The 144,179-nt window shown below is 38.7% G+C and overlaps 8 protein-coding genes and 1 long non-coding RNA gene across 27 annotated transcripts in view; 5 read left to right on the top strand and 4 right to left on the bottom strand.

Annotated features, from left to right (window-relative positions):
* The window catches only part of LOC127643887 (zinc finger protein OZF-like), a 48,310-nt gene extending 45,148 nt beyond the window's left edge, over nt 1-3,162 (bottom strand). Inside the window, exons 1-2 of the mRNA XM_052126820.1 lie at nt 2,937-3,162; nt 2,450-2,867 (exon numbers count right to left, since the gene is read on the bottom strand). Of these exons, the coding sequence (XP_051982780.1) occupies nt 2,450-2,867; nt 2,937-3,104 (586 nt within the window). The 5' untranslated portion in view covers nt 3,105-3,162. The remainder of the gene's footprint in view (nt 1-2,449; nt 2,868-2,936) is intronic.
* A 1,385-nt stretch (nt 3,163-4,547) lies between these two features.
* LOC127643891 (zinc finger protein 501-like) lies at nt 4,548-11,400 on the top strand. The gene is made up of 3 exons (XM_052126826.1): nt 4,548-4,771; nt 4,841-5,240; nt 8,072-11,400. Exons 1-3 carry the CDS (start codon nt 4,604-4,606, stop codon nt 8,851-8,853), a joined length of 1,350 nt encoding a protein of 449 aa, XP_051982786.1. The 5' UTR covers nt 4,548-4,603; the 3' UTR covers nt 8,854-11,400.
* A 492-nt stretch (nt 11,401-11,892) lies between these two features.
* LOC127643883 (adhesion G protein-coupled receptor E2-like) lies at nt 11,893-29,479 on the bottom strand. 2 transcript variants are annotated; one of them, XM_052126814.1, is made up of 18 exons: nt 29,009-29,479; nt 23,432-23,503; nt 23,133-23,273; nt 22,476-22,601; nt 20,720-20,842; nt 19,206-19,337; nt 18,963-19,012; nt 18,786-18,875; nt 18,561-18,714; nt 18,328-18,444; nt 15,979-16,205; nt 15,619-15,789; nt 15,325-15,519; nt 14,715-14,932; nt 13,966-14,124; nt 13,717-13,888; nt 13,297-13,392; nt 11,893-13,070 (listed from the first exon to the last, which is right to left on the bottom strand). In XM_052126814.1, exons 1-18 carry the CDS (start codon nt 29,046-29,048, stop codon nt 13,026-13,028), a joined length of 2,328 nt encoding a protein of 775 aa, XP_051982774.1. In that variant the 5' UTR covers nt 29,049-29,479; the 3' UTR covers nt 11,893-13,025. The 2 variants fall into 2 exon arrangements, with proteins under 2 accessions (XP_051982774.1, XP_051982775.1); XM_052126815.1 differs by lacking the exon at nt 20,720-20,842 and having other exon boundaries at nt 29,009-29,478.
* Nucleotides 29,480-31,760: 2,281 nt separating this feature from the next.
* Nucleotides 31,761-36,080, bottom strand: LOC127643900 (uncharacterized). Of its 14 annotated transcripts, none has more exons than XR_007970587.1 (5): nt 33,810-36,080; nt 33,472-33,737; nt 33,300-33,399; nt 32,934-33,177; nt 31,761-32,745 (listed from the first exon to the last, which is right to left on the bottom strand). It is a non-coding gene; the product is annotated as an uncharacterized LOC127643900 (long non-coding RNA). The 14 variants fall into 14 exon arrangements; XR_007970588.1 differs by having other exon boundaries at nt 31,761-32,701; nt 32,940-33,177; XR_007970589.1 differs by lacking the exon at nt 31,761-32,745 and having other exon boundaries at nt 32,765-33,033; nt 33,078-33,177.
* A 171-nt stretch (nt 36,081-36,251) lies between these two features.
* On the bottom strand, nt 36,252-48,105 carry LOC127643892 (basement membrane-specific heparan sulfate proteoglycan core protein-like). 2 transcript variants are annotated; one of them, XM_052126827.1, is made up of 8 exons: nt 47,957-48,105; nt 46,189-46,335; nt 45,561-45,695; nt 40,501-40,673; nt 40,142-40,322; nt 39,832-39,942; nt 39,094-39,162; nt 36,274-38,387 (listed from the first exon to the last, which is right to left on the bottom strand). In XM_052126827.1, the coding sequence occupies exons 1-8, from the start codon at nt 48,003-48,005 to the stop codon at nt 38,113-38,115; spliced, it is 1,140 nt and encodes a 379-aa protein (XP_051982787.1). In that variant the 5' UTR covers nt 48,006-48,105; the 3' UTR covers nt 36,274-38,112. The 2 variants fall into 2 exon arrangements, with proteins under 2 accessions (XP_051982788.1, XP_051982787.1); XM_052126828.1 differs by lacking the exon at nt 45,561-45,695 and having other exon boundaries at nt 36,252-38,387.
* Nucleotides 48,106-57,564: 9,459 nt separating this feature from the next.
* Nucleotides 57,565-82,050, top strand: LOC127644062 (uncharacterized). Its single transcript, XM_052127073.1, is given in 15 exon segments — nt 57,565-58,489; nt 58,528-58,568; nt 58,570-59,546; nt 60,034-60,207; nt 61,222-61,392; nt 63,767-63,813; nt 63,893-64,411; nt 68,232-68,293; nt 72,740-72,909; nt 75,195-75,299; nt 76,229-78,322; nt 79,341-79,514; nt 79,751-79,924; nt 80,436-80,482; nt 80,563-82,050. Coding segments are annotated over 15 exon segments (6,210 nt in total). The 3' UTR covers nt 81,093-82,050.
* Nucleotides 82,051-82,489: 439 nt separating this feature from the next.
* On the top strand, nt 82,490-99,044 carry LOC127643885 (glutathione hydrolase 1 proenzyme-like). Its single transcript, XM_052126817.1, has 14 exons — nt 82,490-84,108; nt 84,237-84,413; nt 86,596-86,733; nt 86,843-86,973; nt 89,360-89,449; nt 89,653-89,845; nt 90,717-90,880; nt 90,997-91,143; nt 92,529-92,665; nt 92,882-93,066; nt 94,487-94,614; nt 94,741-94,853; nt 95,094-95,207; nt 96,379-99,044. The coding sequence occupies exons 2-14, from the start codon at nt 84,379-84,381 to the stop codon at nt 96,532-96,534; spliced, it is 1,731 nt and encodes a 576-aa protein (XP_051982777.1). The 5' UTR covers nt 82,490-84,108; nt 84,237-84,378; the 3' UTR covers nt 96,535-99,044.
* Nucleotides 99,045-103,887: 4,843 nt separating this feature from the next.
* Nucleotides 103,888-118,703, top strand: LOC127643881 (NLR family CARD domain-containing protein 3-like). Of its 3 annotated transcripts, XM_052126810.1 has the most exons (8): nt 103,888-103,929; nt 105,168-105,210; nt 105,557-105,614; nt 106,358-106,513; nt 110,885-112,816; nt 112,960-113,133; nt 115,320-115,493; nt 116,849-118,703. In XM_052126810.1, the coding sequence occupies exons 4-8, from the start codon at nt 106,380-106,382 to the stop codon at nt 117,516-117,518; spliced, it is 3,084 nt and encodes a 1,027-aa protein (XP_051982770.1). In that variant the 5' UTR covers nt 103,888-103,929; nt 105,168-105,210; nt 105,557-105,614; nt 106,358-106,379; the 3' UTR covers nt 117,519-118,703. The 3 variants fall into 3 exon arrangements, with proteins under 3 accessions (XP_051982770.1, XP_051982772.1, XP_051982769.1); XM_052126812.1 differs by lacking the exons at nt 103,888-103,929; nt 105,168-105,210; nt 105,557-105,614 and adding an exon at nt 105,972-106,025 and having other exon boundaries at nt 116,849-116,895; nt 116,992-118,703; XM_052126809.1 differs by lacking the exons at nt 103,888-103,929; nt 105,168-105,210; nt 105,557-105,614 and adding an exon at nt 105,972-106,025.
* Nucleotides 118,704-125,996: 7,293 nt separating this feature from the next.
* Nucleotides 125,997-144,179, top strand: part of LOC127643903 (adhesion G protein-coupled receptor L1-like) — a 46,459-nt gene continuing 28,276 nt past the window's right edge. For both annotated transcript variants that reach the window (XM_052126842.1, XM_052126841.1), the window contains exons 1-4: nt 125,997-126,782; nt 138,860-138,989; nt 139,378-139,591; nt 143,770-143,879. In XM_052126842.1, coding sequence (XP_051982802.1) covers nt 138,926-138,989; nt 139,378-139,591; nt 143,770-143,879 — 388 coding nt within the window. In that variant the 5' untranslated portion in view covers nt 125,997-126,782; nt 138,860-138,925. The remainder of the gene's footprint in view (nt 126,783-138,859; nt 138,990-139,377; nt 139,592-143,769; nt 143,880-144,179) is intronic.

The raw sequence follows: 144,179 nt of genomic DNA, 5'->3' as shown, positions 1-144,179 counted from the left end.
CTCACCTTCATACATACACGTAGTGCAAATCTGTTATATAAAGAACAAAAATACAGTATATTATGTACAGTGCAATGTATGTAATGGCAGAAGTGGATATGTTGGAAAATATAAATAGACTTAATCTGTGTATTGCACATAATTATTGCTCAATGGGGCTATTTTATTTGTTCATGAGATGGATTGCCTGAGGGAAAAAACTGTTCCTGTGTCTGACGGTTCTGGTGTTCAGAGCTCTGAAGCATCGGCCAGAAGGCAACAGTTGAAAAAGGTAGTGGGCAGGGTGAGTGGTGTCCAGAGTGATTTTACCAGCCTTTTTCCTCACTCTGGAAGTGTACAGTTCTTCGAGGGGGGGCACGGGGCAACCAATAATCCTCTCAGCAGTCTGAACTGTCCTCTGTAGTCTTCTGATGTCTGATTTCATAGCTGCACCAAACCAGACAGTTATTGAAGTGCAGAGGACAGACTCAATGACTGCTGAGTAGAACTGTTTCAGCAGCACTGGTGGCAGGTTGAACTTCCTCAGCTGGCGAAGGAAGTACAACCTCTGCTGGGCCTTTTTCACAATGGAGTCAATGTGTATCTCCCACTTCAGGTCCTTTGAGATGGTAGTGCCCAGGAACCTGAATGACTCCACTGCTGCCACAGTGCTGTTCAGAATGGTGAGGGGGGACAATGATGGGGTGTTCCTCCTATAGTCCACTATCATCTCCACTGTTTTGAGTGTATTCAGCTCCAGATTGGTATGATTGCACCAGTAAGCCAACCGTTCAAACTCCTTTCTGTATGCAGACTCATCGTTATCTTGGATGAGGCCGATGACAGTGGTGTCGTCTGCAAACTTCAGGAGCCTGACAGAGGGATCCTTGGTGGTGCAGTCATTGGTGTAGAGGTAGAAGAGTAGTGGGGAGAGCACACATCCCTGGGGGGCACCAGTGCTGATGGTACAGGTGCTGGAAGTGAGTTTCCCCATTCTCACAAGCTGCTGCCTGTTTATATATCATTCTATAAACTAGTGGTTGACCGATATGGGTTTTTTAATGGCCGATGCCAATATCCAGAGAGCAGGGTAGCCGAGAGGCCGATAAAATGCCAATATATCACACAATTTAATTTAATAAATAATAAACATAAAATTGCTAAAAAATATATAAAATCTTATTTAGCACTACATTTACTCGACTTCACACAAAATGAAATAAATAATATTGTATTTTAAATGGTAGATAGCAGTTTCTTCAGATTTCTGTTTAGTCATCAAAGTTTAGTAAATTATTTTCACATCTAGAAATTGTTAATATACTAGGAAGAAGGAAATAATAGTACACACAGTATTCCAGCAACCATGGATGGCATGTCCACATTAGCAATCGCATTTGCTTAAAATAAGTACTGAATCAAACCAACTGTACATACAGTGCATAATAAGACATTTCCTTGTAGCACACGTGAAGCGCTTTTACTTTGGGCTGCATCCTAAAATGAAGGCAGCTGACTTGCTGCCCAATCAGTTAATGGCCTAACTGACATCTGTTTTGATTGAATGGAACTCTTTAAGGAAACTGATCACCGAATAGTTTGAAAAGCAACTTATTTTCATCCTACCTACATATACAGCCTCCGGAGGCAGCATTTTCCTGTTTTTGGATGCAATCTTTAAGTTGCACTTACGCGCTCTTGTGGATCCAGCATGAGCCTCGATCTCTTGACAGTTTAAATGGCCTGGATCGCCTGCTTGGATTGTCATGGAGTGACCGTCATGATTTGTGAAGAAAACGCTGGATTTTGGTGAGGTTAGTGAATTACTTCTGTTTAAACGAGATATCTGCATATTTGTAAATGGATATAAAATAAGTTTCATTGATATTTGCCTTTTAGCATTAGAAATTTAAGGTGACAGTGGACTGCTGAGGAGAGACTGTAAGAATACGTGCTTCAGAGGAAGATTTCTGAGCGCTTCACAGGATGATGGATCTGCTGAAGTTTTGTGAGGTTGGTTTATTACATCTATTTAACAAGATCACTCTGATATGCGGACCTTTTAAATGAGATTGTGTTTCACACTGGTGAAGTGTTTTAGTAACAACACAATGGCACATAACAATAAAATTAATTGTGACTCGTCATTTACATGTCTCAGTCTCTTCACATGCAAGCAGGTGATTCTAAGAGCCTTCAAGAAACAAATCAGCCTAACGGGAATATGTATTGGTTGATAATTTAAAAAGTCAATTTCAGCCAATTTATCAGCGATATATCGGTCGACCACTACTAGAAATGGTTTGTCCCAGAGGGGGGAGGGGGGCTGTCCTGTACACCACTGACTTAAAATAATAATAATAATAATAATAATAATAATAATAATAATAATAATAATAATAATAATTAAAGAAAACAGAAACTCACAACATGTAATGAAGGGAAAAAAACATTGAGAGACGACACATACCTGAAGGAACAAAATCATTATCCTCATATTTATCATGTTTGTCAAGTTGAATATAATCATCATCCTCCTCCTCATCTTCATCACTCTGCTGTTCCTCTGCTGTGGTTTCTCCTCTCATCTCCATCAGGTTCCTGCAGTCCAGCAGCTTCACTGAACACATCTTCAATGGTATCTGCAGCATCTGCTGTTCTCCAGCGTTACAGACAGAAGCCAGAGACTCTGTGGAGGTTTGATCACCCTGATTACTGTCACACACACTCTCCTGAGCATCAGTATAACAGAGTAAAGTGAGGCTGAGCTCTGAGTCCTGTGTGTCTCTGGATCTCTGATCTCTGACGCTCCACACTGAATCCTGACATTCTGTGGAGGTCCCATCAGTCACACACACTGAAGATTGACAGGAAACCTTCTCCAGCTCCTGACAAACACAACACAATCACTGTACTGACTCATCTGGACTCTTGATATATTGAACAGCTGTACAAACCTCTCCGTTCAGTGGATCTCCTCTTTCCCTCAGCTTTGCCTCCAGTAACGCCACCTCTTTCTTCAGCTGAGAGATTTCTGTCATGAAATCATCAATATCCAGCATGGACAGATCAGTTCCTACTGATTTACAGCACATCAGATCCACCTGCAAACTCATCTTCAACATCTAAAGATCACATAAATATCACAACATGAAGGACATAAACAAACACACAGCAGCTGAACATCTAAACAAACTGTGAGTTCTTCTGTCTTTGTTTAGTGAGTTTACCGGCGGACTGAAGAGCTTCATAGCGCCCCCTGCTGTATCCATAACAAGGATTTCAGACGTCCTTTAAAGGCAATGGTTGAATCTTGTGAATCTCAACATTAGCCTACCTTTATTATTTTACCTGCTACTTCTCTGAGATTGAAGGTGCTGGACATTTTAATAACACTTTATAAAAAGGTTAACTCTTTTTGACTGGGGTGGCCCATGTGGGGCACAGACTCATTCAAGGGTGGCATGAATTGTATCTCAACAAATCTGATATTAATAATATTAATAATAAATATGCTCATTTTCTGAATTTTTTAATAGTCAAATGTTATGTAGTGTCTCTTGAAACTGCATAAATGTTGTGGACACTATAATCTAATCAATATAATCCAGAAGTTTCTTTGCAATTTTGTGGAGTTTTGGAGTGGAAGAGATGAAGCTACGGTGGAGTGACGTAATACTGTCAAGTAGGCTATTGTTTTATTAAGACAATAAAGAAGATATTGAAGATATTTCTTAATCTTTTCATAGACCTACACATTAAGGATGTGCATGGATTTCAGTTTTGTGTGGCTACGCCATTTTGCCATATACTGGGACAGCCAAAGGTAGTTAGATTAAAAACAGTTTATTTAATTTGATTAAGTTTACATTTTATTTAATCTTTTTTTAAGAGTCATACAATGCAAAAAGACTGAACCCATTACATTATGAAAAGAATCAACTATAGGCAATGTGAAGACTCAACTTTCTGCTAAACAAAAAATCTGATAGGTGAATTAATTTAATTGTAACTCCAACACATGATTATGATAAAGAACCCGCAAAAGTTTACAAGGTTCGTAGCAATGTGATCGTGATGATCATCGAAATCACGAGATATGCCCACAAGTTAAAAAAAAAAAAAAATGGATGATCATAATTCTTTTTGTACGTCGTGCTGTTTGGATTGATAGATGAGATCAAGTAAAATGAGTAATGGGACAAAAAAAAAAACATATTTTTTGGTGGTTACATGACTGCTTATAATTAGCATATTCTACTTAAATACAACCAAGCCAAAACTTGACTCTCCGTTCCAGTAACGACTAACGAGCAAGAAAGGATTGAACTACGGATGTGCTGAAGACTCGAGACCCATCAAAACCAATTCTAATCAATCTCAGACAAAGAGCAGGTAAAATAATAAAAGCGATATTGAGATTTGTTAGAATAAAAATCCTTGTGATGGATGTTGATTGTGTTGTGACTCCAGTAACTCCAGTACAGCAGGGGGCGCTATGAAGCTCTTTAGTCCGCTGGTAAACTCACTAAACAAAGAAAGAAGAACTCACAGTTTGTTTAGATGTTCAGCTGCTGTGTGTTTGTTTATGTCCTTCATGTTGTGATATTTATGTGATCTTTAGATGTTGAAGATGAGTTTGCAGGTGGATCTGATGTGCTGTAAATCAGTAGGAACTGATCTGTCCATGCTGGATATTGATGATTTCATGACAGAAATCTCTCAGCTGAAGAAAGAGGTGGCGTTACTGGAGGCAAAGCTGAGGGAAAGAGGAGATCCACTGAACGGAGAGGTTTGTACAGCTGTTCAATATATCAAGAGTCCAGATGAGTCAGTACAGTGATTGTGTTGTGTTTGTCAGGAGCTGGAGAAGGTTTCCTGTCAATCTTCAGTGTGTGTGACTGATGGGACCTCCACAGAATGTCAGGATTCAGTGTGGAGCGTCAGAGATCAGAGATCCAGAGACACACAGGACTCAGAGCTCAGCCTCACTTTACTCTGTTATACTGACGCTCAGGAGAGTGTGTGTGACAGTAATCAGGGTGATCAAACCTCCACAGAGTCTCTGGCTTCTGTCTGTAACGCTGGAGAACAGCAGATGCTGCAGATACCATTGAAGATGTGTTCAGTGAAGCTGCTGGACTGCAGGAACCTGATGGAGATGAGAGGAGAAACCACAGCAGAGGAACAGCAGAGTGATGAAGATGATTTTATTCAACATGACAAACACGATGAAGATGATAATGATTTTCTTCCTTCAGGTATGTTTTTTTTATTTAATGTTGTTTTGAATCACTAGTTGTTGTTGCATCTTCACTATGTAGAAATGATAAGAATGGCTCTGAAATCTGCTTTGGCATAGAATATGAATGCAGCAATACATCTATTATTATTTTTAAAATCTATTTCTGTTAAAATGGACAGCAGTATCAGTATTAAAGGGTTTGGGAAATGTCAGTTCCCTTTACTCAAGGTTATTTTGAGAAGAGAAATGGCAGTAATTGCAGTGACAGACAATGATAGTAGAATAGTTATATAATATTTGCATTACTGTCTCACAGGAGTTCTTCATGTGTCTTCTTCACTAGTTGTTGACTAGGGCTATCGACAAGGCTGATAAACTAAAATAAAAATTTTCTCTTAAATATTACCAAAATTTGAATTATATCCTCATTTTTAAGACACTATTTCAGTTAAGGAAGAAAAACTACACTGATCACTGACATCACTGATCACCGACATCACTGATCACCAAGACCACAAGGGAGCGCTATGAGTATATAAACCAAACAGCACCGTGTTATTTTGTTTATTACTAAGGATTTTCAACATCATGTAAGAATTTTTTCCTTTTCATATTTTCAAATCTGAAATAAAGAGTAAAACAAGGACGCTTTAATAGACAATCAATGCGTCAGTTCTGTTAACGTACAGTATTGTGCTGTACTCAAGCTTCAGAATACCAGTGATACCACAGAAGGGATTGACCGATATTTCGCAGAGGCCTATAAATCTGCCGATATTGTGGATTTTAGTTTTTTTATGTGGATTTTTTCCCCTTTTTCTCCCAATTTGGAATGCCCAATTCCCAATGTGCTTTTAAGTACTCGTGGTGGCAGAAGACGAATCTCAGTTGCCTCTGCGTCTGAGACCGTCAACCCACGCATTTTATCACGTGGCTTGTTGAGCACGTTGCCACGGAGACATAGCGCATGTGGAGGCTTCACGCTATTCTCCGCGGCATCCACGCACAACTCGCCACGCACCCCAACGAGAGCGAGAACCACATTATAGCGACCACGAGGAGGTTACCCCATGTGACTCTACCCTCCCTAGCAACCGGGCCAATTTGGTTGCTTAGGAGACCTGGCTGGAGTCACTCAGCACGCCACTCGTAAACTCCAGGGGTGGTAGCCAGCATCTTTAACAATGAGCTACCCATCCCCCTACTGTAGGATATCTAACGGCCACTTCTAGAGAGAGTACCTATAGTACTAAATCATCTCCATTTATAGACAGTTTGTCTATCTGTGGACAGATGAATATCTAACGGTCACTTCTAGTGAGAGTACATCTAGTACTAAATCATCTCCATTTATAGACAGTTTGTCTATCTGTGGACAGATGAATATCTAACGGTCACTTCTAGTGAGAGTACATATAGTACTAAATCATCTCCATTTATAGACAGTTTGTCTAACTGTGGACAGATGAATATCTAACGGCCACTTCTAGAGAGAGTACCTATAGTACTAAATCATCTCCATTTATAGACAGTTTGTCTAACTGTGCACAGATGAATATCTAACGGTCACTTCTAGTGAGAGTACATATAGTACTAAATCATCTCCATTTATAGACAGTTTGTCTAACTGTGCACAGATGAATATCTAACGGCCACTTCTAGTGAGAGTACCTATAGTACTAAATCATCTCCATTTATAGACAGTTTGTCTAACTGTGGACAGATGAATATCTAACGGCCACTTCTAGTGAGAGTACCTATAGTACTAAATCATCTCCATTTATAGACTTTTTGTCTAACGGTGGACAGATGAATATCTAACGGCCACTTCTAGTGAGAGTACCTATAGTACTAAATCATCTCCATTTATAGACAGTTTGTCTAACTGTGAGCAGATGAATATCTAACAGCCACTTCTAGTGAGAGTACCTATAGTACTAAATCACCTCCATTTATAGACAGTTTGTCTAACTGTGGACAGATGAATATCTAACGGCCACTTCTAGTGAGAGTACATATAGTACTAAATCATCTCCATTTATAGACAGTTTGTCTAATTGTGGACAGATGAATATCTAACGGCCACTTCTAGAGAGTACCTATAGTACTAAATCATCTCCATTCATAGACAGTTTGTCTAACTGTGAGCAGATGAATATCTAATCTCTTCCAGATAACTTTATAACCCTTTTCAGCTTTATGCAAATGTACAATTCTTGATCGTAGGTCTTCTTGATTCTTGATCGAGTCATGTTCCACATCAGCAGATGCTTCTTGTGAATAGCAAATTCAAAACATTTGAGTGCTTTTTATAAATCAAAGTATCTCTAATCTGATCTTGTTTCATTAATTGGATGCCAGGTTTGACAACTTTTCACTCTAATTAGAAAATTATTCATTAGCCTAGGGGTTCACATACTTTTCCCAATCTAAACTGTGAATGTTTGAATGGTCTGTTCAATTTGTATAAGAACAAAACTATAATTAGTGTGTTATTAGTTAAAACAGATTGTGTTTGTTCATTATTGTAACTTAGACAATCAATCCAGATTTTAAAACATTTTTACATAAATGCAAGTAATTCCAAAGGGTTCGCATATTTTATACTATATTACATTGTGTGAAATATCTAAATTATATCAGCCTATCGGCCTCTCTGCTTTCTAAATAATGGCATCTGCCAATAACAAAAGCCAAATCAGTCTTAAATTTGGACTTGACTGAAAATTGCATGTAGTTAATTTGAGTATAGTGTTTTTGTGGATAACTAGATAATCCAAACAGGACTGATAACCATGTTGTGTTGCTGTGTGAACTTAGCTAGTGATGTAATTTTGTTTAATTTAGATGCAAACAGTGTTTCATCATATGATGGAGAAATGGCTTCTACAGCAAAAGCAAGACATGAGGGAAGAGTGCACAGAGAAAAGAAGATTTTCCAGTGCAGTGAGTGTGACAAGTGTTTCAGCCTCAAAGCAAGTCTTGTTGCTCATGAGAGAATACACACAGGGGAGAAACCGTACAAGTGTCCTCACTGTGAGAAGAGATTCAGACACGGGGCACATCTGAAGGCACACTGTGTCCGTTTGCACACCAATGAGAGTCCGTATCAGTGCAGTGAATGTGGGAAAACATTTGTGCATATAAATTCTCTAAAGTCACATCAGGAAATACACTCCGAGGAGAAACCCTATCAATGCTCCCAATGTGATAAACAATTCCGTAAAAAATCTCATCTGACTGTCCATGAGAGAATTCACTCCGGAGAGAAACCTTACCTCTGCTCTCACTGTGGAAAGAGCTTTCCTAATTCACGTCAGTTCAGAGTTCATGTAAGAGTGCACACGGGAGAAAAGCCTTATCACTGTAGTGTTTGTGGAAAGAGTTTTAGTCAATATGCCCACTTAGTAAAACACCAGAGAACACACACTGGAGAAAGACCTTACAAATGCAGTCAGTGTGACAAAACGTTTGCTCGATCAGATGTCCTGAAAACCCATCTGAGAATGCATACAGGAGAGAAACCTTACAGCTGCTGTATCTGTAGGAAGGAATTTTCTCATTTAAAAAGTTTTCATACTCATCAGAAGATACATGCTAAAAAGCAAATTGCCCTGGAATCATTGTAGCATCTTTTAATGCCTCAGTTTGTGATCTGTGAAAAAGCCTCGCCCCCCACCACCCCAACTACACCATCATATTGTTTGGTTTCATATTGTTTGGTTAATGACATGCACTGAGGAGCCAAAACATTATGATCACCTGCCTAATGTGCTGTTGGTCCTCTGCATCCTGCCAAAGCAGCACTGATCCACTGAGGCATGGACTGTACAAGACCCCTGAAGGTGTCCTGTGGTATCTGGCACCAAGACAGTAGCAGCAGATCCTTCAAGTCCTGTTAGTTGCGAAGTGGAGTCACTGTGGATCGGACTTGTTGGTGCAGCACATTCCACAGATGCTCAATCGGATTGAAATCTGGGGAATTTGAAGGAAAGGGCAACACCTTTGAAGGCCACTGCCATCATGGAATACCATTGCCACGAAATGGTGTACCTGGTCTGCAATGATGTTTAGGTAGGTGGCACGTGTCAAATTGATGTCCACTTGATTGGTCAGACCCAGGGTTTCCCAGCAGAACATTGCCCAGTGCATCACACTCACTACCAGCTTGTCATCTTCCACAGTGCATCCTGGTGCCATCACTTCCCCAGGTAAATAGCGCACATGTACATGGCCATCCACGTGATGTAAAAGAAAACCGGACTCATCGGACCATGCATGCTTCTTCCACTACTCCAAGGTCTAGTTCCGATGCTCGCGTATCCATTGTAGGAATTTTCGATGGTGGACAAGGCCAAGGGTCATCATGGGCACTCCTTACAGTTTCAGAGATGCTCTGACCCAGTCATTTCACCATAACAATTTGGTCCCTGTCAAAGTCGTCAGGTCTTTACTCCTGCCCATTTCCCCTGCATTCAACACGTTAACTACGAGAACTGATTGTTCACTCACCTTCTAATCTACCCAGACCTTGACATGTGACCTTGTTAGGAGATGATCAACATTATTCACTTCACCTGAAAATCATTATGGCAGAGTATGGTCGTGGTCAATGCTGGACTTGACCCATCGACTTATTTTATAATGCATGGAACATCTCCTGTCACACATGTCCCTGTTGCTGACTTGTGAAATGGATCTGTTTTTCAGCTGTAGTCCCTGGACAGGAAAAGTAAATTACAAATAGCATCATTAAAACATTAGTCAATAAACAACAAACAAAAACATAGCACTCAAAGTAAAAATACATTACAAATATCAAATAAATCATATTACATGTGTAAATAATTGAGCTACTTAATAAGAAGGTGCTAAAAATTATAGTAATTACCAGATTACAAGTTATTCAATGTTTGCAAGTTTGGATTGTTGTTTGCCATATTTTCAGATGTAAGTTACATTGTGCAAGAGTAGGACATTGTCTTATGTTAGTTGGTAACGTATTCCAAATATTGACAGCTCTTATAGAGAAAGCTGAACAACCAAAGTCTGGGACTTCTACCTTCTTTTTGTTACTAAAAAACATGCATGCTGTTTTCTGAACGTTTAACGTAAGACAGGACTGTGTAAGCCAATCAAATATTTTAGCCATTGCAGATGATATCTTGAACACCACCTGTTCACTAGTTTTGGCATGTACATAAATCACAGTATTGTCTGCATACATTTGAAAATGTACATCCGGACAGGGATGTGGAAAATCGTTCAAGTACAAACTGATGAGTTGGGGCCCAATGTAGACCCCTGAGGGACCCCAGTTCAACAATCTCTTAAGGAGGTTATATATGTTTCAACCCTGTTTTCTCATTGTCAAACACGATTCAATCCATTTATTGCATCAACTGACAGATTAAACGTGATAGTTATATAAAAGTATATTATGGTTCAGATGGTGTCAAATGCCTTACGTTGATCAAGGAACATGGCACCTACAACTCCACCCATGTCTAATTTTGACCTTACTTGCTCAATAAAATAACAAACAGCAGTTTCCGTTGAATGATGTTTGCGAAACCCGAATTGCGTGGGAAACAATTAGTTGTGTGTGTTAAGAAAATTCGTAAGTTGCTCTGTTACTGCCTTTTCTGCTATCGTGGAAACTACTGACAGAATTGAAATAGGCCTAGAGTTGACAGCACTGGTTGGTTCAGTGTCCTTGAAAACTGGAGTAATTACCCCGGTTTTCCAGCAGTTGGGAAATATACATTGTCTGATGAAGAGATTTACAAGATGGGTGATAGGAGCTAAAAGTCTATTTATTATTTTTCAGTCTAAGCCATCAATATCTTTGGCAGTAGCATTTTTAAAGGATGTTAAGATGTTATAAATTGTATGCTCAGTGACTGTTGTTAAGTGAAATGCAGGATGTGCCAGGTTGGGGAGAGTCATTTGTTTAATTCTCATTCCAGAGTCGACGATGTAGTTATTAAATATGTCTGAAATTTTATCTAACTCATCAGTTATTCTTCCTTGAAAATAACTTGTGCCGAAGTGGCACAGCTGCCCTTGGTTTCCGGAGCTGGTGGAGCTGTCTGAGGCTCCTCCGTTGAGGAAGGACCTGCTCTCACAGGTGTGATCAACAAGGCACGATTTGAAACACTTAAAATGTTCATGCTTTAGATGCAAACACTGTTTCATCTTATGAGAATTTCAAGGCTTGATCTGTGAAGAAGCCTTTGAAAAACTCTTATTTTGAACTTCACTTTTTCCTATTGTTTAGGTAATGAAATCAATGCAAGAACCCTGTTTATTATGTACTTGCTTTATGTTAGTTTCTCATCAGGATGTCAATAAGACATTCATCAAATGTCTTTGAAAAGTTTATGATTTAGAATGTTTGTAAATCTGATCTTTTTAAGATGTTTAGCAGATGTTAATTAGAATGAGATGCTTTCCAGATGAAAACATCTGAAGCACCTCTCTACATGCATTATCTGTGTATCTGCTCTAATACTTAAAACTCAAAGATCTCATTGTCTGATGTATAATTTGATGTCTGTAAAGAAGAGTATGATTATGGTGTAAATTGCATGTCTTGAACATGCAACATTTTACATGCATTAAACACAAAAACAGAAATCAGCCACAGCTACAATTAACAGTTTTTTAATCTTAATAAAAAAAAACATGGCAGTACTGCATCAGGGCAATGCCGCTATATTAAATGACCCTTGCCCGTATTTCTGTCAATCAGTTCGAGTTACCAAGCTGGACGGATTCAGATTTAGGAAATGCAAAAATACACGACACATACAGGAAAATGACATCTGAAATAGTAATAAAACAATAGTTTTCTATGAAATATCATTACAAATACAATAGGTAGATAAGAAAACACTCATGTTGCTTAAGCAAGCATCTTAACTTGATTTGCCAATAGCTTCATCATAAATTTCACATTAATGTTTACACAATCACTTCATATTTGTTAATAATTGTGAACATGAAGAGAAAGTTTAAAGTAATATATAAACTACCATTTTCTATATTTGCAGACATCTGAGAAGCATCCATTCCAAGTCCCTTGGAAACAAGCATTGTGTCCCAAATAAAGTTCTATAACATTAAGAACTTGTATAACTTTAATGTCTCCAAAGGCACCTCAAGAGTTAAAACTGGTCAAATGTCAACTATATTATTATTATTTATGACATAAATAAACTCTAACATAAAAAACACTGCTTCTGTTTAAATAATTAAATGAATGTAAAGTATCTCTTACATCTGTTTCCCAAATAAATAGAGGTGAAATTGAACAACAGCTTAAAGACATAAAGTGGCGTCTGTGCACGGATCATATAGCTATTCATGATCTGTGCATTGTTTTTGGTATGTGGTTTATAATACATTCTGCTTCACAGAAAAGAGGTGTTTTAGAAAAAATGACCTCTTTCATAAGGTAGATTTTAAGCAAGTTCTTCAGAAGACATTTTCTGATACGATGGAATGAAAGCTGCCTTTTGAATGTAATCTGAAATTTAAGACCTTTCCCACTTGTTTTTTGTTATATTGTCTTATGGTTTGATATGTTTTAGCTGTACCTATTTGGCCTAAAACTGCCTCCAGTAACAGATGTGACGAGCCGACGTCTGAAACATTCTGAGTGAACATACAGAAAGCAAGACATTTTAAGATCTTCCGATTGGGAGGATATAAGGTTGACAGTGTGAAGAATTGTGAGAAGTTTCCAGCTGGAATCTTTCATGTTTCTTTAAAGATCCATCAGGATATGGTAAGCATCTTATATCTTTGACTCTCTCGTGCTCTGATCAGTCCGTAGAGGATGCTGTAAAGGTCAAAAGACAAATTTAGAAACTGAACCTTATTCCACAAGTAGCCAAAAACACCTTGGGGCCAAAGTTTTTGCATAAAAAAAGCAAGCACCTAAAAAAAGTTAAAAAACTGGCGCAATGGCCAAAGATGTCTGTCTAGTGTATGTTTACATAGAAACGTAAAAACTTGTTTGGTGTGAACGGCCCCTAATCAATTATGAACACAAATACAAAATGTACCTGACTGTTACTGGACTGGTTGGTGCTGAATTCAGAATATTTCTTCTCCTTTTGTGAGCACACTCTGCCAATCAGCTTGTAATATTCCTCTCTGACCTGAAGAGGGCAAAACAATATTGACATGGTCACAATTTAACTAGTCTCATCATCAGATAGCATGCCTACAGAAATAAAGCTTTTGGTAAGAAATACTCGCAGGATTTACCAGGTTAGTGGGCTTAAATCTTATTTTCTTAAATCTTAATATTCAGAGTTTTGTTTGGGGCACTTAGTAGAAAGTAAACTAGATAACTGAAATACTGAGAGATGTGCAATTTGCATGAAAGCGCAATTTGGCTACGCCAACAGTGCATTTGGACACAGTGATTTGTGTCGTCTTTAAGGGGTTTTTGTAGTATCTGTATGTGCATTTGTGCATACCGTTTTGGACAGGATGCAGTGCATGAAGAAGATGAGCGCCCCCTGGAGGCTGTTGAGAATAGTGAAGAGGTATAACATGACCTGAGTTCCTTCTTCCTGAAAGAGGAAGCAGCCAAAAACCCACATCCCTCCAAGAACACACAACTGAGCCACCGCAGTCACTGTAAATCCCCTACAAATTGCAGGAAAAATGGATTAGAACTTGAATTCATATATTTAGGAACAAAGTATATACACATCCATACACACTTAATCATGCGCAGTTTGGAGAGGTCTGGATTGAGACTGGAGAATTTTTCGGCCAATTTCCAGACAGTGATGATGAAGCAAAAGCTGTTGAGGAGGATGATGATGCAGACGGGCGCAAAGAAACTCCAGATAAAATCACCTTCAAGAGAGAGCCAACAGCTGGACACACACACATGAAATTATAAATCAAAGATTGACAACATCTGAAGCACACACACAAATTAAATAATCATCAAAAGAGCAGCCAACAGCTAGAGGACACGCACATATAAAATCATAATTTAGAGACTGTCTGCAGTGTAGACACAAAAATGTTATAATGAGACTGCCTAAACTGCATTGCAATTTATAGCCTAAAATTAACACAATGGACCCTTTTCGCACATTCGTGAAGCGAAAGTTGTTATAGTTGATTAAATTTGAATGGGAGTACACGTTGCATTCTCAACGTTGCCACAAGGGGTGCTATATCGAGATTAGTGTAAACCGTCTGCTTCTAGTGTGCTTCAAGTCAACTACTGTCATGGCGGAGCAAAAGTTTGAGGAGAATATTTAGAATAATAAAACAGCTAGGTTAATGGTACAGACGTTTGAGGGTAACTCTATCGCCATCATTGAGTTCTGAGGTAAAGTAAGAACGTACGATAACAATGCACTGGCATTCGCATCTGTGATCACATACTTGGGTAAAGTATGTTTCAGCCTTTCCTAAACTCCAGAACAAAACACTATTGGATGTACACACTCACTGTCGTTCAGTGCCGTATCCCTGTGGGTAGGCGACGGCAGAGATGATAACAATGATGAGAGGGACTCCGTATCCCACGGCGTACATGTAGAGATGCTTGAGCGTGGTTTGAAACACCAGGACAACCATTCGATACAGCTGCACTCCCTCCAGCAGCATCCAGCAGAAGGCAGCCAAGAAGAAGAAATGGAGCAATCCAGCGACAAACGCACAAGCTCCCTGAGACATACAGAGATGAGTGTTAAGTATGGGAACTAATGTGCCCTTGCCTTACATAGTGCAATTATGTTGGCTTGACAAAGAGAAAGGTTTGGGGGGTGGCAGGAACAGTGTTGAGAACCACTGCCATAGACTTACATTGACAGAATGTTCAAACGGGCTTAGGCAGAGACTATTTAGCAGAAATGGGTCACTTATATTAAAATGGATGGTAGAAATTGGAACGCCCGATGGCCAACAGATAGAAAGGAAGTCCCAATCACCTTTTACACTACTGTGCAAAAGTCTTAGGCACATAAGATGTTTCACACAATCATTTGTCTTAAGATGGTTATTTATATCTTCAGCTTTAGTGTGTTAATAGGAACTATAAATGTTAGACACACACTCACCCGGTTGTGAGTACTGGAGATCCCGCAGAGGAAGACGAGGTCAGCGATGAAGAGGCACACACTCAGATGGAGGTGAATGCTGTTCCGGGTTCCTTGGATGGAACGGCAGAAGCGGAACGTCAGAATACACAGCAGTAAACAGATCAGAGACAGAACCAAACCCACACGAGTGATCAACACTAGCGCAAACGTGTCCTGGAGAAGAGGAAATAAAGGGGAAGGGATTCAGATGGAGGGGTGAATATTGATACAATGTTGTCAAAATCGTCATCATATCTGAACTGTCTAGTTTACCTTGATGGGGTAGAGGGCCATGAGAACAGCGAAACTGCTCAGGTGACTGCAAGAACACGCTGTATGTGTATTGCTAGACCACGCCTTCACACAGCCTTGCCCAGACCATGCCCCCTGAGTCTCATTCCAGTACACACAAGAATAATTCATGACCTTAGACTCCGCCCTCTCCTGAAGAGTAGAGAAGAAAAGAGTTTGTGCCAGCCAACAGAGAAACATTTGCCGAAAGTTCAACTTGCAGTTTTTATAAATGTGTGAATGTACATACAGTGCAATCCTATGAATGTTTAAAGGTTAATGACTAAGATATGTGTGACTCCAGTTATTGTTCTGCTATATATGATGTGCTGGCATCTTTACCTCCACATGTTTAAAGATGAGAGTAACAGGATCAGTCAGTTGTTTAGTTTCTGGATTACTGATGATGGCTGTCACCACTCTCGAATTGAGTTGGTAAGTAATTTTTCCCTTCTTTGTGTCCGATCTCTCTCTGCTCTCATCCTCCTGTGATATTTTGCCTATCCCGCTGAAATAATCGCTGGATGTATTTAGATCTTTATAACTGACCAATGCTGCAAACGCAAAACCTAGGAACAAGGGTTAAAACAACATCTTAATGTATTCATGAACATGTATGTTTACGATTTTATGAAAACGATTTTATTTTCCATGTGTCTCTTTGTTGTATAGATTTCTTTGCCATAATTGCGACTTCATCTCATGAAAATTAAGGGACTGTGGTGACATTCGGGGTGGCTGCGGCTCTGGTGGTAGAGTGGGTCTTCCACTAATCGCAGGGTTGGTGGTTCGAATCCCGGCCCACATGACTCCACATGCAGAAGTGTCCTTGGTCCAAGACAATTTGAACCCCAAATTGCTCCCAATGGTAGACCGTCATTGGTGTGTGAATGGGTGAATGAGACGTAGTGTAAAGTGCTTTGAATACCACTAAGGTTAAAAAGGGGCTATATAATTGCAGACCATTTACCATTCTTGCATAATGACATTGCATGGTTCATTTCGCATATCGCGGCAGTCCAAAAGTGAAATGTCCATGTGGAGCGGAGAGGAGCGGCTGTCGTCCTGCCAGAGAGTGTGGAGGAGTGTTCGAGGACCACGCGACGGTACATCAGAGAACTGGTGAGTGAGCTTTTTTCTCTCTCTCTTGAACCATTGTCACCAGCCACTTTTATCCCTCGTGCGCCTCATCAGGCCGATTGGGGACCGGGCGCACGATATTCCGGCCCCGCCCCCCTCCGCTCCACAGTCCACTGCTTGGCATGGCCAAACAGATGAAGTTTTTAAGGTTAATGCTCTATCGAGTTTTAAATCAATCAACGAAACCGACTTCCCTGCCCTACATTTTAAACCTAACCGATAGTGTCAGAAAAAGCTAATTTAAGATGAAAAATAGGTAATTGTATTTGGAGACTGCCACGATACATGCAATGAGCCAAGTAAAAAAACTTTTGCAAAAAGATAGGTATAGTGACGTGATTCTATGAGACCAGGTTATTCACTGCATGGCCAAAAAAAATTTAAATTGCATACTCTAATATTTATTTGGACAACCTTTAGCTTTGGTTATGGTGCACATTCATTGTGGCATTGTTTCAACAACCTTGCAATGTCACATATATTTCCATCCAGAGTTGCATGAATTTTTGGTCGAGATCTTGTATTGATGATGGGAAAGTCTTCTCCAGCACATCCCAAAGACTTTCAATGGAAAGTGAAAATTATTCCTCATGCTCCCTGAACAACTCTTTCACAATTTGAACGCGATGATGCCCGTGCTGTCAGGGAAGATAAAATCCATTGATGGGATATCCTAGTCATTCAGTACATTCAGGTAGTTAGCTGACATTGCTGAGTTAGACCTGACCGATTGAAGCAACCCCAGATCATAAGACTGCCTCCAGAGACTTGTACAGTGGGCACTATGCATGGCGGGTGCATCATGCGCTTCCCTTCTTACCCTGACGCGCCCTTCGCCTTGGAATACTTTACATCTGGAGTCTGGACTCATCAGACCACATGACCTTTTTCCATCGCTCCACAGTCCAATCTTTATGCTCCTTAGCAAACTGAAATCATTTATTCCAATTAGCCTCACTAACAAATGGCTTTCTTGTGACCATACAGCTGTTTAATTCCAATCCTGTAAGTTCTCGTCACATTGTGCATGTGGAAATGCTCTTACTTTCACTATTAAACAATTCTACTGTCAATTTCTTACAATGTGACTTCTCCCAGCGTTTTAGTGATCTCCGATCACGATCAATCAAGGTTTTTTTCTGATCACATTTCTTTCACACATTCATTTCTGTGAAGCTGACGGTTCACCACTATCCTTCCAGGTTTTAATAATGCGTTGGACAGTTCTTAACCCAATTCCATTGATTTCAGCATCTCAGTAGTTGTTGTTTTCTTTGTTTGATACAGGCCAATAATTTACCCCTTCTGAAACACAGTAACATCTGTTCCACGACCACGGGATACGTCTTCAGGCATGGTTGTTGAAGAAATGAGAAGCTACACACTGCATCAGTTAGGGTTAAAAAATTATTGCCAGCTGAATCATATTAATCACTGCAATAATGATCCAATCATAGGCTCTTAAGGATCTTCTTATTTAAATCCAAACTGCAACTTATTTTTTTTTTTTGGCCAGGCAGTGTATAAGAGTGTGCATGTGTGTATTTGTACCTGGATATGAATCCCCGGCTGCTGTTTCCCAGCTTGTGTTGAAGTGGGCGGAGTCTGTTCTCAGAATGACACTCCCAGTAGGAGGAGTCTCGCCATGCTTAACTGCCACTTCAGCATCTATACATATGATGATATATAATACAGCTGCTTTCAATGCTGCTAGAATCTTAATTAAACACATTCTCAGTTCAGTTTGATTTATAACGGTATGGTGTGGTGTCCAGCTATCTTACAAGTGTTATGTGTCTCCATCCTGGTTACAGGCTCCTTGAGCTGTGGTCCAATCAGACGCATGCTGTTCTCTACTGCGCCAAGAAACTGACTCAGTGTGTCACTGTCAGCAAGATTCCCCTCCGATAGCAGCTCATCAACAGATGTAAACAGATTCTGTGGAGTCAAAGTTTGTGAGTACTATGTGTGTGTATCATGCACATTGTCTATGTGTGTGTGTGTGTTACCTCCAGTAACGCTTCTCCCAAATGACGGCCTCCATCTGGATCTCTCAGAGACTCACAACTCTTCATTAACAGTGACAGCAAACTCTTCAACTACAACAGACACACATATTCAAGTCAGTGAGTGTGTCTGTCTATCTTAATAATGTTAGTAATCACAAGAAGAGGTTTAAATTCTACCTTTTCAGGTGTGTTTTGTGTTTCAGCCTCAAATTGATTACAGGTAATTTCTGTAAATGACAAAAACAAAAAATTAAAATGAGCAAACAGGCGACAGTGCTTTTATGTGTTTTTTTATTAGATACTGTATAATGAGCAACCTTAAAATATATCAGTGTATTAAAGCTACATTATGCAAATTGTCACTACTCCTGTTGCGTGTTTGGTTCATAACAGACACTGTTACAATAACAATACACTCACCTATGCATTTTGACTGGTTGTTGCCATAGTTACTGTAGCCATGGTGACATTTGCAGCTATAGCTGCCTGGATGATTCTCGCAATCAGCATGTGAGCCACACAAACCTGATTGATGTTTACACTCGTCAATGTCTATAAGACAGTGAGAGAATTTCTTCAGTTATATTAATGTATATTCTTATGAACATTTTGTTGAATTAATTATCTATGCTTCTAAAGCTACAAGCAAATTAGAAATGTGCCTACATCAGCATCCTTGTTGTCATGGAACAACATCCAATTAACTAATCAGATTTTAGGGTTAAGGTTTGGGGCTTCAACAACATTCTTGTCAACCAATCATTTCAAGGTATAATATTGCATAATTTGGCAAAATTGCAGCTTGATTGGAAATGATGACCTAATACAAATATTTGGACCCACTTTATATTAAGTGTCTTTAACTACGATGTACCTAAAGCTGACGTATGTATCTTATCAGTGTTACAATACTTTCTTCTAACTTTTCTTAATATGCAGAAACAACTTTAAGTAAACCATTCATTGCTTCATTTTCCCGAAAACTGTAAACACTGTGTCTCTGTGGAGCTATAAAAATTCCTGTGTTTGTTTTGAGTGACCGGCTTAGATCCCACCCTCCAAAATGACTGACTGATTGAACAACAGTACATGAGGGGCGTATTTTTGAAAACATTGTTTATTTTTACAATTCAATTTGGTGGCATTAGTAGCAACAAAATCACATCATCTTTAAGCATTTGCTACAGTGTTCTTATTATGTACATTTTTATTGTTACATTGTAATTAAGTTAATTAAGATAAGTTCAGTTACATCTGTAGTTACACTTTTAACTTAACTCAAGCCCTACCCCTAAATATACCCGTATCTCAAACCCCAGTAGCAGCAAATGTGAATTTTCACTTTAAATAAAGTGAAAGCAAATATTCTGCTCACAAGAGACATTTCCCTTAATTTTCCTGTTTTCTTCAAACATCAAATCTCATATTTCACCCCAAGCATGCTCTTTACTGACACTTTTGTCCACTTGGTTAGCAAGTACATTAACTTTATTAGGGGTTAAAAATAAAATTATTTGGAGTGGTGGAAATGACGTGATTTTTAAAAAATGTATAGAAATCATTTTCACTTAATAAATATTGAAATGCTTAATATTTATTAATCATAGTTTTAAACATGTAATAATTTGTATTTTTATAATGTATTTTCATTGTCTAATATTGAGAGACTAAAACAGTCAAATCTGAAAAGTACCACAAATAAATGAATGATGAAGGCCTGGTGAAAAGTTTCCAAATCAGATTTAATCGAGCCTTCATATTACCAAAAACTGTGCAAAGTTGAAGAAACTATATTAAAATATATAATTTGAATGAAGATTCACTGTTAGTAATGACAGAAGACCCACAGCACAAATAAAGCTCATGTGTGAAGTTGTCGTAAGTATTATTGTGGTCATGAGTATTATTAGTATGATCAGGACGCTGGCCCTTACCTTCACAGCTGGAGTTCTTCTCATTTTTAGAGAAACCTGAAGAACAGCTGCAGAAGAAACTGCCAGGTGTGTTAGTGCAATTGCTGTGAGCTCCACACACTGACGACTCACACGCGTTCACATCTGAAGCACACGCACACGCACACGTTTCATTTAGAAGCAAGCAAAAGTTAATACGTTCACACATAAACACACGTGAGTGTATGACAGAGGTTCCCCTTCTGTCACTCACACGATGTAGAGACACTAGGGGTCGATCTTGAGAGCCCCGATCACCTGTGATCTTTGAGAAAATTCCCCACGGACCTCCCGTTCCCCAGCACGCTCGTTTGCCCCTGTCCGGTTCAGAAATGAGACCGGCCCGAATCATGGCCAACCTGATGTCTCTTTCAGGGCTGGATGAGTCTTCGATTGCTGCATCGGAGAGCGCACTGGCGATGTCGGATGCTAAGGATTTGACTGGGCTGCCACCTTCGGGTCTGACCAACATGCTTGCCCGGGCCGCCTATAGTATCGGGTTGAACTGGAAACCTCCAGCCTACCCTGAGTGCTCACTGCTCGATAATTGGTTGCTGGGTTTGGCCACAATTCTCATTGGCCTTTTCTCAAAGATCTGAAGGCGTGTTGGGCTCTCAAGATCGACCCCTAGTGTCACTACATCGACACAACGTCTCGTAACCTCCACCAGGGAATGGAGGTTACGACAGTAACCAAGACGTTTTTACAATTGTGAAGATGACAGAGTTAATGGACACTGTTTTACAACGTAAATTAGTTTTGTCATGTCAATTTAACATACACACAAACACACACACACACACACACTCAAAATGACAAAATGGTATCATTGTCATCATCATAAAATAGGGTCCCACATCTGACCCATCCAGTCAAAAATGACCAGAATACCAAAGAAAGGTGCCCTTTTTGAATTCCACAGAGGGTTCAAAAATAGTTTTAACTTTAATAAAAGCAGTCAATTTAGATGTTAACGCATTCAACACATTTCTGAGGATACTTGACCACATGTTTTTCCAGTATACAGAACAAACAGTTAATCAAGGACATGCAGTTTGTAAGTTACTCAAATACACCGTTTGCATTGAGCTTTCAGAAATCTGTATTAAACTGCAAAAACTGAACATATGTGGACCTTAAAAAGCTACTTCTACTTAATTTGAGCTTTAAACCTGACTTTTGTTGGTTTAACCTAATTTGATCAGGTTGCTGCAGTTGTATTAAACCATATTTATTCTTGAATTAAACTAGTTCATTTACCTTGCTGTAATGGAAATGTATAGAACTTCCCAGTTAAATTAAAAGTTACTAATCTTGTGCACTTTATACCTTGTCCTATAAAAGTGGTTCGAGCTTCAGTTTAGTGTAATTATTAAAACTATCCAATAACTATGTTTGTAATGGCATAATACTTTACTTTAGTATGCATACTTTCTCTATATGCATCATTTACTGGGATGACCAACTACATTTGCCAAAATAAACATCTATAGGACACTGCGATGAATACTGGATTCTATAATGCAGTGCGCTCCTCTTGATTTCCAGTGTAAATGTGGCATGCAACGTGATGAAGTCATGTGACAACAAATGAATGACTGATGGACAGAATCAGGGTCAGAAATGCACCCAATATTTAAAATGGGATGACAAAATATGGCTGCAGTTCTTGGGTTAGATTGTATTGTCTTATGTGATTGGTAAGTCAAATATAAAGCGAGTACATTGAGAACGTTACCTGCACAATTGGAGTCTCCTCTTGATTCCCGGTATCCATGTTTACATTCACAGCTGTGCGAGCCAATGTTGTTCACACACACCATACCCATGGGGCACTCTGCATTCTCAGTACACTCATTTATATCTGTGGAGGGACAGCAGATGGCATTAATTATATAGTATTACAGAATACGATATATAATATATAGGGCTTTTGATTTAAAGTGTTGATTTAGTGCGATTAATAATATAATCACAGGACGCGTTCTTAACAGCTGGACAAGCACATCAGAATGCAGCAAATTCAAGACGCAAAGTTTCCACTATTTTAACTTGACACAGTATCCTAAAATCGTGACATCAATGATGCCAATACCAATGAGCCGCTCCAAAAGTGTCCATCTGATGGACATGTACATAAACTAACATTAAAAATAGAACGTGTCCCGTGAGAATAGGACAGATTGACCAACTCTGTAGCGAAATTGATTGCTGTCGGGTGCATGTTTAATAATATGGGAATAAAGGAAAAAATATATAGACTTTTAAAGCCACTTTTTAACTATGCGATATATTGCAATCTATTCTGTTTATTCTATATAATATTTAGAATGATTCTGTACATCAATCGATTGACAGCCCTTAATATGATATATCATATAATCCTCATCCTTACCTATACACTGTCCGGTTGATTGGGTGAAATTGGGAGTATTCGTTGATCGGAACCCTTCTTTACAATTGCAGTAGTAACTTCCATTTGTATTTATACACTCTGAGTGATTACCACAAATATTGTCCACACACTCATCCTCATCTGAGACAGATAACAAGAGTTAGAGAGACATTTGAGATGAATCACAGAGTCAAGTCATCGCTTTCAGTTACAATACTCAAACTTCAGTTACAACATTCATTATTTTGTAACATACAGACCGTTAACTGTGTGTATTAAAAACAAGAAGTGCTCATTACCATCACAGCCACTTTTAGATGCTTTATATCCAGGACTGCAGCCTCTAGATCCACTAATGTGCAGGAACAGACCTGGTGAAGACAAAGACAAAATAAGCTGACATATGCTTTTTCTGTACATGCGCCTTACCTGTCTGTCCATCTGTTCTCCCATCATCTATACAACCATGCGCGTCACGTGACCAACCATCGTGATGTTTGAACCAGTGAGGTTTGATGTTATCAATGTAGTCGTTATATTGGATTTCAGCATGGTTTATGGACTTTATTAATGATTTGAGAGTGAGACATGACTTAAATTACAGTCTGTATTAATACAAATCATACACCAATGAGCCAAAACATTATGACCACCTGCATAATATGCTGCCACCAAAACAGTGCCGACCCACTGGGGCATGGAGTCTACAAGACCCCTGAAGGTGTCCTGTGTGTATCTGGCACCAAGACATTAGCAGTTGTTGTGAGGTGGAGCCGCCGTGGGTTGCACTTGTTGGTCCAGCACATCCCCCAGGTGCTGAACTCGTCATCATGTTCCTCAAACCATTCCTGAACAATGTGTGCAGTGTAGCAGGGCGCATTATCCTGCTGAAGAATCGAGGCCACTGACATGAAGGGGTGTACCTGGTCTGCAATGATGGTTAAGTAGATGGCCAATGTCAAACTGACGTGCACATGAATGGCCAGACTCAGGGTTTCCCAGAAGAAAATTGACCAGAGCATCACACTCCCTCCACCAGCTTGCCGTCTACCCACAGTGCATCCTGGTGCCACCACTTCACTTAACAATTTGGCCCCCTTCAAAGTCGCTCTGCCCATTTCTCCTGCATTCAACACACTGACTATGTGAACTGATTGTTCACTAGTCACACTAAGGAGTGGTGGTGGCGTAGTGGGCTAAGCACATAACTGTTAATCAGAAGGTTGCTGGTTTGAGCCCCACAGTCACCACCATTGTGTCCTTGAGTAAGACACTTAACTCCAGGTTGCTCCGGGGGGATTGTCCCTGTAATAAGTGCACTGTAAGTCGCTTTGGATAAAAGCGTCTGCCAAATGCATGAATGTGAATGTTCACTAACTATCTAATCTACCCAGACCTTGACATGTGTGTGGCCTTGTTAGGAGATGATGAACGTTATTTGCTTCACCTGTGAGTGGTCATAATGTCTCCTTCAACTGCTTTTTTATTTCTACCATTTATTTAAATGAAAGTGGTCTGTCTCATCTAAAGTGCCAACGGAACATGATGTTCCACAGAAGAAAGAAAATCAAGTGGAGTGGTGGTGGCGTAGTGGGCTAAAGCACTGAATTAGTAAGCAGAAGGTTGCTGGTTCGATCCCCACAGTCACCACCATTGTGTCCTTGAGTAAGACACTTAACTCCAGGTTGTTTCGGGGGGATTGGCCCAGTAATAAGGGCTCTGTAAGTCGCTTTGGATAAAAGCATCTGCCAAATGCATAAATGTAAATGTAAAAAAGAGGTCGACCAATAGTGGATTTTTCTGATACCGATAAGTAAGGCCATTAACCAATGCACAGACACAGTGAGTCCAAAATGTATGAAATCCCAGATGCAGTTTATTGTGCAACCAAAATCCCAATAATAACCAACAAAAATTTGGACTATAAAAAACCCTGGAATACACTTATTTTTAGGACTCTTATTTTGTAATGACAGAGCCTTGGCTCCACAATGTTCTATATTTAAAGCTGAAGTATGTCATTTCTGCAAAACTAGTGCCACCTAATGGAATAGCAAAAATAAACAATGCTTCAAAGCAGCTTTCTGAATACCACCTGTTGTTCAACAGTCAGATAGTTCCGCCCCCAAGTCACGCCATTGGTTGAGTAACATTGTTTGGGTCGGGTCTCTCAAAACAAACAGGAATTTTTATAGCGCCACAGAGACAGAGTGTTTACAGTGTTTGTGAAAATGAACTAATGAATTGCTTAATTAAGTTGCATATTAAACTGGGATAGAAGTACATTACATACTGCAGCTTTAAGTATTTTGTAGAATTGTTATAGCCAATAATCAGCAGATTATCAACCAGATGTGTAAATATATTGCTTTAAATATAAACACTCTTTCATTTGATCGATTTGTTTCTACAGTACTTGACATTGAGGCACTATTTCCATTCACTTGCCACCAACTCAAATAACCTTTACTCTACAGACGAATATCTACGTGTTCAGGAAACCACAGTGATGCGACTCACATCGTGTACGCTGCGCTGTTGCAATGTGTTTGTCTATAGTTGTTCTTTCCATTCTGCAACTTTCTTTCTTGTTCTCACATCATTGATACTTTGTTTTAAATGTCGATTATTTCATGCTGAACTGAAACTATTCCACATTTATCAGGACACACAGATCTCTAGCTCAGTGAGGCTGCAAATCACAACCTGAAACTCAAATCTCACACAAAACGCTGTAAAATCACTGAAATTAACCAAAACATTAAATACACATATTACAGATTTCTATGAAATATGATGTTTGATGTTTCATTCGTCATAGTATGAAGCATGCTGTATCAAAAGCAAAAACTTTCGTCAGTGACCTCCCGATGACCCCACAAGGCCTTGACGCATTCTTGTATTTGATACGGTCAAAGTATGGATTTTTCACAGACACATTCACACTTTTTATATGTGTGTTTGCACCAGTAGTTTGTTAGTGGTAGAGGATTTTAACATGTAACTTTAAGAGCAAACCGAAGCAAAAGATCTGAAGCAGAGCGACAGAGTCAGACAGAAGATCTGTGGAGGTGAGATGGTCCAGAAAGACCGGGTCAGATCTTTCTGAACATCTGCTCTGCATTTGTGTGGGTTTGTGGGATCAGATTTATTATTTCCTCTGATTGCATTTCATCTCTGAATACTCAAATCTCCAAATAAACAAGATGGTTTCCCAGCAGACTTGGACTCAGAACCTCTAAAACCAGCAAACAGACCAGCCTACCAGACAGTTTGGGAGCACAGCTTGAACCAGCAGAACATCTTAGGCTAGATTAAGATTTTTAGGAGGAGTTTGAATATTCAATAATGTTGGTGCTGCTATGTTACCAAAGAAACAGAAGTGATGTTTGAGTAAATAACGCAGTGGGAGACTCGAATGTTGTGTGGTAGAGGACTTTTTGTACAGGAAGTTTAGCTCAGCGTCTGTGGTCACACTGTGCGTATGTTGTGTGGCAATGCTTTTAAAAATAACACCTCACAAGTCTTACCATGATCGTGTCTAAGATTGTCGTTATGACCCCCCTGAAACTACAGACGCCCCTTGGAACAAGGCCGAAACACGATCAACGAGGGCCAACCCAAGCAAAACTTGCAAGGATGGGCACCCCCTGGTTACATAAAGAGATAAACTGTTGACCACCCTCAAGACTAAAATTCGATTTTTATATTTTAACTTGATAAAAGCATTTGCATGAATTCTTCTGTTAAAACTTTCAGGGTTTGTTATTGTTATCGCACTAAGATCACGTAATACATAATGTTAACGTCTTGTGTCTATACTTCTAAAACAGTGAGTATTTTAATGTTTACAGATTAAACCCCATTGACTTCCATTGGAAATGTATCACTGGAACACACATTTGTGCTTTTAAAGAAAAGAACCCCTTAAATGTTCCTTCTGCCAACTCCAGTTGGACATGGAAAAGAAAGTTAGTTTATCTTAAGAACTAACTTAAAACAGCAGACAAAAGCGAGTTTAAAACATCGACAGAGAAAAGCCAAGTCAAAAGCTGGTAAACTGCATTGCCGACAAGTTCCCAAAATTTTCTCCATTCCGGCAAAATTAACTTCTGTCCAAGCTTCATAATTTTATGACATAGTTATGTACAAAACAAAACGAAAGAGCATAGTAAAATATATCTGTCTGAAATATAGTGTGATGCTGGCATATTGTTATATATGCGGTCATGTGAGGGCACATATACTATAGACGATGTCATTCTAAAATTACCTTTAAAAAGACAAAGATTGTATTTCTATCCCTTTATCTTGTACATAATTCCTACATTTAATATGACAATAAAATACAATATTTAAAGTTGCAAGCAGTGATGAACGGGCCCTCGCATCCTGGCGCATGTTGGGGCTGCTGTGCCAGGGGAATGTCACTCCAATTTATTTGAGCATTTTTTAGCACTTAAATGTTGTTAAGAGTGTATCATAATGTAAAACATGTAATTTCCTGTTGCCAGTAGGTGGCGCTATGACTATAACTGAATATTGGCATATAGAAGTGTTCAGGCCGGGACTCTTATCAAACATGTGAAGTTTGGGGCAGATTGGACGTTGTATATTTGAGTTAAAACAACTTCCTGTTTCATGGCGAAACATCGAATTTTGTCAGGCCGCCACGGACACGCCGTTCAAAGAGAACTCAAAAACTTAGCAATTTAGCATCGGCAAGGCCTTTAGATTAGACTGACCAAATATAATGTTGATCTGATTTAATCTCTATGAGGAGCTCCTTAAAGAACAAGGCCTGGAAATGGCAAAAACTGAGCAAATATTTAAGAGAAAAATCACAATGGCTGACTTCCTGTTGGGTTTAGGATATGGCTCTAAGCCTCATTTTTTTACCTGTTGATGTGTTACATATGCCTAACGATTTTCTTACGTGTAGGTGAAACGTGGCATGAGGGCTACTTCGTTGAAATTGTGTAGGTGGCGCTATCGAGCCATTTTGCCACTATTAATTCTAAAACCAGTATCAGATGTAAATGTTACCCACTTTCGAGAAGTGTGCAAAGTTTCATGAGTTTTCGAGCATGTTTAGGCCTCAGAAATGTGACTCGTTTCATATCGAACTTTGCCAGGCCGTCACGGACACGCCCTTCAACGAAAACTCAAAAGCGTCGCAATTTAACATCACCAAAGCCTTTAGATTAAGACGGACTAAATATAATGTTGATCTGATTAAATCTCTGGGAGGAGTTTATTAAAGTACAAGACCTGAAACTGGCTGTTGCCAGTAGGTGGCGCTATGACTATAACTGAATATTGGCACGTAGATGTATCATGTATACATACCTGATATGCCTCAAAAATGCAATTCATTTCAGAAAATAATAATAAAATAATAATAATAATTCAAGCCGTTTTAACTTAAACTTCACAGCGATAAAGGAATGAAGAGTAAAATCACAGAACACATAAAGTAACATTTTCCTCATTATTATATCATACTAACTTTCCTCTGGTCATGTCTTTGAGTATTCATTACACTGTGATGGGAACTACATGTGATGACTCTCCCATTAATGGAGATTTCAAACATCCTTCAGCTTAAAGAATAGAGTCTTTGTGTAACACACATACACAGATTTATGTCTGTCTGTCTATGACTCATTATATGACCAATTCACCATAAATATGACACACATCATATGCATCACTACTATTTGCACAGATTCACATTCTATTAGAAGTCATTAAATGAGTAATGTGTGTATAAATAATTCATAGGAAGATGGCCTGCACATGCAAATGAATCAAATGAAAATATATTCACTGCACACATGCACAAAGACATAAACACAGTGAAACAATCTACTTACCCAAAAGAAGAAAAACCAAAAGTGTCCATTTTAGTTCCATATTAGAATAATTTTAATTTAAAAACTGCTGGTTTCTAATGTCTGTTTGGAAACTTGTGCTGTGAATATGAAATTCACAAAGGAAACCTGTATTCCTTTAAGACATCAGAATTTCCCCTTGGTCTCTTTATGTCCTGTAGTCTTCAGATCTTAAACTCTATCTGTCTGTCTCTGTCACAAAACCTTTTGTAATGTGTTCCTCCTTTTCTGTTTCAAATAAGTTGAGACACCTCCTCTTCTCACAGTTAAGGAGCTGTTTTTAAATAGGTTTCTTCCTATTTTTTAAAAGGTTCCATTCAGTTTCCTAGTTGAATCCTCTTTCCTCCTCGTCTTTTACTTCAGTTTCTGCTCTCTGTTTATCTTAATCTGCACAGTCTGAGGATTGCCACTGCTTTATTTTCTTTTGCCTCGCTCAGATGTGTTTGCTACTGGGTGAGAAGACGGAAGCTATTCATCATTGGGACTCTCCCCTGAGAGAGAGAGAGAGAGAGAGAGAGCAGTATTGTCCCTTTATGCCATTAAGTCATTTATAACCCCACCGCAGAGCCGTTTCTCTCTCACTCTCTCTTTGTTGCATTTCCCTCCTTTTCCTCCCCCTCTGTTCCACTTTCATTGAATTCTCTTAATCTCACAGGGGTAATTTAATTTATCTCAGTTGTGTTCAACTTTTTAGCAGATGTTTATTCAAAAATGTCCTTTAGACACAAATGTATCAATTGTTGACATAGAGTAAGACTATAGAGCAAAAACAATTAATGGAATGATTCGGTTTCACTACAAGTTAAGCTCAAACTACAGCATTTTTAGTATAATGTTGATTGCCACAAAAAAAGTATGAATTTCAGCCCAAGGTACTGAAAGAGCGGCACGTGGGTAGTCCTGATCCTGATGTGATGCAGGAGCTGTGCTCGGTGACCGGTCTCGTCCTCTGGGCGACGAGGGTTCCTCATATGCCTGACTTATGTATCCCGTTGACTTTAATGCTTTAAGTGTAAACTTCTGTCACTCAGTCAACATTGTATCGATGTAGTGACTCTAGGGGCCGCTCTTGGGAGCCCCAAACCCCTCTGATCTTTGAGAAAAGGTCAATGGGAATTGTTACTGCTCGCCCTACGGAGGCTATTGCCATTGATCCAGGGCAAGCATGTGTTGGTTTGGATGGACAACATGGCGATGGTAGTGTATATAAACTGCCAAGGTGGCTTATGCTCAAGTTGCATATCGTAACTTGCCCAGCATCTCCTCCTATGGAGTCAACAGCGACTCAGGTCACTCATATCCCCGGCAACCTCAACCGCACAACAGACGTGCTCTCGTGGCAGGTAACGCTCAGGAGAGAGTGGAGACTCCACCCCCAGGTGGTCCAGCTGATTTGGAGTCGATTCGGTGAACCACAGGTAGACCTGTTTGCTTCCTGGGAATCCTCCCACTGCCCACTCTGGAAGACCCAGCCTTATCATTGCTGTGTCCGGTGCATGCTTCGCGCATCTACTTGGACCACACACAGAGCTTTAGATGCTCTAAGCAGCTCTTTGTCTGCTTTGGCAGACAGCGGAAAGGGAACACTGTCTCCAAACAGAGGCTTGCCCACTGGATTGTGGATGCTATCATGTTGGCATACTAGGCTCAGGCCGTGCCCGCCCCGTGGGAATACTAGCACACTCAACGAGGAGTCCTCGTGGGCACTGGCCAATGGCGCCTCTCTAGCAGACATCTGCAGGGCAGCGGGCTGGGCAACAAATTCGTAATTCCCTTGTTGAGTCAGTTTCCTCCCGTGTGTTGTCAGGTATGAGCAGGTAAGTTGACGGGACAGCTGGCGGGGTGTACTGTTTGCATACAGTGCCTTTCCTTGTCTCGGCTCCTCTGCACAATACCTGAATGAGTGGTTGCGATCCAGCTCCCTTTATACCCGTATGTTCTGGGGAGTGGCATGCAAATTTCACTCGCCAATTCTCATTGACCTTTTCTCAAATATCAGAGGTGTTTGGGGCTCCCAAGAGCAACCCATAGTGTCACTACATGAACACAAAGTCTCGTTCCCTCCATCAGGGAATGGAGGTTACAACAGTAACCAAGATGTTCATGATTAATATTCAGATATAACTATGAGTAAGCCGTAGGTTGATTTACACAAACAAGGTTGTTTTTGTGTGATGCTGCAAAGATTTAAGAGATCTGTACCATACAATAATAAGATTATAATGTCAGTGGAGCGGCCCACAATTTTTATCCAATCAGGCTAAAACTTTGCACAATCGGATTTATAGAGCGCAACAGTGTCCAACCACTCTTTCATATATAAAAATATATCAGTAGTTTAAGATTTTAAGGAGAGCGACTCAAATGCGTCATTCACAGTGCATCATGGGAGTGCGCAGTCGCTGTGGAGTTCTTTTGGCGCACTTTTATCGCCACGATTCTTAGATTGGTGAATCTTTCTTTAGGATTATGGGTAGTTTTTAAACAATGTAGTTGAAATAACATGAACTGATGGCTTCAACAGAAGAATATACCATTGATTAACAACCTCGGAGCTCATGGTAGGTCTGTCTTTAAAAGTTTATATGTTATAGTTAATAGTCAATTCGCCTATAGGGAAAATTAGATTTTTCTAGTGTAAATAGGGTGAACCTCTGGTGGAACCTTACTGAAATCATTTACAAAACTTTAATAATCACTTTTGAAAAGCAATCTTAAATTCGATGGGCCACTTTCAAGGTGATGAAGACATGAGAATAGAACCATTCTAACAGTGATGAAACAGCATTCCATAAACACACACTCAATTTTTCAATACATTTTCAAAGTACTTTCTGTATAAAAATGATGCCAAGTGTGTTAATAAATACAAATGGATAGAATTGAATGGAATAGACTTTCATCAAGATAGACAAGATGACTCTGTTGAACCGACAATCAGTTGTGAATGGACTGATGGAAGTTGATGAGGTTGTATTCCTTCCAGACACACACTGCGCTGGTCATGGGAAAGGCCAAAGAAGGAAAGACGAAGGAATTTTTCACTAATTTGACTATAACTAGAGCGAGAGAGAGAGAGAGGGAGAGAGAGAGAGAGACTACCATAAAACACACACACACATGAAATGATACATATGGCATCAGATATTTTCCAACATCAACACAAATGCATCTTGGCAACTCAAGAAGGTATTTACAAGTGTCTATGTCTGAGATTAATATTTATACAGTAGTCCTAAAAAGTGTTTGTTCACTTGCGTCAAACATGCATGTCTGAATGTATTTAAATTACATAATAAAATATCAAAGTAATTTAAGTTTAAGAAAGGAATATAATTTTGAAGCCAAAAAATTTATAAAAAGACAGACAGATAGACAGACAGACAGACAGGCAGGCAGGCAGAAACGTAGATAGACAGACAGAAGCCAAAAAATTTATAAAAAGACAGACAGATAGATAGATAGACAGACAGACAGCCAGGTAGGTAGGTAGGAAGGACAGGAAAGAGAGATAGATCAAAAATTCTAAACCTAACCGATAGTGTCCTTAATCCTAACTGATAGTGTCCTTAATCCTAACCAATAGTGTCCTTAAACCTAACCGAGAGTGTCCTTAAACATAAACCTAACCAATAGTGTCCTTAAACCTAACCGAGAGTGTCCTTAAACATAAACCTAACCAATAGTGTCCTTAAACCTAACCGAGAGTGTCCTTAAACCTACCCGAGAGTGTCCTCAAACCTAACCAATAGTGTCCTTAAACCTAACCAATAGTGTCCTTAAACCTAACCGAGAGTGTCCTTAAACATAAACCTAACCGATAGTGTCCTTAAACCTAACCGAGAGTGTCCTTAAACATAAACCTAACCGATAGTGTCCTTAAACCTAACCAATAGTGTCCTTAAACATAAACCTAACCGATAGTGTCCTTAAACCTAACCAAGAGTGTCCTTAAACATAAACCTAACCGATAGTGTCCTTAAACCTAACCAATAGTGTCCTTAAACCTATCCAATAGTGTCCTTAAACCTAACCGAGAGTGTCCTTAAACATAAACCTAACCGATAGTGTCCTTAAACCTAACCAAGAGTGTCCTTAAACATAAACCTAACCGATAGTGTCCTTAAACCTAACCAATAGTGTCCTTAAACCTAACCGAGAGTGTCCTTAAACATAAACCTAACCGATAGTGTCCTTAAACCTAACCAATAGTGTCCTTAAACCTAACCGAGAGTGTCCTTAAACATAAACCTAACCGATAGTGTCCTTAAACCTATCCAATAGTGTCCTTAAACCTAACCGAGAGTGTCCTTAAACATAAACCTAACCGATAGTGTCCTTAAACCTAACCAAGAGTGTCCTTAAACATAAACCTAGCCGATAGTGTCCTTAAACCTAACCGATAGTGTCCTTAAACCTAACCGAGAGTGTCCTTAAACATAAACCTAACCAATAGTGTCCTTAAACCTAACCGAGAGTGTCCTTAAACATAAACCTAACCGATAGTGTCCTTAAACCTAACCAAGAGTGTCCTTAAACATAAACCTAACCGATAGTGTCCTTAAACCTAACCAATAGTGTCCTTAAACCTATCCAATAGTGTCCTTAAACCTAACCGAGAGTGTCCTTAAACATAAACCTAACCGATAGTGTCCTTAAACCTAACCAAGAGTGTCCTTAAACATAAACCTAACCAATAGTGTCCTTAAACCTAACCGATAGTGTCCTTAAACCTAACTGATAGTGTCCTTAAACATAAACCTAACCAATAGTGTCCTTAAACCTAACCGAGAGTGTCCTTAAACATAAACCTAACCGATAGTGTCCTTAAACCTAACCAAGAGTGTCCTTAAACATAAACCTAACCGATAGTGTCCTTAAACCTAACCAATAGTGTCCTTAAACCTATCCAATAGTGTCCTTAAACCTAACCGAGAGTGTCCTTAAACATAAACCTAACCGATAGTGTCCTTAAACCTAACCAAGAGTGTCCTTAAACATAAACCTAACCAATAGTGTCCTTAAACCTAACCGAGAGTGTCCTTAAACATAAACCTAACCGATAGTGTCCTTAAACCTAACTGATAGTGTCCTTAAACATAAACCTAACCAATAGTGTCCTTAAACCTAACCGAGAGTGTCCTTAAACATAAACCTAACCAATAGTGTCCTTAAACCTAACCAAGAGTGTCCTTAAACATAAACCTAACCGATAGTGTCCTTAAACCTAACCAATAGTGTCCTTAAACCTATCCAATAGTGTCCTTAAACCTAACCGAGAGTGTCCTTAAACATAAACCTAACCGATAGTGTCCTTAAACCTAACCAAGAGTGTCCTTAAACATAAACCTAACCAATAGTGTCCTTAAACCTAACCGAGAGTGTCCTTAAACATAAACCTAACCGATAGTGTCCTTAAACCTAACTGATAGTGTCCTTAAACATAAACCTAACCAATAGTGTCCTTAAACCTATCCAATAGTGTCCTTAAACCTAACCGAGAGTGTCCTTAAACCTAACCAATAGTGTCCTTAAACCTAACCAATAGTGTCCTTAAACATAAACCTAACCAATAGTGTCCTTAAACCTAAAACTCAATTGCTGAAGCAACCATATCATTTTGTGGTGCTTCTGTGACATTTTTGGCTCACGAAAGGAAAACATAGTTAAGTATTTTTTTAAATGTTTATGCGCAGTCATGATCCACTAATGATGAGACATGCAGCTTTTGTGTTTCAGTTCTCTGTTACCTTCACATGATCTCTGTGAGTTCAGCATCTGTGCATGTCATCATGTGGATATACTTATGATCGACTTGTGATTGATAATGTCACTCAACATATGAATACACACACACAGATATGTGAGTTTCACAAAAAGGTCTGCTTAAAGCTTCTTTTTGGCCTGCATGTGTGTGACTCTCTGAATGACTTGGCACACAGTTGTGTCTGTTTGAAGCTGTAAGTGAAACAGTAACCATGGTCACACAGAAGTCTATTCAACCTGTATGCATATTCAATGAGGTCTGTATTGATTAGACATAATATGATCAGAAATACTGTTTGTGACCGGTTATTCACACTGCACTCAACCCTGGGTTACCATGTTTTTTAACCCTGGCATTAGGCCAGTTTAAACTTTTAACTAATTAATCTGCAGTGAATGTTTCAGCAACATAAACCAATCATTAACTTCCTCAATGCTTACCTCCTTCAATTCCCTTTGTACAGTTGCAGAAACTTTCACACATAGTTGCACCTTCTGAGGGAAACAACATTATTAAAATGGCTCGCTTGAATGTAATTTCACAGTTCAGGTGAAACAGATTGATGTTTAATCGCTCTCATGTTTATTTTGTGGTTTTCAGTTTGCTCCAGGTGGAAAACATGGCAACTCTCGGTGAGATGATGGACACTTCCTGCTCAGACCCTTTGAAAAATAATCATATAAAAGCTCCACTTCCTCTTATGCCCTCAAACACTGGCACATGCACATTAAAGGGGCAGTTCAGCAAAAATGTACGTCCTGTCATTTATTCCTCACCATCATGTTGCTACTAAGTGAATAATGGCAGAATTTAAAATTTTGGGTAAAATTCCCCTTTCAGATTGTTTATAGGGTTTGGGTTATAGTAATTATATTTAGCTTTATATAAAACTATAGAAAAACAAATCAAAGTCTATTGTATGTCCTTAAGTAGAAAGCTAAGAAACGTTCCCGTCTGTGCGCGTATGAGCAGCATTATGGTCACACGTGGACTACTGCCAGAAATATTTATCTTTAAAAGGCTTTGACATGTAAAGTTCATGTACAATTCAATAAAAACATATTATTAAAGAATAAAATGTAACATAAGTAAAATAACAGGTTACTATAAATCTATAAAAACAACATGTTAAATGATAAAGTGGTTTGTGCTTGTGGTGTATATGAGTAAGATTCATATAAAAGCTGTATACACTATATAACTTATTATTTTCATATTGTTCTCATCATATTCACACTTCTAAACTATTAACCAGATTCTAACAGGATAACTCAATCTCTTTTAGTGTGAGTTTCATTATGCTTGAAAGTTTATTAATACAATTTATTATTATTATTATTATTTGAAATAAAAGCTTAATTTGCAAGCATAAAACTAATGCGCAACATTCCTTGGTCACGCTGACACGACCTTTGGGCAGGAAGTGAGCAGACATCACTGTGACTCGGCAGGAAATGCTACGAGACAAACTACTTCACAACATTTCTCAATTGTCTATCAGTTAAGAGTGAATTATTAACAATCCCCTTTTTTATTTGCACTCTTTAAATGATGATCTCAGGCAATCTGCCACAGAGGAAACAACACAGTAGACCTTTGGAAATGTTTTGAACTTGGACATATTTTCCAATTCTTAATCTTAAATACATCTTTATTCTATCATTTAGGGTACATTAAATATCCATTGATGTTAATCATACTTTTTCTAACAATTCTCTTCATAAATATCCGTTAAGGGAAAGCATGTTATAATATCACCCCAAGTTTCTTAATTGACAGTTTTTTAAGTGAGTGGTTCTTCAGCCCAAAATAATGAATAAATGTAAGTCAACATTATCTAATGTGGCAGGGTCGAAGGGCGGGGCCGGGTCGTGATCATACACAGCCGGTCCCTTATCAGGCTAATCAAGCCTCCGAGAGGGATAAAGGCCGACTGCGGAGGGTGGTGCGGGAGAGAGAGATCGTTTACGGACGTGTGTGTGTGTGTGTGTGTGTGTGTGTGTGTGTGTGTGTGTGTGTGTGTGTGTGTGTTTAAGTTTTATATAAAAAATATTATTTACATTGACAGCCGGTTCTCGCCTCCTCCTTTCCATTGACTTCTTTACACTATATTTTATTTATTTTTCAAATCTAAGCACATGTTTGAGTTTGAAAGTTTAATAAAGAAAATATCTACGTTTCTAAATAAACACCCCCATGCAACTAAAAAAAGGTGTATCCCAAAACCATGTGATCAGCACCATGTGATATAATTATCTCTGTGGGGGACATTTGAACACATAATGGTGAGTGTCTTATCCAATATTTCAACCACAATAACATATCAAAGAGTTTATGAACTGTCAAGGATGTTGGATACATCAGTGCGGTTTCAAAATTTGTTTGATTTGAACTCAAATATATTTTCAAATTTGAGGTTAAGCTGATTGAGGTAATGACATGCGGTTGGCAAGCCAATGCCTACCACTGAAACTCTTTAAAGCTCGATTTGTGCTCTCGGTGTCTGACTGCGTCTCCATTGAGTGGTGATAAAGTGCAGCTACTTCAAATCCTTCTTAAATGTTCTACATGAACAGCATCACAAACAGAACGAGTAGCTGGTAAAAAATATGATTTCAATAAATGCCAATGATCAATTTTTACATTCTATCGTTTATCATTTTTCTCAACTATTTAATAAGATCAAATTGTTAAATGTACAGACTCCAAAGAACATTATTTTGATTATTTATTATTTAGACACAGCATCTGTTTGGTCGTCTATGTTGTACTTCTTAAAGGAATATTCTGGGTTCATACTCTGTTTATTTATAACACACAGACTTCCTCTGGAATCTTATGTAGTGGATTTGTTGTGGAAATTCAATGTAAAATGTTTATCTCTTGTATGAATAACTCATTGTAAGCAGACAGATTCAGATCCTCCCAGTAAACGCACTGTAAACACACCGTCCGCTGATGGTCAGCTTTACTATCTGTTTATTTGACAGAGAACTCATTTTATCCACTGTTCCATTTTAGAACCGTTTAAAATAACAGAAAACAAGACAAAGCGAAATATTCCTTTCCTGATGTTCTGAACATCTTAGCAAAACTGGACATCATTTTCTTCCAGGTCTGGTTATTTTAATAAGAGGTTATTGTGACCTCATAATTAATGTACAGATATTTACCATCAACATCAGACTGTTGAAGATGGCCGTAATTAAGCGGTTAGGAAGAGATGGCAAAAAAAAAAATCTAAAGTAACATCTGAAAATGCTAGTGATTTCCAAAATCATATTATTTTGGAGCTTATATTTCAAATGAATTTTAATTTTCACCCACCCATCACAGTGACTTTGGTTAAAGCTTCACTGGAGCCCACGTGGTTGGTCGCCACACACTTATATGTTCCGCTGTCCCTTACTTTCAGCTGACTAATCTTCAACAAGCCGTCTTTGGTGGTCTCCGCCCTCGTGGACATGGCTGCCCCGCCCACACGTGTCCAGCGGTAGCGGATTGGATGACTGCCGTGAGCGAGACACTGCAGACGCACGGCCTCACCTCGGCGCGCGACTATCTCATCCATCAGTGTGGTGGCGTAGGGAGGGGCTAAGGAGGAGACAAGTTTGTTAATAGCATGTGCTAGTTATACGGGTCTTACAAAACCTCTGCCACTAACGTCACCAAACAGAATTTATGGCAAAAGTAACTAACACTTTCAAAAGTGTTGCAACCAATGCTGGTGTCACACAAATTACACACTTGGTCCTTAAATAGGCTTCGTTTCAAAATATAATATATTGGTTTCTTTTGACTTTGTGGTGAAATGTGACCTGGACATTCACCCACTTATCATGGATGTAAAGTCAATAATCTTTTCCCACAGTCCCACGTTATTTACGCAAAAGCTCGTTCACCACGTTCCCTAACTGTGCCTCAGTCCAAAGTGTGCATGACTGGCTTGTGCTGGTCTGCGTTTAATGCAAATAACAAATGTCTACTGTCCTTCATTTGTGTAAAACAACTACATTTAGAAGAGTTTATGCCTAAAACAAGCAAAAACTATCTGCCAATGGGGTAAGAAAAAGAACTTAATTTGAACTATGTACACAAGTCTTATCCAAATCTGTTTGCACAAGTTTCCTTAAAAATGTATATTGTTTTAAGGGTGTTTACATATTTAAACTGGAAACATTTTGCAGTGTACCATCTACACTGACCTGTGACCAGCTTACAATGCTCTTGTCTGACTGAACCGTGTGTGTCTACCTCCAGTGAAGGTCAACAGTGATAACAGTGTGTTTTTCTCACTCACAATCCACCTCCAACTGCACGTACGCCTCGCTGAATCCCAGGGCATTCGTGGCATTACAGATGTACTGGCCTGAGAGAGAGAGAGAGAGAGAGAGACACCAACTGAGTATGTTCTTGTATTTGTTATAGGGGTTACATCACACGTTATTCTTTTCCCCTGATATCACATTATAATGTTAGTCAAGGGTATTTATTCACCAAAAAGTAATATTTAAGTTTATCATGACCATTTTGACCATCTCTGAGTCATTTTTGATACTGTGCAATTAAGACGTCTATATAAATGTCCTCTCCACATGTAAAATGAGTAACAGCGCTTTGCTGCATTTACACACAGGCTGCAGGTGTGCTTACGAGCTCAATCGGCCAGTTTTTAACTGCTGTATCCTTCAACGACAGCCCCTTTGTAAAGCTGCATTACATTGTGACAGAAATGTGAAATGTGCCACTCAAATGATCAGAGTTTGTTGAAAATAAAATAACATTGTGTGTAGCTCCTACAGCTCTTCAGATCCTTTTGAGAATCCCAGACACAAACAGCACAAGCTTTCACACACTTTAGCACATTCGATTCTGGTGTTCAGAAATAATGTCCATCCTACTTCCTTTTTATTACTCACAAATAAATCCATTAAATGCTCTTTTTGGTCTAGGGAGGAAGTTTCGAGTTCTGAAAGTTAAATGTTTACCCCATTTGTAAATCAGCACACATTTGCTCAAGCAATGCAGAACAATGTACCTGAATCTTGCCGTCCCAAGTTACTAAGAATAAGACTTCCTCCGGTCACCTTGTGCTGCCATGGCAACGGCGCTCGCAGTTTAGACCAGGAAATGACTGGAGTGGGGTATCCTGAGAAAATTAAGTAAATGTATGATGAATTTATTGAGTTAGATAAATTGGATGAATGTCTCATTGAAGTATATGTCCCTTTAGTTTTACCACCAAAACGACACTGCAATCAGAAATGCACCGATACCACAGACGCGTACCACAGACTCGCCTCTGAACCAAAAGCTCTAATGTGAAATTGTCCAGAAAGTAACTTTACCACTAGCATGGCAGTGCATGGTCACCGTATGGCCCTCGATGCCTGTGAGATCTGTATTGTTTACTGAGGCCTGAGGAGCCATTACAGCCAGCTTAAGCTCCACCCTCTCCTCAGCAAGCCCGTTCCTGCTCTGAGCACGACACACAAATATCCCAGCATCTTCTGCTGTCTTCACAGTCACCTAGAGATACATTTGGGAGGATTAGCGACTTTGATTAGCGACCCAAAAATAGTTTTTATAGTTATCATACATTTTCTTTGCTTATTTCCAGGTTTAAATGGCATTGATTACATTTAAGTGAAAGGCAAAATCACAGATTTCCTTTCTAAGACTTTTGGTCTAGGTGCAAGAGTAGCACCTGCAGCAGAGCTGTGGTTTCTGCTGTCATGATGGAATCAAGCGCTGTCTCACTTCCTCCTTCCTCTTTGTACCAGCTGACGGAGGGGTATGAGGTTTTGCATTCTAGGGATGCAGTCTCACCCACTCTGACAATCAGTGGGCTGGATGGCTTCACTAGAACCTTTGGAGGCTCTAAATGACATCACAGACACACACACATACACATACACATGATATGATATGATATGTTATGATGTATATTGAGAATATTTTGTAACAATTGAGAATATTGTTTTGTATTTTGATTTTGTATTTTTTTGCATTTTCATCCCTTATAACTCACTACTACAAATCACTGCTTACAATGAAAATTTATCAGAGAACCCATCAGGTGAACTGTAATTTACGGTGGCCCAAGTGTGCACAACATAGTAAAATTAGCAAAGCCAATAAAGGCTGAAAACACAACGAAATTATGCCACAAAAAACAAACAACAAAAAAAGTAAAGGCTTAATTTTTGTTGTATTGTGGCATCATTTTATTGACTATGTTTTCATAGACACCAGAAAGCAGGTTATTGCAGTTCAGGGGAAATGAGGGAGCAGGAACCAAGTAACTCTTTCAGGTTATTTTTTTGTGCCACTTTTCAGCCCACACACAACAAAAAGAAGCACTCTCTGTCACTGCAGTCCATGCCGTTGTAGGACTCAGGCCCCTTTCTACCCCAACTGTGGCTCTGGCTGCTCTTTATCTCTCTCCAGCTCTCACTGTAACACAAATCATCTGTTAGAGATAATTCCACCTAGGTGTCCTTACCGCTCTTCGTCTCCTGGCCTCACTCCCCACAGACGTCGCTCAGCCACGGCCACATCTGACCTGTCACATAACCCCCCATTTCAGGAGAGGAAATCCGCAACATCTCCGGACTGTGGACCTCCTTGAAGTTAAAAGGCTGGAGAGATGATACCAACGGGTGATCCATCCTTCATGTGATTGAGCCACTGGAACGGGCATGGTTTGAACAGAGGGTGAAGGCACATCCCAACAGATAATACTGGAGGGTGAGGACTGCCTACTTGATGGCCAAACACTCCTTTTCTATCATGCTGTACCTAGACTACCTCAGTGAGAGCTTGCGACAAATGTACAGCAAGGGATTCTCCTCCCCCTCCACCATCTGGGACAGTACTACACCCAACCCCCTGTACGATGTGTCCGTCTGCAAGATAAAAGGGAGAGAGAAGTCAGGAGAGTACAGTAACAGCCCGCTGCAAAGTGCAGCTTTCACCCACGTGAACGCCTGCTGACACGGCTCTGTCCACTGGAACGGATCTGGTGCCCCCTTTTTAGTAAGATCAGTCAGTGGGCTGGTGACAGTTGAATAGTTCAATAGTATCATAGGCACAAACCTATGATAATAGCCAGCCAGCCCCAGGATCTTTCTCACATCCTTTTTGGTCTTAGGTCTTGGGCAGGCTGCAATCACTGCAGTCTTATCAATTTGGGGCTACACCTGCCCATAACCCAAGTGGAAGCCCAGATACCATAATTGCACACTTCTTTGGGTTTGCTGTGTGTCCCGCCTGTCTCAACAACCTCAGGACAGACCTCAGATGCTGCAGGTGCCACTGCCAATCATTACTGTAAATAATTATGTTGTCCAGATTGGCAGTGGCGTAAGCAGTGTGCGATATGTGGATTCTGTCCATGAGCCGCTGAAATGTAGCCGGGCCCCCGAACAAACCGAATGGAAGCATCATGAATTGGTGTAATCCGAACGGTGTGGAAAATGGCATTTTTTTCACGGGATATGAGAGTTAAGGGGATCTGCCAATATCCCTTTGTCAAATCTAGTGTCAAATAAAAGTGAGCCACACCTATCCGATCGAGCAGTTCATCAATCCAAGGCAACGGGTACACATCAAATTTAGACACCGCATTGACTTTTATATAATCCACACAGAACCGGCCCGAGCCTGACCTTTATATCAGCATGACCTTTAATTTTTCCTGAACCACTTTTTTTGGTTCGGTAAGGACAACTACATACCACTACTCCTGGGGTCATTTCAATATGGTGCTCTAATCGATTCGTATGACCTGGAATATGCGAGAACATGTTAAAAAAATTCTCCTTGCAGCCTGGCCACCTCCATGACTTGGGATGGTGAGAGGTGAATAAATAAATTAATGAATTAACTTTATATGTTAATTTAACACCATGCTCAAAGTGCTTTACACAGTGAACAGGGCACTCTCCTCAACTGCCACCAGTGTGCAGGAGAGGTGGTCTCCATAAGTTACTGGGGTGACTTGATCGGTGGATTTTAAATTAATCTCCGGTCCGAGCTCCTCCTTCTCTGGAACCACCGTCTCTCCACCTTTTAGGAGGTTGAGGTGGTAAATCTGACATGCTTTGCCTCTATCCGTTTGTTTTACCTCATAATTGATTTTCCCAACTTACTGTGTGACCCTTAAAGGGTACTTGGCAAGTAATTTAGAGCTCGATGTGGGGAGCAATACAAGGACTTTATCTCCCGGTGGAAATTCCCATAGACGAGTACCCCTATTATACATCCAGCTTTGACGTTCTTGAGCCTGGAGCAAATTCTCCTGTGTTAGTTGCACCAGTGTGTGGAGTTTTGCTCTCAGGTCAAGATCATATTGAATTTTGTTTTTGCTGTTTGAAGGTCCCTCCTCCCAATTTTCCCATAGGACGTCGAGCATGCCATGCAATAATTCAAATGTGGAGAACCACTTGGAGGCTTGCGGGACATCATGCAAATAATAGGGGCATGAGTCACTTGTCCTAATTTTGAGTGTCTTCATGCACAAACTTACAAATCATATTATTAAGAGTCTGATTACATCGATTGACCAATCAGTGGTGGTAAATGCTGGTCTGAACCAATTTAATCCTCAATAATTTGTACAGTTCATGTAGTGTTAGTGACATAAACGTAGTGCCCTGATCAGTGAGGATTTCTTTCGAAATCCCCACTCAGGAGATAATTCTGAAAAGTGCTTCTGTAACACTTCACACTGAAATGTTGCACAGAGGCACTGCTTCCAGATATCGCATTGCATAGTCAGCCAGGACCAACACTAAATGTCCACATGTCCATTCTAATGGCCCGATGAGGTCCATACCAATCAAAGGGGACCTCCATCAGGGGAAGGGGGTGCAATGAAGCTCTTTGAGTGGCTGGTGCATTCACCAGCTGATATTCACACCATACTGCACACAACTGGTGAACATCCCCACGAATGCCTGGCCAATAGAAACGGGCCATTAGATGGTTCACTGTCTTTTCCTCCAAAAAGTAACCTGCCATCAGATTATAATGAGCCATCTGTATATAACATTTCCCGAGGCTCCGCAGTATTAAACATTGGGTTGTGTCCTCCTTTGTCTCTCGATACAACCAATCTTTAATAATCTGAAAATATGGGTATGATTATGCAATGTCTGGCTGGAGGCGTTGGCCATCAATCACTTTCACTTGGTCAGACACATGCCTAAGGGTTTAGTCTTGCGTCTGTTCCAGAGGGAAATCCCCTGCAGTGAATCCTCTAAGGGCTAGGGAAGCCGAGACTTCCCCCTCCCTTGTGTCCTCCTGATGTGGAGCTGACATAGATGGCCCTGGCACTTCCTCCCCAGCCAGCGAATCACTAACTACACACTGAGATACGTTGTTGCAAGAACCATCCACACATATTCCCTTCAATAAAGTTGTCAATTCTGGCCAATTTGTACCCAAAATTAATGGATGGGAGAGGCAGAGACTAACCCCAGCCTCGACACTATACTTTTGTCCCTGTTTTTATTGACCATCACCAGTGGGTAATTTGGAATATCCCCATGCACACACCTTACCTTCACCCGCCGGCCTGTATTCAAAGCCTCAGGCTGAACCAAGCTTTGGTGAATGGAGGTTTGATTACAACCTGAATCCACCAAGTCTTGGTATGTACCCCTCTTAATACTCACTGGTATCCGGTACGCTCCAGCTCGATCAGGGCGGCCTGAGGCATGTCAGGGATCTGGACCAATGCCCCCACCTCCAGCACAGGGCATTAGTCCTGGAAGTGCCCAGGCTCCCTGCAGCTCCAGCAGACTGGCCCAGACTTCCCACCAACACCCACGGCAGCGTATTCACCAACCTGGGAAGGACAGCAGAGAGATTGTTTTGGGGAAACAACTTCCCATTTCTGGAGAGTAGGAACAGGATGGGTAAAAAAGGAGGGGGAGGAGGAAGAAGTAGAGAGAGAGAGATAGAGAGAGATAGAGAGAGAAGAGGGCTTGTCGGGCAGAAGCAAGCAGAAGCACTGACAATGCTGTTCTGGACTGCAGCCAACTCACTGCAAGATGGCTTGTTGCAAGTTCTCGTACTCCAGGAGGTCTGTCAACAGAAGCTGTTGGGCCACGAGTTAGGCCATCCCCAGGATTCAGCCGTCCACTTGAACAACTCTGTAAAGGGCTCCGGGTCATCCTGTGGGCCAATCTTAATGAGTGTGATGTGGGGGATGGCAGAAGCAGTGGCCAGGGTCGCGGCTGAAGTTTCCCCCTGGGGTACTAAACTCCTTAACACCTGCCGTTCATCAGCCTGGGCCTGAAGGAGCACCTGGAACCACTGTTCTTGCTCCGTGTGCAGGTCCAGAAGGGCTTGGTGCTGGGTTTGGTGGATGCCAGAGAGGACAGCAGCGAGGACTCCATAATGGCCTATTCCTGGGGGGCCAAAACCTCTTCCCGTATTTTGGCCCCACTGTGACCATCTCAGGTCAGTTCAGGGTAAATGAGGAGCGGGAACAAGCTTACACACATTTCAGGTTATGTTTTCGAATTTCGAAAATATATTTTCTCAATAATGTTGAGTTTATATTCATGTTTAGTGCACATTTATAGTTTGAGTTTAGTTTAAGTTCTTTGCAAATTCCTGTTTTATATGTACATTTAGCTTACGAAAACTGCACATGTATTAGTTTTTGTTAATGATAACCTTCACTGGTACTGGTATGGCATCGGGAAACCATTGGCTATTTCAAAACACACTGAAAGACACATACTTTAAACTCACGTTTGATGGACAAGGAGGCAGTGACAGTTACTTTTCCATGTGCATTTTTTGCAATGCAGCGGTATTCACCCTGGTTATTGAGACGGACATTGGTAATAGTCAGAACAGCCCCATCAGATCCAATATTAACATTATCTGGAATAGACATGACATGCAAACTCTTTAAAACTTTCAAGTTAAATAAGCAGATATTTGTTACTTATCACATGATGATGAGACAATTGTTATCATAGATGTATTGTTTAACATACAGTAAAAGTATAAAATTATCAAATTAATGTGGATAGCATAGCTCAGATATTGATGAAATTGATGGGAAATCTTTGTTTATGTTGATATTTTTTGTTTTTGACAGCAGACTTTGAAGTCTTGACAAATCTGAGCACAGTTTCAGACATCGTTGAGTCTTTTTCTCAAGAGAAACATCTGAAAAGCAAAAGATTTCAGCCACAGTGTGCTCTCCAAGTAATGTCATTCTTTGTCTACAGGAACATACTATATGATATGAAAGAGATCTCACTATAATTGTTCTTACTATGGGTGAGACAATTGAAAAAGTCTCTATCAAAACGATATAGAACATGTTTCCCTTTTATCACCAATCAGATCATTAGTGATTTAAACTCACCTCCCAATTCCTGATTGCTGATCTTCTTCCACTCCAGCTGGACGGGCTGCGAGCCACTCACCACGTGGCACTTGAAGCTCACAGTCTCGCCGGGTATAACGGCAGCCGCTTGGGGCCTGATGGACACGACTGGGGTCTGACCACATACTGTCATGACAAACACAGTTTGAGTTAATCACATCTAATTTCAGACATTTGACAAAACAAAATGCTTTCTCAAGTTGGATGAAATGAGAAATCTATGCAGTTTAACCAAATTTGCTGGTTTTATTTAAACCTTCCATGGACTTATGGGTCAGTTTGACACTTTTGGGCCCAACATGGTTTGTGGTTTGTGACTCTGCCCATAGACATTCAGTCTTTTTTAAAAGCCCTACCCTTTCCCTAATGTTTTGTGGAATATATCAGCTTCTGAATGGACTACAAATATGATCTTGGTGTTATTTGAAAGCTAAGCACCACAGGTTTGCAATGCTGTATAACATTTTATCATGAATATTCAGGAACATGATTTGTTAATAATAATTAGATGTGTTAGATGGCACATAGACGAATGATTTAAAGCCAAAAGTAGAGAGATAGAGCAAACAGAGCCTTTACAAGCTGTTTAAAATTGAACATAAAAAAGGGTACATTTGACCCTCTAGGTTGAAAGTAGGGACATGAACATTAAGATCACGATAGATTTAAGGAATATTCCGGGTAAAATACAAGTTAAGCTCAATCAACAGTGAATGGGGCCAATTTTTGGAGAGTTTAAAGGCAGAAATGTGAAGCTTATAATTTTATAAAACGCTCTAACATTATTTCTTCTGTTAAAACTTGTGTATTATTTGAGCTGTAAAGCTCTTTAAATCATCACTTTTGCTGGATTAATGGGTTTACTTTGTAACATTATGGGAAGAAGTTGCAGTTTGTAAGTGATGATATCCCAGTAAAATCATGTTAACACACATATTGTTTATGTCTTGTGTCTATACTTTTGAAACAGTGAGTATTTTAATGTTTACAGATTATTGGCCTCATTAACTTCCATTGTAAATGCCTCACTGTTCCCTAGATGTTTGCTTCGTTTAAAGAAAAGAAAATGTACTTTTTTGGTTATCAGCATTGAGCCACTGAGCTTAACTTGTATTGAACCCAGAATTGTAAAAAGTCTTGTCAGATGAGCCCTATGCTGTCGCTAACCCTCACTGCAATGGTAAACAAATGCAATCAATCATGCATGTTTTTTCAATAGAAACCCTCAATGACAAAGCAAAACCAGCGAAAGTGATTTGAAAAATGTATTCATGAATTTAACAAGTAATTATGAATTAGTGTGTAAGATTAACAGGTCTGTACCATCATATTCAGTGTCTGATATTTGTCTGAAGGACACGTAAAACAACCCACCACAGTTCAGTTGTTGCATTTTCAGTAAAGTGATAATATAATTAAACCACAACTAATAATGAGACGAAATAAAAATAAACACCCATTTTCCATTAAATGAAACTGAGCAATAAAATAATACAATTAAATTAAAACATTAAACATTGCACAATTAAATTTGATGATTTTTGAAACTGAAATGTGTAAATAATAAAACATAAATAGGCTACATTTTTATGTTCTTTGAGTGTACAAAGAAATTAAAAACTAATTATGTACATATAAATGTAAAAGTAGTTTTTTAAAAGTATAATGACCCTGCCATGCATAATTAATGAATCATTAAACATATAAGGTAAATGTAATGTAAATAGTGATATTAGAGTGTGTTCACCTGTGTGTAGAAAAGAACTGAGAATGAGCGCTGCAGTGTGAACCTTCATGATGGACTTACTGAAGCTCTGTCTCTCTCTGAATCAATGTTTTACAGCTCTCTCTCTCTCTCTATCTCTCTATCACTCTATCTCTCTCTCTCTCTCTATCACTCTATCTCTCTATCACTACACAGAGCTGATCTGCTCTTGAAACGGTTTAATTGAACTCTGTCTCACTACAGAATCAGTGTGCCATTAATATCTGCTGTGTGTGTTCTGTTTTCATAACTTTATAGAGACCAAATATGGATATACAGACCTGAAAATCTAACATTCTCCAGGTCAGTGGCACTCCATGGGGTGCAAACTTAAACTTTAAAATATTGTGTATGTGTGTAATGCATATTTGGAAATGTAAATCCTTGTTTACCACGCCAGTAAAACATTTCTAAATCCTGAAATACATGTTAATGTGGGTTGAGTGTAGTTTGAACTGTCTCTGATCTGGTGTTTAAAGAGAGTTTAGTCGCACAAACAAGAGTCCAGAGTCTGACTGGGTTTAGAAGGTTGTTTGAGATTGTGTGATCAAAGAGAAGGACTTTAAATCAAGCATAATCTATATCCTCACAGACACACAGTCAAATCCAAACAACACCATTTACAGACAGCAACACACGATTCAGACAATCAGAAGTTCTGAAAAAGATGCAGTAGCGATGAACCCTCAGTAACCATCAGCCTGTCAATTAATGTCAAGTTTGTGATCTTTGAGATTTAAACCCCATATTGCATGGTCCCTTTAATACTTAGTGTTATAGTATGGTCTATTTGAATACTCGATTGGCTGGAATGTGTGCTTTAAAGGTGTTTAATTCACAGAAAAAGTCCCTTTCAAGGCAAGTCAGTCCACTCAGCCATCTTGGGAACGCTCCCGGGCAGCTATTTTCTACGAATACAGACGGCAAGATAGAACAGCTTTACTTGAAATGGAGAAATTCCATATTTCAAATCTACAGTAAAATTGACAACAGTGATATCATAAATTGTATTTCTTTAGCTAAAGATATTACACAAAATAAAGCTGTTTTTACCAGTCCAGCTTGTGCGAGTTAATCTGAAAGGCGATGTCTGAATCTCATCGCTGATTGGCTCCTTTGCATGTAAGGTTCGATCTCCTTCCCATCAAGTGGTTCATTCCTCCACGTGGTGCGAATAAAGTTTACGCTTAAACCGTTAAAGTTTCCGTATACATAAGTCAGACATATGAGGGATGGTTTGAAAGCTTAAAATCTGAACTTTTCAGAGATAACCATACATTTTGCATTTATTTGACTTAAAATAACAAAATAAGGCCTCAAAACGTTTGCGTTCAAAATTAGCATCTACTAAGGGTAATTCGGGTAGAAATATTTATATGAATAAAAGTCATATATCACCTAAATGGACATCATATATCAAATGAAAGCTCTCATTCTCAGAAATGTGACTGTACAGTTTATTTTTGTTGCACTAATATCACAGTTCAAAATATTTTCAAAAGAATGACAAAGTGAAATATGATTCATATAAGTCATTAAATGCTAACATCTCTTTTATGCTCCAATATCTGCTGCTGTAAGCCACAAATAGCTAAAAACTTTGTTTTTCTAAAAACTAATGTTTTTCTAAAACATTAGCCAGTTTTTTATGTATTTGTAAATGTATATTCTGCATAAATAAAATGAATTACACTTGCTGAGTGTTTGATCAATTATGACATATATAGGCTGATTTATTAAATAAAGTATTTGGGATTTTAAAATGGAAAGTGAAAATGTGTTGATTGTAAAGCGTAGTTCTACCCAACTGACTTCAACATAGTCTCAACACAAGGTGTCAAATCATTTAGATTGATTTTATGTTTCAGCGTGACGTTCAAAGGACGTCAAGAGAACGTTCAAATAACTAGCATGTTTTCCCATGTAGAGTCATATTATGATTCGGAGAGGTCAAACATTCCCTCTGTTGCAGCGACTACCCTTTTTGCATGGCAAGTGTGTTTAAGCCTTCAAGACTGGACATAGTAAAATTCCAAAATCTCCAAAGCAGTTGTCCATGGAGATATAAACACCTTGGGTTGTTTGTCTATATATGTAGCACAAATATAGATGTTTACTTTACTTTTGCAGTAAACCACCTGTAGCATTTGAACCTCCAGTCCAACAGTGCCCAATGCCAGTGGTCAGAAACATACCAACATCCACCAGTGCAACAGTGCCCACGCCAGCGATCACAGACATACCAACATCCACCAGTGCAACAGTGCCCACGCCAGCGATCACAGACATACCAACATCCACCAGTGCAACAGTGCCCACGCCAGCGGTCAGAGACATACCAACATCCACCAGTCCAACAGTGCCCACGCCAGCGATCACAGACATACCAACATCCACCAGTGCAACAGTGCCCACGCCAGCGATCACAGACATACCAACATCCACCAGTCCAACAGTGCCCACGCCAGCGGTCACAGACATACCAACATCCACCAGTGCAACAGTGCCCACGCCAGCGGTCAGAGACATACCAACATCCACCAGTGCAACAGTGCCCACGCCAGCGGTCAGAGACATACCAACATCCACCAGTGCAACAGTGCCCGCCAGCGGTCAGAGACATACCAACATCCACCAGTGCAACAGTGCCCACGCCAGCGGTCAGAGACATACCAACATCCACCAGTGCAACAGTGCCCACGCCAGCGGTCAGAGACATACCAACATCCACCAGTGCAACAGTGCCCACGCCAGCGGTCAGAGACATACCAACATCCACCAGTGCAACAGTGCCCACGCCAGCGGTCAGAGACATACCAACATCCACCAGTGCAACAGTGCCCACGCCAGCGGTCAGAGACATACCAACATCCACCAGTGCAACAGTGCCCACGCCAGCGGTCACAGACATACCAACATCCACCAGTGCAACAGTGCCCACGCCAGCGGTCAGAGACATACCAACATCCACCAGTGCAACAGTGCCCACGCCAGCGGTCACAGACATACCAACATCCACCAGTGCAACAACTGGACATTTACTGAGGGGTATGCAAGACCAGTGTTAGCGCCCCAATTCCCCCCACCCCCAGGAACAGTGAAGGTGAAGTAAATATGCGACATGTCTCAAAAGTATACAATCCTATAATTTTAGCATACTTTGTTTTTTTCCACACAATTGTATTGAAAAGTAAATAAAAAGTACTAAATATAATATTTAAGTAATATTACCAGGTCCTAACACACACACACACAAACACAAACACACACCCTCACGAATGAACGCACACACACAAACAGGCACACGTTGGTATTTGTGGTTTATGACATAATATATTACGAACTATACAGTGGCAAGAAAAAGTATGTGAACCCTTTATAATTAGCTGGTTTTCTGCAGTAATTGGTCATAAAATGTGATCTCATCTTCATTAAAGGCACAAGTATAGACAAACACAATGTGCTTCCGCTAACAACACACACAATTATAATCTCTCATGTCTTTACTGAACACATCCCATTAAACATTCACAGTGCAGTGGAAAAATTAAGTGAACTTTGCATGTGACGATCTTGTTGTTGTTACCTGGATGATCCTCAAAGTTTTTTCATTTTGTGATAGTTGTTCATGAGTCCTTGTTTGTCCTGAGCAGTTAAACTGTTCTTCAGAAAAATCCTCCAGGTCCTGCATATCCTTTGGTTTTATATGTGTATAATATAGAATAGGTCAAGTGAATAGTCTATATATGCCTGAACACACACAAAATACAAATAATAAAAATACCTACTCAAGATATATGCCCTTTGGAGTCATTCCAACTATATTTTAAAATAGTCATGTGATGTGACAAAATTATTTACACTTATAAAAGAAGCTTAAATGTTTTTATTTTTGTTTAAACACTTTTCAAACTGCTTCAAAGAGTAACAAATATACAATTCAGAATATAATTTAAATAACACAAAGTAGTAAAAGTACATAAAATCTATTTTCTAAAATAAATCAAGAATTGCAATCTCTTGTTTGTTTCTTTGATGTATATCACTTTCTTTTGATGAAATATGTGTAAAGTAATTTTTGGAACACAGGAATTGGATGGATGGATAATGGGTGGATGGATGAATGGATGGTTGGATGGATGAGGGATGGATGGATGGATGGTTGGATGGATGAGGGATGGATGAATGGATGGATGGTTGGATGGATGAGGGATGGATGAATGGATGGATGGAAGGATGGATGAGGGATGGATGGATGGATCAGGGAAGGATGATGGATGGATGGATGGATGGATAATGGGTGGATAGATGAATGGATGGATGATGGAAGGATGTATGAGGGATGGATGGATGATGGAAGGATGGATGGATTATTATTTATTTATTTATTTACCTTTATTTAACCAGGTTAATCGGTTGAGAACAGGTTCTCATTTGCAACCGCGACCTGGCCAAGATAAGGCGCAAGGTACAAGGCGACATAAAGTTACACATGACATACCAACATACAATTACACAGTCATGAATATAGAAAACATTCAGATTCAGTTAAAAAGTACTGGACAATATATAAGAATAGAAATTGAAAGTCTTGATAGTATAAAAAATTGTAAAATGGCAGTGCAAAAGAAATAGCAGTCGGATAATAGTGCAGTCCAACATAGGTAAATTGATAATGTGCAAATAAATGCAGTGACAGCCATTTAGTTGAATATGTGTCTTTGTTCGCAAAGAGCATCAACATCAACATGTACAGTGGTCCGTCAATAAATTTGAGGGATGGATGGATGGATGGATGATGGATGGATGAGGGATGGATGGATGGATGGAAGGATGGATGAGGGATGGATGGATGGAAAGTAATATACCGAAGGTTATTGTCATGGCAAAAATAGAGTAGTTTAAAAACAGACACTGTAAATGTATAAGAGATAGAGACAGACAGAATCTCTCCTCGACACAATTAACAACAGGGAAACAGAAGCACGTATCCCAAATCAGTGCGGTGCAGGAAAAGTGTTGATTGCTGAGTGCAGGTGCTGGCGGGATGATGTTTGCGCGGGAACGGGAGAAAGAAATGACCCGCGTGGCTCCCGCAAAATATAAATAGGCTATAAATCTATTAAAAATTTTACATTGATTATTTCATGTATTTAAGGTACTGAGTGTTATTCGTGTTATCCGTCTATTGTGCAAGAGCAACAAAAATTTACGATTTACAGGTGCAGGGTTGATTCATTCAAATTCTTCCTTGTGCTCCATGCAGCAGAAAGTCCCTTAGTGTTATGGATGTTAACGCTTTATTAAAGAAAGATACAAACAATACTTTGAAAGCAAAAGGTCAATCAGATATTTTGCAATATTAGTGTTAACAAAACGTTTTTTTCTCTCTCTACCAGTTTTTTTTCCCGGATGGGAATTGTAAAAATATCCTATGATAGAAGGAACAGAATCTTACGGGAGTGGGACTGTAAATTCACGCAGACCACCACACGCGGGCTTTTGTTGTCGGGAGCGGGACAAAGTATTACATATGATTTTGCGGGAGCGTGCATGTCTGAAAAATCAGGCCTCTATATGGTCACTAAAAACCTGTACATTACACACAAATCTCTCTTATTACATTCTCGCTCATGTAACGTCTCGAACTCTCTGGATAGCAGCCGCTTCTTGAGAGTGAGTTGCTTCCAATGACAATAATAGAAAATCACTACACATTTTTGGTGCTGTTTTGTGATTGGTTGGTCAGCCCATCCTCAATGTTTCCGACACACAGCCCGCCCCCGTATTGCTTTTAACCAATGAGCAAATTTAGATTTTTTTATTTGATTTCAAACTTTTTTCCAAATATTTGATTGGGTGGGCAAGACTCACGTTTGAGTGGGCTCCGCCTACCGCCAGCCCATGCCTAGAACCAGCCCCGGCTGCGAATTTATTATGAATTGTGTATTTTCAGCACCACCAAACTCTGTTAAATTTATTCTTATTTCTAAACTGTTTTTCTGAACAGTCTTGCCACTCCTAGTTGCTATTGCTTGCAAAAAACGATTAAATTCACAGATAAACAGCGTGTTACAGGAACTCCCGCCCAAAGTTACGCAACTGGTTGAGCCTGAAGTTGACATGTCACTCAACAAAGGGAACAGTGTTTTGTAAGCGCTACAGAGACAGTGTTTACATTCTTCGGGGAAGTCAAAAAACAAATGTCTTTGTGATAAGAGACATTATTATAACATCAGAAAAGAATCACACAAGGGTGTTGTTCACGTGATAAAAATATGCGGTCTGAACCGGCTCCATACGCTCAGCACTTAGCACTGAGTTCAGCCTATTCAAAATCAGCTGATGAGTTCAGTGAACTGTAACAGAGTGTTTGGTGACAATGTAAACAGAGCCCGACTATCCCCTCCACCTGTTGTGTTTCAAAGACTTGCTTTCAAGAGGATCATGAAGAGGGCCCTTTAAGTGGTTTGATGATACTGGTGAGTGTTATTTAATATTATGTAGATCTCTGCTTAACATTATTAGTAGTTTTAACATGATTGCATGGTAAATCTATTCTCACTGGAGTGGGCTATATTTGTATGTATTCCGCGGTCTAAACTAAATGATTTCTGTCTGTGTTTCATTCATGATGTATTTACTATTTGTTCATTATTCGACAAGCTTCGACATGTGTGCCGTTGGCGAGTCCTCTGTAATCAAATTCTGCATGGTTGCCAGTTTGCGACTCTTGGTCGAGAGAATGATTAAGGGCGTGTTTAATTAATATTCATGAACTAGCCCAGGGCCCCCGTGTGAACGGCTGAAAGATAGATATGATAATAGTAAATGAACGCCCACGTTTTTCTCCTTAATTAATTCTGGCTCAACCAGTAACTGAACCGGTTTCAAAACAAATTGTAAACACACGAATGTTTTCATCAAGGAAGGACTCTGAATTCACCGACGGTTCCCGGTAAGTACATTTCTAAAGCTGTTAGACATTTGATAGTTTGACCATTTAAAATAAGTAAATTATAAATATGTGTGCACCTGTTGCTATATTTAGTAGAATGTGTCCTTGTGACGCACACACGACCAACATGTCAATTCAATGGCTGTGAAGTGTAAAAAGTGTTTTCAAGTTAAAAAGTGTCAGAAGTGATTATTGGGAGAAATTAGTCGATTTAGTAAATAAATGGACAAATCTGAGTTAGGCTAGCTCATCCCTTGCACCCAAAATCCATGACTTGAGAGAAATTCTGTATTCTTAATTTACATATTCTATTGATTAAGTAAGGATTTCAGAAACAACTGTGATTATGTACAACTGTACAGTGTCAGCTGATCAGTAATCTTTTATTCACTTTACTGAGTCCTGGAAATACTTTTCTCACAAAGACTGGGTCTATCCTTGGAAAATAAATAGCAGTCCACTGTGTAACCATGGTAACAGTACATAATGCTTATGTAAGGTTGACTTGTGTTAGTGTTTTTCTTTTTATTTCTTCTAGACTCATCCAGGCCTGTAGAACACAGTATATATATATATATATATATATATATATTTTTTGTTTGTTTGTTTGTTTGTTTTGTTTTGTTTGAGGAAAGGTTTTTTGAGAAGGTCTTTTTTGCTTTTATGGGATTCATAATTTCCCTCAAAGTAATGTATTACCCTTTCATGAACAGATGTAATATAATTTATAGACTTGTAGAAAGTTATTTTCTTGATGTTACCCAATAAACCAATTCTTCTGGTTATTCTGGTTGTGTGAGAAAACGTACACCATGCACTGCAGAGTTTTTAGAGGTGACATTCAGTTAACATGTTTTAAATGTGACATTAAGCTGCTAAAATTTTTTTAGGTTTATAAATACCTTTTAAATGCAATTATCAAATGAGAGCATCAGTGGTCTTTAGTAATGCTGTGTTTGGTTCTCTGTGTGTGTGTGTGTGTGTGTGTGTGCACGCAGGGTGTGGCTAAAGCACATAACTGTTAATCAGAAGGTTGCTGGTTCGCTCCCCACAGTCACCACCATTGTGTCCTTGAGTAAGACACTTAACTCCAGGTTGCTCTGGGGGATTGTCCCTGTAATAAGTGCACTGTAAGTCACTTTGGATAAAAGCGTCTGCCAAATGCATAAATGTAAACGGATAAGGGCTGCGTGATTATGATGAAAATCATAACTGTCAATTATTCCCTCTGATATTGTAATTGCAGTTATTCATTTCAATTAATATAATTTAGATTTGAATATTTAGAATATTATATAATTTGTTCTGTGGGGCAACCACATGCCATATTCTTTATGCAGGATACAGTACTCATCCAAAACAAGCTGAGAATTGTGTTCTTGAAATGCTTTATTGCATGAAAGACAACATTTATTCAAATTTGTTATAAATCATACACAGAAAGAGCAACATAGGGTGAATATTAGGTTATTGTTGTTTATGGAATGCTAACAGACTAATTAAAATATCTCGGATTTGCTATTGCATTAATGCACTCGATGATTCAAATAATATGTTAGTAGACCTAAATGAAATGATGTAATTGACACTTGATTAGTTATTTATATTAATTTTGCAGCTTTATAGTATGTATGTATTGTTTTGCAGGTCAACGCCTGCCTCTTTCTATGGAGGAAAAAAATCCAGATCTCCTTCCAGAACCCAGCTGTGTGTCAATAAGTGGGAGATCCATTATTCAGACCCCATATTTCAGTGATGGAGCAGAGACCTTTGACCATAGGTGAGACATTATATGGGAATAGTGGACACAATAAATAGAATTTTGTGAACTTAAAGTATTAGTTCACCCAAAAATGATAATTCTCTCATGATTTACTCACCTTTAAGCCATCCCAGATGTGTCTGACTGTCCTTCTTCAGCAGAACTGAAGTGAAGATATTTATAAAAACATTTCAGCTCTTTTTGTCCATACAATGCAAGTAAACGGGTACCATTAGACTTCTGACTGTTTGACAGTCCAAAATTCAAATTTAAGCAGCATAAAAGTAATCCACACGACTCCAGTTGATCAATTAATGTCTTCTGAAGCAAATCGGATTGTGTAAGAAAAAATAGATCATTAACACTTTATTAACTTTTAAAAAATGCTTCCTGCTGCCAGTCAACCCATCACAAAGTGTGATGTAAGCACAATGGCGCATTAACACGAGGGGTCGGAAGCATGCGCTTTGTATATAACAGAGGAATGATCGTCACTTGAGAGTTAGTTCATTTCAAACAGAAATACAGCACTGGGAAGAAAGTTAAAAACTTTTAATTATCAATTTGTTTCTCTTAACAATCTATCGATTTGCTTCAGAAGACATTAATTGATCGACTGGAGTCGTGTGGATTACATTTATGCTGCCCAAATGTGACTTTTGGACCATCAAAGCCTGCAGTCTAATGGCACCCGTTTACTTGCATTGTATGGACAAACAGAGCTGAAATGTTTTTATAAAAATCTTCACTTCAGTTCTGCTGAAGAAGGACAGTCAGACACATCTGGGATGGCTTAAAGGTGAGTAAATCATAAGAGAATTATCATTTTTGGGTGATTTAATCCTTTAAGAAGAAAAACAATGTGATTTTATGTATTTGCTGATTATAACCAGGAAAAGTCCGAGAGCTGCATCTCGAGAACACAGCTGTGCCAGATCCATCACTCAACCCCCCAAATTAAGTGATGGAGCAGAGACATCTGAGCTCATGCAGCACTACACAGAACCAGCTCTTGAGACACGCATACTACTGGAGAAAACTGGAGACCAGCAACAGGATTCTTGTCAACCAGTAGATAATGTCCTGCAGAATGTCAAACAGAAACACAAAACCTACATGAAGAACAAGTATAAAAGCTTATTTGAAGGATACAAAAGACCAGTGAATAAAACACCTCTTGAAAAGGTTTACACACAGCTCTACATCATAGAGGGAGAGAGTGAAGTGGTGAATGAAGAACATGAGGTTTTACACATGGAGAAAACAGCCAGAACTCAACACCATCAAGACACTCCAATCTACTGCAATGACATCTTTAAACCTGAAGCAGGATGTGAGGAGAAGAGAAAAGACCAAATAAAGACTGTTCTTACTAAAGGCATCGCTGGAATTGGGAAAACAGTCTCTGTGCAGAAGTTTATTCTGGACTGGGCCGAGGGAAAAGCCAATCAGGATGTAGACTTCATGTTTGTGCTTCCATTTCGAGAGATGAACTTCATTAAAGATGAGCCGTACAGTCTTTACAAACTTCTGCTGGACTTTCATCTTGAACTTCATGATCTGGACCCAAAGATTTATTATGAGTGTAAAGTTGTGTTCATCTTTGACGGTCTGGATGAAAGCAGAATTCCACTGATGTTTTCAGACCATGAGAAAGTTTCTGATGTAACTAAGACTACATCAATGGGTGTGCTGATGTCAAACCTCATCAAAGGAGATCTGCTTCCCTCTGCTCTCATCTGGATTACCTCCAGACCAGCAGCAGCCAATCAGATCCCCAACAAATACATCAAGCGTGTGACAGAGATTCAGGGATTCAATGACCCTCAAAAGGAGGAATATTTCAGGAAGAGAATCAGTGATGAGCATCAAGCCAGCAGAATCATCTCACACATTAGAAGAGCAAGAAGCCTCCACATTATGTGCCACATACCAGTCTTCTGCTGGATCTCATCCACTGTGCTTCAAAACATCCTGAAACAAGATGACAGTGCAGAAATCCCTCAAACTCTGACTGAAATGTACATCCACTTCCTGCTCATTCAGATCAATGTGAGGAATCAGAAATATGAAGAGAGAGATCCAGAGAAACTCTTGCAGTCCAACAGAGAAGTGAATGTGAAACTTGCTGAACTGGCTTTCAAACAGCTGATGAAGGGCAATGTCATGTTCTATGAGGAGGACCTGAGAGAGAGTGGCATAGATGTCACTGACGCCTCAGTGTATTCTGGGATCTGCACTGAGATCTTTAAGGAGGAATCTGTGATTCATCAGAGGAAAGTCTACAGCTTCATACATCTCAGCTTTCAGGAGTTTCTGGCAGCTTTTTATTGGTTCCACTGCTTTTTGAGTAGCACTATGGAGGCACAAAAATGTTTTGATTCATTGCATAATTTGCTGAGAGGAATAGTAGATAAAGCTCTGCAGAGTGAAAATGGACACTTGGATCTTTTCCTTCGATTCCTGCTGGGCATCTCACTGGAGTCCAATCAGAGACTCTTACAGGATCTACTGACACACACAGAGAACAGTTCAGAGTGCATCAAGAAAACCTCACAGTACATTAAAGACAAAATCAAAGATGGACGTGGACTCTCCACTGAAAGGTCCATCAATCTGTTCCTCTGTCTGCTGGAGATGAAAGATCAGACTCTATACAGAGAGATTCAGGAGTTTGTGAAATCAGAGAAACACTCAGAGAATAAACTTTCTCCTGCTCAATGTTCAGCAATCTCCTACATGCTTCAGATGTCAGAGGAGGTGCTGGATGAGCTGGACCTGAAGAAATACAACACATCAGAGGAGGGTAGAAGAAGACTGATACCAGCAGTGATCAACTGTAGAAAAGCCCTGTGAGTGTTAAAAATATGCATTAAATCATTAAGAGACTGTTATTTACATTTCCATGTTTCTTTTTTTTCAATTTACAAATACAATTTAGTTTACAATTTTAATTTAGAAATTAGTTTTGTGTTAGCTTTCCCAAAAATGAACAATGATGGAATTGTAATTGTTAGGTAAACTAGCCCATTAAGTTTCATATTTAATTGCAAATTAAATTAATTTGTGTCATGTCTAGAGTAAATTTTTTCCCTGAATGTCCTCTGTATGAACTGCAATATGAACTGAATGATTATATAAAAATGTAATCACTTTTGGCTGTGTGATTTAGACGTAAGTTTCTCTCTCTCTTGCTCTCTCTCTCTCTCTCTCTCTCTATAGTGTGTGTGTGTGTGTGTGTGTGGTTCAGAAAATGTATAAAACCTCAAACTATTTTTATGAATAATTGATTTACCTAGTACAATAGCCTACAAATCCCTGTCTGGAACTTTTTTTTAGATTTGCTGACAGTAATCTCACTGGTCAGTGTTGTGAAATTGTGGCTTCAGCTTTACAATCATCAAACTCCCTTCTGAGAGATTTGGATCTGAGTAACAATGACCTGCAGGATTCAGGAGTGAAGCTGCTCTCTGATGCACTGAAGAGTACAAACTGTAAACTAGAGATACTGAGGTATTCAAAATATGAAAACGTATGAAATTCATACAAGTAATGCGTGTTTTGTAATCAGACCTTTTCTAATCAGTTATTGAAAAATATTACATATTTAATTATATTTAATGTTTTAATTAAAAACATTTGAATATTACATGTGTATTGACATTGTTTATGAAGAATGTGTGAGTAGATTTGGTTTAGCATTGTGAGGAAGGGTTAGGGTTAGATTGATGTGTAGGAGAGAGAAGAAGATACTTTAGCTGGACAGATGAGCATAAGAAGGAGGGCCTCATAGTGTTGTAGGATAGTATAAGGTCTAGCTTAGCAGTATTAAGGAAAGCTGAGAGAATACAACAGAAGAGAAGGAGCATGAGAGGGCAAAGTTCACCAAGGACACTTTTAAGTTTGCCAGGGACCTACTGGATGAGAAGAGGTGTGGGAATCTGGTGATGTTGAAGAAGGAACAAGAGGATCACATGAAACAGCAACTTTGTGATCCCCATAAACACAGCCTCCTACTCCATATATTTCCCAGGGTCAGCGAAGCCAGTAGTGGAATTTGGTGTCAGGCAGGTGGCAGGTAGACATCCCTGACCACTGCCCCACCGCAAGGAGATGTTCCAGGACTAATTCAGTAAAACGCAGACAAAATGATTGATGTATTTTGTCATGAAATCAGTGACTCTCTTTTAGACAAAAAGTGGTCAGAAGAGCCGGCCAGGTGTAATCGTGATGTCTCTCTTGTACATTTGTGATTGGATCACCCAAAATCCATCTTGATATCAGTGTACACATGGCCTCAGTCTGGGATTAATGGTCATGTAGTTAATACACTAAAGTTTTGAAGTGTGTGCACCAGCACAACAGAAACAAAACTGTGTCACATTGCACCGACTGCAAGTCATGTAGTGTACACTAGGCTTAAGGAACCAGAATCATTAAGATTAATCTGAAACAGAATTGTTATTTTCACATCGGTACACACAATACCAGAGCCCATTCAGAAATCCAATTACTTTCTATTTGTAGATTATCAGGCTGTATGGTGACAGAGGTCGGATGTTGTTATTTGGCTTCAGCACTAAGTTCAAACCCCTCACACCTGAAAGAGCTGGATCTGAGCTTCAATCACCCAGGAGAATCAGGAGTCAAACTACTCACTGAGACACTCGATTCAAACTGCACACTGTACAAACTCAAGTAAGAAGTTAAAGATATTTCACCCTAAAATAAAAACTATAATTTAATCATTCCAGATCAGTATGCTATTTCCTTCTGTTGAAGGACAACAAAAGTGAATGGTAATTTAGCCTATCCATATACAATAAAAAAACATAAAAACAGTCCATAAGCGTTGTGTGCTGCCTGTATATTTAAAATCTTCTGAAGTTGTGTGAAGAACAGGCTGAAATTTTATTGAGTTCAACAAAAATCCAGCTACCTGCAATACATTATATTATTTTGTGAAGTCTTTAAGAAAGTTTAGAAATGTTTATGTTGTCTGTGAGACCCCAAGTAATCACTAAGGGATTGTCAGCTGCAGATAACTTAAATTTCAAATTTGACAACATGAACAATTTATTGTTCCCCAGTTGTAGGGTACCAAAATTATGTTTGTACCAAGTACACCTAAATCAAATGATTTTATGTCTGAGATTTTACATCTTTAAAATGTAGCTTCACATTTGAAGAGGAAGATATAGGGTATAATATATAAACAAACATATCTTCATTAAAAATGTATATCAATGTATATACGGTATGTATTTACATTATACCGTATTTTCTGTAATATATCAAATTTTTTTCTTCATCTGAAAGTACCTGTGACTAATTGTCCGAAGCGACTTATATACACAATATATACCTAATTAATGTTGGCTGTTCAAATGCACGAACACTAAAACACATAACTGGTAATCAGAAGGTTGCTGGTTCGATTCCCACAGCCACCACCATTGTGTCCAAGGCACTTAACTCCAGGTTGCTCTGGGGGATTGTCCCTGTAATAAGTGCTTTGTACTGTAAGTCAATTTGGATAGAAGCATCTGCCAAATGCATAAATGTAAATTTAAAGGGGCCAATTCGGAGTATTATGCCTTTAAAAAGTACGTTATGCAACAATCTTAAATATTCTGTCCCATCAACATTATTGTTCAACAAACTCTATACCACTGACAAACACAACTCCTCACATGCCCATTAAATGATGATTCATCACAATTGTAGTAAAAACTTTCAGTTGGTGAACCGGATGGTTAGTCCAGAGCAAAGTTTGCTAATATCAGCAATATCCACAGATAGACAGTCGCTAATGTTAATGAATTAACAGAATTCAAACGGGCATACTGTTTTACTCGCATACTAATAGCTGTTTATTTGTATACAGCATAGTTAGAACACATGGAGATGTGTATTTGCTGAGGTAATCTTCATAACTATCTTTTCTATCATTTTGAGCAGCTGAAAGGAAGTTTGGACTTGGGCAGTTGCTCCCGGGTCAGAGTGCCTGCTGCGTTTAACCTCTGTCAGTGCAACACAGTGGTGGACAAATTACTTGTAATTTGTAATAAGTATCTGATTACAATTCACATGACGAAAAAATTTAATCAGTAATGTAATCTCATAGTTTGCATTTTTTGGGGAATCTAATCTGACTGCTTTTTGATTACTTTTGGATTATTTTCAACCTTATTTTATTTTATGCATTTGAGTAGGATAATAATTTTAACATAAGAGTACCCCAGTAATACATAAGTAGTAAATTCTTTATTACTAACAAAAAGAGCTCTTGACGTTTTAAAAAAAGTGCATTCAACATAACAATAATGAAATAATATTAAATGTAACAGCAATGATGGTGCATGGCCAAAGGGTATAATTCAAAACATTTAGACGTCAATTTCATTTTAAGAGTATAAAACAATAGCAGCTTTACGGACATGAATGATCATAAAATCAACATAAATCAATAATAAAATGAAAAAAATTGAATGACCATAAAATGAAATGCAACAAAGTTGACTAGGTCAAAGCTTTCATCTAAAAGCACTGAACATTTTTTAACTCTTACTGCTCACTGATAGTCCATCACCTATTCCAATGCTGAGGTGCATATCTTACTGTTGCAACGTAAAAGGAGCACATGCTCAAAATGTTCATCTTTGAGACTATTGTGCTTCAGGGTAAGAATATATTGATATGAAAATGATCAATAAATTATTAACAATTTACTGCCATTGCCTTGTTAATATGTAATCTATAAAAGTTAACTGTAGTCCGAATACAAGTATTTTAAAATGTAATTTAATCCAATTACAAGATCTTGATTTTTGTAATCTGATTACATAATCCAGATAACATGTAATCCATTACTATCCAGCACTGGTGCGATTTATGCAAAGATGTGGTTTATCTGTGTTTTTCTTTCTCTGAACAGCACATTTTTTTGACTAGGTGTGACTTCGTTTTCCGGAAAATACAGTAGTGCCTTATTTTACATGGACCGTATGTCACTGCACTGAATAACTATTCTAACTACTAACCATTATGTGTACTTTTCTGTCACTTTCAGCTTGGACAACAGAGAGCCCTGTAGGATTAAACCAGGACTACAAAAATGTAGGTTATCTGACACTAACACATGCAATTAATGTTAACAATTGAGTTTTAAAAAAGAAATGTCTTCCTTTGTTTTCAGATTTCTGTAATCTCACTTTGGATCCAAACACAACAAACACTTGTCTCATTCTGTCTGAGGAGAACAGAAAAGTGACATGGGAGAAAGAAAAACAACCATATCCTGATCATCCAGAGAGATTTGATCACATTCCTCAAGTTCTATGTAGAGAGAGTCTGACTGGACGTTGTTACTGGGAGGTTGAATATAGTGGCTGGGTCCGTGTAGCCATGACGTATAAAGGAGTCAGTAGGAAAGAAGGGAGTAACAGTATGTTTGGACTCGATGAAAATACATGGAGTCTTTTCTGCACTGGTAATGGATTCAATATCTGGCACAATAATAAGAACGCAAACATATCTGTCCCTACATCACAATCTAACAAAGTCGGAGTGTATCTGGACTGGTCGGCTGGCACTCTGTCCTTCTACAGCATCTCTGACACACACACACTCACACACTTACACACATTCAACACCACATTCACACAGCCCCTCTATGCTGGATTTAGAGTTTCTAAGGATTCTTCCGTGTTCCTGTGTCACATTTAACAGCTTCCTGTGAGAAACAACAAATATGTCACACACATACACACCTAAATGTTTTCTTTCAGTCGTTGTACAATATGTATAAAAAATGTCTCTTTGGCGTCATTTAAGGGGAAATATTCTTATGTATAATAATACCATTGCATGTATTTAGGTTGAAAGGTGTGTGTGGTAGTGCAATGATTTCAGTTTGTGAGTTCAGAGAAACGCTCTGACATCTGCATATCTGTTTAAGAGCAGAATAATAGAGGAGTATTGAATGTAGTACTGAAAAGTTGTGGTGCCACAATGCTGTTTGTATCCATGAGTGTCTTGTGGAATGCTGAGTCACTGAGATCCGCCTCCTGTTCTGTCTGAATTGTTTGGCTGTGAAACAAAAGCAACTGCACTACATAACATTTGTTGGTTAAAAATTAACAAATTGTTGGCATTATTGATGAGTACATAAACTGTGTTCAAAACAATGTTCTTACCTTACCCCAATTCACTACCGTAAGCCTATAAATATGTATTTTAAGCGGTCAGGTCAGATTTTGAATGAAATTGCTGGCTTATGACATACATCCTTGCGTCATTATGTCTTGTCCGTAAAAACAGAAAGAATTACCGGCTGGAGAATCTAGGTTCACTTCAGTCACTTATGCTCATGAAATAGACTTCTTTTAATTGTTATATTGCATATTACAGTAATTTCATGTTTAATAAAGTATATTTTATCCTTCTCATTTTTGAATCCTTGTTTTATGTTTTAGTTTATGGTGTTAATAGTCACATTCACACATACTGCCTTTTCCAGGAAATCACCTACAATTTCCAGTTTAGAGGTCATGTGTGAAACTACCATTTGGAAAATACTTGTACATATTGCTCTGGCAATTGCGAAGAATCGCAACTATTGCGAAGTTGTATCATTACCTATCAGTTTCCTTATTTTTGTGTGAACTGAGCCAGAACATTACCTGTTTGAGTTCGTACGAGGTCAGGGCATGCAGGCAAAAGAACGTTGTTATGGAGATGGCGCAATTACTCTGCGCCGTTTAACACCGGTTACGAAAAATGTCAGCAATCTGGTCAAATAGTGAAACCAGAGTGCTTCTCTTCATCTGAGCTGATGAATACATTTCTTGACAGCTGAAAGGAACAGTTAGAGCCACCTATAGCGCCTCGGCCTTCGGATACTAGCGACATAATTTTGTACTCTGTGGTTCAACAGTCTCATTTGAAGTCGTTGCATATTGTGTCAGTATAAATAAAAACATTCGGCAAAAATGTTGAATGCTGATGTGTGAGTGGTAGCAAAATGGAAAAAAGATGAAAACAGCATGTTATTACTCTGACTCTGAATATATCCCAGCCATGATCACACACAGGCGATGTCCAGATAACATCAAATCATGAGATTCATCGCCAGAAGAGCAGTGCCAAAACACCAATGACGTAATGTGTTCTTCCACAAATTTGAACTTATAGGTGCTTTAATTTTCTTATTAAAAAAAATAGCTGCTAGTTTTGCCAAAGTTTGCGAGGTTCATGGCACCTTCTCTTAATAAGAGTTTTACACATATCCTGGCTCAAATTTGCAAATTCCTCAAGCACATCTGTATATATTACCGTTTTCAGGTGTACTGTATATATTTTAAAATCTGGTACTTACTGGATCTGGATGGACCAACTCAACAGTTTTGAATGTCTCACTAAGACAGGAATGTTGACCAGACACATCCGTATCATGAGCGCTCGTCTGCACACACACACACACACACACACACACACACACACACACACACACACACACACGCGCTGGAAAGCACACAGCTGCTAACAAGACTGTACTTTGGTTTTATATCGATAACAGTGTTATTTAGTGTTTTCAATACTGTAGAAATGACAGGTATCATTCATTTATATATGTATTGCTTGATTATAAAATATATTGTTAAATCATTAAATTAAAATATGCTTATCAACATGATACAGAACGACTGGTAGCCATTTCTGACATCACTTCAAGATGATAAAAACATTCTGGGCTTTACAGAAAAGTGGCTGTGGGCTTGTTTATTTCTTAAAGTATCTGTTAAATAATGGCAGTCCTGCTTTCTGGGCTTATTTCCAAAATACATTTGCGTTTTGGACCTGCTGGTGTTTGGCACTAATGGCACAATGCATTATGATTAACCACTAATCGCAGCTGTCACATATCCCCACTTACTGTTCAAGATACATTTATTGAAAATCAATTATTTTTATAGTCTACTGTATACTATGCTTGTCATGATTTCAATGCAAATCAATCCACCAAAAATGTAAACACCTATTTCTGCTTATTTTAATGAGGCAAGTCATTTATTTTGGGCTTGTTGTTCCAGACCAGGTCATTTGGATTCTCTTGCAAGATCTGTCAAATCTGCAGCTAGTGTATCACCCACCCTTGGCACGGAGTACTGTCATTTAAAAAAATAATGTTAGTAACCAGTCTTTTATTTTGGTTTGGCGGGACGTCAGAATCAGAACGAAAAAATTAAATAAAATAAACAACATTTCGTTTTTAGTCCTTGCTGCTAAAATTGTTTAATAGATTGTCAGAGGTCATTTGTTTTTTCTCAGTTTCTTTAACCCAGTTTTGTGCTTAATTATTTATGGCTGAAATTGGTTAATGTTAACATATTTAAAGGATTAGTTCACCCAACAATATAAATTCAGTCATTGTTTACTCACCCCTGTGTTTTTATAACACTATATGACTTTCTGTCTTTTTCTGAACACAAAGGGAGAAATAGTGAATAAATGTTGTGCTCAGTGATGTCATACAATGGCAGTTTATGGTGACACCTCTTCAAACTTCAAAAGAACATAAAAGTATAATTCAGAAGTCTAATTAATTATTCATGAGACTCATGATTGTTATGAAAGTCTGATGTATTATTTAGTGTAAATGTTTGTTTGGGTGTTCAAGAACACAACACAACTGCACAAAACAGAGAACAGAACTGATTAAACGTGTCTGAAGAGTTTGTAGTCCAAGAATTGATGCATTTCTATGCCCAGCCTTATTTATTAGAACAGAGTATTCAGATATCAAACAGAAACATAGAGGAGGCTACAGGACGCCACAGACACACTATGTCCTAACCTGACAGTAAACGACACTAGGTGTATTTTCTATGTCAATCAGCATTTTTATCCTAACCAGTAGTGATGAGCAACGTGACATTCTCTCGATCACTTGTTTTCTGTTTTCGGCATTGAGCGGATTACTTCGTCCACTGTGAACTGGCACCAATCCAAACGCGCTGAATTTAGTGGACATGTTGAAAGCACTATAAGCCTATTTATCAACATAATCTTATACAATAAAGGCTTTTATGACTCAACATATAACTACTGAAATACTCAAGAACTACATCTTGATGCAAGTTACCACACAGTAACAGGCACACAACACTTCCCTCATGGAAACTAGATTTCATGATGGTTTATTGTATAATAGAGTTCAATTACCCACTCTCAATAAACATCTGATTATTTATATTCGTCATCACAGGAAAAATTCAATGTAGTAATCCAGAAATCACTTTATTTTCTGTAGTCACACAGTACAAACAGTACAGATGAGATGAAAACACACACACACACACACACACACACACACACACACACCGAAACAGGTGATACTCTTTGGATACTTTGTTGGTTTTATTTTATTTCTGTTAAGAGAATTGTAAAATCTTCTGAGTAGCATGCTAGCAGCTAGTTGTTTACTAATGGCGGCTGTGGACTTCTCTCTTTTCTCAATGTTTTCTACTTCTCAGGTTTTTTGAGCAAGCACAGGCTGAAGCACCTCCCACAGTCCCTACAAAGTATCCACTCCAGAGTAGGAGCTAAACCCCCCCAAAATGGCTCAGAGGAACTTTAGTTACTCAGATACTCATTGCGGGGAAAATGACCTTAAATGGGCTTTAGTACTGCCAGTGGGAAAGGGCCTATTTTTGACTCAAGAACTGTTGCGACCGACCAGATCATCATCTAACTTTGAGAAAACGGTAATACAATCAAGTCATTAACATATTTCCAGTATGTATTATTTGATATACATTCTGGTGTTCAGCGAAATACATCAGAAACATAAATGTAGGGCATGCCCGAGATAAAGTAACTGTAGATCAGTGTTGACTCGAGATGCAAACGATTTCAAATGATTCAGTCCTATTTTGTGAACTGGCTCAACTCCTTCACTGAAAAGAACCAGTTCAAAAGAATGATTTGTTCACAAATTGTACATACTAACTTGTATTGGCTTAGTTTATTTGAATTAGATGTCAAGTGTTTTAGATTTTGAAATATGTCTAATTGTATCAGGTAATCATTTGTGTCTATTCAAATGGGAAGCATTTCTATTTGTGCACTTTACCTTTCCTTAATTGTAATCCTTGCTGAATTGCTTCTATTGACTGCAGCAGAGTATGAATCAACCCCTGCTTTTGGAACCGGTGAATGGAGATTGGGTGACCTCTGTTGGTGATTTTATGCATGTGTTGCATGACACATGCAATTCACCATTAATTGTGAAGTCACTCCCATCCAGTGTCACATGTGCTGAGGCAAGTTGCTTTTTTGGGCTTGTTTACATAATAAATAAATAAATAAACTGAGAACAAAATTTCTAAGACTAACTACAACTTTCAAGCTAAATCGACTAAACCTGGCACAGACCTTCAGAATGTTCTGGAATAGTGTGCTATATCTTCTCTAACTAATCAGACTTAACTGTTTTGGCCAAACGGACAATAAAAAATCATAAAAATCCCATAGATTTACATTGAAGAATGTTCAAATGGGTCAATGGAATGCTTGTTAATCCAAACTATCCAAAAATCGAAAGTAAACAAACCCACAAAAAGCCTTTAATCTGCTTTAAATTGCTATCTCTCTCTCTCTCTCTCTCTCTCTCTCTCTCTCTCTCTCTCTCTCTCTCTCTCTCTCTCTCTCTCTCTATATATATATAACTAAAGGTTTATCTGAATATGGTAAACAGAATATGATCTTGGGGCGGCTGTGGTTCAGGTGGTAGAGCGGGTCGGCCACTAATCGCAGGGTTGGTGGTTTGATTCCCGGCCCACACGAATCCACATGCTGAAGTGTCGTTGGGCAAGACACTGAACCCCAAGTTGCTCCCAATGGCTAGCACCTTGCATGCAGCTCTGCCGTCATTGGTTTTAAACAACCAGCATGTTCCAAAAACCACCTTGATCTTGATTTCTTTTGATGGTCCAATATGGTCTCCCAGCTTTTACCAGCTAAAGACCAGCTACCAAGTTTCAAAACATAGCTATGGATAAATAAAATGTTAGTTGAAATGTGCTTTAAATTATGACACTGTGATGGACATTTTCACGACTTTCAGAAAAACGGACATAAATCTCCTGTGATTTATTTACATACACAATAGACCATTTTCACAGACTGTTATGACCTGTTTCCATCTTATTTAGCAGCGCAGATCTAATAAACTTTTTTCAATTCCCTTTTTTATTATTTAGTGTAGCGCTTTGTGTTAGAAGATACAGTTGAAGATGCCACCAGCAGCTGTTTTAGAAACACCAAACGCAAATGGTTTAAAATAATAATAATTTAACGGTAGCCTATAACACAAAGCGCTACATTTTGCGTTTGGTGTTTCTAAAACAGCTGCTGGTGGCATCTTCAACTGTATCTTCTGACTATCAATTTAAATGACAATTTAAACACACACACGCACGCACGCACGCACGCACGCACGCACGCACGCACGCGCAACATGTCTGTAAACTATCTCTCTCTCTCGTCGCACCACCGCCCGTAATCGGCCTTTATCCCTCTTGGAGGCTTGATTTGCCTGATAAGGGACCGGGTGTGTAGAATCACGACCCGGCCCCGCCCTCCGCCCTGCCACACTCCCCTACGCACTTCCCTTCAGGGCAATCCCCGCCACCATTTTGGAAGTCCGTTCTGACCTCTCGATTTTGACGGAGCAAGCCTACTCTGATGTACACTTCAGGCAGCTCCATATCCCACAATACAACTTGATTGTTACGTGACAGCAGATTGCAATTCATAAGTCCACCCCCACACATCTCTAATGTATGATGGAAGTGAAGTTAGGTCAATTAAGCAGTTTAGAAAAGATATATTGAGATTTAACAGCATAATACGTGTAGCTACCTTAAACTGTTTATCACAGCATATGTGTTCATTATGTTTTTGATTATGTATTTGCATTTGTGTAATGTTGATTACTCCTTTCTAACAATTCATTCTAATGAAAAATTAATTAAGCATACAAGATTTATCCATTCGTCTCTTAAATCAATCTCCGAAAACTTTGTTTTCTCAGGTGCAAAAACCACTAAATAACTCCACAAATTGACATCAGCCTTCCACGTGCTCATCATGAGTGTTCAACCCACAGCAGTCACTTATTTCCAGGGGTTTCAGTACAGCGTAAAAATGTGACGTGGTAGTGTAGGCGTTCTCCTAATTCAAAATTTGCATAGTTCATATGCATATTGCAAACGGTAACAAAAATTATTTATCGTTACTCGTTCTTTACATTAAAATGCTACCGCATCTTTTACAAAATCATCTGCCTCTGTATCATAGTAAAACAACAAAAACATTTACCGATTTCCCTATTTTGTCTTAGATTCTCCATGGCTGTTCCATCAGTTTGCTGTCGCTGTTATGAAAAGCCCGCGATGAAAATATGAAACGCCCGCGGAAAGAAGGCACTATAATGCGCATGTGCGCTGACCTGAAATTTGTTTTATGTCATGGCCACGCCCCTTGTGCGTCGCTGTACTGAAACCCCTGTACTTTAGTGAATGCCTTCAACCCACCGCGACCCTCGCGCAGTTAGCAGTGACGTACTTCCGGGTCCATGAGACGGAGTGAAGTTTGCGAGGGAATGGAAAGAAATTAGAAACGGAAGTTTGCTGTTGGAGTTCGCCAGATGTAGTGATGATCTGCGTCTGTAGAGGGAGATGTTCAATTAAACACCGAGTCACAAGTGTCCTGATTATTCATTAGTTTCATGGTTCTGTTTGGTAAACCACTGATTTGTGATGATACATCATCTGTCGGGTAAAGTGGGTGAAAGCTGTACATTAGCATTGGTGAAATTAGCTCCTGTTTTCTATAGAATATTCATAAACCTCAATAATCTGACTAAACTATAAACACTATTCTCACCCATTTTTTTCTTCAGCACTGAATCATTACACGAATTTAAAACCAAAAGTAAAAATAGGAAGTTTTCATAAATAAGGAAGAAAGCTGAAAAGATGCAACATTCACAATAGAGATTTTCACAGTAAGTACATTTACAAGTCTTCATGTCATTTTATCGGTTAAACTGTACATTTAATAATTCAGTGGTGTAAATTTTAAACAACTGTGCTGAGATCTTCAAAATAATTGGTAAAATTGTTCTTTAATCTCTATATATCACTAGTTCCCTAATATCCATGTTCTGGAAATACACTCTTTTGTTTTTACAATATTTTTTTGTGATAATTCATATTTATTTTTCAGCCGTTTTCTGTACTGTTTGTACATGCTTGGGGTTAATTTTCTTCACAAAGTATTAATCTTGTATGTAAGCCTAAAATTAATTCATTTGCCGCATCATGTATAAAGTTATGGTTATTTGCTTGAGATTAAATTTGGTACAGGTGAAGAAAGGTTTTAAGAAAAAACAAAAAGGAAGTCTTTCAAAAACTTTTGGCTGATAACTGTTCCGAGCTGGTCACCCAGAATGTTCCCAAAAACACCTTAAGCTAACATGGTAGATAATTTGGTTTAGTTTTCTTCATGGTGAACCTTTTAGATTGTAGTGTAATTACACTACAATCAATTAATAGCTCTTGTCCACACAAAGATAAGCTTTTATGCAATTAATAAAACCACATGTCTGCCCCAGTAATAATTCTGGTGTATTATTTTAAAGGGCATGAACATTTATGAAATCAATTATTTTGAATTTTATGTTGAATTATTTTAGATCATTCTGTAGATATCATAACTGTGACATCATCTTTTTCCTGTTGATCGGTTGCATAAAAACAAAAATCCACTGTGATGCAATGCTGTAAAAACAGACTGTCTTCAACAGATACAGCAATTATTGATTAGAAAACATTAAATATGCCTGTTGTAAAACGACACAACTTAAAAAAGATCAAGGGGGTGAATATTTTTTATAGACACAGCAAATGTGTTTTCAGGCCTAATTACTGCCTCTTTCTATAGAGGGGAAAAAGAGCAGTCTTGTATCTAAAACTAGGAGAGAGAGAGAGAGGAGGGGAACACAGCCTCTAAAATGAGTCTACATGAGCAGATAGAGATGGAGAACACTGCAGAATCTCCAGAATCCAGCTTTGTGTCTATGAAGAGTGACCGATCCAAGATTAAGCTCCCTGAAAACAGTGATGGAACATTGACCGCTGACCCCAGGTAAGACAAAACTCTGATACTGAGCCGAAACATTATGACCACTTGCCTAATATGCTGTTGGTATTCTGCGTGCCACCAAAACGGCACCGGCCCACCGAGGCATGGACTCTGCAAGACCCCTTAAGGTGTCCTGTGGTATCTGACACCAAAACATTAGCAGCAGATCCTTTAATCAGAATCAGAAAGAGCTTAATTGACAAGTATGCTTCCACATACAAGGAATTTTTCTTGGTGACAGAAGCTTCCAGTTCACAAATGATACAACAACAAGACAGAGATAATAAAACAAAATATAAAGTGAATAGGAATATAAGTATATATAAAATACACAATAAGACAAAAATATAAATATAGTATGTACAAATACATATGTTATGTACAGTGCAAGGGAATGTAATGCAGAAGAGATAGTATATGTTAAATAAAATAATTGATTAGGCTGTGTATTGCACATAATTATAGTATAGTTGTAACTGTTCATGAGATGGATAGTCTCAGGGGAAAAATTGTTCCTGTGCCTGACGGTTCTGGTGCTCAGCGCTCTGAAGCGTCGGCCAGAAGGCAACAGTTCAAACAGATAATGGGCTGGGTTGGTGGGATCCATAGTGAGTTTTCCAGCATTTTTCCTCATTCTAGAATTGCACAGTTCTTGAAGGGAGGGCAGGGGGCAACCAATAATCCGCACAGCAGTCTAAACTGTCCTTTAAAGTCTTTTTAGTTTAGCTGATTTGAAGTTTCTACCTGTAGGTTGGAAGAAGTTGAACCAGACAGTGATCAGAAAGTCCCAAGCTGCTCTAGGGACAGAGCGATATGCATCCTTTAATGGTGGGGCATGTAATGTGCTGTCTGTATTTTAGCAGTTTACGTGAGAGGTTGGCTTTTTAAATCACCGATAATAATAATAATAATAAGCGAGTCTGGGTATTGTTATTCCGTGTCTGTTATCTACAGTTAATAAGAGCACTTCCAAATTAGGACAGCACATCTTCTTAAACGTTGTTACATCTGTACACCAACATTAATTTATGTAAAAGCATGTTCCACCTCCTATCGTTTTCCCCTTTAACTCCACAATGCGATCCGCTCTGAAGAGCTGAAAGCCTGGCAGATGTAAAGCGTAGTCCGGAATAGCTTCACTCAGCCAGGTTTCTGTGAAGCACAAGGCAGCAGAGTTTGAAAAGTCCTTGTTTGTACTTGTTTTCAAGTCCTTTAAGTTGCGAGGTGGAGCCGGCATGGATCAGACTTGTTGGTCTAGCACATCCCACAGATGCTCAATCGTATTGATGTCTGGTGAATTTGGAGGCCAAGGTAACACCTTGAACTCTTCATCATGTTCCTCAAACCATTCCCGAACAATGTGTGCAGTGTGGCAGGGCACATTATTCTGCTGAAAGAGGCCACTGCCATCAGGGAAAACCACTGCCATGAAGGGGTGTACCTGGTCTGCAATGATGTTTAGGTAGGTGGCACGTGTCAAATTGACGTTCACATGAATGGCCGGACCCAGGGTTTCCCAGCAAAACACTGACCAGAGCATCACACTCCCTCCAATGGCTTGTCATCTTCCCACAGTGCATCCTTGTGCCATCATTTCCCCAGGTCAACAGCGCACATGTACATAGCTGTCCACGTGATATAAAATTAAAAGGGACTCAATGGACCAGGCGACCTTCTTCCACTGCTCCGAGGTCCAGTATCAACGCTTGCGTGCTCATTGTAGGCGCTTTTGATGGTGGACAGGAGTCATCATGTGCACTCTGACTGGTCTGTGGCTACATGTGTTGTGACGCATTCCTCCTGTAACCATATTTCAAATTCTGTGACTTGTGCCACAGTAGACCTTTTGTTGTTTTGGACCAGAAGGGATATCCTTCGCTTCCCTCACGCATCGATGAGCCTTGGGCGCCCAACACCTGTCACTGGTTTGTGGTTTGCCTCTTTGGACCACTGTTGGTAGGTACTCACCACTGCTAACCAGGAGTACCCCACAAGCCTTGACGTTTCAGAGATGCTCTGACCCAGTCATTTGGCCATAACAATTTGTTCCTTGTCAAAGTCGTTCAGGTCTTTACTCCTGCCCATTTCTCCTGCATTCAACATGTTGACTATGAGAACTGATTTTTTGTTTAGCGTCTAATCTACCCAGGCCTTGTTAGGAGATGATCAATCTTATTAGCTTTGCCTGTCAGTGGTCATAATATTTTGGTTTATCAGTGTATATCTAGTGAAGCACATGAACAGAGATGTAGTGAATCTTTTTACATGTATTGATTTGATGCTACAAGACTGCAGATCCAGGGAGCAGTATCTTTGGAAACCATCTGTTTGTCAATGAAGAGTGATCAATCCATAAATCTTCCTCAAAAATTCAGTGATGAATTTGACCCCAGGTAAGAGACATAACACCTCAAATCTTCAAAAGCAAACAAGATTAAATATTAATTTGTGAGATTATTTTGTATTTCCTTAATTATAATATTATATATAAATTATTGATTATATTGTATCACCAGGATTACAAGACAGATTAGAGTATCCAAACCAAACATCTCTAATTTCATTAATGAAACAGTGACAGACACCAGGCAAGACAAAAGAAAAACATATGCTTTACAGATGTGAATCATTTTTCTTAGTTTAATCTTTCCCAAGAATATTGTTCCAAACTGGGCAGTCTTTTTTATATACTTTCTGAAAAATCTATTCTGTCCTTCATGTTCTTGAGGCTTACTGATGGTTTGCACTTTTTGGTAAACCTTCTGTATTTATTTTCAATAAGTCTTCTCTAACTTATAGACTATTACAATGATACACCTACCTTCTGGAGAGTGTTTTTGACTTGGCTTGATATCGTGAAGTGTTTTTTCTTCACCAAGGATATAATTCTACCATCATTCACCACAGTTGCTTTATTTGGTCATTCAGGACTCTTGATGTTGCTGAGCTCACCAGTGAATTCCTTTATTATTAAGAATAAACAAAATTGTTGATTTGACCACTCCTAAGGTTCCTGCTATCTCTCTGATGGATTTGTTAAATTTTTTCAGCCTAATGATGTTGCATTGACTTGAGCGCTTTGGACCTCATACATCAACAGTCCTTTGAAAAGGAGGGGACTACATAGGAAAACTGCTGTAATTCCCAAACCATTCTCCCCAATTTGTAAATCAGTTGTTTATCTGTGCAATACATATGATACAGATTGATTTTATTATTATTACAAAAGTGGGCTGGTGCTTATATAATTATATTGTAGAAATATATATTCTACTTTCCCGTTGTGGTCATTTAATTTGATTCTTAATTTGTCTCTCTGCAGTGTGCATAGGGATGATCTGATCCAGGTTCAATTAAGGTGTGAAGTTAATGAGCAGATTCAGAGAGATCCAGTGTCTATCACCTGTGGACATAGTTTCTGCAAACACTGTATCAGCTGCGACTGGGACCAGACCAGTCCATTGAAAGACTTTGACTGTCCTCAATGCAGAAAGAGATGTAGAACACGTCCTGTTATATACACACACAAAGTCATGGGAGGATCTAGTTCTGCTGGTTCTGTTCACTTCTACACAGAACCAGACTGGCAAGAGGAGATTGGAGACCCTGAACAGGATTCTCACCAACCGGCAGATGATGTCCTGCAGAGAGTAAAAGATCAACACAAAGCCAGCATGAAGAACAAGTATGAGATCTTATTTGAGGGAATCAAGCTACAAATTAATCAAACCCTCCTGAACAGGATTTACACACAGCTCTACATTATAGAGGGAGAAAGTGAAGGGGTGAATAAAGAACATGAGGTTTTACACATGGAGAAAATACCCAGAACTCAACACTTACAAGACACTCCAATCTACTGCAATTACATCTTTAAACCCTTACCTGAACCAGGATGTGAGAAGAAGAGAAAAGACCAAATAAAGACTGTTCTTACTAAAGGCATCGCTGGAATTGGAAAAACAGTCTCTGTGCAGAAGTTCATTCTTGACTGGGCCGAGGGAAAAGCCAATCAGTATGTTGATTTTATGTTTGTGTTTCCATTTCGAGAGCTGAACTTGATTAAAGATGAGCCGTACAGTCTTCACAAACTTCTGCTGGACTTTCATCCTGAACTTCATTATCTGGACCCAAAGATTTATGATGAGTGTAAAGTTGTGTTCATCTTTGACGGTCTGGATGAAAGCAGAATTCCACTGATGTTTTCAGACAGTGAGAAAGTTTCTGATGTAACTAAGACTACATCAATGGGTGTGCTGATGTCAAACCTCATTAAAGGAGATCTGCTTCCCTCTGCTCTCATCTGGATTACCTCCAGACCAGCAGCAGCCAATCAGATCCCCAACAAATATATCAAGCGTGTGACAGAAATTCAGGGATTCAATGACCCTCAAAAGGAGGAATATTTCAGGAAGAGAATCAGTAATGAACATCAAGCCAGCAGAATCATCTCACACATTAGAAGAGCAAGAAGCCTCCACATCATGTGCCACATACCAGTTTTCTGTTGGATCTCATCCACTGTGCTTCAAAACATCCTGAAACAAGATGACAGTGCAGAAATCCCTCAAACTCTGACTGAAATGTACATCCACTTCCTGCTCATTCAGATCAATATGAGGAATCAGAAGTATGAAGAGAGAGATCCAGAGAAACTCTTGCAGTCCAACAGAGAAGTGATTGTGAAACTTGCTGAACTTGCTTTCAAACAGCTGATGAAGGGCAATGCCATTTTCAATGAGGAGGACCTGAGAGAGAGCGGCATAGATGTCACTGACGCCTCAGTGTATTCTGGGATCTGCACTGAGATCTTTAAGGAGGAATCCATGTTTCATCAGAGGAAAGTCTACAGCTTCATACATCTCAGCTTTCAGGAGTTTCTTGCTGCATTTTATGTATTTTACCATTATGTAATAAAAAACTTTGACACATTGAAGTTTTTTGACATAGCTTACAGTCTTCATGTGTATGCAGTAGATAAAGCTCTTCAGAGTGAAAATGGACATCTGGATCTTTTCCTGCGATTTCTGCTGGGAATCTCACTGGAGTCCAATCAGAGACTCTTACAGGATCTACTGACACACACAGAGAACAGCTCAGAGAGCATCAAGAAAACCTCACAGTACATTAAAGACAAAATAAAAAATGGACGTGGAATCTCCACTGAAAGATCCATCAATCTGTTCCTCTGTCTGCTGGAGATGAAAGATCAGACTCTATACAGGGAGATTCAGGATTTTGTACAATCACAGAAAAACACAGAGAATAAACTCTCTCCTGCTGAATGTTCTTCAATCGCCTACATGCTTCAGATGTCAGAGGAGGTGCTGGATGAGCTAGACCTGAAGAAAATCAACGCATCAGAGGAGGGTAGAAGAAGACTGATACCAGCAGTGAGGAACTGCAGAAAAGCCTTGTGAGTGTTAAATTCATGTATTACAACTAGAATCTAGAGTAACATTTTGCCAGCTGGTTCTAAAAATTATCTGATGGAAATTTGAGGAAGATCTGATGAAAGCTGTAGGATGAGTTCAAAATTGCAGATGAAAATAAGAGTCAAAATGGAGGAATTGCAATATGGCAGACTTAAAAAAAGATGGTTGTCATTGTTTTTAGTATGACATAAGGAATCTAAAGAGATTGGAGTAATTATTTTATGTCAAGGAATTGTAAAGTTATAATGACTTTTATATAATTGTTTGAAATCTAGGTGATGCTGTACCCTGGCTGATCAGGATAATGATTTTTACCACGTTTTATTTTGATATACCAAACTGTTGGTAAGATACAGCAGTTATTGTCAAATTTCATAAAGCATAGTAAGTTTCGTTTGGATTGACCAAAGCTTTGACGGGATTTAGCCTTGCTTCCGGTTTGGCATCCTAGCCTCTGAATCCACTGATCTAAATAAAATGGTTTGATCTATCAAAAAAGCTTTGATAACATTTGGTCAGCAGTGTTTTAAGGTGATCTGATACAAATTTAGAGAAGATCACATACAGGCTGTGAGAAAGTTTGCAAAAGTATGTTTTTATCAATTTCGTTGATGGTATCCAAAGTCATTTAAAATTAGAGTTGTTGAATCTGTTGAAAAAAATTATGAACAGATTAATAAGGGGATATATGATTTATGTGTGTAGGCCACGTGGTTCAAAAGTTATTAGCTGTTGAAGTCACATTTTAAACTAATGGTGGTGCTAGAGGGTTTAAATTGTAGAGTCCAAAGTTGGGCAGAGTGATGAATAGCCCCTCAGCGCTGAGTGTGCCAAATTTCAAAATGTTCCTAAGTACAGTTATTTAGGCTGATATAGACTCTCATCCAGAATAATAAAAGTAAGAAAAAGAACAAACAAAAAACAATTGGCGGTCTGCCCCTAATTATTGACTAATCAATGAAAGTTGCAGAGTCCAAATATTGTAATATTTTCTTTCAGTCTTGCTGACTGTGATCTCACTGGTCAGTGCTGTGAAATTGTGGCTTCTGCTCTACAATCATCAAACTCCCTCCTGAAAGAGCTGGATCTGAGTAACAATGACCTGCAGGATTCAGGAGTAAAGCTGCTCTCTGATGCACTGAAGTGTCCTCACTGTACGCTGGAGATACTGAGGTATTTAAGAGTTCTGACAATATCAGTGCTTACACTTTATTGTTTTTCATGTATTTTTGTTAAATTGGGGTTTGCCATTTAATTTTGAGATTAGTTTTCAGAATTTGTGTTGTTCACAATGTAGAGAAAATCCTCCTTTTGACACATTTTATGAGATGGACAAATAAAAATGTTCCTCAATTAGTATAGTATCTCAAATACAAAATCTCAAATACAATGAATTAATCTCTCTATAGATTATCTGGCTGTATGGTAACTGAGGTCGGCTGTTGTTATCTGGCTTCAGCTCTGAGTACAAACCCCTCACACTTGAAAGAGCTGGATCTGAGCTACAATCACCCAGGAGAATCAGGAATCAAACAGCTGTATGAGAGACTCAATGATCCAAACTACACACTAAATAAACTCAAGTATGTTGAGCAGTAAGAGTCTCTGGGATAAATTCACTAAACAGTTGCGCCACTTTTGTAGATGGTATTTGAGGATTTTTAATTAAGTCATTGTAATTTCTTTTCATGCAAAAAGCCTCCTTTTTTATGTAACTTGTGCTCATTGTAGATTGCGCTTTATTCACAAAACTCTATTTGGCTTATTTTATTTAAATTAAAGTTCCAGGTTCAATACAATTTAAGCTCAATCAAATGCATTTGTGGCATAATGTTGATTAGCACAAAAGTTTATTTAACCTTGTTCCTTCTTTTCTTTAAAAAAAAAAAGCAGAAATCTGGGTCATAATGAGACACATATACATTTTTGTGGAAATAAAAAATGTATTGATCTTTACTTGTATAGAACGTGGAATATTTCTTTTAAAATAGATGTTTGTGTACATTTACTCTTAATAATGGCAGTAGATTTTCATGAAATTATTCACAAATGATGTTGACACATATTAATTAATACATTTTTGTTTCTCTCTAGATTAGATTTTGGAGGGCTTTTAAGGATCACGCCAGGACTACAAAAATGTAGGCCTTTTAACCCCTATTATCCCTGTCTCTATCTCTATCTCTGAAACTGTCATTAATACAGTCATTCTTGTGTTCAGATTTCTGTGATCTCACACTTGATCCAAACACAGCACACACTCGACTCATTCTGTCTGAGGAGAACAGACAGATTAAATATGTAGAAGAGCATCAGTCATATCCTGATCATCCAGAGAGATTTGAGCACTATGAGCAGGTTCTGTCTAAAGAGAGTCATTCTGGAAGATGTTACTGGGAGGCTGAATGGAGTGGCTGGAGTTATATAGGAATGACATACAAAGGAATCAGCAGAAAAGGAGAGAATCGGAGTAAATTTGGATACAATGAAGAGTCCTGGAGTCTTTTCTGTATTCCTGACAGATACAGTGCCTGGCACAATAATACAAACAAAGACATACCAGCCCCTTTACCCCAATCTAACAGAGTAGGAGTGTATCTGGACTGGTCGGCCGGCACTCTGTCCTTCTACAGCGTCTCTGACACACACACACTCACACACTTACACACATTCAACACCACATTCACTGAACCCCTCTATGCTGGGATTAGGGTTTATGAATGCTCAGTGTTACTGTGCCAGATTAAATAATCTCCTGAGGCTGAGACAGATTAACAAAATCTATTGGTCGTCATCTCAGGTTCGTGAAAAACCTGGGAATATCTGGGAATTCTTAAATTGTGATTTCCAATCCTGTAAAGGACATGGAATGTATCTAAGGAATATATTTTTTCTAGTTATGCTCAGCTCTAAAATATTTAATCAGCTAGAAATTTCTTAATCACTTTATGATGAATACAAATAAATATAAACTCTCCCTGCCATCCCCATTTCTTACTGACAGATGGCTTCATCCTGTGTGCAGGTGGATATACATGGGATGGTAAAATACACTTCAAAATGCCTGACTTGGCAAGGTATTAATAGAAACACAGTCAATTATGTCGAAAGTAAATGTTAACACCAGTACATAAAAGCAAATGTATATCAAATATTGGATCTATATTGGTTACAACTGAGGACATTTTGGTGTAGTGACAATACTGCCTAAAATGTACATTTAAATTGTGCATGGTAGATCTTACTATAATAGCATTATGAAAAAGTAGATTTCATGACATAGAAATGTGAGTTGTCAACCCCTTTAGGTTTAGATGCATTTGTCTTTAACTGTCAGTGCTTTAGAATAGCTAGACAGCACAGTTGTTTTTCGGGAACAGAATCTCATGGTTAAAACAGCATTTTATTCTACTGCTCAGTGATTCATAGATGCAGGAAACATAAAACAGAAAGTGCCTTTTACTACTTAAATGTCCATGTATGGGTGATTGCTCAATAAAGGGAACTGTTTTCTCCTTTTAAACTACATTGTACAAATTTTTAGCTTTAGAATCTCTCTATGTAGGCTTGTTCCATCTCAGTCTGTTTCACTTCCCCTTTTGTTAATTAATAATAAATGCATAAAGTTCCAAAATCATGTACATTTTACTTTGCAGTTTTCCCAATTATCTTTTAAAGGGAGAGTTCAACCAAAAATGACAATTCAGTCATTGTTTACTCACACCTGTATTGTTATAACTCAATATGACTTTCTTTCTTTTTCTGAACACAAAGGGAGAAACTGTGAATACATTTTGTGCTCAGTGATGTCATACAATGGCAGTTTATGGTGACACCTCTTCAAACTTCAAAAGAACACAAAAGTATCATTCAGAAGTCTAATTAATTATTCATGAGACTCATGATTGTTATGAATGCATACGATAAGATTTGATGAGAAACAAACTGAAATCTAATGTATTATTGAGTGTAAATGTTCACTGACCGTTGATCTCCGGTGTGTGTTCATGATAGGACATGAGAGTAACAGTTCACGCAGACCCATCACGACATTGTATGACATCACTGAGCACAACATTTATTCACAATTTCTCCCTTTGTGTTCAGAAAAAGAAAGAAAGTCATATAGAGTTGTAACAACACAGGGGTGAGTAAACAATGACTGAATTTCCATTTTTGGATGAACTAATCCTTTAATTTTTTACAATAAAGAGTCATTGAGCCTGTATACATGCACACCAATGAGCTGATTACACCCAAACAAAATTAGCTTATTAAAAAGCCTGACAAAGCAAGAAATGTGTTCCCAATTGAAGAGGCATGCACACAACACTTGCAATTGTTGGATTAGCCGGTTAGAATGCTGGTAAAATTTTGTACATGCAATGCAAAATTGTTGTAATGGGCAAAACCTACTTGTCTGTTTACTCTTAAGCCTTACACCGATAAACACATTATTCACTATACATTTTGAGATTTCTCCATTATTTGATACATAATTCAGATCGTGAAGTACTAAATCTCTAATCAGGATAATCAGGTGTGTTATCAGATAAATAAGACATCTAGCATGAGCTGTTTTGGTGATCCTTGAGGAATTGAACAAGAAACACTGCAGATAGTCCTCGATCATGTTTGTTGCTTACAGTAACGAGTTCATGAAGACATATGATTATGTGTTTAGCTGGGTCTTGGCTTCTGGACAAAATTAATTAGAGGTTGGCAGTATGACTCCCACACTGATCAGCTTTTTGTTGTTGTCGATTATAATGAGTCTTTAAATAATCTTTGTGTTCTTGTTCAGGTTTGCAGTGAAAACAGTGATTTCTAATCTACGCTTCACTTATAATAAGAGAACATCGCAACACTGTTCTAGACATTGATTGGTTATGTTGAAGGACATCTTTTTTGGCTGTTGATTTAAATCTAAGGCAGTGTGGATGTTAACGGTTTCAGTTCTTGTGGCGTTTGCTTGCCTGTTCTCCTTTTTTTCCATTCCTCTTTCTGACCCATGTTTCTCAACTTGTTTTTAAGTTTAAGACACAAAACCAAAGATGTGTACTAAAGGCTGAATATCTTTAAACATCATTAATATTGTTAAGATTCAACATCGAGATTGTTCAAATGAATATGCGATTAATCAGAAAATCTAAATGTTTAGCACAAATCCTTATATTTTTATTCTAAGTCAATCATTTTTGTTTCATTAAAACATATAAAATATTGTATTTTGTTAAAGCAATTTCCAATTCTTTTGTCCTATCCCTGGAACCTGCTAAAATTATGTTACACAGTAAATACATTGTACTGTGTGTATTAATGGTAGTGTATAGTAGTGAAAGAGGCCTAATATCAAGTGGGACCAGTCAGAGGCTTTTGAATTAATTAAAATATTATTTATTTTTTTTAACTTTTCTCAATGTTGCAATTTGGTAATTTTTGGTAATTCAAACGCATGTCATTTCTTGGTTTACATTATTACTATTACAACTATTATTATTTGTGTTATTTACTGTGGTCTTGAGAATGTTTTTGAACATTGTACCGGAATAAAACCTAAGTGCAACCAAAAAGTCCAAGGTTGTGAAAATTTGTAAAAACATTTTGTGCTTGCCTGGGAACAACAAAGGGGAAATTGAAACCTTTATGAGACTTCTGTTACTTGTGACTCTGATTGATAATTTACACTCACAACAGTAAACTGTGGAGTTCTGCATCACAACAGGCCTCTTTGGATGAATGGTCATAAGGGATATTAAAGTTGCTGGTAAGATAGACTGTATATGAATGTTATAAATTTACTGTGGATACATTGTCATTAAGACATAATGTAAATATTTAATATATTAAAGCTCTTAAAAATATGCAACTACACATCTTCATCTCTGTCTACAGAATTATTATGTATGGTTATGTTTATTTATAACCTCTGGAGTTAACCTTCAATTACCAGAGATTACAGTATATCAGTCCAGCTGGCTTTTGATTCATTCACATATACAAGAAGAGAAGATCATTTCTGTGTCAGGAGGACATCATGGTTTGTGAAAAGGCAGGATCGTGTCTTAAAAGGTATGTCATTCACAAGTCAGTACTGTTTGCCATTTATCTGCATTCACACAGCAAAACGGTCAAAGACGAATGCAGGATACTGTAAGCTGTTTTCTGTCCCAAAGGATTATAATTAAATAGTTACTGTAAGATATTCTAAGGACTGTTTCCCACATCTTGCATATGTGTTTGACAGCCATGAAAGCCTGTATGTTTTCTATTAAATTAAAAACTATAAGAAAAGAATCATTATAATAATGCAGTCACGATGTGTTAAACTTTTAAAGGCATTCGTGGGGCATTTACACTCACTGAGCACTTTATTAGTAACACCTGTTCAACAGAGAATGACCAGACTGTTTCGAGCTGACAGAAAGGCACAGATGACACATTGTAGTGAGCAGAATATCATCTCAGAATGCACAACATGTCAAACCTTGAGGGTGATCGGCTACAACAGCAGTAGCTGTTGGGCACTTTATTAAGAGCATAGGGTTCCTAATAAAGTGCTCATTGAGTGTATTTCAACAGTGAATATTGTTCTTAGAGGAGGCTATGAATGAGAGATTTAATTTATTTATGACTGTGTACAAAGTCATTAGACAATTATATATTTAAATTTACATAGACTTCTAATTCTGCTGTAGGCCTACATTCTGTTGCCATGTGAGAGATTATACAACTACACAACTAAAACCTGATATTATTATTCTTTAATTATTTACCTTTACACCTGAAACAGAAGTATGTTAAAAAGGAAGTATTTGACATAACGCTTAATTCTCATTGCAAAATAAGATGGATACTAAAATAGGGAAGTGTTCAAAGAAACATTTGGGCTTGCATATTGTTTGAGTGCTGTACACTTTGGATTTATATGCAAAATAATGAAATCGGACAAAGAACAAAGATACTTATTATTGTAAGGTTTTTTAAACAGGTTTTATGAACTGGTGAACAAGCCGTTCAATGTTTTGCAGGTTTTTTCATGAACTACAGTGAAACAGGTTATAAAGGTGATGTAGCATAAAAACACGCTATATACAGTGCATTCAGAAAGTATTCATGATGGGTACCATCGGTGGACAGCCATTTTCAGGTTTTTCCAGAGATGTTCGATTGGGTTCAAATCTGGGCTCTGGCTGGGCCACTCAAGGACATTCACAGAGTTGTCTCTAAGTCTCTCTTGTGTTATCTTGGCTGTGTGCTTAAGGTCATTGTCCTTTTGGAAGGTGAACCTTCGGTCCAGTCTGAGGTCTTGAGCTTAGCTGGATATCTGTTTACTTACGTAAACATGTTTGTGCCTCGTGCAGTCGCTATGAGTTTTGTCTGTTGCACTAGTGCATGGTAGAACTCTGGCATACCGTAAGACTGAATAGTGTTCTCCATCCCGGAATACAACCAATGGGAAGCGAGAGTGTTTCCCTGGTAATGTGGAAGACCCGCTTCACTGTGTCTATCCAGCATGTATGCCTTGAGCGTCCTCAACAAGTTCTTAATTCGTGTTGCAACATGGCTGTCTTCTGGCATGGTGTCAACAACAGAAGTACTAAAATGACCTGTGTCATGCCACAAACATCTGCTTAGATGATGCGGAAAATCTCAGTGTTGTGACACAGCCATCTTCTGGCATGATGTCAACAACAGTAAAAACAGGGCTAAGTGTCCTGTGCTACTGCAGAAATGTTACACTCTTGTTACCGGCTTGCAACCGCTGGGAAGCGAGAGCGTTGCCCTTGTAATGTGGAAGAAGCCGGTCCAAATATTTGAGAGATGTTTACATTGCCTGGAAAGAGGAAAATTAGGACAGTATGAAATTAACTTCTGCTTATATACTCACTTTTAGAACAGCATAGGTGGCACATCAAGCTTCACTAGCCAATCAAATGAATCGAATAGGGTTTCAAGGTCACCGGCCCTTGGAGGAGCTCCCACAGCATCAGCTTCTGAACCAGCGTCGAAGTTACCTTCTTGATCTATCAATTCTCTAAGATGTAGAGTTTCATAGCAATTTCCCTGATAATAGTATCAAATGACATATATGGAGTAGATTATCCTGTCACACATGCTAGTTTATACAGTAGGAGTGATAGACAAGGACATCTCAGTATGCAAATGTATAAAGTTAAATAGAGATAGCAAAGAATGTTTCTATTCTGTTTGTGTTATGAATAAATCTTGCATATCACGTCTCTACTTTTAGATGTCTGGTGGTCTTTTTTGTGGCTGCAATGGTTTTGATCACGATTATACTGTGGTATAAACACACTCCCCCATCATACGCTTGCTTTTATAAAGCAGCAGTGGCAGCAGATAATGGGAAATGCTCTGAGATTGGGAAGTAAGATCATTTAATTCATTTGTTTCTTGCATGCAAAATAAGTCAGAATGTACATTTTGAATGTCTGCAACACGAGTCAGTTTTTCACTTTCAGTCTTTATGTTTTCAGGGACATCTTGAAGCTGAAAGGTTCAGCAGTTGATGCTGCTATTGCCGCTCTTCTTTGTTTGGGTGTGGTTCATCCCCACAACCTGGGTTTAGGAGGAGGTGTGATTTTCAACATATATGATGCATCAACAGGTACTTTGAGTTTGAGAGACCTTAGACACCATAGATCTTCCACAATGTCCTAAATTCTTTAGTTAGTTTGCATATTTATTAGGGCTGTTGAATAAAGCATGAATACAGTGTGATTCATTCTTGTTTTAATCATGGACCATAAGAATATTCCCATCATTGGAGCAATTCAAGCTTGAAATACCGCCATTTTCAACTCCAGCTGTATAGGCAACACACAGCTGTTCAGAGATCAAACCACACTCAGCGTCGCTTGATGCTATAGACAGCACAAGATGAAAATGCATTCTTGGGTTCAAAAACACTTGGACAGAGTGCAATGCTGTTTCAAACTATGTTTAACTTGACACAGCAACTTAAAAAGTGCTACTATGTTTATGATGTGAAAACAGCCGTCGTGTTTTCCAGGCTAAAGAGGAAATTGACCATCCAAGCTGTTATCAGCATCAGGTCCAAAAGCAATTGTCTGTCATGGTATGATGGTGTGCCAATGGCAATGAATGGGTAACTTGCAAATCTGTGAGGGCACCGTTAATGGTACATAGATATGTACCAATTTTGGATCAATATATGCTGCCATCTAGACGGTGTCTTTTTCTGGGATGTTCCTGCATTGGGAATGCAGGTGCTAGATTGGCCTGACAGCAGTCCTGACCTCTCTCCAATTGAGAATGTTTGGCGCATTATGTTGTGCACTATATGGCAATGAAAGCCAATTGCTTAGCTTAAGACCTGCATAATGGATGAATGGGGGGAAATTCCGCTAGCCAAACTTAACAAACTGGTATCTTCAGTGCCAAAATGCTTAATAAGTGTTATTAAAAGTTACTGAGTGGTAAACACTTCACTGACCCAGTTTTCTTGGAGCATGTTGCAATCATCTGATCTTAAATTAGTGTTAAGACATTTTAATTCACAAGGTAAAAAAATCAAATAATGTATTGTTGTAGCGCTTTCAATATAGCACAAGGTGAATAGAATTTACAAATCACTCCTTTTGTTTTTATTAGCATTTTTTATACTTTCTCAACTTTTTTGGAATCTGGGTTGTATATTTATTAGTGCTGTCAGTAGCTCATTTTTTTTTTAACCTTGATTAAAAGTATACATTTTGTAGTTAATCACGATTAATCACAGATTTTGAAAGTGCTGAAAATTGACACTAGATATACTTATATTCTTGTCCATCTTAGGAAAGAATAAAAACATTATGTAACAATATTAAGCTTTATTAACATTTTCCATACAAAGCCTTCCACAAGCAATGCACTAAAACAGCAGCAATTCCAGTAACATTAAACGTTTCCCAAAGTCTATGTGGGAGTTTGACTAATTGAAAGAACTAGTTTCCTAATAGGTTGCATTTTCACGGCATGTCGCATTAATTCTCTTAAACTCTCATCCTCCACAATATTAATCTGCTGGTAGACTGTGACTATCCGCTTTTTTACAGCAATCGTGAAGCTGCGTTCATGATTCATGCCAGTGCCTAGCACCGCTTTGAACTCACCATGAAAAGCGCTTCCAGACAAAAACGTCTTATTCTGCATTTTGGTGATGGTTAAAACTTGCTTCTGTGGGAATTAAATGCACCTTACAAGTCCCATCTGGGCTTGTTTTGTACATCATACAGTGCTAAGAGCTTCTTTCTCCATAATTTTATCACTGACAGGAAAGCGCTGTCAGAGATTATTGTAATTACTAAGATTTCTGCGGCTCTATCATAGGAGAGTATTACAACAGTACCGCCCATGGAATGTCAATGGGATCGCCGCGTTATGCTATTTTATGCTAAGCTTGTAGGCTCGCCGTGGTAGAAGGGCTCTGTGTTTGTTTGTGAAGTGTGCATCAGTGTAATCTACACTAGACATTACAAAGGTTCCCCCCTTCACAAAAGTGTTTATGCTGTATTAACGTTAAACAAGTTAATTGCGATTAAGAAAAATTAACACATTAAACGTTTTTAAATAATTGCATGTGTTAACACGTTAATTCTGACAGCATTAATATTTATCTCATTAAATTGGAGCCTTTGTGGTTTAATAATATTACTAGGACAAAATGTGATTTTAATCAGTGGGCTGAATGTTAATATAATTACATTTGTACGTCAGATGGTATCAGATTTTGGTATCTGAGCATTTTTACGAGGAAGAGTACAAGTGCAAATCTGATCAGTATCGGGACATCCCTACTTATAAAGTATTTAACTTGGAAGCTGTTAAAAATGGACAGACATGAAATAAGAAATATAAGCGGAAGGTGGTTGATCTTTACCTCATTTGAGAGACAAGTGGGCACAGACCATTTTGGTTGACCTTTTTTATTTGACGGAGAAAATATATCCTTTTCATGTACACTGAAATGAAACATTTATTTTCTTCTACAGGAAACGTGGAGACAATTGATGCAAGAGAAAGTGCTCCAATGAGCGCCTATGAAACCATGTTTGGCACTGATGCCCAGATGGCACAGAAAGGTACATCAGCAATTATGTACATAAAACCAAGTCCAGCGTCCAAGGTGCTTTTTATAACAGAAAACAATCAGTAAATGCAGCAGTTCACACAGAAGCTGTTATTAGTTCTCTCTCATTTGAAAAGTAAATCTATCAGACAATTCTTTCCCCATTTAGCCCATTTTGAATGATTAAACCACTCCTCTTTTTTGCATCAATGGCAGGAGTGTTTTCCATTGCTGTACCAGGACAAATTCGTGGTTACGAGGTGGCACACAAAAGATATGGGAGACTGCCATGGAAGGAACTGTTCAAACCCAGTATAAATTTGGCACGTGATGGTTTTAAAATCAACAAGGCTTTGGCTGATGGCATTGAACACAAACGTTCAGCAATTCTGAATGATGAAACATTGTGGTAAATTTATATATAAATAGTAATTTTATATTAAATCTTGCAGCATAATACATTTTTTACTTGTCAAACAATGAATCCTGTAACTCACTCTACTGGTCTGATCACTCTCACTAATAATGTTTATTACATTACCTTGCTGTTGCTCTTCCCTCTTTAGGGCTTTTCACACCAAGCTTACCCCTGGGTTATCTTCTTTTTAAACCCTGCTTTTAACCCTGTGTAAAGCTACGTTTCACACTTTAAATTTGAAAAGGGGTTTATTCACCGCTTTTGCACTGCTTTAGTGCTTTTCATCATCAGCACAGTCTGCACAGACCATATGTGTGTGGCCCAGATTGTCTCGACATGAGGACAGTCCTCGTGCGTCTGCTTATGACTGTACTAAAAGAGTACCACAAAGCAGTCATAGCGCACCTGCGTCGAACACGTTCCTATTCACTCGTGGTCAAAAGAGTATTCTTTGAGAAGCTGCGCAAACAAGAGTATACCCAAGCCTTTAGATGGTTACAGAAAGATGTTCAGCAACACACAACCAATCAGAAAATGTCTCAGTGCTAACCTCATTTAATATTCATGCGCTTTGTGCATTCGCAAAACTTTCATGTGCTGTTTAGGTTCTCCGTCTGAAGAAAACCGGTATAATGTATAATCAATAACTGTGAAGGCATACGCATTAACTGCCATGACAACAGCGTTATGCTGTATGTTTCAGAAGAGGAAAGACTGGTTGCCCAGGGTTTACAAATGTAGTGTGAAACGTGAATACCCAGGGTAAAGCTTGAACAGTGTGACACAAGATAACCAAGGATTTCATTTTCCCAGGGTTATGAATGACCAATGTAAAAAGCCCTTTTCTCTTTCTGGTTTTCAGTGAAGTGTTTTGTGATACTTCAAGAAAAGAAACCCTTAAGGAAAATGATATTTTAAGACTTCCTAAACTGGCGCAAACCTATCAGACGATAGCAGATTATGGGCCAGATGTATTTTACAGTGGGTCTCTAGCCAATGATATAGTCAAGGATATCAGTGATAGAGGTAATTCCATGTTTGCTCTCTTTTTCATATTATTCAAAATAAGGTCAGTTTACCTTTTGCTGTATACAGTATATATACACACATGCAGTATGAAGGGTATGTTTCTGGTAATACAGGAGGGAATATAACACTTCAGGATCTTAAGGAATACAAGGCAAAAATGAATAAGACGTTGAACATTACTGTGGGAGATAACAACGTTTATGTTCCTACTTCTCCATCCAGCGGGCCTGTGCTCGCACTGATACTCAACATACTCAAAGGTGAGACAGTGTGTTGTGTCTGTGTGTTTTGGATATGTGGCACAAAGATTTTGTGTCCTTGTTACAGATTTTTACAAAGAAGGTCAAAGCATTCAAAATAATTAATACAGCAATCAGAACATATTATAATTTTTCATAAATAATTGCAAATTCCTCTTACACTGATGAGACAAAAAAAGATGACCACCTGCCTAATCCGCATTCCGCCAAATCAGTGCCAACCCACCAAGTCATGAATCGGATTGAGATCCGGGAAACACACTGAACTCTTCAACATGTTCCAGGAACCATTCCTGAACAATGTGTGCAGTGTGGCATTATCCTGCTGAAAGAGGCCACTGCCATCAGGGAATACCACTGCCATGAAGGGGTGTACATGGTCTGCAACAATGTTTGGGTGGGTGGCACATGTCAAATCATCCGCATGAATGGCTGGACCCAGTGTTTCCCAGCACAACATTGCCTAGAGCATCACACTTCCTCCAACGGCTTGTCGTCTTCCCACTGTGCATCCTGGTGCCATCATTTCCCCAGGTAAACTGCGGACACGTCAACATGATATAATAGAAAATGAGACTCATTGGACCAGGCGACCTTCTTCCACTGCTCCAAGGTCCAGTTCCGATGCTCTCGTGCCCTTTGTAGGCACTTTCGACGTTGGACAGGGTGCGATGCACTGTGTGTTGTTACACGTTCCTCCCGTAATAATCATTAAAATTTTCTGTGATTTGTACCACAGTAGACCTTCTGTCGGTTAGGACTAGACAGGATAGCCTTAATTGCCCTCTCGCATCGATGGGCCTCTGGTTTGTCCCTCCTCGGACCATTGTCAGTATATATATTCACCACTGCTGACCGTGAGCACCCCAAAAGCCATTTTAGAGATGCTCTGACCCAGTCGTCTGGTCATAACTATTTGGCTCTTGTTAAAGTCACTCAGGTCTTTACTCCTGCCCATTTCTCCTGCATTCAACACAAGTGCCACTTTTCCAATGTCAAGTCTGTAACACTGATTTTAACTCATTCTTCTGTACTCCTTTTCCTTTTAGGACGTTTGTCTAAGTCATTGTTGACCGATCAAATCAAAATTTCATAACTCACATTTCTTACTCTCCAAACTCAAGAATGATCTGCTCAAAGTTCTTGCTTTGTTTAAATGGGCTGCCTGCTATGAACATGCAAAGTTTTTGACAGGAAGAAATTGTCTCAAAGGCTTCAGATTGGCAAAACAAATCGTACCATGGCAACAATTTATTTGGATTAGTTTACTAAGGGCAAGCGTTTTAAATAATGTTAAAATAGTGTAAGGAAAAGTATACATTTGAACACACAGAATGACATTTAAAGGGACAACTGAGACCAAAAATTCACCTTTTCCATTTTAGGTTACAACTTCTCACCTCGCAGTGTTTCTACACAAGAGAAGAGGACTTTAACATATCATCGCATAATAGAGGCATTTCGCTTTGCTTATGCCCAGAGGACTAAACTTGGAGACCCACTGTATGTCAACATTAATGATGTGAGTTCAGCTTGTATATATTTGTATTTATGGATTTATTGGGAGTATTTTTACTGGATTTATCATCCTATATTATGAGTTTTAAGTCAACCCACCTCTCAAATTCTTAAATCTTAACTCCAGATTGGCTACAACATCTGATCTATTTAATTCAAGGTCTGAGTTGAGTATTTTTTATGGCCTTTGTAAATCTTGTTTTAATTCTCATTTGTCAAGGTCATCCAAAACATGACCTCAGAGCACTTTGCCAACAACATCAGGAATAAGATCACAAACACTACTCACCCAGGAAGCTACTATGAACCTGAGTATTATGTACCTGATGTCAATGGGACGTCTCACCTCTCTATCATCGCAGAAGATGGAAGTGCTGTGGCCGTCACCAGCAGTATCAATGATCAGTAAGAGAACGAGAACCTTCTAGATCATTGTGTTTTAATCATGTGTCTGAGGACCTCTAGTACTGTGCATTAGATGTCTCAATAATCTGATACACCCAGTTCAGATCACTGAGTCTCAACTGACAAAATTAATTCAGATGTATTTGAAACGGAGACATCCAAAATGTGCAAACAAATGTGACGCTATTTATTCAGTAGTGCTAAATAAAACAGCCTGTTAAATGCTTGGTTTGAGATGGCTCTAAAGTTACAAGCCAGGAGTGAGTTATTTTTTTAGCAGCCTTTTCTGCCCCACACAGCCGAAAGGAATACACCAACACTGATTGTCCAGCAAAATGTCTATTATTTAATTTTCACACAGTTTTATAAGATATAAGAGACACGATTCCAGTCTACAACTACATTTATTGGAGTTATAGTTAAAGTATGTATTTTATTTAACCTATCTTAATATTCAGAGACAACTATAAGTAAGCCATTCATATTAACATTTTCTTGAAAACTGTGAACTATGTCTCTGGTGCAATAAAAAGTCCTGTGTTTGTTTTGAGTGACCCACTTAGACCCGCTCAACCAATTCTGTAAGTTTGGGGTGGGACTATCTGACTGTTTGTACAATTGCAGTCTTTGGAAAGCAGTTTTGAAAACATTGTTTATATTTTAAATTGGTTCGGTGGCGAAATCACAGAAATCACTTACTGTAAAAGTCAGAATCGGACACTGCGGGAAGATCCATGTGCAGAGTTTATTAGAAAGAGACCACCTGCCTAATCCGCATTCCGCCAAATCAGTGCCAACCCACCAAGGCATGACTCGGATTGAGATCCGGGAAACACACTGAACTCTTCAATATGTTCCACGAACCATTCCTGAACAATGTGTGCAGTGTGGCAGGGCACATTATCCTGCTGAAAGAGACCACTAATATCCCATTGTCATGGAGGTGTGTACCTGGTCTGCAACAATGTTTAGGTAGGGTGGCTCATGTCAAATTGACATGCACATGAATGGACGGACCCAGGGTTTCCCAGCAGAACATTGCCCTGAGCATCACGCTCCCTCCACCGCCTTGTCATCTTCCTACAGTGCATCCTGGTGCCACCACTTCCCCAGGTAAATGGCGCACACATACACGGCCGTCCACAAGATGTAAAAAATCGGGACTCATCAGACCATGCAACAATCTTCCACTGCTTCAAAGTCCGGTTTCGACACTCATTGTTGGCTGTTTCCACGGTGGACAGGGGTCATTATTTGTTTGTTTGTTGTTGTTTTTTGGGACGAAGGTGGGGTCAGGTTTTTTGGTTAATTTCACATAAATGATTGCTTCACACCTACTCAAGAGCTTGTCCATTCAAAAATGTCTAAGGATTATATTTTCTCAACTTGAAAACATTCTTGTGTTTGTTACCGTTTCCAGTTTTGGTTCTCTGGTGATGTCACCCTCAACTGGCATAATCTTTAATAACCAGATGGATGATTTCTGCTCTCCTGGTTTTAATAATAGCAATGGGGTGCCCCCTTCACCCAATAACTTCATTCAACCAGGTATAAGACTCATATGAGTTTAAATTAATTACTACCAACACTGCTCTTATCAGTACATGGAAGTGTTTACAGGTAAAAGTACTGTTCAGTAACTGTATATGCAATCTTCTTTTGTCTTTTGACCAGGTAAACAACCACTTTCATCAATGTCTCCCACGATAATATTTGACAAACACAACAAAGTCAAAATGGTGGTTGGGGCTTCAGGTGGGCCAAAAATCACCACAGGAACTGCTCAGGTAACTAAAGACTCATAAACAGATTTTAATTATTTAAATATGGCTCATGTTTGGATACATATTTACACCTTTATGTAACATTCTGTACATTTACAGCACATAATAAATGCCAATATCAGAAATGTAATTATTTATTCTGAATAGGGCCTGCATAAAATTGTTTTACTATAATTTTGTCATTTTAAAATGTATTTGTTATAATAACATAGCTTTTCACGTCTCCTGTCTCTCTCATCTTAGGTGATCATGAATGTCCTGTTCTTTAACTATGATCTGAACAAAGCTGTTAAAGAACCCAGACTTCACAATCAGTTAATGCCCAACAGGACCTCTGTGGAAAGTGACTTTGAGGAGGTCAGATTCGTACACTTGATGACAAAAGTTGCATAAAGGTGCACTTAGTAATATTTGTGTTTGTTTTATTGACTCCTGTGTTGTGTAGATGCAATATCATGCAAAAATGGTTCTAAGTTACAAGGGATTATTGAGATAAAGCGAAGTAATATTGGGCTGGTCATGTGATCTCAACATGGCAGCACACATAATGTGCTATAAATAAACACATATCAGCCACAACTAAACAGTTGAACAACAATTAAAAGCACCTGCCTAATATTGTGTCGGTCCCCCTCATGCCGTCAAAATAGCGCCAACCTGCATCTGAGAACAGCATTCAGAGATGATATCCTTCATCACAATTGTACAGAGTGGTTATCTGAGTTACTGTAGACTTTACCAGTTCAAACCAGTCTGACCATTCTCTGCTGACCTCTCTCATCAACAAGTGTTTCGTACACAGAACTGTCGCTCACTGGATGTTTTGTGTTTTTGGCACCATTCGGAGTAAATTCTAGAGACTGTTGTGTGTGAAAATCCCAGAAATACTCAAACCAGCCCGTCTGACACCAACAATCATCCATGTGATTATCTAATCAGCCAATCGTGTGTCAGCAGTGCATAAAATCATGCAGATACGGGTCAGGAGCTTCAGTTAATGTTCACATCAACCATCAGAATGGGGAACATTTTATCTCAGTGATTTGAAGTGTGGCATGATTGTTGGTGTCAGATTGTTGGTGTCTGTGTATGAGAGAGGTCAACAGAGAATGGTCAGACTGGTTTGAACTGGTAAAGTCTACAGTAACTCAGATAACCACTCTGTACAATTGTGCTGAAGAATATCATCTCTGAATGCTGTTCTGACACGCGGGTTGGCGCTGTTTTGGCGGCTCGAGGGGGGCCGACACAATATTAGGCAGGTGCTTTTCTGGTTAACTGTGTCAACATTTTTCATTTCATGCATTAATTCTTCAGGCCTAATTTAAAAAACAAAACTATGCTATGCTAAACAGAAATAATTTATTTCTGTTTAAAAGTTTAGCGCTAACTAAGTGCACCTTTAATGTAAAACTTGATAAGTAGATTAACATAATCAGCATACTACAAATGATCAGATTTTGTCTTTTGTTTATGTGTGTTTATGTGTGTTTATGTGTGGCTGTTTGTGGATATACAAATGCTGCAGAGTGTATATCAGGACTTGCATCGGACATATCTTCATGAAATAAAGGTAATACTACCCAGCGACACAATAGCAAAGGTTCAGGCAATTGTGCAACAACAGGGGGAAATCTGTGCTAAATGTGATGACAGGAAGCGAGGCTATCCTGCAGGATACTGACCCCGGCTCCCTCTCTCTTCTCACCTATTGGGAACATTCAGACAACATTCACATTCAGAAGTGGTTATACCTTTACTGTAACTCAAAACTCCTCTCTTCAAACTTTGAATGGAATTGTTGACACTTGTATTTGCTTGTTTATTAGTATGAAGCATTTTATAAGTATTTCTGATGCACTTCCAGGAGTCATTAAGATCCAGTGTTAATTAGAAAGTAATCCACAACACATTACTACTGTAATTACATCAATACAACTGTAATCAGATTACACTACTCATTACTTCTTGAGAAAAGCAATCACATTACTATTTAATACTTTTAATTAAGTAACTTTTTCAAGAAAATGTTGTTGTTCTGCATTCAAAATAATATTTATATATGTTCTCATTGTTTATTGTAAGATGCAAGTCATACTCTCAGCACCTCAAGTGTCCCTATAATCACTCATTAGTGACTCTCCAGCGGTTACAGGAACATATTTCACATTTTAATTGTATTTGACATAATATTATTGTACAAATATGTGTAACCCAGTCAATGTACTTAAAATAAATACACTTAGTAACTGTAGTCTAATAACCCAAATGTAAAGTGTAATCCTGTACACTACTTTTTTTAAAGTAATTCGATTAAAGTAACTAATTGCTTTGTCACAGTTACTAATAATAGGCTTAGTTCCAGTATGACAGGGGTACAAGGATAAGAGATGATTCAAAGAAAAGAGAATTGATACAACAGAATTGTTTCAGAAATGCAACAGAGGCATTAAACAGATCATTCATGTAAACATCAGAAGAAAGCCCTTAACACCACCATCTAGTGGCCATCATCAAGTCAGTCTTAAAGAGCATACGGTCTATAGGCATTCAGTGGGCTGGGGGTTCTCCAGTCAACATAACTACAGTTCTGTGAAAAAAGTATTTGCCCTCTTTCTAATTTCTTCTGTTTTTTTGTATTTGTCATCCTAAATTGTTTTAGATCTTCATATGAGATATAACATAAAACGAAGGCAATCTGATTAAGCACAAAGTTTACAACATATATATTTTTATTGAAGCAAAAAAGTTATCCAACACCTATATCACCCATGTGAAAAACGAACTGCCCCCTTAAACTTAACAGCTGGTTGTGTCACCTTTAGCAGCAACAATTGCATCAAGCGCGTCTGATAACTGGAGATCAGTCTTTCACAACGCTGTGGGGGAATTCTGAGTTCACAGAACTGTTTTAGTTCAGACACATTGAAGGGTTTGAGGATGAACTGCCCATTTAAGTCCTGCCACGGCATCTCAATCGGGTTCAAGTCAGGCCTTTAACTTTAATTTAGCCGCTTTTGAGTCATTCAGAGGGGGACTTCCTCCTATGTGCTGGATCATTGTCTTGCTGCATAATCCAGTTGCGCTTGAGCTTCAACTCACAGACTGATGACGGGACGTTCTCCCTTATGATTTTCTGCTAGAGAGCAGAACTCAGTTGAGTTTCCCTCAATTGTTTATTGTGGCATGGGGGGCGTGGTCGTGGTTTGGTTGGGGCGATGGAGGAGTCAGGAGACAATGAGGCAGTTTCAAGGTTAGTATCTTTAATTTCCGTAACTTCGACACAGATACAACGGTAACCGTCGTTATAATTGTACACAACAAGGCACAGGTCTCCACTCTCTGGCTGTCGTGTTTCATGCATTCACTCTCTCCCCCTCTCGACATTTGGCGTTCCTTAAATGTCTCTCTCCGTATCACCTATAACAAGACACAGGTGACAAGCCTTACCGCTCTCTCTCTCGCCCGCAGACCGACACACGACCACGCCCCCCATGCCACATTTATGTTTTATGTTAGATTTTATTATAATTTGTATTCAAATAGATATACAGAAAAACAGGAGAAATCAGGATGGGGCAAATACTTTTTCAAAGGACCGTCTGTGACTCGGACGACTTCATTTTCATAGAAATAAGGAAGTGTCCACACCTATGGGAATGTATTTACATATGACTCAGACATTGACTGAATCCTGAACAATGAGCCACTGACTCACAGAATGGGGCTGCGGCACCTCGAGCCATCACAGACAAAAGCTGATAGCCTTAGCAAGATTCATTCACATACACTCTTGTTCAAGTTGACAAACAGGATGCAGAGATGTAGACGATCTGACAGAATCATGATACCAAATACCCTGAAAGCCCAATACAATGTTTTTCATGTGATGTTATATGAAAGAGAGTGGATCACCTGATCTTATAGTGACACTTAAATGTGCAATCCCACAGTATGTATAATATTACATTTGGACTTATTTAAAATTGTAATAGTCTAGTGAGAATGTTTGGAAATTTAAATGAATTTATTGCACTAGTGTCATTTCATTTCCTCGTGACCCCAGAGCCGCGAATCAAACATCTTTGACAAAAGTACTGTAAGTACTGCTAAATCTTTGGATTTCTACATTAATCTGTTCAATTAAATGCTGTGTATTACATTCTCTCACTAACATGTATTCATTAGTAAATAATGGAGGTTTTTTTTGTGTGTCCCTTGATTTATTGTCCACACTGTTATGTCATGATACTATAACCTTTACTTGAACATTTACATTTACATTTATGCAATTGGCAGATGCTTTTATCCAAAGCGGCTTACAGTGCAATTATTACAGGGACAAGCCCTGGAACAACTTGGCGTTAAGTGTCTTACTCAAGGACACAATGGTGGTGATTGTGGGGATCAAACCAGCAACCTTCTGATTACCACTGTATTATACAGTGCCCTTATTACAGGGACAATCCCCCCAGAGCAACCTGGAGTTAAGTGCCTTACTCAAGGACACAATGGTGGTGATCAAACCAGCAACCTTCTGATTACCACTGTATTATACAGTGCCCTTATTACAGGGACAATCCCCCCGGAGCAACCTGGAGTTAAGTGCCTTACTCAAGGACACAATGGTGGTGATCAAACCAGCAACCTTCTGATTACCACTGTATTATACAGTGCCCTTATTACAGGGACAATCCCCCCGGAGCAACCTGGTTAAGTTAAGTGCCTTACTCAAGGACACTGTAACATAGACTCAGTTAGGTTGGGATCCATAAGCAGTGTTTTATTGAAACTCACAGATATGGTCTGGCAATGGGGGTATCAGGGCAAACGTAGGCAGAGCAGGAGCGTAGTGAGTGAAGCAGGATGTCAGGGCAGGCAGCAAAGGGTAATCACGAGGAGACAGGCAAGGTTCAGGTAGGCAGGCAGTGTTCAACTGTAGTCAATAGGCAAAGCAAGGTCGGTAGGCAAATAATCAAACAAGAATGGTCGTAGAACGCTCAGTAGAGTAGCCGGAACAAACAAGACTTCGCCCTGAGTGTGTAACTGCGTGAAGCTTAAATAGAGGGAGCAGGGATGGGAATCAGCTGTAAATTTAATCAAGCCCGGTATGTGGGTGCATGGGTGATTAGAACTCAGGTGAATCAGATCTCCGGTGGCCGATCGCGGAGGTGCTCTCGAAAGCGTTTGTGACAGACACAATGGTGGTGACTGTGGGGATTGAACCAGCTACCTTCTGAGTACCAGTTATGTGCTTTAGCCCACTACCACCACCACACTTGAACATTAAAGGTGTGCTACTCTTCTATCCTAGCTTAATATGCTGAAACAACTATAAGTATATTTAACTATACTATAAGTTAATTTTCTCAAAAAATGCAAACACTGCACCTCTGTGCCGCAATTAAATTTCCTGTTTGTTTTGACTGACCTGTCTAGACCCCACCCACCAACACTGACTCAGCCCACCCCACAACTCACATAATGATGATAAAAATATATTCTTCATTCTTAGTTTATGATACATAATGCATTAACTAATGTTAACAAATGGAACTTTAATGTAAAGTGTTCCCTAAAATGTTAATAGATATATTCAATAATAATAAAGTCTAGATCTAGCTGATCTATTACTTATTGTGATCTATCTCATTATACTAGAGTCAGACAGTGTAGCTGCACCACAGGCCATCAAGAGGAACAAAACTCATGTTTAAAGGTGCAGTGTAAGATTCAGAAACGCTTGTTATTAGTGACACCTGTGGCCGTTCAATGAACTGCAGCAACTACATGACGCTCGCGCTCGTGCGCACACTCCAAAGTGACACGAGCATCAACCAAAACAATGATGAACGTTTGTTTGGTTTACTCTGAGTTTGTGCTGGAGCCGGACGTTTGCTGGATTCATCTCTAAGATAACGTTATCTACTGTTGCCGTTTGTTGTCGCTGTTGAATAGCGGAAGAGAAGCGCTGAGACTGCCATGAGCATAAACGTCACATCCTTTGGATTTTCCCTGCAAAAGCGACCCGCTTGAATGATTGAAGAATGTTTATGGGCATTCAATGTGATTTTTCTGAGGTCTGAATAATATAGATAATGTTCAGTGCACAATTGTGTATTTTGTGTAACCTTTTAAAAGTGCTTTTCACTGTGTCTCATTCACCCATTCGTTCACCAGCGATGGCAGAGCTGCCATGCAAGGCGCTAGCCTTGCATAAACATAATGATATAAACTATCAGTCTATATTATAATAATATCTACTAAAATATATTTGAAATAAGTGTTCTCTGACCAATTTAATAAAATTAAAGCATGGGAAGTTCTTCTTAAAGGACGTACAAGGTATGTGTAAGAAGATTTTAATTCATTTGTATGGAGTAAGACATTTGTTAGTTAGGTTTTTAATATATGGATATATACACTCACCTAAAGGATTATTAGGAACACCTGTTCAATTTCTCATTAATGCAATTATCTAATCAACCAATCACATGGCAGTTGCTTCAATGCATTTAGGGGTGTGGTCCTGGTCAAGACAATCTCCTGAACTCCAAACTGAATGTCAGAATGGGAAAGAAAGGTGATTTAAGCAATTTTGAGCGTGGCATGGTTGTTGGTGCCAGACGGGCCGGTCTGAGTATTTCACAATCTGCTCAGTTACTGGGATTTTCACGCACAACCATTTCTAGGGTTTACAAAGAATGGTGTGAAAAGGAAAAACATCCAGTATGCGGCAGTCCTGTGGGCTTAAAATGCCTTGTTGATGCTAGAGGTCAGAGGAGAATGGGCCGACTGATTCAAGCTGATAGAAGAGCAAATTTGCCTGAAATAACCACTCGCTACAACCGAGGTATGCAGCAAAGCATTTGTGAAGCCACAACACGCACAACCTTGAGGCGGATGGGCTACAACAGCAGAAGACCCCACCGGTACCACTCATCTCCACTACAAATAGGAAAAAGAGGCTACAATTTGCAAGAGCTCACCAAAATTGGACAGTTGAAGACTGGAAAAATGTTTCCTGGTCTGATGAGTCTCGATTTCTGTTGAGACATTCAGATGGTAGAGTCAGAATTTGGCGTAAACAGAATGAGAACATGGATCCATCATGCCTTGTTCCCACTGTGCAGGCTGGTGGTGGTGGTGTAATGGTGTGGGGGATGTTTTCTTGGCACACTTTAGGCCCCTTAGTGCCAATTGGGCATCGCTTAAATGCCACGGCCTACCTGAGCATTGTTTCTGACCATGTCCATCCCTTTATGGACACCATGTACCCATCCTCTGATGGCTACTTCCAGCAGGATAATGCACCATGTCACAAAGCTCGAATCATTTCAAATTGGTTTCTTGAACATGACAATGAGTTCACTGTACTAAAATGGCCCCCACAGTCACCAGATCTCAACCCAATAGAGCATCTTTGGGATGTGGTGGAACGGGAGCTTCGTGCCCTGGATGTGCATCCCACAAATCTCCATCAACTGCAAGATGCTATCCTATCAATATGGGCCAACATTTCTAAAGAATGCTTTCAGCACCTTGTTGAATCAATGCCACGTAGAATTAAGGCAGTTCTGAAGGCGAAGGGGGGTCAAACACAGTATTAGTATGGTGTTCCTAATAATCCTTTAGGTGAATGTATATATAAATATATACCTGTGTATTTGACCAAGAAAATGACATGGTTATTTTGTGGTAATTTGATGATATGGCATTGGGATTATCACACTTTCGGAGTGACCCTTATGTTTTGAAATACAGCAGACCATGTGACCACATGCAGTCCTCATCTTATTGCCCGTGTGTTCATCAAACACAGACTGAGCTTTTGGGGGGTGTGGAATACACTGTAAAGGCTCCGAGATAGATCTAATCAACAGACTAAGGGAGAGGATGTCAAATAGAGTCACCTATAACAAGGTGTTTGAAAAAGTATGGGGTGCATCTGTTGAGTCTACACATTTATTTATTAGCTTGGCTAAAAATGTGCAGCTTTGTGTTGATATGATGGTTCCATAATTACTTCTCAATTTGGTTCGATGCACACATTTGCTTCATCCCAACTGTATCACATTTCCATTTTAAATATTAAATGTGCATTGTTGTGGTAGTCTTTTGCCGTTTGGGTGGTTTATTTGTTAAAAAAAAAAAAAAAAACAAGGTCACTTGGGAACACTACTGTAAAAAAATGCTGCTTCTTCACTACTTGTGTCTTCTGATTTAGGTTGCTGGCCTTTCATAATTGTCCATGAGGAATTGTGAACTCTGTTAAATATAACATCAGTGCAGAAAGCACCCGTGATTAAATAGATCTCCTCCTTTCGCGGAAGCATTTACCTAATGTTACTGTGTATGACTACCCAAGAGGATTAGCCTTTCAACGTGTACACAATCTCTTCCAACCCTTTGAAGATCGCTTACTTCATCCATCTGATGAAAATTTCAAGAAGGCATTTAAAAATAAGTTGGAAGTCAGTTTGTCATGGCTGAACTACAAAAAAGTACCAGCTGATCAAGGTGATCACCCTGTCACTGGATCATCGCACCACTATGCACTGGGACGTGTTCCATCAGAACAACAGGAAGGATGACAGCTGAGCAACTTTTTTCAGAAATGAGGAAATAAAACTATTTCATGAATATTACATGATAATGCTTGAGCTCAGAGGTCATCAAAAAGTGGTCACATGCCGCCCTACGTGTGCCAAGTTAACATGGGGTCAACCAGTACCACCAGATCTTCAGGCAAGGTTAATCACTTGTTGGTAGTCATACTAAAATTCTCATACATGATTATAGCTTTTAATTATTTAACATTTTTGTGATTTGTTAAGGTTGTATATGCATTGGATCCTAACAATGACCCAAATTAACCTATTGCTTCTGTGAGATCAACTGTGTTTCTGTTTTTTGGTCTTTAATTTTGGCCGAGGACCTTGAAGCAACGGCAACAGCAGTACAATTTAGTTTATTATTATTAAAATATTACAGACATTGAAGTGTAAAACAATTTTTCCTTTTTTTCTAGATTTTAAACTGTTGCCTTAGGATTGCAGAGCACATTGCTTTTCATCTGGTAAGTTAAGGCAAAAGAACTGGAGCTTTTATTAAGAATATATAAATGTGCATGTATGTGACATTTGTTTAATTATATTAATGTTTAAGCTGCTGATGCCTATGTAGTAGCAACCTGGCTGCCTCCACTTTGTGACTGTCTTCTGAGTTGTCCTTTCCTGTGATAATCTGCGAAGCTCATTGATGGCAGAGATGGACAGAGTTTATTTGAGTGAAGCATTTTATTTAAAAGCAAAACAATTTATTTAAATAAGTGTCATGACAAGAAGCTCCTTTAATCAACTCAAGATTCAAGTACCGCCTAGTCACGAAATATCTTTGAGAGCAAGTTTAAAACAATATTTCATCCAAGAATGAAAGATATTTTGAAGAATATTTCTGACCATATAATGAAAGTCAATGGGGTGCAAAATTAACCTCAGGCAAAAATCATTCTCCAGATTTGTTTTATTTAAATTTTCTCCCCAATTTGGAACGCCCAATTCCCAATGCGCTGTAAGTCCTCGTGGTGGCGTAGTGACTCGCATCAATCCGGGTGCCGGAGGACGAATCTCGGTTGCCTCCACGTCTGAGACCATCAATCCGCACATCTTATCACATGACTTGTTGTGCGCGTTACCGTGGAGACGTAGCGCATGTGGAGGCTTCACGCTATTCTCCACGGCATCCACACACAACTCACCACACGCCCCACTGAGAGCGAGAACCACTTTATAGTGACCACGAGGAGGTTACCCCATGTGACTCTACCCTCCCTAACAACCAGGCCAATTTAGTTGCTAAGGAGACCTGGCTGGAGTCACTCAGCACGCCCTGAATTCAAACTCACGACTCCAGGTGTGATAGTCAGCGTCAATACTCTCCAATTCTCCAGATTTTCATTAATTTCATATTCTATTAATATAATTTTTCCTTTAAATAGTATAAATCATTGTGCTGTGAAATGATCATCCTATCCTTGACTGGCCCTTCTCGCAGATCTGTGGAAGGACCCTACCAGAACACAATCTAAAATTCAATCAAATACATTTTTTGCAAACCATTAAAGATTTCAACTCCATTCAAACACACTAATATCCAGTAAATCAATACTTAGTAAGTTAAACATCACCATCTGTTTAAAAGCACTTGGGAAAATCGGTCTGTGACTCAAAACATTGTTGTCAGTTTCTTAGTCAAAAGCAGCTATGCTTTATGAAATGAATACAATGCTGTGTACGTATGTGTTCAATCTAACAGGGAATGCCAAGGCAGATAACAATGTGGAAAGTACATAGTGATGGTAGGTGCATTTGATGAAAAAAGCTTTTTAATTCAGTGTTTACATGTAATGTTGCCCAATAACCTTCTTTTTTCCATTATTGTGGATTATGATAGTATACTCTGTATATTTTGTTGGGCGTCAAGTTTGATTTTACTGAGGTATGTCCTTGCATTGTTGCATTTTTCAATTTAGTTAATACCTGTACAGATATTATATACCAGTGTATTAAAGATAAAATTGTTCTCATATTATGTTGTTGTCAGGATGACATGCCCGTCCCTCTGTAGTTGTATGTAACTTCATGTTTGCTTCCTACATTGCTTTGCACTCTAAGGTACTGACCATTTTCCATTTGTTCATTTAGCATCCAACCACAGAGGGAAGAACAAACACATCCTTACTAAAGGATTTAGATGGAGCTGGTAAATTTGTATAATTGTCTTTAATTTTACAAGGGTGATAAAGACCATGTTATAGGTACAATATTGGAACTATATATCATTATTTATTTATATTATTATTATTGCAGCTGTGACAACAATATATCAGGTCAGTATATCAGCATTATCCAAACCACCAGAACGTCATGAACAACTGATAAACCTGTTTTCTTTGGCTTTTAAATAGCAGGGTCTTTTATCAAATATAAAGAAATGTACGCGCTCACGCCTTAAAGCGTCACACGTCACCAATAAGATCGAACTGTATCACAAACCAATGAAAATGAGCGTACATTGTCGCCCCGCCCCCCACGTGTCGCCCCGCCCCACCCCACCGCTCGATGACAAGACATATCTAAAGTTTTAACCACCCGCGTGTCAAGATCCCATAACGTAAGTCCACTAACCTCTCATGTTTTGATGCTTGATATAAACATCACCGTTATGTTAAGTTACAGTCAAAAGTTGATCGTTATTTATTCATTTTTAATGGTTTAAAATGGCTGGAAACGTTGACTTAGGGAAGTCGAAGTAAAGCTAGCAAGCAAGCACAAACCCACTTTAAAATTCCAAAACAGGAAGTAGGAAGTAGGAGGGAGGAGAACCACCAGAAAAGCCTATATTGTATTTATTTCATCCGTCTATAAATAGGAACACCATTGGGAACAAATGGGAATTCCAGTTATGTGTCATGCACAATCCTGAAATCAGTCTCATATGTTTAGAGACAGGAGGTGGCACTTCAAAATGAGTCTCTATGAGGAGAAAGAGTCAGAAGGTTCTGTTCGGTCTCCAGAACCCAGTTATGTGTCTATGAAGAGCGATAACTCCATGAGGGACCCTTCTGTATTGAGCAACAGACCAGCAATATCTAACCCCAGGTAAAACACTAATGCACACATCACATGGGTATAAAGATGCAATGTAGCACATTTGTTAAATTAAAGGACATCTTGTTTCTCTGCCATCTATCTGATTTTTAAGATGTACACAAATTGTGTAAAATGTACGTATTACTCCATCTGAAAAGTAATTGCATTACTTATTACTAATTACTTTCTAAGACCCTAAACAACCTCGACCAGATGAACAATACAAGGATAGACATGAAAAAGTTTTTTTAATTATTTCAAATAAATCATATAAAATCAAATAAATTATTCATGAACTGGCCAATGAATTTAAAGGGGCAGCGTTAAATTACAAAACATATATTTTAACATTATATTTCATTAAATTTCAATTTTTCAATGTTTTATATATAATTGTTCTATAAAGTATTTAACACAATTACATCAGAAGTAACTGTAATTAAATTACTGAAAATTAAGAGTAATCCCTTACTTTTCCAATGAAACCATAATTTAATTACAGTAATTAATACTTAGTAATGCATTGCACCCAACACTGATTATAGTCCATCAACCCTAAACCATATTACCACACTTACCACTTCAATACATCCAAATGAGAGATGACAATCCACTGGAAATCAGGGTAAAATAAAAGCGCAACAGGCACTGCGTTTGTTTTGTACATAGCCTATGTTTGCTATTTGGCATGTTCGTTGAGGTTTGGTGAACAACATACAATTTAATTGCACTTTTTTTTTACATTTCATTGTAATTTTTAGTTCAAATAAATAAAGAACAAAATCCAATGTTGGAAATGAGCTGCCTTGCGTTATTGTGTAGTGTCTAATCAGCGGTATTACTGGTATAGTCATTTATTTAAAAGTGAAAGACACACAAAAATTGTCTATCAAACATATTTTCTGTTCCAATTTGTGCTCTTAGTTTGGCACATTCGAAATTATTTAAAGGAATGGTTCACCCAAAAATAAAAATTCAGTAATTGTTTACACACCCCTGTATTTTAATAATCCCATTTGACTTTCTTTCTTAAAGCTGCACTATGTATGATTTTTTTTAGTTATAATTGAACAAACTGGCATTATTGATTGAGTATTAGGGCTGTCGATTTAAGTGTTAATTCAGTGCGATTCATTTGACAAAAAATAACGCTTAAAAAAAATGTACGCAATTAATCGCAATGCCCACGGACCATAATAAGGAAGATTCCTGAGAAATGCTTGTAGTACCACCTGTTTACTCCAGAGGGCAGTAAGTGAAACTTCAGCTGTGTGAGCAACACACAGTTTATACAGTGAACAAACACTTCAGTAGAACAACACAAACATGTGTTACATTCTTGCGTTCAAATCACTCGGAGCGCAAATCTGAACTAAGACATCTCAAGATGTGTTTAAAGATTGAGTATTAAACTATATTTAACTCGACACAGTCAACTAAACATTTTACGTTTATGACGCAACACACCCGAGACGGTCCTTAAACAAGCCCTCATAATAAATCTCTGATTGATAAATTCACTTGTGTAATGGATTGCTGTGAACTGTGTGTCAATGATTGACTTATGATCAATAATATAGTAGTAAACAATACATTATATTCTAAAGACACTTTTTGTAACTTATCAATGATGAACTCTTTTGCTACAAGAATGCATTTTAATTATCTGAATATTACTACTGTAAGCCTATAAAAATTATTTGTATTTTGAGCTGTTGGTTCAATTTGACGCAAAATCACTGGCTTATGACATACATTCTTGCTTCTTTATGTCATGTCCGTGAATATTGGAAAGAAGTACCGCTATCTGTTTACCCATGTAAACAGTAGATGGCGGTAATGCACTGTTTTATTTTGCGAGTAGCCATTAAAAAGAAGAAAGAAACAGTTCAGTCACACTCGCACTGTTCATCTGTTATTCATTTGGTGAAGTTGTTTAGCTGATATAATGCTAATGCTATATTGCTTGTCATGCTTGTGTGAATCGAACATTACTCGTGTTTTTACCGATCGCGATGTATCTACATTTTCTGAGAGAGTCACTGTGACCTGTTTACTAATATTTATGACTTCTGAAATTGACTGTTAACTTCCATTTTTAAACATATTATTTCCATGTTTAATAAAGTCATTTTTATCCCCATCATTATTTAATTTTATGTTTTTAGTTGACGTGTTATCGTGTGCATTCATAGACGTACTATTGTAGTATTACGGTTCACTCGCATTATCAACTGAGGCTGTACAATATAATATAAAAATAACAAAGTTGTTCATTGAGTTTTACCTCTTAAATTGATAATTGTAGTACAATACAAACATTAATAGAAGATAAAACACTTGAATAATTATATTTAAAGTGTACTTCAGGAGTCCCCTGTTCTCTATGTAGAAGTGTTTTAAGTGGTGTCAGAAAAGCGCTATAAGTGTAAAATTCATTCATTCAAAATATGTGAATACGAGTGTTGTTTATTTTCATCGAAGCAAGTAATAATTCAGTTTTAAATGTTCAATAGTATAACATTATATCAACATGAAAACAACACGGTTCTGAAAATCTCCAGTCATGATCACATGCAAGCAAATCTCAATCATGAGATTCATCCGCCAGAACACGAATCACGTTTACTGTTCTTCTGCAAATTGCTTGCAGTTTTAAGTAGAGATGTAACCGTATGAAAATTTAATATCACGATTATCGTGACCAAAACTATCACGGTTATCAGTATGATCACGGTATTGTTAAAATGTACAAAAAGTACTGACACACACACACACTGAAATAATTTAAACAGGTTTTATATTTGAAAATCAACAAACAACAAATACAATTATTAAACAAGGGAATAGCAAATGCAGTTATTATTATTATTATTTTTAACTTGCACATTTTAAATGATCAAAATATGTTGGTTGGGTGACGAAACTACATAACATGTTATTAGCTCTCTGAAATTCTTGATTCTGGTCGCTCACCCTGAAACTCCGGCTTCTTTCATGTCTCACGTTCTCTCCTTTCATACAAACACAACTGTGCCTCTGTTATAGTTATTGATTGTATTGAAAATGAAATCGGAGGACTTCAGTATTTGTATTGGCTATTGTTTTGTAGACTGCAACGGATTATAAAATAATTAAAGAACAGGTAAAATTTTAAAACATTCATCTCAAATCACTATTTCATGTCCCCGTAATTATTTGAAAAGCCGTGTATTAGTGGTATGAATGTACATCACTTAAATGTCACACGTATTTCTTATTTGTTACTGTCTTGTTCGTTTGTTTTGGTTCAAAGCAATGCACTTGCTTGGAACTTTTACTTTGCGGAAACTTGCGTTTTTTACAAGTGAGATAAGAAATTATTTCAACCCAATTAAATATTGTGTCCAACTATTTACATTTCCTCATACTTTTCCCCAACTCGTGCACTGAGCTAAAAGTTAACTTACTTGCATGCACTATAAAGTGATGGATTGTTGTCACGAAGATGACTCGCCAGATTGGACGCGTTGCCCCGTATCGCAGCGACTTTCCTCAGCAGACAGAGTTACCATCTTCTACTAATTTTCCCTCAGTATTCTTATAAAATCCAAAATATTTGGTATTCTTGGAAGGTTGGAAATTCTCCCGAGTGCTGTCATTGCCTTCCGGCGTGTTTTCACGCCAAAAAAACAACAATAACAATGTTGCATGCTGCGCCCATGATTCAGACTCATGCTGGGTGTGTGTGGACAGCATTTACCGCAAGTTTTTCAATTCACGATAATCGTGTTTTAATGATAATTAAATGTGACACAGTAATATTAACCGTCTGGGAATTTTATTGTGGTTTACCGTGAAACCGGTAACCATTTCATCCCTAGTTTTAAGTTTCAACCACAGATAACGCTAGAGAGCACAAACTTACGTAGCGCAGCTTTAACACAAAGAGACTGCATGAGAGCAACAGTTCTCTTAGCTCTTCCCCGAGATGGGGCTTTCAAGCAAAAACTCATTTTGTTTATCTAAAATAGGTATGCCACAGCGATAATAACAACAAAACATGTCTGAAGATTTTGGTTTGTTTTTAACCAAAACTTACTGCATGATTTCAGAACAAGGCATGAGGTGCATACAATAATTTATTAGACATCTGAATTATACTTTTGTGTCCTTTTGAAGCTTGAAGAGGTGGTCCCCATGAACTGCCATTGAATGACATCACTGAGCACAAATATATTCACAATTTCTCCCTTTGTGTTAAGAAAAAAAAGTAATATGGTGTTATAACAACTCAGGGGTGAGTAAACAATGGCTGTATTTAAATTTTTGTGTGAACTATCCCTTTAATGCTTTTCCTGTTTTGTTTTTTTGCCTTTTTTGTTTTTAATTTCTCTGCAGTTTGAAGCTAAATGATGTTGTCAGACCTCTAAAGTCCCGTACTGCTTCTGACAGTCAGTCTCACATTTGGCCGCATGACACAGAATTTGCCCTAAAGACAAAAACACTGCTGGAGAAAAATGGAGACCAGCAGCAGGATTCTTACCAACCAGTTGATAATGTCATGCAGAAAGTCAAAGACCAACACAAAACCAGCATGAAGAACAAGTATGAGATCTTATTTGAGGGAATAAAACTGCTTGAGAATCAAACGCTCTTGAACAGGATTTACACACAGCTCTACATCATAGAGGGAGAAAGTGAAGGGGTGAATGAAGAACATGAGGTTTTACACATGGAGAAAACACCCAGAACTCAACACCATCAAGACACTCCAATCTACTGCAATGACATCTTTAAACCTGAAGCAGGATGTGAGGAGAAGAGAAAAGACCAAATAAAGACTGTTCTTACTAAAGGCATCGCTGGAATTGGGAAAACAGTTTCTGTGCAGAAGTTCATTCTTGACTGGGCCGAGGGAAAAGCCAATCAGGATGTAGATTTCATGTTTGTGTTTCCATTTCGAGAGCTGAACTTGATTAAAGATGAGCAGTACAGTCTTCACAAACTTCTGCTGGACTTTCATCCTGAACTTCATGATCTGGACCCAAAGATTTATGATGAGTGTAAAGTTGTGTTCATCTTTGATGGTCTGGATGAAAGCAGAATTCCACTGATGTTTTCAGACAGTGAGAAAGTTCCTGATGTGACTGAGACTTCATCAATGGGTGTGCTGATGTCAAACCTCATCAAAGGAGATCTGCTTCCCTCTGCTCTCATCTGGATTACCTCCAGACCAGCAGCAGCCAATCAGATCCCCAACAAATATATCAAGCGCGTGACAGAGATTCAGGGATTCAATGACCCTCAGAAGGAGGAATATTTCAGGAAGAGAATCAGTGATGAGCATCAAGCCAGCAGAATCATCTCACACATTAGAAGAGCAAAAAGCCTCCACATCATGTGTCATATACCAGTCTTCTGTTGGATCTCATCCACTGTGCTTCAAAACATCCTGAAACAAGACGACAGTGCAGAAATCCCTCAAACTCTAACTGAAATATACATCCACTTCCTGCTCATTCAGATCAATATGAGGAATCAGAAGTATGAAGAGAGAGATCCAGAGAAACTCTTGCAGTCCAACAGAGAAATTATTGTGAAACTTGCTGAACTGGCTTTCAAACAGCTGATGAAGGGCAATGTTATGTTCTATGAGGAGGACCTGAGAGAGAGCGGCATAGATGTCACTGACGCCTCAGTGTATTCTGGGATCTGCACTGAGATCTTTAAGGAGGAATCCATGTTTCATCAGAGGAAAGTCTACAGCTTCATACATCTCAGCTTTCAGGAGTTTCTGGCTGCTTTCTATGTGTTTTACTTCCATGTAAGTACAACCATGGAGGGCCTAAAAGATTTTGCTTCAATACAGAATTTGCTGAAAGGAGCAGTAGACAAAGCCCTTCAGAGTGAAAATGGACACTTGGATCTTTTCCTGCGATTCCTGCTTGGCATCTCACTGGAGTCCAATCAGAGACTCTTACAGGATCTACTGACACACACAGAGAACAGCTCAGAAAGCATCAGGGAAACTGAAATTTACATCAAAGACAAAATCAAAGAGGGACGTGGACTCTCCACTGAAAGATCCATCAATCTGTTCCTCTGTCTGCTGGAGATGAAAGATCAGACTCTATACAGAGAGATTCAGGAGTTTGTACAATCAGAGAAACACTCAGAGAATAAACTCTCTCCTGCTCAATGTTCAGCAATCTCCTACATGCTTCAGATGTCAGAGGAGGTGCTGGATGAGCTGGACCTGAAGAAATACAACACATCAGAGGAGGGTAGAAGAAGACTGATACCAGCTGTCTTCAACTGCAGAAAAGCTCTGTGAGTGTTAAATCCATTAGAATGTTTTCTAGGATTACTTGCTGCATATCATAAAATATGTCTCATATTTCTGATGACCGAAAATACTAATAGAGTCTGAGTCAGTTCAAGAAGGTCCCTGAACATTTTTTACTCTCTTTTAGACTTTCTGACTGTAATGTCGCTGATCAGGTCTGTGAAATTGTGGCTTCAGCTCTGCGATCTTCAAAGTCTCTCCTGAGAGAGTTGGACCTGAGTAACAATGACCTGCAGGATTCAGGAGTGAAGTTGCTCTCTGATGCACTGAAGAGTCCAAACTGTCAACTGAACATACTGAGGTTTGTAAGAGTAAAATTGTGAGGGGAATGTATTAGTGGTGTAAAGGTTCAAATTTCTCATGGTTCAGTTTGTATCATGGTTTTGGGGTTTCGGTACGGTTCGGTAATTGCTTTGACTAAAAAAATATTACGGCCAAATCCAAAGAATAATCTATTTGGTATACACTTCAACAGGTTTGCGCTTAAATAACAATCATGGTTTTACAAGAGTAACCATAGTTTAATGTTATTTGTATTAAAATAATGGTAACCAGAATATTAAGTTAAACATGGTTACTGTCATGGTTACAATATATAATAAAATCATGGTTACTATATAGAAACTACATATTACTTTTATAAAACCACGGTTAATTGTATCAAAACAATGAGAAATGCATGTTGACAGCATTCATGGTTACTACAATATTACTATAGCAAAAAGATGGTTAAATTTAGTCAGGGTACTTAATAAAAAAAAATTGTATTTAACTTAATACCTGCAGTAATACGCTTAATAAATAAAGTGCACTTCAAATTCATCTCAACATTCAATATTTGGAAGCTGTACATCACATATGAGAAGGGATGTGATAATCTGCTTGAGTGTTTTAATAATACATGGAAATCCCATATGAACACCCCAATTGTTTCAATTGTTTCATGTCTGTTTGAATTAGAAAGGAGTGCCTGCTTACAAATGGAAGTGAGTGTGTGCAGTTTTGGCTCACCTGTGGATCTTGGTTGGTGTAAAATTTGAATAATTTATTACTATAACAGCATCTTAATGCCATTAATAAAAGTGCTTTATTGACACTCGTGGTAGATTACAGCCACGCGAGAAAACAGGAAGAACTCGTGTGCATGTTTTAAGTAAACCCTCAAGCACATTATTGACATGTATTAAGTGTACGGCACTCGTGTCGAGCAATGTCTACAAATAGTGCCTGTTTTGGTTATAATTGGCTTTCATCAGCAGTTCAGCTTCATCCTGACCCACTGATGGGGTTGGGACAGCACATCTGACTTGCTGCCAGGACTTCCTAATGACGTCCTGTCTCAAGCAGAGGCGCGCTTTGCATTCTCCCACAAAAATTGTGAACTTTGTTGAAGAACGGCCTTGGAAGTGGCAGGGTGATGAAAGAGGCATGTCATTCCACCACAAGTGTAAGAATCGTGACAGCCCTTCTATAAAAACCAGCTCAACCATCATGCAATTCCCATGCTGGTCAAGGCTGGTTTTTGCGGGTTATTGCATCTTTGGTGCTGGTCTAGCTGGTGGACCAATATAGCCATGCTTTTTCATCAGCAAAACCTAGGTATGGTCTTTCTTATAAAACTGTTTAAGCTAGTTTAAAAGCCTGGTAGGGTCACCAGCACACCAGCATCCCTTGCTGGGGGACCAGGACCAAAAACACAAAAGCTGGTGACCAGCAATGCTAGTCTTTTCAGTGGGGAGGAGAAAGAGTTTTGTTGAACTCTTTATATCAGCTCCTTAGCTCCCAATAGTTGTAGATAAGAATGCACAACAAAACACTGACTTGTCATTTAAATATGGCACAAATGCTTCACATCCATGCTTCCAGAGTTGGGAAGTATCTATCAAAAAGTTACAAAATTAAGCCTAGCTGTATGGGTGTATTGTTGTGTTAGTCAAGTAGGTTTTACAAGTAGAGATTCGTGCTGAGATCTTTGTGTTGTCTAGCTGGAATGATAACAAAGGACTGATAGGAGATGGATATGAGACACTATAAGAGAGCATATATAACAATATAGCAGAGCGGTCTCTATAGACACATTTGAAGCCCAATTGGTTGGTATCCACTAGGTTGTTTTAGCTCTAGGATAAAGAAGGAAGATTTACCATGTATCTCAACAGTGTTGATACATGAGCACAGACAGTTTATTGAAAACAACTCTTGGGGGTTTTGGACAAGAAAAAAGAAAGAACTGGGTAAATAAATAATCTGAGATGTGTAGGTGAGTTATAAGAAGACTATCATTGATAATGTTAAGTCTGACGATGAAATCAAGTAGAAAGGAGGTGGGGGACTGGGATCTGCACATAACACAGGCCAGTTTCAAACCCTGTGAGCATTGTGGCTCATTATGTGTCATGGGTATTTACACTAACAATTTCGCTACAGCTCTGACAAGATACAGTTCTTAAATAAGATATCTCAATGTTTTGATGTCTCTTTTTGTAGATTATCAGGCTGTATGGTGACAGAGGAAGGCTGTTGTTATGTGGCGTCAGCTCTGAGATCAAACCCTTCACACATGATAGAGCTGGATCTGAGCTACAATCATCCAGGAGAATCAGGAGTCAAACTGCTATCTGAGAGACTCAATGATCCAAACTGCAAACTGGACAAACTCAAGTAAGTTGGGTTGCATCACAAATGTATACAGTATTTATGTATGGTGGCTAACTGAGACATCCAGTCAAATTTACCTCAAAGGTCATATACATAAATTCTCCTTTAGGAATATAAACATGTTCTTGATTATATCTTTGATAATGTATGTATTCATTTTGTATTATCTGGTTTGGCTTTACTGATGACTATTAACAATGGAAAAAAATGTTTTTTTGTTGCATTGGATTTCTAATTCCCAGTATGCTTTGTATGGCACTCGGTAGTGAGAACATTTAAAACATTTTAAATGTGTCTTTGTGCAAGATAAATGTAATGGGGAGAATTTCAGGACTCCACACTAAAGCAAATTACTTTGGAGCCATTTGCTCCTTTACTGAAACATTAAGGAGCCAAATGGCTGTTTTTAGTCACCAAATCATATAATTGCTCGATTTAGATAGAAAGCAAAAGAAAAGGACGACAGCTGATAACCCATTAATCAATGGTTTAAAAAACGGTATACAGTATATAGTTGAGAAGATACGTAAATTTGCATTCCCGTTTTGTCTCATCAATGTTCTCACCCCTTTCATAATTTATACAGATATAAGAGATAAAAAAATTTTTATTTAGTAATTGCCTTCTTGAGCATCAATGAATGTTTGCACCTTGTGTAATAGTTGTGTATGAGTCCCTCAAATTTGAAGTATTTCGATTAAAATGACATTGTTGTTTTAATATTACATTTTTATGAGCTTACACTTTTTACTTACTACATTTCAACCATTTTTTTTTTTTTAATAATTTGTTTAAACTTTTTTTTTTACTTAGCTAGCAAGTATTTTTTTGAGCAATATATTAATGTGTGGACACATACCATTTTTTTCTTTGTTTATTGTATTGTGTCTTGCACCTGTGCCAAATTAAGGTTGGATGCGCATACATTTTTTACATTTTTTTTTTATTATTTAAATTTTTATAAAACTCATTTTAAACATGTGGAACTATTGTCCATGAGTTATTGTCCAAGTTCAGCCAAAGAGTTATTTTTTAAGTGTGAGCACCCACAGCAAAGGAAGAGATGAGCAAGCATATTTAGTGTTAGGAAGTCTATAAATCTTTTTACAAATGCTCAAATGGACCAATTTAATTGATCAAACTTTACTCTAGCAACCTAAGGAAATTAATGCAATACATTTACTTGTCTGTGCCTCTGTGCACATTCAGTGCACTCTGCACACTTACGGGGTACTGTACATACTGTATGCTGCATGGTGTCTGTTTTTGGTATTGGCAAACAACACTTTTAGTGCATGACGCAATGCTGATAATCCCCAATAATAAAACATTATACCTATATTTATATGTTTGTCTAGTGTAGACCATGGAGAACATTTCAGGATCACACCAGGACTGCGAAAATGTAGGTCTTTTCTCTCTTTTACACACTTTCTTCTTGCACTCTTTGCTGTAAAACAGTCCTATATACAGTTCAAATCTATCTTCTCTTCTTGTTTAGATTTCTGTGATCTCACTCTGGATCCAAACACAGCAAACACTCATCTCTTTCTGTCTGAGGAGAACACAAAGGTGACACATGTGGAGGATCAGTCATATCCTGATCATCCAGACAGATTTGAGCACTATGAGCAGGTTCTATGTAGAGAGAGTCTGACTGGACGCTGTTACTGGGAGGCTGAATGGAGTGGCTGGGCTGATATTGCAGTGACATATAAAAAAATAGGAAGGAAAGGAAGGAGTGATGGTTGTAATTTTGGACTCAATGAAATGTCCTGGAATTTGAGCTGTATTTATGGCAGATTCACTGCGTGGCACAATAAAAAGAGCGTTGACATACGTGCCCCTTCACCTCCCTCTAACAGAGTAGGAGTGTATCTGGACTGGTCGGCCGGCACTCTGACCTTCTACAGCGTCTCTGACACACACACACTCACACACTTACACACATTCAACACCACATTCACTGAACCCGTCTATACTGGATTTGGGGTTTTTTATTCCGACTGCTCCGTGTCTCTATGTTAAATTGGACAACCTCCTGTGTGAAACACAACTCTCTCTTTAAACACTTTCCATATTGTAATTAGGGCTGGGTATCCCTACCCACCTCATGATATGATACATGTTGCGAATACAATTCGACATATCGTGCAATACATCACAACTCTAATATAATTATTCAAAACATCACGCTATTAAGATTCAATTACAATTTACAAGCTTTTAGTTCCTATTAATTTGGGTATGTTTCAGATATAATGTCAATTTTGCTTGCATACAGTATAAAAAAAGAAATTCTCTTTCAGCTTATGCTGTTATTAATTATACAGGGGACCTTCTATCTTGGTAAATTAAGGAAATACTTCAAACATTTATCATCATAAGTTCTTTATCATTTTAGTCACATTTTAAAAACATACAAAGTCCATGGTTTCCTTATATAAAATGTTACATGTTGTTTACAAGTTTTTACATTGCTATGTAGGACAAATGCTAAAACGGTACTCTGTCTTTAAGACTAGAGACTGGGACTTTGACAGTGTTTTGTGGAATGTTGTTACAGCATGCATGCTGTGTAATTAGAATTCAATGTTTCTTTTGTTGTTTTGATCATCAAAGTACACAGAAAAGGTTTTATTTTTTGAAAAATGGTTTTTCATCAAAATAAAGTTCTTTAATACACAATGTAAATGCTCAAAGGTAAAATAAATAAGTTTATCATACCATTCTCAATAAAATCACAAGCAAATAAGCCTTTTTAAAACAGTGGGCTACATTCAGGATGATCAGGCGCAGAACAAGTACTAGAACTGAAAGGAACCTGCGCTGAAAAAAGTATGTGAAAGTGTATATTTTATTTTTATAACATTTTAACTTTCTACAGAGAAGGTTTCTCTGTGTAAGATTCTACATTCTATTAATTAATATTATATCATGACATTTTATAATAATGATATGAACTGTCACTGTTTGAAATAATGTTTACAATTCACAAGTAATAACATTGAGTTTACATTCATTTGTATAGCAAACTTAATGGTACTGTCACTTTAAGAATTCAAGGAGCATGTTACAGGTCCACACACACAGTGTCCAGTTTATTAGTGACAGAGAAGTCTCTTGTTTTTTAATCGCATCTGTGCTGTGTTATTAAAATGAATTTTTCTTTTTGCTTTAATATCTGACTGTAAAGAACAAACAATGTATTAAAAGACATATTATTTAAAGAAAGTCGCCTCATCTTTGATGGACACGCATTACACAGAAGAAATGTTCTTTTCCAGGTATTCAACCACTAAAATTTCTGAAATTAAATGTAAGCACTTTAAGGACCTTGTGAACCCTGTAAACAGTGTAGAAAAAAATTGCAGTAGGGGTAAAATCAAGCAATTGAGAGATTAGGATGTTTGATGGGTCATTTCATTTATGATCACATGACAAAAAAAACATGTTTTACGATATGGTTCGTAATCTTTTTGGTTTGCGATGTATCTAAATATCAGTTGTTCTTTATTGCTTCATGTCAAAGCCTGCATTGTTAAAACTGTAAACATGTATGCCGTTTACATTGCAGCCACTAATTCTACCATACTACATGAACATACATTAAGTTATATTTTGAGGAGATGTGATGCATGAAGGTCAACTAAAGAAAGACTTGAGGTGAATATGACACCACATGGACACATTTCAGTGCGACACCTGTAGTGCTATAATTTACCGCTCTTTTTATGGGGGATTTACAGTCACTTGAATCAGTTTAAAAGTATATTCTGCTTGTCATTACTGCTAGAATGAAAAACTTTTACTTGATTTAATTTATACCATTCAGACACAGGAAGGATATTTGGATACATTTGCACCTTTTAACCAATGGCATAGGTTTGGAAGTTGGTAGGTACATGGAGGATCATTTTCAAAATCTTGGTATTTTAAAATAAATTTGTCATTCATATTCAAAGGTGTTTTGCTCAATAAGGCACTTACTGACCGCAGCAGAATCCTCCATTAATTGGGGCGTATGCAAGCCCAGGAATTTTTTTTATTTTTTATTAACTGGATTGGAAACTGGCTTTTATATGTAGCTTTAGAAGAGATAGGGAAATCATTTACACATAATTACACTAAGAAATTTGATAGTCATTAATATGAAAACAAAACAGTTTAAAGTTTTGCCCAAATGTTGGTCGGGACATTTCTGATTTTCTGTAAGTTCCCTACCTAAATCTATGCTTTTAACAACAAATGAGAGGTAAATGAATTTGGATTACATTTTCTTGTTTCTTCCACAAGGTAAATTACTTCATGAAAACAAAAGTCTAAATTCTGGGTGTATTTGCCTGGTGGCTCTGTGGTTGATCTATATTGATACACATATTCTATTTAAGTGGGCAAAGCTGTATGCAAATGTTTGTTGACATGCAAAAATACAATCATCTGACCACTGTGGCACTGGAAGAATTTTAGAAAGATTTGCATGCAAGCAATTCAACCCACCGTACGCAAATGATAAACGATGGCACTGGAATTATTTACAAACGAACTGAAATTATGCATCCTTCCTTCTTAACTGCAGGGCCGTAGCTAATGGGGTTAAAGGTGGTAATGATTCTAGGGGCCCACAGGTCCAGGGGGGGCCCACAACCAATTTTAAACTTTATTTTCATATGAAAGGGGCCCAGAGCAATATACAGTCAGAGGTCCCAGAATCCTTGCTACGGCCCTGCTTAACTGCCTGTAAAAAAGATTTCGTTCCGTTATACTTATTCAATCCATGGCGTATCTCATTTAGTCCAAAGACTAGAAAGAAATACAATATGTTTATTCACAGATTTAAATGGAAAACAATATATATAGTGTATATTTGTAGGGTTACCAGACATCTCCATTTTCTGGGTACAGTCACGTTTTTGGTCTGTTCCCGGTTGGAGCTGTCCCCAAAAATGTCCTCGTGTTTCCATAGAGTTCAAAACAGACCGCATAGTGAATTATATTACATGGCAAGTAAGCCAGAGCAGCAAAGCCTATCATGTATTGTTTATTTTGACCAACAGAGGGGGCTACTCGCTATAGCAGCTTCAATTAATTCGTCTTCCTAAACATATTACTTGGTCGGGCCAGTTTTGCCATTAAGAACTGGAACAGGCAATTGAAGAGAATTATCATCACTGTTATAAGCTTCAATGTAAAACACATACTAGCTATTTATTATATAAAGTTAAATTGTTATGTATTTAATAACAGGTTCTGAATTCGGCAGGGGATTGTATTGAAAGTTTGACTTTCATAATTTAGAAATTCCGGTGAAAAGTAGTCACATGAATCCCTGCTTTGTGTAAATGTCTTTGATGGAGGGAAGAGAGACCCCGATGATCTTCTCAGCTGTCCTCACTTTCCTCTGCAGGGCTTTGCGGTCCGAAACGGTGCAAGTCCCAAACCAGGCAGTGATGGTGAAAATAAAAATGCTGAAATAAATCATTCTCTCTACAATTATTCTGACATTTCACATTTTTAAAATAAAGTAGTGATCCTAACTGACCCAAGACTGGGTTTGAATTAAGAGTTTAAATGTAATTTGTCGAAGGTGTATGTAAACTTCTGACTAATGTTTGTTTTAGATGCTAAATTTTTACATTCTTCACTGTATTCATCACATGATGAAGATGCTCAAAGAGCAGGACCCTTATGCTGTGGAGTCAGCTGCAATAGTTCCTCATTTTTTATACATGTTTGTTTAGTTCACTTTTATCATGCCAATGTCCTCTGTACAGCATAGAAAAGAATGAACTCATTGAAGATGAAACAGAAGAGCTCTAAAAATGATCAACTTTACCTCCTAGTTTGAATATCGTAGAGACATAGGGTACAGTATTCAATAGATTCACTAATTTGTTCAGATAACATAAGAATTTGTGTTTTTATTGACCAAACTAATGGCACAATGGCAATGCATTGATCTAATGTTAATAATAATAATTCCACTAATTGTTATATACTAAACCTTTTTATTCAAATTATTATTTTAAATTAACAAATTTTTTAAGGCAAGCAGGTTATATTACATTGCATAGTTCAGCACATTATCACATTCACCATGTTCAAAATACATAAAATCCAATTTGTCCCCTTTTTAATAAGTAACATGACATTTCAATTACCTATTGACCACTGAACTTGGTCAAATTTTTAATTTCAGAAATCTGGTCACTTTATATATTTGGGACAGTTAGTTTACATTGTTTTAAAATATTATGCCAAATGGCTTTGCCAGCCCCACAAGTTAAAACTATCCACTAAACTAAATATATTTAAGAAATATTTAATACAAAAACTAAAGTGTTCCACATTCACCCATTATATTACCCCAACCTAAACCCATACCGAGTTCAAATGGTAGATTTGTATACGGAATTATTTGCGTTTTGTTACTTTGGTCACCCTTAAGAACATCCTATTGGTCCCACTTTATTATAGATACACAAACAACAATAAAAAATGTAATATATATATATATATATATATATATATATATATATATATATATATATATGTATGTATATCACACACATAACAACTACACCTCTCTCTCCACTCTCCCTCCCCGAGAGCCCTCCAAAAACACCAGATATTTGCCCCACTTTCCCAATTCTTTAGATACCCCTTCTTCAAAAGCTGCCACACAACATCCGCACACCACTCCGGAAATGATGGCACTCCGTCTTACTTCCAACCCCTTAAAATAACTTGTCTGACAATCATGCCAATAATTATATGGAGGCAAGGCATAGATCTAATGGGGTCAGAGACGAATAATAAAATATCCATGTAAAGCAAAAGCTTATGTGCCACACCTCCCACCATCACCTGAAAAATCCTCCTCCTTTCTTATCGCAGCTGCTAATGGTTCCAGTGCAAGACAGAACAACAAGGAAACTATTGCCCATACAGATTAAAATAATCTAAAATTAATTAATCTGAAATTAATTATTTGTTTTTACCGCCACTACCAGGTGTCTATAAAGTAACTTAATCCATTCAATAAAAGTATTCCCAAACCTTTACCTTTCCAGAATCTTTGGAATTGGACGCTAACTCTTACACTCGCTTGGATCTTTGTCCTTTTTAAGAATCAGACTGATCCGGGCTTGTGTCATGGTTGGGGGAAGTTTTCCATTCTTTAATGTTTCCATATGAACTTCTAACAAAAGTGGAGCCAGTTCTGTAGCATAAGATCTAAAAACTCAGCAGAAAAGACGTCTGGCCCCGGAGCCTTGCCTGTAGGCAAGGCCTTAATTACCTAGTTAAGTTCCTCCAAGGTTATCTCAGATTCAAGAAATATTTTTTGCTCAGTTGTCAGTTTAGGGAGATCTAATGGTTCCACAAAGTTTCTAAAATCTTTATCAACAGATGAAGATGTGGAACTATAAAGATCAAGATTCAAATTATTTAAAGCATTATTAATATCAATGGCCGAGGTAAATATTTCACCACCAGCAGATTTCACTGAGGGAATGGTAGAAACAGACTCTCTCTGCTTTATATATCTAGCCAAAAGTTTCCCTGTTTTGTCCCCTGACTCAAAATATGTCTTGCGCTAATTAACCAAAACTCCACCTTTTGTGACAAAATAGTATTATATCTTTATTTCAATCGGGTCAATTCTCTGAGGCCATCAGACGACATTCGGCACTTCAGCTCTGACTCAGTACTTTTAATATCTTCTTCCAACACCACGAGATCTCCCATACTGTATGATCTGACCCCTAAGAACCACCTTAAGTGCCTCCCAAGCCACGCCCACAGAAGATACTGTGGACCAGTTGGTCTCCATATAATCATTGATTTCAGCCTTTAACATTTGTTGAAAATTAGGATTTAGCAAAAGGGAATCATTAAAGTGCCAACTATATGAATTCCTTTTGTCCATATGTGGCAACACCATGGTGTGATATGAGACTAATGGTGTGTTTACATACAACGCAAAGAAAATTATCACCTCACGTTGCTCACGCGAGTTTGACCGCTGGATTATAAATTTGTGTTTAAACTTGTGTTTGCGCGAGTAACGCGAACCCGCGAGTATTCCCCCTTCTCTTCCGGAAAAGGACAGGAGGAGGGCTTCTACGACTTGGTTCATAGTAAAGTAAAACCAATTGCTGGAATCAAGTAGACGCACATATTTTCAGAACTTACCAGGTAGTCCAACTTCCTCACTCACTTTCCTCACTTTTTTCGTCCGGTCTCTGTAACCTCCAGGAATACGCGAATGGAGCGAATTTGAATGTTCGAGTTGTGCCATTCGCTTAATCCATTCGCATTCACATCTTTGCATTGACTTTGCGCTGTATGTGAATGCACCATAAGATGTTTCCAATTGAGCAATCCACAACAGATGAAATGAGGGACTTAGCTAAACAAAATCTATTCTACAATAAATCTTTTGGACCGATGAAAAAGATGTATAGTCCCTACCAGGTTCAAAAGTCTCCAAATATCTGTAAGACCAAGATTTGTACATATCCTGTGAAGCGTCAGTATTGCTCTAGGGGTCTTACACACTTTTGCTTCACTACGATCAAGGATGGAGTCCATCAACAGATTAAATTCTCCTCCCAATATTATATCATGAGGGGTGCCAGCGGCTTGCAACATCCCTTCAAGATCTATAAAAAAGTACTGATCATCAACATTAGGTGCAAAAATATTAGCCAAAATCAACCTTTGGCCCGGAATTTCAGCTAAAACAACAATGACTCTTCCTAATTTATTTGTAGATGTGATGTGAATAACAATTGTAGATGTTTATATATCAATGTAATGACTCCCCCTGCTCTTACTTGAGCCACCCCTAAAGAAAACATGTCCACCCCATATCTTCAAGATAGAAACACTATATCATATTTCTTACTTTTGAGAAGAGAAATAACCTTCCTTCTTTTTATGGGGTGCCCAACCCATTAACATCCCACATGGAGAGAGACAATCCACTCATATTAACATTTGACATTTTGACATATTAGAAAATATTGATTGTGTGTCACAAATATGTAATTACAAAGCACATTCCACATTAATGCAAAAATCAAACCCCAATCTTCCCCCCAAACCAAACAAACAGAAAAATAATAAAAGTGAGCATTAACCCACACACGACAGCGCCAACCGCCGTCCATCTCTCTTAACTCAAACAGTCCATGTATGCCTACAAGGCATACATCTCTGCGACAACTTTGCCATAGGATTGCTCAAATCCGGTGCTTCTGTGCGACGTTTGTGAGACTGAATTACACTACAAAATATAAAAATAAAGCTGTTCAGTTTCCTCTGAAAGTCAAATGAATGTTCAGTGAGCTGGCTGTTTCATAAGTGCAATGCGTAATCATTCCAATGTCCTGGAATTCTCGCTATTTTTAACGTTAGCTCCTATTTTTTACCTCTATGCTGTGTGCAGTTGACAAACTGTGGGAAAAAAGATCTGCTGTATTTTTAGAACACTTGTGCATTTTACTGAAGTGAAAATATATGTAGACACACTTTTTTATACATGAAAACTTATGGATGTTATTAATTATTATAAGACTATTATTGTTGTCTTATGATAAAGTCATGCTCAGCAGCTGTAATGAAATGATAGTCATGCGTGATACAGAAGCAAGTGCCACAAGATGCCCTGTATTTTTGCAGCTACTTTTGCTAAATTTTGCAATTATTTAGCAATACTTGAATCTTTAAAATGTTACAAATATTAAAAGAAATGATGTGTATATATTAATATAATACATATATATTCATATATAGTGTAATATATTAATACTGCACTGTAAGTTGGGTCTGTGCGAGGCACCTACTAACAGGAGAGAGAGAGAGAGAGAGAGAGAGAGAGAGAGAGAGAGAGAGAGAGAGAGCGAGAGCGAGAGCGAGATAAGGCGTTAAGATTCTCCCGGTCTGCCGCATCCAACACAAACGACGGGAATATCGTTTCTCTCCCGGCAGGATCCGCCACGCATCCATAATAAATTAAATCGTTAGGCTTCGGTTAATTATTTGATCGAAACACAGCTAGAGGCCTGTGCGTGTTTTGTCCATTTTTTTTTTGTTCCCGCGACAGTGTTGTCGCCGTGTCTCTATTGTATGCAGCATCTTCCATTGATCTGTTGATATCTGCTGGGATCTTCTGCATCTTTGGAAAAACATCACCTCAATGCTGCACATTAGCCACCATCACAGGCTTCTCTTTTATACATCGGGGCTCCACCGATGTGATGGGGGTTTGATGGATGGAATTTGATGTTTGGTGACTGTATAGCCGTTTTTATTCATAAACCAAATAGTGTTTTTAGGCGTCGTTTATTTGCCATAGCCATAGTTCCGTGCAGGCCGTGGTTTTCGTCACGGATGTCCACGATGGGGTTTCAGCGCTAAATATCGCGGATGTTGTTGATTATTATTGACATTTATCACGGATAAAAGACGTTTTTTTTTAAATCGCTGTTCGGTCGAGGACGGGGAGCGGCGCGAGGCGGGATTCTTGCGTCTGCATCCATCTTTTTACCTCAGCTTTTCCGTTCTTCTTATTAGTATTATTAAAAATTTTCATTTTCGATGAATAGGCCTATCACCTGCCCTCCAGAAAAGGCTCAACAACGGTTCGTGTGGATGGGGAGCGGCGCCGGGCTGGATTTTACCACACAGATATTTTTTTACCTCAGCTCGTTTTTTCCCCACTGAATATTTTTATCATTAATTTATTTTTAATTTTGTGTTAGTTTCGTTAAAAATCACCTGTCCACGAGAAGAGGGTCTCCATCAGCTCATCGTCTCATTGCAATACCCTTGACGATCAACAGTTCATCGCGTGAAGTCGGCATGCCACAAAATTGGCGCGAATAGTTCGCGCGGTTCGTCTAAATTAATTTGAAGACTTTCTGCTCATGGTGACTAATAAACCGAATCATTTCCCATCATCAGTCATGGCTGCTTTTAACGTTACGTGGTAATTTGTTTTATCGAAAAGGCCAGAGGACTGTATTCTTATTGGAATATACCATTCTCTTTTAATCATTCCTCTTGCGTGTTACAGACTGAAGGCACTCTATTGGGCAGTATTTTGATTTTAATATCATGTTTTTTGGTCCTTTTATTCGCCTGGAAGATGGCAGCTGATTAAATTTTAATCTTGATGCATTCTGGTGACACGGGAGGAGAAGAGGAGAACAGAGTGAATCGGGGTGGAGTGGAGAGAGGAGAGGCAGTGGAGAGGATGTAGGGTGGATACGAGAACACCAGAAGGTACGAATGAACGTACTACTGTCAGTGTGTGTTCAGTCACATCCCATTCTATATAACACACTCACACACATAAACACACACCACTGTGCATACACACACGCAAGCACACACACTGTAGGTTGTAGTCATTTTTCATTGGATGTAAATTGAGTTATAGGCCAAAGGCGAGCTGAATGATGCGGCACGTGAGTGGTGTTTAAATGTGCTGGCGCCACTGACTGCTGATGTTGCTGCATTCTGACAGACCTCCATCTCCCCCCACCCAACGTCTCCTCCATCTCTTAATTTCTTCATCTCCTCCATTATTCCCCACCCAATATCTCCTCCAGCTCTCACTCTGTATCTTTCTGTCTCTGAACAATAAATTATCCCAAACCATTACATTGCATTTGGGTACAGTTGTCTGTGTTGAGGGGGTTACTTAGCTATATTACAATACATTTACTATAAGGCTTGGGGTGTGTGTTTGGGTTAGTCTCTACTTATTATAATAAGCTATTTAAGTACAAACAAACCCTCATTTGTAAAAATAAATAAAAAAAATCACAAATAATGTTGGCTGTGTTTACCGAAGCACTAAGTCGAACGTTAGCAGCACTTAAGTAGTACTTAATCTCTAAGGCGTGTTTCCCAAAAGCATCGTTATCTAAGTAGTTCATAAAAACGTTCGTAAATGAACAAGATCTTTGAACCAGTCTTAAGTCCATTAAGTGCAACTTAAACATATCCTTCTGGCATCTTTCAGTTTATAAAAGATAATTGGACATTTAATACATTTTATTAATATATTTTGATCATTGGAAAGCCATTGTAGACAATTTCAGAGGATTAAAAAATGTTGAAAAAATCACTATGAAATCAATAAACAGTCTCCGCAGTCTGTGCATGCGACGCGATAGGCCTAAATTTACAAGACAAGTAATACAGTATAACATAATACAGTGTACAGTATATATATATATATGCCTTATTAAATAATTTACATTTGGTTAACAAAGGAGATTAGAATGAGAGTGTGCACTGAGAGATTCCCTCTCTCTTCCTCCTCCTCTTCCTCTTTCCTCCAATGGCAGTTTGAAATCGGCTCGCCTATAGCATTTTTACAAGGCAGTAACAAATTGCATGATGCATAATGGCAGTAAGGCTACAAGTACACATTGAATTCTAACCAGATGATTTATAAATATTTAGACAGGTCTATGAGTAGTTCAATACTGATGCCCGTCATTTTAATCCTGTTGTGCATTTGTTCAGTTTCCAGCCAAATAACTTGAGGCTATGTGAGAGTCTCTTATGATTCACAAAGGGACGCTATGTCCACGTTACATGGATTTATTGCATCACTTTCATTAATCTCTATGATTGAGCATCAATACGTCTGAAACTCCATCTTACTAAAGCCATAATTATTTCTTTTATTAAATTATATAATAGTTAGGTAATACATTTCGGCGCCTCGACAAGTTTACGACCAACTTTCATGTTTGTCAGTATTTCCACCTTATTTTCATTTTGAGGAGACAAACACCTGGACATACTGGACAAACTGATCAGCACCTTTAGACTGGACAGCTGTGTGTCTGTGTTAACAGTATGTGTGTGTTTCTAAAGGCGCAGTAAATTATCTCATGAAGCTCCACGGCTGGTTGAACAAGCAAAAAATCCAACACAAACTCATGCAAAAATGCTGGTCACTAGGCCACTATTCAAATCAAATGGATGAAGATCAGAAAAAGTATATCGGATGTAATGCATGTTGTCTACTTAGCGTCACATTTTTTTGACTTGAATAACACCAGTAAATAAGATGTTCCATGTATAGCTGTGCTCTTTAGAGTATCAGGTAATTGTGGAGATTCACTAGTGTGCTTTGAGTGAGGAGCGCTGTTTGTGTGAGTTTCCGTATAGCTAGAGCTTTAGGATGCTAGCAAAGGGCTAGGGTATAGATGCCAAAAAATTAAACCCAACCTGTACCAGAGACCTTGTGACACAACCCAAATGGTATTGAACCTGAAAACGCTTACTCTCTTAATAATGTCTTCTCCAAGCAAGTAGTTGCAATAGGCTGTATTTTTTGTAAGCATCATAGGCAACATTCGTATACACAATTTTAACAAAGTACGAGCAGAAGTGAAAAAACATTAACTTAAAATGTATCAAGCGCCGATGGGTTGGTCCTGCGCAAGACACTTAAGAAACAGCGAGATGCAATGCAACAGTCAAAGACGTGCGTCCATCATGTGTTTACCTCCTAGCTAACACATGTACATCTCCGAGATGTTTGTTGATGAGCGTATCGTCTGGAAAGCATAACAAGTAAAATAGAGCAGACATATGCAAAAACTTTCAGTATGAATGGCCCCTAACTCGCCTGTTCGCTCGTTTCTTTGAAAGAGAGAGCATGCACGAAACAAATTATGTAGGCCTGTTTATTTTTCAGTAATTACAATCCCGAACTCGACACGAGGTCATACTTAAAAATCATTTGACCGCAACTGTGCTAGCACATATACATCATCCATGTGTGTTTACATCTGGAAGACGTATTTTTAACGTTGTTTCCTCATCTGCAATATGTGGAGGTGGCGTAGTGGGCTAAAGCACATAACTGGGAATCAGAAGGTTTCTGGTTTGACCCCCACAGTCACCACCATTGTGATCTTGAGTAAGACACTTAACTCCAGGTTGCTCCGGGGGGATTGTCCCTGTAATAAGGGCTCTGTATAATACATTGGTAATCAGAAGGTTGCTGGTTCGCTCCCCACAGTCACCACCATTGTGTCCTTGAGTAAGACACTTAACTCCAGGTTGCTCCGGGGGGATTGTCCCTGTAATAAGGGCTCTGTATAATACATTGGTACTCAGAAGGTTGCTGGTTTGATCCCCACAGTCACCACCATTGTGTCCTTGAGTAAGACACTTAACTCCAGGTTGCTCCGGGGGGATTGTCCCTGTAATAAGTGCTCTGTATAATACATTGGTAATCAGAAGGTTGCTGGTTCGCTCCCCACAGTCACCACCATTGTGTCCTTGAGTAAGACACTTAACTCCAGGTTGCTCCGGGGGGATTGTCCCTGTAATAAGTGCACTGTAAGTTGCTTTGGATAAAAGTGTCTGCCAAATGCATAAATGTAAACGTTTCGTCTCAGATTTCAATTAGACATTCAGCAGATGCTTTAGACACGTTTTTATTTGGAATGTTTGTAAATATGATCTTTTTAAGATGTTTAGCGGACGTTAATTAGCTTGTTATGCTTTCCAGATGAAAAGATCTAAAACATAAATCTCGGAGATGACCATGTGCTATCTGGGAAGAGTGCACAGATGCATTTGAAACATGCACACTAAAAACTGCTTTTGTGCAGGAATGTCCGTGTAACTATAAAACTAGGATGTTCATGGACAGTCCGTGCATACGGGCACAAGGAAACCGAACTGTACTTTGTCCTTTAGAAGGCAGCTTCCTTCAGTTGAAGTTTTGCAACAGAGCTTATGAGTCTGTATGTGAATGTTTTCCGAAATTATGAGAGCACACACTGAGTGTTAGCATGTGTGTGTGTGTTGATTAGAGTGGTGTGTTTGTTTATGTCTGTAGAACACAGAGGGAGAATCAGAGGCGAGCGAAAGAGGAGTTTTCTCTGCATGAGGGTGAATTATAGTAATTACACTAACCCTGATCATTAAAATACAAACACACGCACACGCTGATAATTTTTATCATCTCCAGACGAACAGCTCTGTTGTGTTTGATTTCTCGACTACAGCTGTGAAAGATGTAATCAGAACGCTAAATTCCAGCAGACAAACAGAAATAATTGCCCGGATTTTGTCCATGTTGATCACACAGCATTATTTGACTTCGTCATTACAACATTTATGCATTAAAGTGTACAGCCGTCTGTGTTATGAATGCAATTGACACCAAATTCAGCTTCAATAATAAAAATAGAATAATATTGGTAAGTTCATCTGTACATTTCTTTCTTTTCAACCCTATGACAGAGCGGCAATCTATGGGAAAATACACTACTGTGTGTGTGTGTGTGTGTGTGTGAGGGTGTGGCTGTCTCCAGTGTTTTGCATGTACTGAAGTAGAAGGTGTTATTTGCGTAAGTCACTTAACCATTGGGAAATCACTGTGTATGGTGCAGATCACGAGGGAGAGAGAGACAGACAGGTGCTGTAGAAATGAAAACATGAGGGGTATTAGTTAAGTCAAGTCAAGTCAAGTGGTTTTTATTGTTGTTTCAACCATATACAGTTAGTACAGTACACAGCAAAACGAGACAATGTTCCTCCAGGACCATGGTGCTACATAAAAACAACAAAGGACCAACACAGGACCACATGAGACAACACAACGAAATAAAATACCTATATAAAAATTATTATATACTTCAGACCAAGATGGACTGGTTTGATGTCACATGGAGAGGGCTGAGCTTATGAATATTAATTAGCTTGAGATATTGCTTATGTTCCACACTGGTTTGGGATTGAAATGCAATATCAAGCCAGTGAGATGCAATATTTTACATTACTATGTTGTAAAATGTTATATACTATAGTAAATACACTCACTGAGCACTTTATTGGGAACACTATGGGCTTAATAAAGTGCCTGACGTGGTCTTTTTACACTGTTGAAGCCCATTCGCCACAAGGTTTGACATGTTGAGCATTCTGAGATCTGCTCACTATAATTGTACAGAGCGGATATCTGAGTTACCGTAGACTTTCTGTCAGCTCGAACCAGTCTGGCCATTCTCTGTTGACCTCTCTCATCAACAACTGCCCCTTACTGGATGTTTTTTTGTCTTTTGGCACCATTCTGAGTAAACTCTAGAGATCCCAGGAGATCAGCAGTTACAGAAATACTCAAACACCATCAATCATGGCACGGTCCAAATCATTAGCCATGTTTCCACTATCAGGCCAAATGATGTCTGTCACTTCCGGGGCTTCATCGTCCCTCCTCTGAGCTTTCTCTGTCCATTGACCCACCGATTACCCTTGCCAAACAAGGCTAACCGGGGATTGAGGCGGGTTCAATGTCAAAGGCGGAGTTTTGCCAAACTTCCCAGTTTATGTATCCAGCGCACAACGGTACATGTTCAGCTTAAAAAAAATGCGGGCACAATACAAATCCATTCAAACGCACAATGGACAAAGCGGTGCCCAAAGAAAATGCTTTCCATGGTTTGGTGAACTTTCATAGACTGTTTGCTGGGACATCGTCCCACTGTTAGTGGAGAGACCACTCGGGACACCATGGCAGATACAGTCGGTGAGTTGTCAATGCTAACTTATCTTGCCATTTACATTTGATATAAACTCAAAAGTCGCACAAATCCTTAAGATTTCGCTTTGAGAGTGTGTTGGCAAAAATCTACTCCTGTCGATCAGTTTATTAATTTATAAACTTAAATTAAAGCAGTTTAATGTGTTTACATGATGACACGCTTTGTCAGGTTTTTAGCATAATTGGTGTAAGAACGTCCATGTAAATACGCTCAATGTTCCTCACTGAACAAGTGTGATTCTCTGGAAATTTAGAAGGTCTATGGATACATGCTCGGAACTTCATTTTACCTGAGCTGCATGGGGCTAGTGTACACCTAGCACAGTCTAGCACTCAGCCTTTCAAAATATACTGTTTTAACCACAAGCCCATATATGGATGCATTCGACTCATCACAATATGACTGATCAGTCAACAGGAGGCGCATACGCCAACATTGCTCAAACATGCGGACTGCGCATACTGTGCTGATGACGGAATTTGCATTGTGCGTCGTGCACGAGACATAGTGGCACACGGAAAACCAAAGTATACTTTGGCCGTAACAGATTACACTAAGGATCATGAACTAATAAAATGAATATTACAGTATTTGGCGGCCGATACTTCTAATGCATTTTACATCAATACTTCCAACAGCACTTCTTTGTTGTACATTTTTTAAAACCCTAAAACATTTGTTTCCGGGGTATAATTCAATTTTCATTTCAACGTTTTCAGGTTGTGCTTTTGAAGCTCTCTCTATTTCTGTAAATGGTTTAAGTGTAACTGCAGATGTGTTGTTTGTGTGGGCTGTAGGGAAGCCTGTGGCTGGATTTCAGGTCTTCTGCTGGTGTTCCAGTGAAGATTCTCATGATAAATCTTCCAATTTCGTCTCTCGGGATCGTGGAATATTTTTGCTGCACCATCAATAGAGACTGAGACCACAGGGGTTTCACAGTGCTGAGTGTGTATGATGATAATTGTGAAAATGAGACATGGATCATAGCGGAAAATTTCTCGACAACAGAACTGAGTGCAAACAAATGAAGAAAAAAACAAATGAGCGAAAAAAAAGAGGAGATTTCAGCTGCTGCTGCAACCGATCTTGCAGTGTTGCTATGGTGACTGTACTAGAGTGACCGGGCACCAACCAATCAATGAGTGTGTGTGTGTGTGTGTGTGTGTGTGTGTGTGTGTGTGTGTGTGTGTGTGTGTGTGTGTGTGTGTGTTAGTATGTCTGGAGGGATCTTGGTTAACTGAGCCTTAAAAAATTATTTTTCCGGAGCCACACACACACACAGACTTAGTAACATTTACATTCACTTTCATTATATGGAAAAAAAAAGAGTCAATATTCTTCAGAATTTCTTCTTGTGTTCCATAGATGTGCAAATGTCATACATTTTTGGTTTTAACTATTATAGTTCATGCTGTAATTTACCTGTTGTTCACATTATAACTGTTTTAGCCAGTGTTGACTAAATTACTTAAATCCACTACAAATGACTAATTACTTCTCTTATATTGTGAACAGATTACTTTACTAATTACTTCATTGAAAAAGTTATCACTTTACTAATTATTTAACTTTAAAGTTACTTTCTAAAGCAGCTTTCACAGAAAAGTTGGGGTTTTCCCACTAAGCACATGTAAAGAAATGTCTGTTTCATACAGTCAGCACTAAACGATTTCCCTTACAATGACTCATTAGGTGGCACACACCCTTCAGCTGTCACATAAATGCAAACAAACGTACATATGAGCATATTTTTCAAGCCTTAAAGATGTTGTCAGTCATTTTTTTCCAATCATGGGGGCTGCCATGGTATGATCACATGACCAGCCGAGTATGACTCGCTTAATCTAAGTAACCACCCTGTTATTGGAACCTTTTATTCATGGATTTAATTAATCATGGCTGACATTTCTACATGAAAGCTGTTGATTTTGAACGATGTTGCATCCACACCACTAGGGGTCACTCTAAGTACAAGACGCCATATAATAAGTGCACATTTAAATGTATTGTATGTAAATAGAATTTCAGAAATACACTTATGAGCCAAAACATTATGACCACTCACATGTGAAGCGAATATTGTTGATCAAATAATGTTGAGAAATGGGCAGGAGTAAAGACCTGAGCAACTTTGACAAGGGACAAATTATTATGGTCAGACAACTGGGTCAGAGCATCTCTGAAACGGCAAGGTTTGTGGGGTGCTCCCGATTAGTAGTGGTGAGTATCTACCAAAAGTGGTCCAAGGAGGGAGGAAGCCACAAACCAGCGACAGGGTGTCGGGTGCCCAAGGCTCAATGATGCATGAAGGCAACGAGGGCTATCCCGTCTTGTCCGAACTGACAGGAGGTCTACTGTGGCATGAGTCACTGTAATAATGGTTACAGGATGAATGTGTCACAACACACAATGCATCTCATCCTGCTGCTGTATGGGGCTGTGTTGCCACAGACCGGTCAGAGTGCCCATGTTGACCCTTGTCCACCATCGAAAGCACCTACAATGGGCACGCAAGCATTGGAACTGGACCTTGGAGCAGTGGAAGAAGGTCCACTGGTCCGATGAGTCACGTCATATGGACGGCCATTTACGTGTGCAGAGTTTACCTGGGGAAGTGATGGCACCAAGGATGCACTGTGGGAAGACGACAAGCCAGTGGAGGGAGTGTGATGCTCTTGGTAGTATTCTGCTGGGACCACCATTGGTCTGGTCATTTATGTAGATGCCAATTTGTCACGTGCCACCTACCTAAACATTTTTGCAGACCAGGTACACCCCTTCAAAGCAATGGTATTGCCTGATGGCAGTGGCCTCCTTCAGCAGGATAATGCCACACTGCACACATTGTTCGCACAGAAGGTGTTGCCTGGCCTCAAAATTCCCAAAATCTCAATCCGATTGAGCATCTGTAGGAGGTGCTGGACCAACAAGTCCAATCCACAGTGGCTCCACATCGCAACTTACAGGATTTGAAGAATCTGCTGCTGATGTCTTGGTGCCAGATACCACAGGACTCCTTCAAAGGTCTTGTAGAGGCCATGTCTCGGCTGGTCGGTGCAGTTTTGGCAGCACACAGTCAGGGGCGTAGCACCAAATTTTGGGCCCTGGGTACAAACCATCTTGCTGGGCCCCCGTACCAAATATGTATGTATAGAAAACTGACTTCTAAGGGGCCCCCCCTGCCTCGGGCCCTGGGTACTCGGTACCCTTTACCCCCCCCCAGTCCGACGCCCCTGCACACAGTCATAACGTTTTGGCTCACCAGTGTATGTGCAACCCAAATCCACTGATCCTAGTGAGGATGATGCGTTGGACGTACTGAGAGGTAAAGCGCAACAGTTTGCAAAAGTGGCGCTCTGTCATTGCTGCAGCGTAACTTCATGGGTGGGTTTGCGTTGAGCTCTCATGCTAACAGTGATTATGGTGCATAACAGAACAGTGTTATTGAGTGGGTTATTGTGAAGCATATTAAACATACTCGAGTATAAACTTGATTGTTATAAAATCGAATTTGCGTGAGGATCACATTCACATCCAAATGGTAATTAACTTAAAATCAAAACATATTCTTCGTAAGTACGTAAATGCAGATGCTTCTAGCTATTCAAGCTCGATTTTGAGCATTATTGTGGTCCAAAATGTGTCAGACTGCAATTTATAACACAACGCAAATAAGCGCTGTATTCTCAATGGTGCCACAAGGTGCGCTCTAGCGAGATTAGTGTGAACTGTCCGCTTCTGCGGTGAATTGTCTCTTTAAAGTCAACTACTGTCATGACAGAGCAACATTTTGAAGAGATTATTGCTGGGCAAGTTAGTGAAAGTCAATACATTTATAGCAACTTACCAGAATAATAACACATCTAGTTTAATGGCATAGACATTTTAAGGTACCTCTATCACCCCCTTGAGTACGGGGGATTGTTACCATCACAGTAATGCAAGAACGCATGTTAAATATATTCAGTCTGACCACACAATGTGTTGGCTAAACGCTTGCATCTACTTACTATATGTATGTTTCTGACCCTAAAGTGAAGCTATAAGCTGCTTATATTGCCTGGAATATAGCGCCTACGTGTACATTGTTTATATAGGTTTAAATCAGTTGAGATTGAGGCTTGCAGATTTGCATACAGGCCTCTGGTGTGATTATCCTGTGGCACGAGGTTCCCCTCACCGGAGGGTGATGCATTGTGATCTTCACAGAAACAAAAGCAGGACTGAACAGAGAAATCGTTCTTACATATAATGCATGAATTCATATGCACGTGTGTTAGCGTTTCTGTGACAGCTGAAGGGTGTGCGACAACGAATGAGCATATAGACATTTTGAAATCCAGCGGAAAACCAAAAGCTTTTTGGAAAAGTGATTTAGAAAGTAACTTAAAAGTAATGTAATGTGATTTTATGAAGTAATCAGGAAAGTAATCTGATTACATTTTAGATAAGTAATTAGTCATTTGTAGGGAATTATTTATGTTTTGTAACTTGCCCAACACTGGTTATGCAAGTATTTTTCTGATACATTTTTTCCATAGTGATTCCCGGTGTTGGGTAGATCACTTCTGAAATGTAATCCGGCACTGATTACACTTTAGACTACTAAAACTGTAATCAGTAATGTAATCTTTTGAATTACACTTAGGTAATCTCATTTAAATGTAATGTAATCTGATTAAAAGTACTTGTACTTGAGTTGTGCACAAAGATCCAAACCAGTCAGGTGAATCACAACGTTATGAAGCAAAAAAGTATTTGAAAATCAGACAAAGATACAAGATTGTACTTAAAGTCCCCGTGAACCAGAAGTTGCAAACAACTTTTCTCCAGTGTTGTGACGTATTTCCGAGAGAAACGGAATACTAAATGAGGCAAAATAGTGGGCGTGGCTTTTTTTTCCAATTAGCACCTGATTGGATCTAAAAAAGTAGGTGTTTCATTCAGAAATGGAGGCAGATCTTAACGCAAGTTTACAATCGGTTGTTGAGGATTACTCGCCGCCTGAAACACCGCCAGCAGTCCCCTTCCTGCAGCAGGAGGAGGAGGAAGATGAAGAAGAACAGGAACACACGGAGGATCATTTCGATCACGGGGAATCAGACCTTACATGTTTGAGCCGTTACATGTGGAGGGTTCGAATGGTAAAAAGTGTTCCGTGAGTGTCACAACCAAAAATGCACCTCCTCGCCATCTCTCCTTTCACACGCTGTCAATGCTCGCAAACACACAGGCAGCCTGTCTACTGTCAGTTGGAGGGGCGTGGTTACGGATGTTAAGGAGACACCTAAACCGGCCAAACCTACGCCATCAGGCAAGGTCCTCCAATGCAGAGGGGCGGGGAATTTTCAGATTTTGATTAAAGATTACGAAGCCAAACATTTTTTTTGTGTGGATTGACTTGCATGGATGAATTGTTCACCACAAAACGATCAATTTAGGCAAACAAAGTAAGTATGGTCAATTTTGAATTCATGGGGACTTTAATGAGAGAATGAACTACACTCCTATGAAGCACTGCAAATGACATAATCAAATTTATAAAGGATGGAAACATAAAACGGTTGATTTAAAGTTGATAATTATAAGTTTAAACAGTATATGTTTATGTTATTGTAAAATATTCAGATATATACAAATATATAAGTAGGTTGAGAGTGTAGGGAGAGCAACTCGATTGCATCATTCACAGTGCATCATGGGGTGGGCGGAGCTTCTGATGTGATTCTTGGTAGGTCTGTCTTTAAAGGTTCGTAAATTGTTTAAAATGAAAGGGACTGTTGTGCTCTGTGAAATGTTCAATGTGACCAACAGCTGTGCTGGGTGGATTACTTGTGAATTGTAGTCAGGTACTGATTACAAATTACATTACAAAAAATGCAGTCAGTAGCGTAATCTCATAGATTACATTTGACATCTAATCTGATTACTTTGGGATTACTTCCAACCTAATTCTATTTTATTGCATTTGAGTAGATAACCTTGTTATATTTTAACATAAAAGTACAATAAGAAAGAAAACTCATAAAAAGAGCTCCTTATGACATTTTTTAAAAGTGCATTAAACATTACATGAATGAACATACAATAAACATTAAATCTAACAGCAATGACATGATCAAAGATTATAATTCAAAACACGGAGACATAATTTTAAGTGCATAAAACAATAGCAACATTACTGGACATTAAATCAACAGCAGTGGCATTGCAAGGTATATTAGCGGTATGCTGAAACGATTTTAAAAAAGAAAATAATTATGGTGATAATAAATTAATAATTTACTGCCATTGACTTCTTTATATGTAATCATATAATCCATAAAAAGTAACTGTAGCCCAATTACAAGTATTTTAAAATGTAATTTTTTAAGTTCCCATTACAAGTACTTGATATTTGTAATCTGATTACATAATCCAAATGGCATGTAATATGTCACTACCCAGCACTGACCGACAGCGACGATGATGTTGTAATATTTGCACACATTTACCCTGAAAGAAGACTATTGCAATTTTACAATAATTTTGTTTGGCAGGTTTAGATAATTAGCAGATTTATATATTTATTTGTCAACAAACTATGTAAACATATGTCTGTGTGTGTGTGTGTGTGTGTGTGTGTGTGTGTGTGTGTGTGTGTGTGTGTGTTTTCTTGAGAGTTTCTCAATAATCATTTCAGACACAATTGGGTCAGTCCTCATCAAGTCCTCTGAATTTACACACACACACTATCTGACTCTCCCCTCTCTCTCTCTGTCTTTCTTTCTTCAGGTTCATTAGACTTTAGAGGGAGATTGTCCCACCCCTTTAACCTTGTCCGTTCCTCTGTCATTACCAATGGCGCTGTCGCTACTGTGGATGTGTCCTTTGTTGCTTAGCAACATTGCTCTCTCAGAACAAGGTAGGTACATGATCACCTCAACACAAACTCCTGCAGGTGTCTTGCGAAATTCAAGGCCCCTTCTAATACCATGCCAAAACTATTTTACAGTTCACTTTCGTTACAGCTTTTTTCCATATAATAAAAGTGAACGGTGGTGGAGGCTAACATGCAACAACTCCATGGAAGATATATTTTGGGGTGAACTATCCCTTTAATTTGTCAACCTGAATAAAATAAGTATTATATCCTCAAAAGTTTGAAGAGGTAAAAATGCACATCAGATATTGTTAAGTATAATTTGCCGACTCTTAAATTAATTTGTGGGACCACAGAACATGTTCAATGCATCTGAAACACTGTTACAGGATGTCATGTGATTAAGTGTGTGTTTGTGATTGGTTTTCAGGTCTCAGTCGGGCAGCGATGCCGTTCGGTCTCATGAGGCGAGAGCTGGCGTGTGAGGGGTATCCTATAGAGCTGCGCTGCCCAGGAAGTGATGTCATCATGATAGAGACGGCAAACTACGGGCGCACAGATGACAAGATCTGTGATGCTGACCCCTTTCAGATGGAGAATGTGCAGTGTTACCAACCTGACGCCTTCAAGATCATGTCACACAGGTGTGTGTGGCTGTACTTCTGAGCAATGTTGGGTGCAATCTGATTACAAAGTACTTAGCTCATGTAATCAACAAACAGTTTGTAAAACGTATGACATTTAAAAATGTAGGTAATTCAAGGACATACTGTGGTGCATTTTTGAATTGCTTCTTGCTATTTTTCACACTCAAATATAAAGGCTCAACATTCACACATACTGTGGACTAATTGCAAAAAATTGGTCTAATTTTTTAGAGAACCCCCGAAAATGAAAAAAAGATGCAAATTATTCATAAATAATATTTTATGTGTTTATATTATGATAAAAAAAAATTGTTCCTGATTTGTAAACATGTTATTCTGGTTCTGTTCACTTTACTTCACTTTGAAAAGTCTCCATTTATTCCACTAGATGGCAGAAAGCACTACAACAAATTATTTTTTCCCAAGCACATTCATCACAATATACAGATGTGAACTGTAGGGGGCGTTCTAACACATTTTACCCCTCACAGATGTGAACTGTAGGGGGCGCTCTAACACATTATACCCCTCACAGATGTGAACTGTAGGGGGCGTTCTAACACATTTTATCCCTCACAGATGTGAACTGCAGGGGGCGCTCTAACACATTATACCCCTCACAGATGTGAACTGTAGGGGGCGCTTTAACACATTTTACCCCTCACTGATGTGAACTGCAGGGGGCGCTCTAACACATTTTACCCCTCACAGATGTGAACTGTAGGGGGCGCTTTAACACATTTTACCCCTCACTGATGTGAACTGCAGGGGGCGCTCTAACACATTTTACCCCTCACAGATGTGAACTGTTGGGGGCGCTCTAACACATTTTACCCCTCACAGATGTGCTCGTCCATAGACATTCAGTCTAATGTTCAGCTCAAGCAACACCCTCATTATTTCATTGAATATTTTGGCCTCTGAGTGGACTACAAGCTCAATCTAGGTGTCATTAGAAAGATGAGATCCTCATTTTTATGATGATATAAAACATTTTATCATAAATAGTCAACAACGTATTTTTTGATGATTTGTTTAGCATGCTTTTCCTTCTGGATGGCATATTTTGTTTTGGACATCTAAGATATAACATTGGATTATTCAGCCAAGCAAGCTCACAGATGAGTACAAAATGGCTTATTTTTAGAGAACTTCCTAAGGTAAAAGCAGATATAAAGTGTTTGGCTATTTGGGGCTTACAGCAGCAGTTATTGGAGCATAAAAGAGGGTATTAGTGCAACATAATTAACTGTACATTCCTGAGAGTAAGAGCTTTCATTTGATATATGACTTGTCCATTTATGTGCTATGTGAAGGACTTTTTTATATAAATATTTCTACCCCATCACCTCTAGGGGGCGCTAATTTTCAACGCGATTGATTTGAGGCCTTGTTTTGCTATTTTAAGTAACATAAATGCAGAATTGACGGTTATCTTTAAAAATGTCAGATTGTAAGCTTTCAAACGATTCCACATATGCCTGACTTTTGTACTGCATACTGATACTTTAACGTTTAAGTGAAAACCTTTTTCAAGATATAGCGCCCATCTATGGACCTGTTGATGGGCCCACAGAGTTTACATTACTTGGGTAACACATTGTGGCAGGGCAGACGGCTAATCAGGCTAATCAAGCCTCCGAGAGGGATAAAGGCCGACTGGAGATGGCAGTGTGACAGAGAGAGAGTTTTACAGACAGCTGTCCGACACTTGTGTGTGTTTGTCTTTTTGTTTACGTTTGTTATTAAAATGTTATTTATATTGTCAAGCCGGTTCTCGCCTCCTCCTTTCCATTATCCCTTTACACTGGTGCCGAAAACCTGGAAGTAGGAGGGATGCGCCGTAGTGGAGTTCTTGCTGCTACAATCCACCCCAAAGGAGCAGCAGCGGCCATCCGCCGGAAGACGGAGGTGCCCGGCCGCCTGGAAGTGGAGGAACAGCCACTGACCGCGAGGGGAGGAGGGGCTCCTAACCAACGGCCTGGAGTGGTTACCGCTGCCATTAATGGAATGGCAGACGGGGCATAAGCCACACCCCTCCCCAGGGAAAAAGGGGGTAGATGTACGTCATGCCGTGGGCTCCCCGGCCTGAGAGAACGAGGGAGGAATGTGGTAGGGTTGAGGGCGGGGCCGGGTTGTGATTCCCTAATTGGGCTGATTAGCCCGAGATGGACAGGGGCCGACTGGAGACGGCAGTGTGACAGAGAGAGAGATTTACAGACAGCTGTCCAACACCTGTGTGTATTTGTCCTTTTGTTTAAGTTTCTTATTAAAATATTATTTATATCGTCAAGCCGGTTCTCGCCTCCTCCTTTCCATTGATCCCTTTACACACACATTTCTAATATAAGACTCTGTCTATGAGATGTCCTCACTAATATAGTGAAACAGATGTGTGTATGTGTGTGAGAGTGTTTCGGCGTCAGTGTGTCTCCCCAGTGTTTGTGCTGCCTCTGTTTCCTAGAAGAACTAATCAATGCAGCTTTACTGTCTCCATTTACACTGAGACAGAGAGACAACGAGGAGGGGGAGAATGAGCAGATTTTCTTCATTTAATTGAGCAGGAGGGATGAACTGCCATCATTCACATCATCACAGCTGTATCTGAGCTGTGAAAGCAGCTCATCTCTGTTCTCCGAAAAACTCTGACGGCACCTTTGAAAATACATTGTTTCCATCTCTATCTCATTGAAGTTTGTTTCACTCCAATATTCAAGTTTCTCAGAACTACTGTTTTTCAGTAGTGCGACAATTATTTTCTTACTCTCACACACACAGTTTTCTTAATATTTCTGTCTTGTTTTCCAGGAATAATTTCTAAACAACCTAAACACACCATATCTAAAGTGAGATGAAATTAAGTCTTGTTTTCAGAGATATGGAACATGTGCATGAAGTGGGCTGGTACTCACCGGTACATAGAACCGACACTTATTGAACCTACACTATAATTATTTAAGTATTCTGCTTTTTCGCTGTTTCGCTTAAGACCCCATATGTTCACTGCTCTGTCTCCAACTAATTTTGATAAAATCCCCTTTTTTAACAAAAGATAATTTGATGATGGAAACCGAACGTTAAAAAATAATATGCAGTAAAGATTGATTTTATTCTCCATTCATCAAGTGTTTAACATGCGTGTCTCATCTGTTCAGCATCTGTTGAGCTTGTGAAAAGTGAAAACCTGAAGCGACACTGAACCTGCAAATATCCTGATTGTGTTTGGTTGTATATATAGATGTGCATCAGTGTTTTTAATCCCGAACATCCGTTTGTTCTCTGTTTACCAAGTTTTTTCAGTTTTACATTTATCTTATGTAAAAATACAGTTCCACTTTAGAATGCCATTGTTTTCTTATGTGGGTTGATATTGTCAAAGATACGAACTTAAGCAGATCTAAATGTTCCTCAGTTTTCATAAACAATTACTCTATATTAATTGGGCCCAAGCACTGAATGTGCAGAGGTCCTGTTGTTCTTCCAAGGATTATTATTATATATATTATTTCATTTAGACAATATTATGCCAAGAGTCATTGGCCTTTAGGGCTGGGCAAAAGTTCAAACATGGGGTGTGTGGGGGTTGGGGGGGGGCTTTGTAGCACCCAATTTAAAATGGGCATGTAAGACTTCCTCTGTAGCACCTCCATTTTCACCTACAGTCACCACAATTGGTACAAATATAGTTCTCATCAAGCCGGACAACTTTCATAATTATAGTTATTAGCCCCTCCCAACAGAAAGTCGGCCATTTTGGATTTTTGGAACATTGCAGTCTCTGAACTTTTAAATACTCCTCCTAGGGGATTCATGAGACTCACCGCATTTAGACAATATTATGCCAAGACATTGAAGATGCTAAATTGTGAACAGATTTTTTATATTTTTATATTTTTGATTTATGTGTTAATTTGTACTTTTTTTGTGTAAAAAGTAATACATAACATACAGTCATACAAGAAAAAAGATGAACCAATTACATTAACATATCGGGCAGATGCTTTTGTCCAAAGTATAGTGAATTCAATGTTTATTTGATCAGAAAGTATATCCTGGGAATTGAACCTGTGACATTAGTGTTACTAGCATCTCTACCAGCTGAGCTGCACAATTCAAAACACACTTATAATGAATAATATCACATTAAACATGTCTCATGTTAATGTGTGTTTCAGGTGTAATAACAGGACTCAGTGTGTGGTGGTGGCAGGAGCTGATGTGTTTCCTGATCCTTGTCCTGGAACTTACAAATACCTGGAGATCCAGTATGAGTGTGTCCCTTACAGTGAGTAAAACACACACAAACATATACAAACATACACTAAACACACACACTCAAACAGACACACATACAAAAAGCTAACAGACACCTACTCATTAACACACACACACACACACAAAGCCTATTTTTTTACCCTCACCACATTTTTTTGCTCTTCTCGTTTTGTCTGTCTTTTCTCATCTCGTTTCTTCTCTACTGCTCATGTCTCTTTATTGTCTCTTCACATCTCTTCTCTCCTTGTCTCATCTTTTTTGACTTGTTTTGTCTCATTTGTCTCTTCTCTTCCCTTCTCTTTTCATCTCT

Source organism: Xyrauchen texanus, chromosome 5 (genome assembly GCF_025860055.1).
Source record: "Xyrauchen texanus isolate HMW12.3.18 chromosome 5, RBS_HiC_50CHRs, whole genome shotgun sequence".
NCBI classification, from domain to species: Eukaryota; Metazoa; Chordata; class Actinopteri; order Cypriniformes; family Catostomidae; genus Xyrauchen; species Xyrauchen texanus.
The sequence above is the reverse complement of the archived record's forward strand: the minus strand, read 5'-3'. Positions and strand labels throughout refer to the sequence as shown.

What these genes read in the sequence shown, in the direction of transcription:
- LOC127643892 (XM_052126827.1), bottom strand. Translation starts at nt 48,005, where the DNA reads ATGAAGGTTCACACTGCAGCGCTCATTCTCAGTTCTTTTCTACACACA. An exon ending in CAGTTCTTTTCTACACACAG is followed by an intron (nt 46,336 to 47,956) that starts GTGAACACACTC and finishes TTGTCATGACAG; the next exon opens with TATGTGGTCAGACCCCAGTC. An exon ending in AAACCACAGCTCTGCTGCAG is followed by an intron (nt 40,323 to 40,500) that starts GTGCTACTCTTG and finishes ATGTATCTCTAG; the next exon opens with GTGACTGTGAAGACAGCAGA.
- LOC127643881 (XM_052126810.1), top strand. Translation starts at nt 106,380, where the DNA reads ATGAGTCTCTATGAGGAGAAAGAGTCAGAAGGTTCTGTTCGGTCTCCA. An exon ending in CCAGCAATATCTAACCCCAG is followed by an intron (nt 106,514 to 110,884) that starts GTAAAACACTAA and finishes ATTTCTCTGCAG; the next exon opens with TTTGAAGCTAAATGATGTTG. An exon ending in TGTCAACTGAACATACTGAG is followed by an intron (nt 113,134 to 115,319) that starts GTTTGTAAGAGT and finishes CTCTTTTTGTAG; the next exon opens with ATTATCAGGCTGTATGGTGA.
- LOC127643883 (XM_052126814.1), bottom strand. Translation starts at nt 29,048, where the DNA reads ATGGAACTAAAATGGACACTTTTGGTTTTTCTTCTTTTGG. An exon ending in TTTGGTTTTTCTTCTTTTGG is followed by an intron (nt 23,504 to 29,008) that starts GTAAGTAGATTG and finishes TGTCTTCACCAG; the next exon opens with GTCTGTTCCTGCACATTAGT. An exon ending in GAAGAACTCCAGCTGTGAAG is followed by an intron (nt 19,338 to 20,719) that starts GTAAGGGCCAGC and finishes ACTGTCTTATAG; the next exon opens with ACATTGACGAGTGTAAACAT.
- LOC127643891 (XM_052126826.1), top strand. Translation starts at nt 4,604, where the DNA reads ATGTTGAAGATGAGTTTGCAGGTGGATCTGATGTGCTGTAAATCAGTA. An exon ending in GAGATCCACTGAACGGAGAG is followed by an intron (nt 4,772 to 4,840) that starts GTTTGTACAGCT and finishes TGTGTTTGTCAG; the next exon opens with GAGCTGGAGAAGGTTTCCTG. An exon ending in TAATGATTTTCTTCCTTCAG is followed by an intron (nt 5,241 to 8,071) that starts GTATGTTTTTTT and finishes TGTTTAATTTAG; the next exon opens with ATGCAAACAGTGTTTCATCA.
- LOC127643885 (XM_052126817.1), top strand. Translation starts at nt 84,379, where the DNA reads ATGGTTTGTGAAAAGGCAGGATCGTGTCTTAAAAG. An exon ending in TGCCCAGATGGCACAGAAAG is followed by an intron (nt 89,450 to 89,652) that starts GTACATCAGCAA and finishes CATCAATGGCAG; the next exon opens with GAGTGTTTTCCATTGCTGTA. An exon ending in CAAGGATATCAGTGATAGAG is followed by an intron (nt 90,881 to 90,996) that starts GTAATTCCATGT and finishes CTGGTAATACAG; the next exon opens with GAGGGAATATAACACTTCAG.